Genomic DNA, 138570 nt, shown 5'->3' with positions numbered 1-138570 from the left:
AAAACTACAAGCATTGTTCTTGAACCTCACATACATTGTCGAGTGCACGCCGTTGTGGCGTGCGCTATGAATGATGGGATATGAAAGATTCGAGTTTTTGTGGTCGACCGTTCACACGTGTGTAGTGTATTTGCGGGACAAAGATTAGCGCGCTAATAACAGCAAGATTTCTTGGGTTTAGCATTGCGCTGCTGACCGCGCTTTGTTGGGTTTTTGTCAACTCGTGCAAAGAACTCAGTTTACTAGCGGGTTACAAATTTCTCGTTTTGTTACCCAGTAATTTTTATACGTGTGAATCCCCCTATAGGCGTGTATAGATGAGTAATGAATGCCAGCGCGTTTTCACTTATTTTTCATGTTTATATAGGCTGTATGTTTGTTTATTATTGCCCTTGTCATATTCAACAAAACAACAAATTACGATACAAAATAATAATATTATACTCAGTATACATTACGCAACAGTCACTCCAAAGATATTACCCTGAATGCCCATCCCCCGTCACATGGACGTAGGGCCTAATTTACACTGTACAGTGACGTTCAAACAGTAAAAACATTGACTCAACGATCAATCATTAGTTCACACATTGTATACACACATGTTTACATGTATGCTGGTTAATTTCTTTGGTAGTGCAATACGCTGTACAGGCCTGCTGGTAAATTCCCACAAGATGTTCGTAATCTGTCCTTTTTAGTACCTCGGATAAGCTTGATTTTCAGACATTTCCTTTTTTATGTCGAAGGTATATTTTTTCTCTTCCTTTTCTCATATTATCCCTGTGAATTATCCCTGTATGAATTTTCTTTGCAAATAATGTGGCTTGACCGTAAGTTTCTTATGTGGATAGTCTATTACATCGGTAAGTATGTAAATTTTGCTATTAACAAACAGGCAATGTTCGCACCTCTTTAAAATAATGGCAGAGAGAAGTTTAAATTTGCGCTTTCAAGCACAGCGATATGCTTGACGTGGAATTATTATAGGTGATATATATTGAATACGACTGGGAAGAACACTGTCAAACCGAAGATAATGATAATTCACATGTTACTGCTCAGTATTATCAGTGTAATTCATTTTTGTATAATATTCACATTATTAGTATTATGTCTCGCCATCGTTGTTGTTCCTGTTACTGGTCATTGGTCATTGGTGTTTTTTGTTTTTGTATGTGTGCTATATGCCTATATCTCGCGAATCGTGAAGAGGCTAATGGCTGGGAGCCAAATGATATCAGATAATTATTGTCGATAGCATTAGCACTAACTGGAACGGATTCCACGTACTCTGGCGTTATGAGCATCGTCAAAATAATCTTGACAAAACATATTTTCTCCTCAATCAAAACAGAGGTTCTCGGGAGGTTTGTAATGACAACTTATATAGAGAATGAAATCATTTGTGATGATGATAATAGTACAGTATTCATGATAATCATTACAATGGTATAAAAAACGGTAACAACAAAGGCAACAATTTCAAGCGGCAATACCAATTCCAGGAGTTAGCTGTTTTGTTTAGCAATAACCTCGAATTTTTTTTTAATACCACGAACTGCGTGTTTGTGATTGATGAAAAAAAAGTTAAGTGCATTAATTACTTCACGCAACCACATTGGCCTCATTAGCTGTTATACGAGTTGATAAGAATAATCACAGAAATATTCATTTTCAAAAGTGATTGACACTTCGTCTTGTAATTGTACTTACATTTCCCTTGAAATGTTGGTATGTACGGTCCGATATCACCATCTCCGGTTCTGTCCGAGGTCATAATGTGCAGTAATCGTGGATACTGGTTAGCTCGGTTAGCTTCAAGAGGGATAATTTTAAAGCGAGATGCCGATCCAGAGCACTTGCAAGATAAACTTTATACACTGACGAGAAACTAACTGTAAACAATCGAGGGAACTTGATTAACCACAACTGAAATGCTCTTCCAGGGAATATAAAGCATATGAAAATATGTATGTATAGGGTTCACCTTCAAGATCAACTCTTCTTGTTTTGTTCTAATTTATTTATATTGTAATTCAATTATTTTTAGTGTCTTTTTATTGCACTTCATTGTACTTGAATGATGGTGAATAAAACTAGACTGAACTAAACTAGAACCGAGTTTGTAATCCTTGACAAGATCAACCTTGTTTCGTTCGTCAAGTTCACAGCTTTGTCGACCTCATGTTTCAGCAAGGAACTGTGAACGGAAAGATATCTCCTCCCTCTCTCTCCCTCCCTCTCTCTCTCTCCTTCTCTCTCTCTCTCTCTCTTTCTGACCTTAGTTTCAGGCTTACCGTGTTGTTTTGTTTCAGTTTTTACATCAGAATTGTCGGAAAAGATTTGAATGTAATCCATGGTCGGGGAGGTGTGCTGCCGCACAGTTTCATCCCTCGTCTTGGTGCATCCGATTGAAAAATTGCCTTTTATACATCGACGTTTATAAGCATTAGAAATCTGATCAGTGTTTTTGAAGTATCTTTGACAAAATAAATCATGGATGTACATAATCGAAAAGAATTCAAACCTACGACCTCCTGATCTCCGGATTTTCAGGAATATATTGACATCTTATTCCTACACAAAATTTTGGTACACTGTCTTTTACATCTATGTATCTGTATATGCCCGAAATGAGTTGGATGTGATGTATACAATTTCTATAAAATGATACATGTATCTGTAGTTCACACCAATGTCTCATCTGTATTATGGTTTGCGAATTGTCTCCATGTTGATACTTTATAGTTTTCCCCTCCAAAATAGCCCAAAAGAGTCTTGCTATTTAATTTAAAGAGAATTGCTGCAGTCTGTAGGCCTATCGTATGTTTATACTATGTGAAAATTATTTACCATAATACACGCATTTTTTTTAAATATTCCAATGTTAAGATCAACAGATTTATCATTATTTATTATAAGGCTTGTTTCTTATGCTACTTACCTTTTCACATCAAACAAGATACATTGTTTAGCACTGTCAGAATTGTGATTGAAAAAAAAATGTGGTGTGGTTTACATAGGTACATGTATACAAGTATTTGTTATATATACAGATATATATATATATATATATATATGTATATATATATATATATATATATATAAAGTAAAAGAATTAGAAGAAGAACGCCGTAAAAAATAAATCATAGATCTTGAAGATCTTAAAAGCGGAGCATATAGCTCTCAAATACTGAAAGGCAAGGTCACACTCTTCATCAGTTCAAGAGTGTGACCTTGCCTTTCAGTATTTGAGAGCTATGCTCCGTTTTTAAGATCTTCAGGATCTATGATTTTTTTTTTTTACGGCGTTCTTCTTCTACTAATTCTTGTACTTATTATCATCAAGATGCCGAGCAAACCAATTTTCTTATTACAATTCTGTATATATATATATATATATATATATATATATATATATATATATATATATATTGGCCTCTTGTTATTACTATTTCTATTTCTGTTCAAATGCATGCAAATTGGTTGCTATTTTGCTTTTATGTTTATGTCTCATCAAGCCCTTGAAAAAGGCTGGTGAAACAGCCGAAAGCTTGGGGAATAAAGGCAAGACTGAACATCACTGCAACGTCTATACTGCAAGTTTTCCTTCCGTCACACCCACACACACACACACACACACAAATGTATACGTAAAACTGTCTCGAAATTACTCAAATTTCCAGTTCTATTCTGAAGAATGGGAAAAGACACGCGAATACAAGCGGTGTTCAAAATTTACAATAAATACACATGTACACACATCTCTGTATGAACACTGTCAAACACTGTTTGTGATATGATGGTCACTGCATGTTATAGATTTTGCTTGTGGAGATAGATTGACAAGAGTTTTTGCTTGACGGCATCGTCTTCCATACGGTTACAGCTCGTTATTCCGAAGGGTCGTTATTCCGAAGGCTCTTCAGTCCGAAGTTTCGTTATTCCGAAGGTTCGTTATTCCGAATTTCATTTTCGGATTAACAAAATCTTCGATAGCGAACCTTATGAATAACGCTACAAAAATGTTCGGATTAACGAACCCTTTTTCATTTTCAGATTAACCAACATCTAGGTATAGGGAATTTGTGTGTTTCGCATTAAGGAACCTTCGGAATAACGAACCTTCGGAATAAAGAACCTTCGGAATAACGAACAGCACCCTTCCATGTACAGCCAAGATTTCAACCTGCAGATGAGCCAAGACACCTTGTTTCATACGTGAGTATATAGGTATAAAAAGCTGTCATTGATTTGAAATTGTAACACGACATTTCCATATAGAATAATGTAAACCTAAATATAGAATCATATGAAATGTCTTTCAGGGTGTCTTACTAAAATTTTTTGATTGTTGATTTCTCCGTACCGAAACTTTTATGGATCATCACATCGCCTCCAATGTATACGTTGTTTATAACAAACGCTCAGTAAGATTTGTGTAATATGAACCATGACTCCATTCTGTCAATATATTTCGAGTTTCGCAGTTGAATTTCACTGTGGGGTGCTTGAGAGATGTACATCATGATAACTGCTAGGGAGTTGAATGTTCCAGCATGATCCTGTCGAATTCACTTGCATTATAGGTATACATCGGAACTCTATTGTAGCTCGATCCACTAAACATGGGCAAGTCAGTTTGCATGCTATGCACAGTGAAATCAGTGAAATTTCGGCCACTATAATTATACTGAACAAAACATACGATCCCATCGGTGACAAAAACCTGACATTTGATATTATATATAGCATTCTAACTAGAAGTTTCCATGAAGTATAATACAACATAGATATGTAATCAAGTCACTGCCAGGGGGTCTTACCAAAAACAATTCTGAGTAAAATATTTTTGATTCAATGATTCATCACATCGCGTTCGGTACGTGTTTACTTATTTTGTTTACACGCGCTAAGCAGAATAAAGCAGAATGAACCATTTGTCAAGCAGGTAAGTCATATCATTCATGACGTGATTGACAATACAGACTTTGCCACAATAGTTCCGTAACGGTAAATTAACACAAAATCTATGATCATCGTTTGATGATAAGAAACCAAGTGTTGTCTTTATTATATTCCATAAATACTTCACGTATAAAACGTTGTGATACTATATACGTACGATACCTGCCCGTAATATGGATCATTCACGTAAACAAATCCCCGCTCTTATTTTTTTTTTCGGCAGTTGTAACGGGGAAGTGACTGTAGGTGTATCAGACACAGCTATTAAAAAAAAGGTGATTTCATTCATGCAAACGTGTATTATTACTATTTTGTCGCATGATTTCGGACATGAATTTCATACATTTCAGAAGCAGCAGTGAGATTGAAATATTAACATACCTATAGAGATGACCCTTGGTTGCTAAACATACCGATTTGGCAGTCAAAATCAAGGAACCAGCCAATAAATGGTATATATTTTCCTTCTCTAATTCAATTCAATGTATTAATTTCTTTATTTCCATCTTTGAAAGACATGATTAAGAAAAAACTTTGAATTTCAGAAACTCAAGTCCTACAGGCCTACCGGTAATTGCAGTGTCGTTGATTTTCAATTGACAATTACAAATGTATGTCGCATAGCTCACATTATTATCAAACATAACTCTCTAAAAAAAAAAGATTGAGTGAAAATATTCACTCTCGAAGGAGTGAATACAAAAAAGAGTGAATTTAGAGTGAAATTGGAGTGAATTTCGAGTGAACATGTTCATTTTCACTCATTTTGGAGTGACCGCAGGGATCACTCGAAGATTTTGGACTTTGCCACAATAGTTCCGTAACAGTAAATTAACACAAAATCTATAATCATCGTTTGATGATAAGAAACCAAGTGTTGTCTTTATTATATTCTATAAATACTTCACGTATACGTTGTGATACCAAGGAGGTACTACGTACGATACCTGCCAGTAATATGGGTCATTCACGTAAACAAAAATCTCGGCCTCGAATTATACGATTGGTAACAAAAGCTATCATTGATTTGAAATTGTAACACGACATTTCCATAAAGAATAATTAATAAACCTAAATAAAATGTCTTTCAGGGGGTCTTACTAAAAATTATTTGATTAAAACATTGTTGATTCCTCCGTACCGAAACTTGTGTATGGTTCTATCACATCGCCTCCAACGTATACATTGTTTATAACAATATAACGCTCAGTAAGACTCAATAAGCGCTTTCACATCAGCCCGATGTTTCGAAATAGCGCGCTATTTTCTGACTTGGGAAATTAAAAAATATCTCGAGCTTGGATTTTTATCGGGCTGATGTGAAAACGCCTATTGTGAACCATATAACTCCATTCTGTCAATATCGCCGGTGGAGCTCTTATAGCTCGATCCACTAAACATGGGCAAGTCAGTTTGTATGCTATGCACAGTGAAATCAGTGAAATCTCGACCACTATAATTATACTGAACAAAACATACGATCCCATCGGTGACAAAACCCGACAATTGATAGTATATATAGCATTCTAAGGGTGCTGTTCGTTATTCCGAAGGTTCGCTATTCCGAAGGTTCGTTATTCCGAAGGGTCGTTAATCCGAAACACGCAAATTCCCTATACCTACAGGTTCGTTAATCCGAAAATGAAAAAGGGTTCGTTAATCCGAAAATTTGTGGCGTTATTCCTAAGGTTCGTTATTCCGAAGATTGGTTAATCCGAAAATGAAATTCGGAACAATGAACCTTCGGAATAACGAATCTTAGGAATAAAGAGCCTTCGGAATAACGACCCTTCGGAATAACGAGCTGTAACCTCATTCTAACTAGAAGTTTCCATGAAGTATATACAGCATAAATATGTAATCAAGTCACTGCCAGGGGGTCTTACTTAAAATAATTCTGATTAAAATATTTTTGATTCAAATTATTCATCACATCGCGTTCGGTACGTGTTTACTTATTTTGTTTACACGCGCTAAGCAGAATAAAGCAGAATGAACCATTTGTCAAGCAGGTAAGTCATATTATTCATGACGTGATTGATAATACAGACTTTGCCACAATAGTTCCGTAACAGTAAATTAACACTAAATCTATTATCATCGTTTGATGATAAGAAACCAAGTATTGTCTCTATTATATTCTATAAATTCTTCACGTACAAAACGTTGTGATACCAAGGAAGTACTCCGTGATACCTGCCCGTAATATGGATCATTCACGTAAACAAATCTCTGCTCGTTAGCTTTTTTTCGGCAGTTGTAACGGGAAGTGACTGTATGCGGTAAATTTTGATTAAAAAATGATAATAAATGACCGGACGATAGATTGCCTGAATTTCACCCCAGCATTTTTTTTTTTTTTTTTTTTTTGGGGGGGGCTGTAACTTCACAATTAATTTCTATAAAAATGTAGTGTTTATACTAATGTATTTTGGCGATCATTTGGAGGTTGAAATCTTGATGCAAACTTCTTTCGTTTCATGTGTGTGAAGCTGCAGACTGCAATATAGGTGTAGCGTTTCAAATATTGGCGTCGTCTAATCTGTTTGGATACTTTCTGTAATGTCTTGACACACACACACACACACAAAAAAAAAAATCGGAAGTTACCGATCGAGTTTTTTTCCTACTTTTGGGAATTGTGAGGGTGGCTAGTCGCGATTATTCAATAGTGCCTCACATGCGCTGATCAAGCCTGTGTCAAGACAGTCATAAATATATCTCTGAGCTGGCGGTTTGAACATCAAAAATTCAATCGAAATCCATCTAGGATCTTTTTTCTGTGTGTGTGTAGTAGCTAGTACACGTGTGTCTAGCTTCAAACTTTCATGTTCGAATAGATGATAAAATCGTTGATGCCGGTGGGCTCAAGTACAGACATACGTGAAATATCTACAGTCGGTGCCATAACCATTCAATTACTTTCTTCGGACTCACAAAGTTTAGTACCCAATGGCACAACCTTGGATACATAGTATTCAATGGATGGAGCTGTACATTACTAGACATTCGGATCATTTCCATAACCAGGTAGGTAGGGATACTGGTATCGGCGACCCAACACGTTCAATGGGGTTACGATACCGGTGTGTGTTCCACCGTACACCAAATGAAGCAAGTGGCTGGGCATCATTGGGTATTGGGTGTGTTTCTCTGGTGTGTGTAGGTCTGTACGGCGAGAGTTGGGAGAAGGGGAGAGAGATTCTGCCGAGAGTCCTTGGGGAGCTCGCAGAGTGATAGGAAAGCCTAAAAATAGATGTGTTTCGGTCAAGGGGTCAGGAGGGCCTGTCGCTTGGAGGAATGGAAGGCGTGGAAGGTGGCTGGAGTTTGGCTCGCAAAACGCAGAGACAGTATCGTATTGCAATGGAAACGGCAGGTGGCGCTCTGTATGTAACGGTCATCCTGATAGATGTTTGAAAGATTTTGCCTTCTTGCAGCAAATTACTATGTACTAAATTCGTAATTTTCTCATCTATTTTACCCTGTAATGTGAAACGAACCATCGTGGATGTTGATACTATCCTTCCTCAACACAATTTCATCGAGTATTCTGCAAATACTAGCAAATAACATTCTGATAGGCCACATAAACAGGAACAGGACCATCCCTTTAACAATACAATAATGGATGAAATGGCGGGTTTTTTGGCTGTAATTTGCTGAATAACATAATGTGAGGTAATTATGGTCGTGAATTACCCTGATATGATCTTCTTATTGTTTCCTCTATTTAATATGACTTAAACATCAAACAATAGATATAACAGAAATAATTGAAAATACAGCATTTTTCAAAGACTGCCCTTTATTTTGTGTCATTTTACACAAGTTTTGCTTTTAGCATCATTTGTTTATCATATTATCAATCTGCAAACTAAAATTGCAATATCATGGGAACACTCAATCCATGTACCTATGAACAATACATCAAAGGTCTCACACATTTCTTTGTATTGTAATGAATAGTGCCCCCATGGGTTGATCTTGAGAAATTTCAACCATATAAATTTGTGAAGGCTGAATGCTATTCCTAAATATAAAGAAAAGATGATTTTAGCATATTTCCTATGATTTTTTTAAAACATTTTGGTGAATAATACCCTCAATAGGTAACATCCAGAAATTTAAAATGTTGGGTCATGTTGAGTATGAGTTGCTCTACCCATGTGCCAAATATGACGGCGATACACCATATAATAAAGAAGTTATGTAGGGGCACAACCCCCCCCCCCCCCTTAGGCCTGGAAACGGTCAAAATAGCTTGATAGGTTAACAGCCTGTGCTCTTCTAACATACCACCTCTTTTCTGGATTTTCATTGTCTTTTGAGCTTTATGAATTTAGTGTAATCGTTCATAAATATATACTTGTAGACCCCCCCCCCCCCCCCGTGGAAAAAATAATAAACTTGATACATGCACTGGGAACTACATTGAATACAAGTGACACACACGCGCTCTCCCACAGAGAGCAATGCATGCTTTTAAAAACGTAGGTGCTATACTCATGCAATCTCTTTGATCCTACCTACTACACTGTACATCCGATTCTCTTGAGCACTGTCGGATTGAATGACAGGATACTGTTTTCACCAGACGCCCTCTGCGGCCATCACATATTACCGTTCGGTAGTAATGTCCACACAGAACTAAGAGTAAGAGTTCTGTGAATGTCCATGACGACGCGACGGCGCCACGTTTTGCAAGTGTGTGTGTGGGGGGGGGGGGGGGCACTTAAGACTTCTGGTGCCACTTCCGGGTTTCACCAGCTAACAAGCAAAAAAAAAAAAAAAAAAAAAAAAGGCCTTCCGCGCTCACACTTCAAGGTTTCTATCTACAGGTATTTCTTTCTACTGCCATTAGTGCCACTTACGCTTTTCTGGTTTTTTTTAAAAAAAAGTGGGGGCCCTAGCTCCCCACAACCCCCCCCCCCCCCGTTCCGCCGGCCCTGATGTTACCTGCGTAAAAATTATTCTTAATCGCGAGCACCGCCATGTCGAAACATGATGGTACAGTACTTGTTTGAAGCACTTTTTGGTTGTTGTAAGGACACACATCGGGGAGTGTCTCATTTTGTTGTGAAAAGTGTTATAAGGGAGTGCGAGAAAAAGAAAGAGAGTGGTGGGGACGGGGATTTAAAAAAGAAAAAAAAAAGAGCTTTCATCGAAGAAAGCTTGCAAACACGAGATTTTCTCTCCATGAACAGATACAGTTGGACGATCAATGTGTATTATGATAATCGACCCATCACGGTCCCACGTGATCGTGTCATCCCTTTAGCATCTATTTCCACTGCTGCTTAGAAAATCGAGTGAATCGTGCCCAAGGGACCTAAATATTTTCCTTCCCATTAGAAAAGAAAACGAATTCAAAATTTCTGGGAGATGAAAGTTTGACTTGGAATGAGCATTTGCATTATGTTACAACGTGTATTTCTAGAAATATAGGGATAATTTCCAAGCTGAAGTTCTTTCTTCCTCGTTCAACTTTATTTCTATAATATAATTCCTTAATTCTCCCATATATAAGTTATTGCAATGTTGTATGGGGTACTTGCGGCTCTACCAAAATAAATTCTATATTCAAATTACAAAAGAAAGTTATACGTATTTGTACAGGATCGCATTTTCTGGCTCATACTGATTCTTTATTTCATGAGCTTAAAACATTGAAGGTTTTTGATTTGAATATTATTCAAGTAGCAGTAATTATGTTTAAATATATACATGATCAACTTCCATCATCGTTTGATAACATGTTTAGGTTCAATACTTCTGTCCATTCGTACCCTATAACTCGTATATTATGTAGAAATTTTCACCTTTTGAATCCCAAATTATTAGTGACACATAAATCTATAAGACATTCGTTTCCGGACATTTGGAATAATTTTCCGGATAAAGTCCTGTTTAAGTATTTATTCTTTGAAAGCTTCACAAAAACGATATTTGATACAATTATATTCCCCAAACCAATTGAGCTAACAAATATTTATAGTATAGATTGTCATCTTTTTGTCAATCTCTATTTTCTTCCTTCAACTGCATCTTGCACTCTCACCTGATGCAACTCACCTGATCACCTTCCTCCAAGAGAGTTATGTCGTTGGATAGTCATTTTATGAGGCCTCCATCCATTTCAAGCTTAATCGCTTACAATGGTGGTCTCCTGCATTCAATGATCTTTGTTGTTTACTGAAAAATACTGTATATCTTATTTTATGTTCCTGTGTATCTACATTGCTTAATGCAATCACCTATGTGTATCTATTTACGTATACTGTTATCGATTTATTTCACAGCACTTGTTGTTCTTTGTCTTTGTACTTTTTGAAGTTTGTATTCAAATTGCATCTGATTGAATGCAGAAATAAAAGCAAACAAACAAACAAATATTTTCCTTCCATATGCTCTCTTTGTGATTCTCGAAAACACATGACCCAAAACGTAACAGAAAAGGTGAAAAATTTGTACGATCGGAATAAGTAAGGATCTGACCCTATTCTGATTTAAAAAAAACAAAACACAAAAAACTTGAATCTTTCCAAGATTTCAGACAGCTCAACAAGGTAGAGACCAGGGAACCGTTGTATAAAACTATGGTTACTTTTCAATAAACGCCGCAAACGGTGGTAACTATAGCAACACTATCCCATAGCCAATCCAAGCCAAGAAATCAGCGATGGTTACCATTGATTGTAAATTTACCATAGTTTTTATAACTGGCTCATGCAGTCATCACAACAAAAATTCCAAAACGGACCAAATGCAATATGATAATTGATCGCAAAAGAAGCAAAAATAATAGATGTTACTTCTGATATATTTTGGTAAATACGGGAATATGCTTTTATCTGTATTGGCTAAAAACAAAAATTTTCTGAATTTCATATGTAACATAGGCCTACATGAAAAATTGTGAGGACACGAAATCATCAACTCGCTCATTTGAATAATAAGGACTGGTCAAGAAATATCTTCCGAAAAAAAAATTCAATTTCAATATGCCATACAGTATCTTTCTGGTTTCTTATTAGATTTTTGCCATTGGAACATTCTGTAAGAATTTATTTTTTCTGTCTTTAGGAGTTCATTATTTTTTTGGATGGATTTCCTCTTTGATATAATTCCTTCCTAAAATATCATAAATGTTGGTTATGCACGCCCAAACATTGTCACATTTAAGATAACTGGCAGACATTTCTTTTTCTTTGGGGGGAGGGACGGGACTTTTCGTATATTGGGTAATTTATTGGTTTACGGGTAATGAGGGGTAAACATTTCGTTTTCGTGATAGATTTGTCATCATTCCAATCATCTGTGTCATTGTTTCCATAAACTTTTGATAGGCAATGTAATCTTTGAATTTTAGGGTAATTATGAGCACACAACCTGGTTGCCTACACTTAAAAATTCTATTAGAGATGTCAGTGCTGGATGAAAGCAATTACTACACTGTAAAAACATCGGTGTTAGATTTAACACCAAGGGTGTTAAATCTAACACCGATCAAACTTCAATAAAGGACCACACCCACAGGTGTTAAAAATGCACTGTGATGGTGTTGAAAAGTGTTCACCTGACACTTCGTGGTGTTAATTTGACACTGTACCTGGTGTTATTTTGACACTGTACTGGTGTTAATTAAAAAATGACACCACATGGTGTTGATTTGATATTTGTTGGTGTTAATATCAATGGTTTAACACCCGTCCAGCTTCAATAAGAGACCACACCAGCTGGTGTTACTTTGGTGTAAATTTATTTTCACATTTCTTCAAAAATCTAGTATTTTAATGTAAAATTCTTGATCGTCTTGTTTAAATCAAAAATCAACAAGAAGTGCAGTTACTGAGAAACTCTTCAAAAAACAGTTTAAAATTTGGAAATGACACCCGGAGGTGTTAATTTAACACCATAAATGAGCACCGAAAATTTAACACCAGCTCGGTGTTCACTATTTAACACCGGACTTTTTGCAGTGTAGTAGGCGCCTATACTCCATTTACTGGTAGGGCCTACTGGAGTCCGTGTCATGAATTCATCATATAAAAGTCTTGACATAAATCTCAAAATGGTCAAAGTCACTCATATGTAGCTGCGTAACAGTTAGAAGTAAAATCCATATCCCGAAGTCTCTCATAAGTACTAGTGGGCCTATGTCTCGTGACTTTCATGAAACGGACCCATACCCTGGGGTTTCATTCTCGGAGTGAAGATCATAACCAGGGACCACCCAGTTCAGCGCCGGATAGTAGCGCGCAGAAATACTGTAGAGTGTAAATCGTCGGTTGAGAATCTGAACTGAGCAGCCTGCGAGTACTGGCGCCATACATGGAGATACTTCCGCAATCATCAAGTTTGAAAGTTTTAAGGTTTATTGACTCAAGAGTTCATTCAAGCAACATAATTAGGATATGTACAAAGTATGATAACATACATAGACATATTTAATGTACAGAAACGTTACAGACACCACCTGACCTGAGAGCACTAAAACACGGACTCATTTAAATTTACGATTTATACATGTTCTAATGCCATGAGTCTACTAACTAAATCAACTTTGATTATCGTATTTACACAAAAACAAGTCATTTGACTGTATTTATGATACTGATTTGATATAGGCTTTAAATGATTGATCACTTAAAATATCAAAATATTGAACAATTTCTTTGCAGAATTTCGCCATCTTTACCAATAATTTCTCCTTAGTAGTGTAATAAAAAAGTGAATTTATTTTAGGTATGTTTGGGTGTTTCCAGAAATATTTCTCAGGCGCTTGTTTAAGGGAATTATGAAAAAGCAGACATAGAAACAAATAATGAAATTCATCACGAAACTGGCGGAGAGAGCAATCTTCACAGAAGTTCTATGGCCTACTCAAGTTACACAATCCAAAGGCGCGCGCGCGGGAGGGATTACTCGTATTTGGGCGAGTCGTCTTTCCATGTGCTGCAGAATCCGTCTTCTTGACCGGTTGATTAGGATTGCCTGTGTGGTTGTACTGCTCGAAGGGAAAAAGCTGTGTGGAGTAGCAGAAAAAGGTATGATATCAAATGGAAAGCCTATTTAGAGTTTTGACATCAGATCGACATGATCTGCCACAATTTTTGGCTACTGTTGGTAGTGGTAATGTTGTCATGTAAAAGCTTGTATTCTGAATGACTGAGGAGTTTATAGGGTAGCCGCTTCGCGTTTACATGTATAGACTAGTCCCATACGTTCACAGTTGTGTATTGCATGAATCGCGGCGCCTCGTTTTGCAGCGCGCAGCGCGCTGTCAGTGTGAGCTGAGATGAAATTATAGAAACGACTTTCTTTTACTCTGCAGGCTGGTCAGATGCTGGACAAAGCGACTGATGGCGTCCTTTTATTAATGCGGCTTAACGCAGAATACCCCGTCACGTTTCAGTAGTAAAATATCATGTGCATGTCCATAATTGGTCAACCAACATCAACGACCCCCTGTCTGACTGTGCCTATGAGTAAAATGTGCCCAATTTTTACTACGTACATATGCTATGGACAGGAAATCAGTGTGGCACGCAGAGGGTTAAAAGTGTCACTAACCCTGAAGCGTTCCTTCACGCTGTTATACTGTGGGAGTGCCCTGAGCCGAGACAAGAGTGTGATATTTCTGTGCGATGAAAAAAGAAACACAAATTTAAGCACCTCTTAAAAAGTGTCCTATTTTACAAGCAAATGGCTTATTTTTAAACTATACGTTCCGTATCTAATTCATACCAGTTGTGGATTTGCTAATTCATATTAATCCCATAGTCTTGAAAAGACGTTTTTTTTACAAGTTCATTTCCATACCTCCCGTTCATTCTTTGACTTTCGTTGCAACCTTTGTGCTTTGTGTGGCACTTTGCGCATTGGCGATGTGAATATGCATGAGTGTCGCGATGTTTTTAGAAGTTTGAACAATGCCCTTTTGCTGTGCGCTGTGTAGTGGCGAGCGAAAGGGTTCGAGTGAAACATGCCCACCAGCAGAGAGCGATCGGGCGCCACACAATGTCGCGCAGCAAGAGTGCCTGGTCAAAAGGCTACACGGCTACCAGCTAGCATTCGCAAACAAAGTTACGCTACCCACCAGACGCGTCGAATTTGGGCGTAATTATATTCATAACTGAATGATACACGCCTTAAACTAAAATAACAACAACAACAGTGCTGTCAGCAAACAATCAGTGGACCATATAGCCATCCAAGCAAAGGCCATCAAATTCTTATTTAATTTTATGAGGAAAGTGATGAAATATATCAATTTGAAAAAAAAAGAGGGAAAAACAAAATAAAAAGGAAACTGGTGTAAACACTCAATCTTGAGTGATACATGCCATTAAAACCAAAACAACAACAACAGCGCAAGTGCAGAGGTTTCAAATCCATCATACAGAGCAGTTGTCGTTCTCACAGATCCCTCCTGACGGAGTAAGTTAAAGTCATGGATTGGACAGAAATGGATTATCAGTGGAACCAAATGTTTACTGTATCCTATTTTTAATATTAAATTGGACTACATCAGTATGTATTCAAATTGACACTAGCTTAAGTTGAAATTTAGCCGCGATACTACTGTGTACCAGACCCCAAATCCTACAATCTGCAGCCCAAACGCTTGTGTTAAATTGTCACAGGCAATTTGTAGGTCGTTGGTTCACATTGTAATTTCAAGTAGCTACTTAACATTAGTTCGTAGGTCGTTGGCCAACCTGCTGTCATACAGTTTGCCTGATGGGGTATTCTGCAGTGGTTCCATTAATGTGCAATATGCATATGAAACTGGTTGCATTTTAACAAATGCTGCAGGCCATTGCAGAAAGAGAGAGAGAAAAAAACCCAGTAAATTTGATGGTGTGGAAGTATGATTACAAACCTGAGCTCAGTGAGTTTGATGCTATTATGCATTAGCTAGTCCACGTGGCAATGATCCAGCTGACTTAAAATGTCGACAAAATTGGGATCTGAATACAGAGGCTTAAACCCTGCATTTATAGGTAGATATATAGACTTTATAAAGGTTTATCACAAGGCAATACACTTGCACTGCAGCAGTAACACATTAACACGTTAATCATTAACACTCAATTAACATTGTGGATAAATAGAAATATGTCAACCTTAGACTGTACATCCATTGACTCTATGAGGTTCATTATTCTCATAAAAAACTTGCACCAAGGTTCGACCTATGTGTCAAAAATCAACCCCGCGCAAAAGCATAGGTTTCTACATGTAGCTGGCGGTCAAATTTCAAATGGCCTTATGGTCGAATTATGGATGGCTTGTGTAATATGTTTGTGGGAAATATTGTAAATAGCTCTTATGTGCTACATGGATTTAAAACTTGTTGATTGTTGGGGAAGGTGACTTAACAGACAAGCTCACCTTAATATACATGTAGACTGAGTGAATGCAGCAATATCAGTAGAGCACATCATTGAAATTTTGAGAAAAGTCTGACAATTCATTCAGAAGTTAAGAGTGTTTAAAGGTTCTGTGCAGTCACTGTGAGAAGACTACTACACCTCATGATGTCACATGTGTAGAATGATAAAACAAAAATATAAAGATAATTCCACAAAATCTAATTAAGAAAAAGTACACTTTCCAACTTGTTACTGATGTATTTGGAAAAGGGTAATATTATTTCCCCTACATTCTGAAAGAGGAAAGTCAAGTGCTCTTTTAATTTGGGAGAAACAAATGACCTTCAAAATGAAAATATGTTGAATTTTCTTTATATTTTCTTTATATTTTGTGCATGTGACATCACAACCTATGGTAGTCTTCCCATCCAGCGATGGTGGCACTGAAACTTTAAATGTTCATAACTTTTGAATAGATTGTCTGATTTTCCTCAGATTTTCACTGATATTATCTACTAAATATTGCTGCATTTTCTCAATCTGCATGTACATAAAGGTGACATTGTCCTTTAACATTTGTCATTCACAGACACTTTATAACTTAGGATATATAAACCTGAAAATGCTATATCAGGTTTCCTGTATAGTGTACAGTATGCTATATGGGGCGTATAGTCTTTCCAGCACATTCAAGAGGTGTAATCGGAAAAAGTCCTGCATTGCTGCTGCCATAGTCTGAATTCAGTGGATACTGAAACCTTTCTTCTTTTATCATCCATACATATGAGAAGAAATATTATATCTTTGTTTTTTTCATTGTCCATACAAAAGAAATATACAAATGTTTACATGTGCTGATATTCTTCAGGCTCCGCCCCTCGTTGAGGGCACGGAGAGGACTCGGCTGGGAGTCCAAGGGTCTGGGGGGTGTTTCATAAAGCTGCTCGTAAAGTTACGAACAACTTACGAGCGACTGGTGATCAGTTCTTGTGCTGAATTATGGAAATTCTGATAAGTATAGCACATCAGAACTGATCACCAGTCGCTCGTAAGTTGTTCGTAACTTTACGAACAGCTTTATGAAACAGGGCCCTGCAGGTCGGGTCAAAAATAACTTCATGACTCAAATTTGAAAAACACATTTTCAATATGATAGCTTTCCTTTGACACAGCAGCAAAACTATCATATCACTCTTTCATAATTATATCAATCATGAACTGCTATATTTACCTGTGGTCCTCAAGCTGTTTTTTTTTTTTTTTTTTGCAACTTTTCCATGAGATAAAACGGTCAACAGGAAGTTTGGCCAATTTCTGTAGAATAAATATGTGGCGAAGCAAAGGTGCTACATGTATTTCACTTACAAGTTATAGTTACGTGTCATTGGAGTGAATTGTAATACAGGGCTGCACACTAACCCATTTTTTTCTACTGGTCCAACCTGTCTGTCAGACCAGTAGGTACACAGTTTTTCAATTTTTTTACTGGTCCATTCCTGAAAATGTTACTGGTCCGACAGTGATGTTTACTGGTCAGGGACCATTGGACAGTACCAGTGCAGCACTGTGTAACATTTGAAGGCTTACAGTGTATAGATATAGTCATGGAAAATGAAAACAAGTCAGAAGCTGATTATAATAGATCTCTTTTTTTCTCTGTCATTGTCTTCTTTCTTTGTAAGTTGTCCAGGGACCAGCTCGGGCATCTACCATGATGGAACGACTGCGGAGGATCATCACTGTTGAGCCAGTTCTGTTCTTCTTTATGCTGGGGTCCTTCCTGCAGTACCTAGCCCTGCAGCAACTACTGTACGAAAAGGTATGCCTCTTTGAAATCAATGACACATACGTGTGCCAACACCTCCCAGCATTCAAAGATGAGGAGATCATTGTGCAAAAGTCCACATCGTACTGGCTAATCATTCTAAATGTAGCACTCGCTGTGCCAGCCATCTTTTCCACGATCGTGCTGGGATCTTGGTCGGACAGAGTTGGCAGGAGGGCACCCATGATCTTGCCGTGCATTGGCTCGGTGGTTAACGGCGTCTGTCTCCTGTTCAGCGCATTGTACATGGACCTTACCATAGGCATCATGATTCTGGGTTCAGTGCTGATGGGACTGCTCGGCGCATACCCAACCCTCACCTCTGCCGTGTTCAGCTACCTCGGGGACATCACCCAGGAGAGGTCACGGACGAAGCGGTTTGGCTTCCTGGAGGCCATGACCTTTGGCGGCAGCTTTATCGGTGTCTTGACCTGCGGGATTGTCATTGACCATCTGGGCTTTGTTGCTGTGTTCATCTACTACATTGTGTGCAACATCTTGGCAACCCTCTACATTGTCCTCTGGCTGAAAGAATCCTCTGAACTGGTCAAGGACGATGCCACGCGAGGGTCCAGCGTGAAAGATGAGGTCCTCCACTCTGGAGGGACCATGGATGGTGTGCCACAGGTGCAGGAGGATGGGACGAGGTCGTGTGGTGACTCATGCATGCAACTGTGTCGTCTCAGAAATCTGGCAGAGGCATTCAAGACTGTCGCAAGAGAAAGACCGAACACGCAAAGAATGCAACTCATCCTTCTCATCAGCTGCTTATTTATCTTCCAGGTGATTGGTACAGGTAAGTTATCAAATTGCAAATGCCATCATCCCCCACAAATAATAAAAAAAAGAAAATGAAAAGAAATACAGTCCACAAAAGTCCCTGATGATACTTTGGAGATTCTACCCAGATATTTCAGTGATTGTTACCATCACTCAAATGCTGGTTTTGATGAAAGCAATCAAAATCATTATAGACAATTGAAGGGAAATTTGATAAATGATAAGAAAATAATGAATGACTGTTGGATAATAAACATTCCAGACTCAAGTTGGAAATGTTATAACAAAACAAGCAAAAAACTTGCAACCACAAGTAAATTAGATGAGTTAATGATGCATTGCCTTACAACTCTGCCATTTTCCTGTCCACTCTTCTCGAGTAATTTTTGTTTGTTACATGAAATGATGCAAAGTCTGTATATTTTTTGTGAAACTGTTGAGTTTTTTGTTAGATAAGTGAGCATCATTAGGGAGGCATTGGATATATTCGATGGATTGTCAATAAAAAACGTATCTTTAACAGATAATTTTATGCACAAACCAGTAGGAAGTTAAAAACGTGTGATGTTTATGATAGTCCAGCTTTCTAATAAATACTGTATCTTTAGGGCTTAACATTAGCAGTGGCCCGATGGGGCCGGGGCCACTAAAGATTGGTATCAGGTCGTCAAATTTATCTTTTGGTGGCCTGTTTGGGCAACTACAATATTATTCAAAATGGATGGTTATTTTTGCTTTTATTTCTAAGGGCCACTACATCATATCTTTTTTGGAGCCACCAGAATATCAGATTTAAAGATTCTTCAGTGCACTCCCGTTACAACGAACACGGTTATAATGAAATTTCATTGTAACGAAGTAAAACTTCTGGTCCCAAAATTATTGCCATTAAAGTTAAGTCTATGGTAAAAAATTTGCTTATAATGAACACGGTTATAGCGAAATTTTCGTTATAACGAAGTCTTTTCCGAGCACCACCGACAAAGAAAAACAAAAGAAATGTGCTCCATTATATCGAAATGCGGATTGCTTTCGTATTATACGCAGCGGAACAAGCATTTCTAGTGTCTTTGCATGGGCGAACGCTTCAATCACTGTGTGTTCTCTCCGTGTGTCACGCACAGTTTTCGAGGGAACTTGAGTTATTGTAATACAATAATCTGAAATTGAATAAGGTTCGTTTAATTGTTCCAAAGGTTCTTATTACAAAACACACAGATTCTGATACACCTAAATATCCATTAGTTCGGTAATGAAATAGGGTTTGTTATTACGAACATTTGGCGTAATTCCAAAGGTTTGTTATTAATGAGGTTAGTTAATCCGACAATGAAATTGGGTTCTTATTACGACGGTTGGTTAATCTGAAAATGATAGGAATTCCAAACGCTCGTTAATCGGAACATAAAAAAAGTTTCGTTAATCCAAAAGTGAAAAAGGTAACTCCAGTAACAAAACTTAGGAATTGCAAACCTTATAATCGTCTCTAAAAGATAACCAAACCTTCAAAATAACTAACCTTTCTCATACTTTTTGTGATTAACAAACCTTCGCAGTAACGAACCTTATTTAATTTTCGGATTAACAAACCTTCGGAACAACGCACCTTCGGAATAGTGAACCTTTCTCATTTTATGATTTACAAACCTTCGGAATGACGAACCTCATTTCATTTTCTGATCAACGAACCTTTGGAAAAATGAACAATATATTAATAGAAGTTCATAATCTAAATTATGAACTTTCAGAATAACAAATCTTTGGAAGAGCGAAGCTTCAAATTAACAAACCTTCAGAATCCCGGGAATGGTGAAACTTCGGAATAAGGAGCCTTTGGAGTAACAAACTTTTGTAAGAAACGAACCTTTGGCATAGCGAATCGTAACCGAATCCTTAACCCTTTGAACCCCGCATTATTTGAGGTGGTCGTGACCCTCACCCTGCATTATTTGCACATATTGAGCATATTTTGCTAAATGACTGAATACATTGGTAATACATACAAAAAATACAACAAAAACAAATGACCACAGGTCTGTGAAGTGTGGTTATGATTACTCCAATTTTATTTGAGCTGCAATAATAGCTCAGTATGACAATAATGATTATAATCATAATGATAATCAACAATAGTAATGTTAGCTGTAAAAACAATAACCTCACTCCCTGACTGTGCCACGCCCCTTGACTTCGACGATCACCAACATGATCACCTCCAGCTCCAGCTCTAACGGCATCCCAGCTGCTATTTCCCCCGCTGGTACCCGGCTAAGATTGTACATCACCTTGTGCAGCATCTAGCTCATCATCTGTGTCCGTTTCATCTTCAAAATCACTGCTTTGACTATAATATGACTTGTCAATAGCTTCCTCATAATCACCAGATGATTCACCTAAGATTATCGCACGAGCCTCCTCTGCAGAATAGCATCTTTTTGCCATTTTTATAGCTCAAAACTTGCAAATCCAAACTGTAATCAACGAAAGTATAGACTGAAAAATCTCTCCACATCGTTGTCGTGAGATGGTGTCATATTTAGGGGGTCACCTGAAAGTTAAAACTCAAGTTATCAAAGTCACATGATTTCTGGCCAGTATACTGGCCCTTAGGGTTTTTGCACGTTCTGCGCGCGGCCGGTTTTCCGGCCTTTCGGGTTCAAAGGGTTAACGGTCATTTTCTGTACATGTGTGACAATACAAACAACTTTACATGCTCTCTTTTAAATATGATATTGTAAAGAGGTAACATCCCATTTCACATAGCTTTCCAGTGTATGATGAGTATTCAACAAACAGTATGCGCGATATGATATATGCGTGGTTTCCTTGTTTTCGTTATATATTGTATTCGTTTGGTTATAATGAAATTTCGTTATAACGAAAGAAAACGGCAGGTCCCGAGCATTTCGTTATAACGGGAGTGCACTGTAATGGCCTGAATGGGCCACCAGACAAAAAAGTTAGTGTCAAGCCCTGGTATTTTTTTTTTTGATAAAATTTATAGAATGTCTACTATTGTCTTTGTTTTATTTTAATTGCCACTTTCATCTAGACATGAAATGGCAATGCACTTTGATTTCCCTGACTGATCACAATTTTCTACATAATATATATCATCATGTATGTCTCATTTGGGACAAATATATCAAAAAAAGTTTATTGAAATTTCTACTGTACAAATGGATGAAACTTCTATTATTATATTTGTATGATTTTACTCAATATTTGTTAATTTCAATTTGAACATGAAGTTGAAATGCTATTTAATTTTCCACGACTAACTATGTGTTTTCCTACTTCATACATAACTATAGCTATTGGGACAAATACAAAAGTTACCAGTTATCGAACTTCTGAAGACCTGACATAACCTAAAAGTTTATACACTTTGTCAAAACAGAACCTTAGAAGACATCAGTATCTACGTTGTCTTGAAAAAACAAAGCAAAACAAAGTATTTTTATGCTGTTGTTGGCTGCTGTGTACAAACACTACTATGTGTCTACTGTTTTATCATGAAAGACTTAAAATTACATGTACATTGTATTAGGACAAAACATAGAATTGTAACCTGATGATTAAGGCTTGTTATTTTTAACGGAAGTTGCTACAAACAATGTATGTGCAAACTAAGCACTGACGTTCCATCATGTTTTCATAGTCATCAATCACAATTCATACCGGTACTTAAAAATCCAGGAATGCAGCTGTTGATTGCTCTTTTTAACTTTTGATATCATATATTGCCTTCTATAGTGTAGGCTCCATTTCATTAAAAAAAAGTTGCTATGATCATAGCAACTCTTGCTGCAGTGGCAAGTGTCATGATTTTGACAAGAATCCTGCTTGCTGATTTTGCTGTTGGTGCTAGAAGTTGCCATTCTAGCAATAATTGTTGTCATAACATGTTTTACGAATTGAGACTGTGGCATAGCAGTATTTATGAAATAAAAACAACAACCCTGGTTCCTGTATACAACGTATATGTGAGACATGTTTTGCTTAAAAAAATAAGGTGGTTCATTATTTCAAGTGTTACATGATTTGGCAGACCGTACACCGGGGTACCATTGTAACCCTGGGTTCGGCATTGTGTAGCACCATCTCATGTCCATTGTCATACAGTTGTGCAATGTTGTCATGGCGACTATTTTCTCATCATCAGCGCTGGCACAAATCGGCGCAGTTATAACGATCCAAATGCCGATATTCCTTCCATGTCAACTTTTAAACAGTGAAGATTACATCAGAGCATGTGAATGAGAGAAAAAAGGTTACTGTAAAAGTGGATATTTTCGCGCGACTAATTTTTCGCGCTTGGCCGGGTCAGGAGAGTTTCGTGCGTTTTTGATTCCGCGGAATCGAGACATCACGCACAGGAACATTATGGCAAGCAAAAATATTCGCGTGCTTTTATTTTCGCGCTAGTTTCTGGTTGCGCGAAATGCGCAAAAATTTCAACACCGCGAAAATTTCCACTTTTACAGTATTATTAGCATGCATTATATTGTTGCATAATCACAAACAAGAAAATATTTTTGTACAAAATAGTGCAAAAATTATTTTTTACACATTTTTTGTAACCCAGAGTACAACACTGACAAGGAAATAAATAATTCAACAAAATGGCAACTTTTCATTTGGTATCCCAGGGTACCAAATATTGCATCATATACCAACCGTATCTTGAATATTTATTGTATTTTACACAGAAACAAATTACGTAAAATGAGTTTAGTGTACAAGTCTGTGTCCATCTATACTTAATGGACTTGATGATGTGTTATTATGGGGATAATGCCACAGATTTCTAAACTAAAAATACAGAAACTCCTGTTTCGTCAGTGCTCTGTCCAAGAGTTCAAGTATGATATTGTGTGATGTATAAATCACATGACATGATTCCATCACTCAATTAGGAATCTGTTTGGTCAGGGGCAACCAGTGTTTACATACGTACATGTTGCATGGAAAGTACCCTCACCGTATAAAGCAAAGTCACATGAAAGCGACTGTACATTTAATAATGCAATCTCATCCATGTCAGAGTGATATATTGAGATCTCTTACTGTGCGTGTCATACTCATACACTGTACCTGATGATAGTGGAGTGTTGCAGGAATGGGCATTCTATAGGCCCATCTCTATTTTCTAGCAACAGTGATGAGCTGTATGCAAAATTGAACCAATTTGCACCCACAAAGGTGCTCTTACATGGCCAATCAGACAGACCCCTCCCCCCATCCAGTTACCCAAGGATAGAGCCGGGACTATCCTCAGCCGAATACAGTTGTAGTGTACCATTCTCCCGCTATTTGGCGGTCAAACTGATTAGATTACAGGCAATCACAAAAGCTTGCTGGAAGGTGGACCAGGGAACCATTGTATCACGCTTTTCAAGGAAAGGAGATTGCCCTATTGGCATTATGGCAGTGACTGGATAAAGTTAGAAATGCAGTTAGCTTTTTTTTCCAAATACACACATTCATTCAGTTTTTTTGACCTTCATTCACTAAAATATAATTTGCATGATGACATAACCACAGCGATCTGGGGGGCGTTTCATCAACGAGTTCGTCGGGGGTTTTCACCGACGAATTTGCTATCAGCCAATCAGACGCAAGGATTTACACTGACAACTGTTAAAAGCTAATGAAATCCTTGGTCTGATTGGCTGATAGCAAATTCGTCGGTGAAAACTCCGACGAACTCGTTGATGAAACGCCCCCCAGTTGGGGGGCGTTTCATCAACGAGTTCGTCGGAGGCTTTCACCGACGAATTTGCTATCAGCCAATCAGACGCAAGGATTTACACTGACAACTGTTAAAAGCTAATGAAATCCTTGGTCTGATTGGCTGATAGCAAATTCGTCGGTGAAAACTCCGACGAACTCGTTGATGAAACGCCCCCGGGGGGCGTTTCATCAACGAGTTCGTCGGAGTTTTCACCGACGAATTTGCTATCAGCCAATCAGACCAAGGATTTCATTAGCTTTTAACAGTTGTCAGTGTAAATCCTTGTGTCTGATTGGCTGATAGCAAATTCGTCGGTGAAAACCCCCGACGAACTCGTTGATGAAACGCCCCCCTGACGCATGCTGCTACCACGTCAGTGATAAATTCATTTCTCCTTTGGAGTTATTGTGCCTGGGTGAAGGGTTAAGTCAGATGCTTTTTGGCAAGTTTTTGCTTTTCTTTAGATCGTCATCAGAGGTCAGCTTTGGGAAACCGAACACCAAAGTTTTTCTTCCCACCTCATGTTTGCGTCTTTTCATCTGGCAGAGACCGAGGGTATCCAGTTCATGAAATCGAACCCCTAAACTTGGAGGGAGACATTGAAAAGAGTGGCCAAAGGGGATGTGTTGGCCCCTACGTGTCCTGTCCTTGGGAATAACCGCAGAATTAAACAAATGTTTGGAGGGGCGTTGGGGACAGAGAAAGCAGAATCACTTTGGTCAACCTCCTTGGCCAAGACGAAAGGGCCATAATGAGAACCAAGCTCATTTGATGATATACATTTTAATGTCAAATGTTGCTGATTGGACACACAGGGTATTTGCTCTCTTCTGCCATCTTTTAGAGGTGATGCAACACTGTAGCTGCCAGTTGATTTTCTTCAGGATGGCATTCCCTATGAATATTTGTCTACTTTGCCACTGATTTGCAAGTATCTTGTGGATTCTTTTGTAACTTTTTTTTTTTTGGGGGGGGGGGGGGAGATAAGACATCTCCTAATTTGCGAATTTGCTTACCTGGGTACTGCATCAAATCATTTAACTTTAATAGAATGTTGTACTTAAATCATGTCAGTAAGTTGAAAATGGTGATATACAACGTGTAACTTTCATACTGGAAATGGTTTTTAAAAGGATACATTGATTTTTTTCAAAATGTATTATACAAACTTGTATGTCAACTAACAACAAATCAGGATCAAAGACAATGAAACTGCCTATAGATAACCTCACGCAGGTGTAGGAATGTCTCGTGATATTTGCTGAGAACGATATAAGGAGATAACAGTTTTTACTTGCGTTATATTTAATGGTTAAACGTCAAAGGTCAAAGCTCACTAGAATTTACCTTGATATGTGCTCATTTCTAGCCATAGCAACTACTTCGGAACTCCATCAATAATGTTATTTACTATACATTGTATGTGGGTGAGCACAAATCATGCAGAAAAGGTTTAAAGGTACAGTTTACCATAGGGAGCAGTGATTAAAGAAAAATGTTTAAGATATCACATTTGAATGCATATTTGTAGGTCATTTGTATCATAAAAAATCCTACCATGTACAGTTGAACCTCTCGTATCCGGACAAGTCGGGACCGGGGCTCATCCGGATAAGGGATTTGGCCGGATACGGGAGACTCAATGTTTTATACATGTACATATACATACACACGTACTGATGTAGCCCAATGTAGTACCACATGTAGTAATGTGTATACTGCAACCTTTTCATTGTTACACTCAGTAACAGACCCCAAAATAGAGGTTCGTGTTTGCAAGAATGAAATCATTTTCTTTTATAAATTCTTGGGATGATTTACCTAAATAATTATTAAGAAATGTATCAAGTAGAGAGTATATGTAATTCATTGTGTTTGTGTAGGAGATCTCAAGGAGTTGGGAATCCCCCTTTCCTCCCGTAATTATTTTAAAAAAAAATCACGGCGAGATTGCGTCCGTATAATAGAGAGATCCGGATAAAGGGAGGCCGGATAAGAGAGGTTCAACTGTACTAGTAAAAGTTTAGCAATAAAGCCTACGATATAAGGAGATATCACTATTTTTCTCACTAATCCATAACTGTAGACGGTTTAGTCAAGAATCATTTTAAATAACTATTGCTCACATTTTGCCCATTTACCAATACTTAGCATCAGTTATACTGATTCAAATTTTTACATTAGTTGTTTCTATCCCTAACTCACATTTTATAACTAGTCTACTTTGAAGCACTAGAAGCTGGATTTTTGTTTTATCTGCAGATGGTATATGATGCCTTTAGAATTGGCTGTAAAGAGTTAGTGTAGTTATACATGCCACGCCTATCATCGAGTTCTTCCAACTCATGTTCAAAATGAAACGCCATCATTTCATGTCAATTCTCACAGTAAGGTCAGTGGTGAGGACCTATGAAGTTTGAACTGTAAATGAAAGGTCATGTACTCCTTGCAAAATGTAGTGATCATGTGAGAAGATGGAGGTATCCCAGTCAACGGGACCTCATGATGATGAGTTGGTGATTGCATAGTTTGTCAGCTGCGTTGAAAAACATTAGACAGCTGATACGAACTGTTGTAAGTCAGTAACCACTGACTTTAATCATTTGTACTATAAGTTAGAATTAGAAAAAAATTTCTCACTGCCCTGCCCCCAATTGAACTTTCAATTGTCCCCCTTTCATCAATAATCATTATAGAAACATCCTAAATTAAACACACATTTGAAGCTATGACTTGGCGGAGCCCCTTGTATTTCAGAAAGCAAATGTTAGAATTTCAATTGGAATACAAGAATAATTAACCTCAGGCCACATTGTGCCAGCTAACTCTTTCACTTGTTTTAATAGAATATATGATTTCAGTAGTTACTGTACCTTTGATTTAGTGCAATGAAGGGAAAGTACAATTAAGGATGAGTTCATGTTTGATTTGCTGCAGTGGGACAAAACAAACAAACAGATCAGCAAGCTCTTCAGTGAAAGTGGATAAAAATCAAAAAAAGTTGCTAATTGTTTAAATGGGAGTTACCGGTAATCATGTAAGGTGATCTTCTTGTCAAAAAGGAGCCTAGGAGATGACATCTGAGTCATGTAACTTAAATCACTAGCATTTCTCTTCTCAATCTGTTTGTGCTGAAATGTCACAACTTGACATATTATAAAGACATTTTTTGAAGAAAAAAAATGCTGCTATTTTATTGCATTTTTTTAGAGGAAAAGGTAGTAGATGTTCCCATCAGTCAAGTAAAAAAAAAAAAAAAAATCTCATTTTGGTTCCCCCACATGCCTACAGGTGATGATATCAACTTTTGATGCTCTAAGAAAGATATTACACATTTATCTGCTCCAGATACATTCCTTTGTTTCCATCAATCATATCCTTTTGCCCAATGATGTTACCTCGCTGTGATGCACACTTCAATAGAGATTTATAGTTTTTAAACAATCAAAATTTCGCTGTTGGTTTTGATACCATATACCTATAGACTGATTAATCTGTGATTTGTACACAGTGTTTCAAAATGCCAGATATCAGTATTGTTATGCAGGATATGGCATAGTAGTAGCAAATTATACTGGAATCATAACTGTGATTATTGTATGTTATTCTCTTTTTCTGATGCAGCCACTTTTTTATACTTCTGTTGCACTGTCTATCAATGTATGACTTTAAATTAAACTGAACTTCAAGAATTTGCGAGAACACATCAATATGCCTCTCGGTCAGTTCAGTAAGCAACCTCCACGATTGTAGTGATCCATGTACAGATGAGGGGCAGGGCTTTCACCCTGCCGGCCCCAAGGGTTGAAGTCATTGATAGAGGCACTACTACCATCTGACACACTCGGGAGCCAAGTCTGTCATTGTTTTCTTTTGTTGTTGTTGTTTTTTGTTTCCACCTGGTTTTGATTACCCAGAGACTTTCATCGTTGGCACGTAACACTCTGGCATGAAACTTCTCTCTCGTTTCTGTATCTCTCCTGTGCAGGTGAAAATGACACCACGGTTCTCTACCTGAAGAAAGAGCCGCTGAACTTTACTTCGTCACAAATATGTGAGTTTACAAGATTAAAGGGAGAATTGGGGGGGGGGGGATAGTCTGTATCCCTTCTTAACCCCCTCCCACCCACCATTTTACCATCCTTCATCAGAGCTTGTCAAATAGAAAACTTTAACAATCACTTCAAATGCTGCTGGACTGTGGGATATTTGAACTTGGTTCATGGTTTAGGGGCTGACATTTCTGCTCTAAATGTTTGAACATGAATATAGATATAAAATCACTCTGGATAACATTATGATCATTTTATTGAGTATTGTGAGTTAAGTAGTGTATCAGTATCGTGGTTCCTGTACAGATCATATGAACTGTCATTAGTGTAAACAAGCAATGACCTAAATGTAATCTACGCAGATATAATTATTGTTCTTCCTGTGGTGATAATCAAAATGATTTCATGGCCCTTCTCGTCTTCTTTTACCCTGCGGCAGCGTACTACTCTGGAACCAAGAGTGGACTCCAAACCCTAACACTCTTCACCCTTATGCCATGCCTCCATTGGCTTAGCGTTCCCGACTGCTTCATCGCCGTGGGCGCGCTCTGTTTCCGCATGAGCGGCTACGTTGTCTTTGGTCTCGCTCGCACCCTTTGGCAAGTCTTTATTGGTAAGTTCAGCTTGCCCATCACTTGTTCCTCACTCCCCACCACCAGTCCATCCTAAATGAGAAGGGGAAAAAATAAGGCTTCTGTGAAATCTGTTTAATGTTTAACCATTTCTGTACCAGGGATTTTATACAGTGTGTACAATGTTACAAGGTTTTCTGTATCAGTTCTGTGTCATTGTGGACTTAATGATGTTTTGAGAAGAATTATGTAATCTCTGACTGTAATTATGTAGCCCCAAGAAGATATTCAATTTGTCCACTTTATTGTGTCATATATGATATATTTTCTTTAAGTGAAATGTGAGTTAGAAAAAAGGAAAACAGAAACATTCTTTATTTTTGTTTGACAGCTGTCTGTACAAATAATTGTTCGTGTGAGATTTTTTTTTTGTTTTCGTTTCAGTGACCTTTCTGCTGGCTCCATCTGGTCTTCCTGCTGCTACGACAAGGGCCATGATGTCCAAGATTGTTTCCCCAGCTGAACAGGGTAAGCAGCCCTCTCTCCAACACGCTCATGTTTCACCAAGAAATGGGCCTCTACCCTAGCAGAATCAAATCGAATCGAATCAAATCAAATCAAATCAAATCAAATCAAGTCAAATCAAATCAAATCCCTCATGTTTCAAAGAACTAGAAGTTTTTACCAACAGGTGAGTATTAGGCCAAGTTTTTGACAAAATGCAGCAAAATGGGATACTTTGTAGTAAGAGTGAAACAGTCATCTTAAAAGGACTGAAATCATCAAGTATGACGTACTGAATGAGCCATGATGTTTTGTAAGATCTCCAGTATTCTAACTTCCAGTTGAAATCCATCGTGGTTCATACATGCTAAAAATCATGAGAGCAAAAATGTCAGCATTCCATACTCTCCCATCAAGTTAGATAGATAGATAGATAGATAGATAGATAGATAGATAGATAGATAGATAGATAGATAGATAGATAGATAGTTCTATAATCAGCACATTTCCAATGCTGGACCATGACCCACTTTCACATTTCATCATCGACAAAGTGTTTTCTTTTACAACCATTTTGTTCCTGAAATCACAATTTTTAATGCATTACGCTATCTTAAATTTCAGAGAGTTTTGTGCCTTCTGTAAGCTCTTCATTCTTAGCTTTTCTCTCTATTCCTATTACATTACTCAAGGACAGCCATTTTTGTGGTTGCACTGGAGTTATGACACATTGAAATTGATAATGTGACTTTTTATGATTTTTGGGATAGATTAGAAATCAGTTAATAATATATCAGTATTATATTGGATGGAATATTCAGTACTTATTCTTATAATTCATGTATAGCTTATATAGCCAGGCATGATATTCTGTAGATTTTAATCTGATTTCAGATTTTTTTTTTCTCAGTCTGTAATACATTTTGCTATTTTCATGTATCAAAATCACCTGAAAATTTTGATTTCCAACTTTTCAAAAAACCTCAATATCATCCCTGTATAGCTTATAGCTTATATATTCATGTAAGTGTCCCCAAAATCTTCCTTCTTTCTTGTATATTTCTCTCTGGGTTCAGCTTCCTTTTTCATACAGTCCCTGTTTCTTGTGTGCATATATTTATGTATGTATGTGCGTGGCATGCAACATTGAGATATGCCAGTGACAGTATGAAGTGTTTTAGGTGATGTATCTAGCAATGTGTGGGACGTGTTTGGTAGAAAGAGGCCTCTTCATGAGGCCCATAGATCACGTCTGCGCAATTCTCCGTGCGTGTTTCGCGTTCTACTCAATTCATGATTCGAGAGCTCGTAAACCCCCGCGGTAGTTAAGTGATCGGCGTTTATTTTGAGTTTCAGTGTTTTCAACCCCCAGTATGAGCGGGCGTGTTTAGTTTCAAGGAATGAGGAATCCTATTTCTCTTTTTTGGGTAAAGACTAGAAATGAAACGGGAGAGTATTGCCAATGCCATGACAGTCATAGCAAACATTTGGGGTTTAATAGAACAGAATTCTGTTTAATGTGTCTGTGAGGACAATGAAATATTGCCGCTGGATCCAAATCGCTGTGAGTGATTATATCACCGACAGAACACGACATTGTTTGCTTTTGTTTTTATTTGGTAATGGGTTTGACTTGAAAGAAAATTTACAGAAATCGGTTGTGTTTATCGTCAGCAGGTATTGGTGGGGATCAGTGGTTTTGTGACTTGTGTGCCAATTTGATGGCATCCAGACGTTAAGCTTGGGACATTACAGAGTAGTAGGGCACATAGAAGCTTATAAATCTCTTAAAGAGGCAAAAATGGAACATGGAGGTATCAGTTCTTATGCATTTTAATTATACCCCCGCTAAACGAAGTTTGAAGGGGTATATAGGAATCAGTGGACGGTTGGGCGGTCGGGCGGTCGGTCGGGCGGTCGGTCCGTTGCAAATCTTGCGTCGCGAACTACTTCCTCAGTTTTCAACCAATTCCCATAAAACGTGGCACAGATGTGTGCCTTGGGTTGTAGATGTGCAAGACGTATTTTTTGACAGTACCCAAAAGTACGTTGCCATGGTAACGGCATATTACGGGCAAAAATGGGTACAAATCTTGCGTCGCGAACTCCTCCCACAGTTTTTGATCAATTTTTATGAAATTAGGTACAGATGTTCATCTGAATATGTTAATGTGCAAGACACATATTTCCGCAGTGGCAAAAAGTGCGTTGCCATGGTAACGGCATGTTATTGGTAAAATATAGGGCAAAATGCTTCATGGCAAAACTGCTTCATCAGTGTTCTTCCAATTCTCATGGAATTCATATTGAATGTTTGTCTTAGGATATAGGTCAGCATGACACATTTCTTGACAGTGACAAAAAGTATGTTGCCATGGTAACAGCTCACATATTATGAGCCAAAATGATGGAAAATTTTGTGTTGCAAACTACTTCCTCAGTTTTTGCCCAATTTCCATGAAACTTGGTACAGATGTGTGCCTTTGGTTGTAGATGTGCAAGACGCATTTTTCGACAGTACCCGAAAGTACGTTGCCATGGTAACGGCATATTAATGGCAGAAGATCAAGGAAAGATCTTGCGGATTTAACTACTTCCTCAGTTTTTTGACCAAAGCTTATGAAATGTTGTTTTGACCAAAGCTTATGAAATGTTGTTTGGCGGGGGTATAACCAGTCGCTGTAGCGACATTTCTAGTTGTTTTTTGAAAATCATTTCAATGAATTGCAACTTCATGTATCGCATCTGTATTATCTTTTGATAATTCTGTGAAAAAACAACAATCGAACATGCATTTCAATTGTTTTAATCATTTCAGTGAATTTGCATCTTCATATATATTGCATCTGTATTATCTTTTGACATAATTCTGTGAAAAATCAAACAAACGAACGAACATGCATTTCTGAACAGTTGAATTACTATATAAGCTGTTATTTTCATGAGGGTTTAATTTTTGCGAATTTCGTGAATCACAGTTGGATCGCGAATTCAACAACACGCGAATATGTCTCCATGCGCTTGGGTAATAGTGCATTTACGTTAGGATCGGCATCAATTCGCAAAAACAACATCTGGCGAAAATGTCCATGACCTCCTCATTCGCGAAAATATCTGTCCGCGAAAATAGCAGCGTATACAGTAATTGATAAGGGAGAATATTTACATCATGTTGTATGATTTCAATGCACTAAAAAAAAAAAAAAAATTCTGTTCTCCTGTTTTTGATCATTTATACTTGTCACTGACTGCTACACTATCAGGCAGCTTATTTGCCCTGACGGCAGCCCTGGAGACAGTGACCGGTGTGGTAGCAACCATCGTCTTCAACGCACTGTATCCGGCCACCCTCCACATTGTTGGTGGAGGATTTGTCTTCATCCTGATGGGAACCATCCTTCTTATACCAGCCTGCTTGTTGATGTAAGTCTTCCAACATTTTATAACTTAAAGGGGAATAGAATACCAAAGTGTGATGTCATAGCCATTCATCGCCATGGAAACTGGTTCTAAACAACCTCGCCTGGCCTGAGTGTGTGTGCATGCACCTAGTTCTAATACAAGCTATGACAAAAAGATTGTGACATCTTTCGTATTCTGTTTGTAAACCCCAAATATATAAATGTGAATTCAGAAAATGCAAAGCATCCAGTGGAAAAGGCGCTCTATAAATGTCTATTATTATTATTATTATTAAGAAAAAAAAACCAAAGTAGAAGAACTCTTCAGCAAAGTCTGAGGAAAATTAGATAATCCCATCTAAAGTTACAAATTTTGAAAGTTTAAAAAAAAAATCTGTGTGGTGTCATCACCAGATAAGAAGGTTACAACAATTTGCGATATTATGTGTTTCACAGTAGTGGAATGATAGTAGCTACAGATGTTTGTGAAATATGCTATTGAGTGAGTGAGCAAGCAAGCAAATGATGGAATTTTTCCTTCACATATTTCCATCATGACTATTACTTATTGTGCGAGGGAGACTAGTTGTTGACTAGACATGTAATCATAGTTTATTCAATATGCACTTTACAGAAGGAGAGAAAATAAAGAAAGAACTGGGAGAATAGAGAGAGAGGGAGAGAAGAGACATATAAAACAGGCATGATTATAGAATAATAGATAGACATATGTTATTGAAAAACAGGAGAAATAGATGTTTTGAGCAGAGACAGACAGGTATACAGTCACATAGACAGATGAATGGATGGATGGATGGATGGATAGATGGAGGGACTTATGGATGGCTGAATGTAGATAGCATGGCAAAATGTTGTTTATCAACTTCCATGTAATTTTATCCACTGGCAGTAACCAGATATAGTTTTGTATGATGTTTGAGTGTGCAGATGTAATTTTTTTAACCAGTCTTTCCCTCCCACTGACTGTATGTGTATTTATGTCTAATATAGAGAGTTATATTGAAATATACTTTCCAGTGTTTGAGAAGTACCAGTGGTTCTTCTGAACTACTGTCTACCCATACTTCCACACTATCCTTTGCAACGGGGCTACAATACTACCACATGTTGGAATGCAGTTCAGTACCTGTAGGACTTCTCTTGGCACCCTGTGCTGTTTTCGCAGGATGTGCACTTCGCTCTCATCAGGCACAGGTCACTGTTCTGGTGTTTATTCTCAGGAGTACGTGGTATTCCAGGGGATTCGGGAGTGGTGTTGTCTATTGCAAGGGACTGGGGGCTAGTACTTCCAGCTAGGTTCAGTGATGAAATCTATATGTCTCACACCTGGAGATAATTCTCTACAGACATGCATGTGTGAAAATTGAAAAATGAAATGATTGTACAAAATACATGAAAGGTGCTGTATCTTTCGTGTTTCATATCTAAGTAAACCAACTTGTAGATTGTTACATTTTGGGTCCATGTCTTTTTGAAAAGATTTCTTTGAGAAGGAAGTCATCATTTCAAAACGATGGGGGTGAAGATTTGAATGTGTCATCATGTAATAATCTGCCAGATATTTACCGAAGTCGTCTCTTATTTTTATATCTTGAAATGTGAGAAAATGTTTGTATCTATAGTGCCTACTCTGTACGTTCAATATTCATTGCATTTTCCTTTTTTTTTTTGTGTTCAAATATCTATTTGAAAATACACTAGAATGCGAGGCAGCTGTAACAAACAAGCACCTGAATGCCCGTGACATTATGCTAGCTTTAATTACTGTAATATAGTATTAAGTTAACAACAGTTTAAGGGATCTTAAAACCAGTCATTTTTCCTGTGTTTGTGAGAGAGTTTCAGAAATCGAAGCATTGCATAGGATGTCATGAAAAAATTACTGTGTGGAGTAGATGGATGGCTGTTATTTCACAGGTTTTCACGATTTTGACCGGAGAAATATTCCCCAGTTGAAATATCTGCAAGGAAGCAGGCAACTGTAGTTTCAGAGGTTGCTCTATGTAGTCTTATGTTGACAGGTACGAAAAGACAAAAGCAAGAGTCAGTGTCAGCTACACAGAGATTATTTTGATATGATAAAACAGTTATCCTTCTATGCAAGTTGATGTTTAATCAAAAACAACTGCAGTGATGTCCATGTTGTCCACATGAAAATGCTGACATTAAGTAAATTTGCAGTATTGATATATTTCTATTCTGACAATATGAAGGATATAGAAAAGCCTAAGCTGCCAATTCCCAAATCTCTGATAACATTTCATTCAAAATAGAAGCATTCGACAATAGAATATTAACATCAAGTCACACAAAGTACAAAAACTACAATACTACTTCAAAACACAAACATAGTTTGTGCTTCTTTTTAGTGTTGTATTTGAAAAAAAAAATATCTAAAAAAAGAGTGTGTTTAAGCATAGTCTGTTTTATCAAATTGCCATCGAATATAAGATTTTGTGTTGGGATGTCCTTGCACTGTCATACATGATGGGAAGGTTGCTTGCATGCTGCCACTGAGCTGTTCAGAATCACACTGACACTTGATGAGTCAATCATTGATACTGTTGGCCTCCGGACTGTCGGTGGCGCCGCTACTCCAGAGTGCAACTTTCCAAATGATGGGTGTTTATTGAGAATCTATTACCACAGGCGTTACAAGATATTCGCTGTCCTGCCCCCCTTCCAAAGTTAAGTAGCCATAAATGTCCGAATACCTCATCACCCTATATTATATTTATTATTCCTTTTATAAGCAACAAGCCCTCTGTCAAAATATTTAGCCTGTGTCCACACTTACTTGTGCATGCCAGCCAACCTGACACTGTTTACAAAACCCTGGCAAATTATTGCCCCATGAAAATTGCGCAAATTTTTGCGTGAACGAGTTGCCATTCATGATTGATAGTCGCTGGTGCCATGGCATGGAAGAAGAATTACAGACACCTAAAATTTTCTCCGCCTTAAGTCTTTTTTTTAAATCTCTCCCTTGCCCTAACACATTTATTCTCTCTCTCTCTCTCTCTCTCTCTCTCTCTCTTTCTCTCTCTTTTTAGAATTTTAGCTTCACGATTTGTGCCTTAACTGTCTTTCATCTTGTCTATATTTCACTCTTTTCCAAACTGCACATTTTCATCTCTTGAAAATAAGATTGCCCAAACAGAATATAAAACTTGCCAAGGGCTATCAGCCAAGTGTTACAATAGAGTCCAGAGTACACTATGTCAACTCCCCATTTGTTGGCTTGAATGCTTGCCTTTTAAAGCAGTGGCAGGTTCAGTATTCATAATGCCTCTGACCGAGTGGAATTCCTTCCAAGACCCATAAAGGCAACACCACTACCGGGGTGCTGAACTCAATGGGTGAAGGGAAGCATTTGAACAAGTGACTCCACCCGCCCCCACTTCTAACCTCCGTTAACAATCCCCCCCCCCCAAGCTCTCGGTACACCCCCATCTATTCACACCTCCTCTAATTTCTCCCCTCCTACTATTTCTTTTGTCGGAAGGGATAGATTAATACCTATTTTGCGAAGTTGACCCACCGGTGAGGGACCACATTTCAGGATTGTTTTATTTGTTGAAAGTTTTCCTCCTCTGGTTCTCTACCTCACCTCAGCAAATTGAGTTCATCAAAGAAGGAAAGGTGGAGAGGGAGGGGAAGGAGAGGGCGAAAACATGTTGGACCTTGTAGTCACTTTCCTACCTCTTCCTTCACCTCCTGTTTGCTGAAATGACACCCACACTGATGACAGGAACTGTTTGGGGCTACCCCCTCAGTGGCCTGGTCCGAATCTCTGAATGGCAAACTACCGTCCCCGTTGTTGTACCCCAGTCCCTCCCCCCTTGTTTGTATCAACTAAAATATTGCTACGGAAGTCGTGGTGTCAGCATCCACTACTGAAAGTGTTTGTGGGGCAGATGCCTTCCAACTGTGTGGTCCTTCATGGCTGCCTTTTTTTTTTGCTTCATCTTTTTTTTTCTTCAAAAAATTGTACCTCTATCCAACATCAAGCATACCAAAAAGTGGCTATTGAGTGTTTCTATTGCAGTCCTAAGTTTGTAGTGATTGTTTTGTTAGTGTGACATGGGGGAGGGAGAATAATGATTTGTTTTCTTCTTCTGTTGAGTTTGAAAGCAATGAATCACGTAAACCAGAGATGTGCATGTGAACAGGAGATATATGAAATGCAGATCTTCACCTTTTCAAAATATGGAGTGTAATTCATGTCTGATGAGCTTCATAATAATAATAAGGTCTTATTTACCCAGGGTAGCCTCTTCAGTGTTGCCACTGCTCTACCAGAGGGCCCTGCTATTATTATTACCCTAGCGTTGCCAGGTACCCATTTATACACCTGGGTCGAGAGGGACATTGTGGGTAAAAACATCTTGTCCAAGGATGTAAGCACTGGGCGGGATTCGAACTCACGGTCCTCCGTTTGGGAGTCGGGAGTCTTATCCACTATGCTACAGCGCCCCCATAGACATATCTTAAGTTTTTTTTCTATCTCTGTCTATTCTTCTTATTCATTTACTGATTGCAGACTTGATTTTTTGGTGTGTGTGTGTGTGTGTGTGTGTGTGTGTGTGTGTTTATGTTTATGTAGAAAGTCATAGATACAGGTGTTAGGAAGCACTGTAGACAGTGTTTTACAGAAGCAAATTCTTGTGTCAGTGATCAAAATGGACTGATTTCAAGAATGGCTTTAATGACAGACATTGGGATGAAAAGAGGCTTAAAAGTCCCTTGTACTGTCATGTGCGGCAAAGTTTCTTATTTAACGTAAATGGATGTTGTATTTCATATTGATCAAGGACTTCACAATTATTCAAGAAAGTCTAGCATGACTGGGGATTTAACAAATATGTTACAATCATAACAAAACACAGACTAAACAAACATTTGTGACTGATCATAGAGCATTGAGACACTCAAATTCTAAACAAGTTTGAGCTGTGAGAAAGTATGTTATTTTACAGTAAAAAAAAAGTTGAGTTTTTTAAAGTTGAGTTTTACAGAAAAATAAACAGTGTTCAGAACAGCTATATAGGAAGAATATATCTGATATTAATTTTTAGATGTTTAAACTTTGAAAAGTTTATTTTCTTTAGATTTTTGGTTAAAGTATTTCAATGTCATACTGAGATACGTCTCTTGTCTCTTAAATACTTAGAGGAAATTTGCCAGTGAATGGTTGTGATGGTGGCCTTATTTACTTTTGTGAGTCATGGCCCATGTGTCACTCCATTAAATTTCATACATGTATTCCCTTGTATGTATGTTACATGACATTGTACTGTAGTAATCGCAGTTGTATGGCCAAATAAATATATAAATAAATGAATAAATAATAATAATGATAATGATAATAATAATAATAATAATAATAATAATAATAATAATAATAATAATAATAATAATAATAATAATGATAATAATATGAATCCTTTGTTGTACAAACTAAACTCTATGTAATTGCTACTGTTCTTGGACATTAGAAAATAAAATCATAGAGAGTACTCAGTACTGTTTTTGTATAAATGATCGAAGACATGGAAAACATAGTGCGTGTGTCTATGTGTGTGTTTATTATGAGGAAGGAATTATATGCAATGTTTTATCAAGAAATGGTTTACTGGTATGCCTAGCCATATCATGCAGTCGTGTTTGTGTGACTGATAATTCTAAGACCTCCAGGGTCTTTGTGAATTCCCTTTAGATTCACATCATTGGTAATTTATATCCCACGGAAAGTTTATGTAAGTTTATAGGGTAGTTCTGAAATGCGCTCCAACAGTTGCAGGAATGTATGGCAGAAATTGGATTTTAAAAAAAAATTCCCATAGGCTGTGATGGCTGCCTCATACATCAGTCTTCATTACAACCCAAATATTCCCGAAATGTGATGGTATGTAGTTGGGTAGGAGAATTAAGGCTTCCTTCTTATTTTCCCCCCATTTCTTTAAGAGTTTAGGAATGCCAAACTGCAGAGAATCAAAGTTGTTGTCGTCACTGTTACATGCACACACGTGGTAACGATTGACCAATGTTGCGTGCAGGGTCATAGTTCATCACTAAAGGTCGCGTGTGCTGATCAAAATCTTATCTTCCCGACTTTTCCTTCCGCTGTGCAACATGGTGTGTCGTGCTGATGGTAGATTGAATAGATTCTGCCCGACAATGAGCCCCCCCCCATTTCACTTATTTTGGTCACCTCAAGGGGGTCACGGGGTCATGACCTTACCCCCAACAGATGGAAGGTCATGAGGTCACTATGAAGAGTTCATCAAGGTTCGTGGAGATGGAGAATAGTGCAAGGGTAGGTCGCTGTGGATCTAATCATAGCATGAATCGAAAATGCAGTGATTGACATACAACCCGTTGATTGATAGGAGCAAAACATGGAAAAATGTTTGTTGATTACATCATAGCATCTGTCACATAACTTGGTATTTTGATTTGATTTACCCATTGACCTCAACTTACTTAGATCCTGTAGCCAATGTGTTGAGACTTTTAAAGTCATGATGACTAGTTCCCCAAAACCCCCAAAATTGCATCTTACTTGTCAGACATGAAACTTCCAGCATCATCACTGTTGTAAGCAAAGATTAATGCGTATTTGTAATGACTTCTGAATTTTCCCGACTGAAGAATAAATGTGTTGGGAAAAAATAGATATTAGTCAAAACCAGCGAGCAATTGTTGCACCAATGCAGTCGCATATCTGATGATGGAATTCATTGTCATGAAAGCTTTTAACACTCCATATATACAGGTATTTGTGGAATTAATGTGTGAGCTTATCAAAAGTACAATTAAGCAAAAAGGAAATGCTATATATTTGTGTGCAGAGTTACTCCCACTATAGAGAAAATGCTTGGATAGTGTGTTTTAAGGACAAGATGAGGGGAATAGAGACACCTTATTTGTCCGCAAGCTTTATCAGCACAATTATTTGAGGATCCTTTTTCCTCTCTCTCTTGTTTTGTTTTGTTTTTGACATTGTGGGTTGTATTCTTCTTAATTTGGGACAAATTTGTTATGTTAGGATAGCCAGAAGGTCTGTTCTGGGTGTTTTGATTGACACGGTCCCCCGTCCTGGTAAATGAAGCTTGTCCAGTGTCTTAATCAGCTCGATGTGACGCTCTCCCATCCCTCGCCCTTGGGAGGACCAAATGCGATGTGGCAGCTAGTACGATCTGGGAGTCCACCCCTGGCTGGGCTCCCCGCTGGTCCTGGGTCCCCTAGCTGACCGGAGGTGGGGGGAGCAATGGATCCTTTGTCTTGGAGACACTCTCTTAGCATAGATAGGGTGTTTTTTTTTTGGGGGGGGGGGGAAGGGATGGTGGTCCAGAGAAGTGTTACTCTTAAAGAGAAAGTGAATGTTATTTTTAGAATGTGAAGATGACATAGAGACATCTCGCTCATCCAAAATATCTTCATTTGATCATGTGCTGCGTAAGGCAATGTTGTGTTGAAAAAGATTTAGTTTTAATAAAGAAGAAGGAAAAAAAAGATTCAGTATACTGCTTACTACTACTGTCACTTCACAGTAAAATTCACCGTGTCTGGCCTTGTTCAGTCACACTGCAGTGAAATCTGACAATGTAACAACTCTAGAGAAACTTTTAGGTTTTTTTTTTCTCAAGTAGGCCTATTTACCAATGTAATTCCCATGTCAACAGGCTGAGCAATCTGCCTGCATCCCCCCTCCCCCCACGTTACTCAAACAGCAGCCTGGCTCACCAGAGGCAGTTCAAGTATTTTGCTGTGGGGAGTAATCCCAATATCAAGTGAAACTTACTCAACAAAGTTTTGGTGTGTTCTGCCGTGAGTGCTCTCATCGCAAATCATAACAACAAACTTCAAGCAAATCTATTAAAATCACACTCTGATGTGTGATTTGTCTGTGTGTTTGTTTGGTAATGTTGTGCTTTCCAATGGTGCAGTTGCTCTTCAGCATTCACGGTCATGTTTTTTAATATCGTGAATTTTCACTGTCAAAGTGAATAGCCTTTTAGAGATGTACTGTCTTTTTTTCCTGTTCCCATTCATCGGATGTCTTGTAGTGGTACGTGTGGGCCATTTATCTTCCCATAGCGTGTTAATACGTCTGTCGTCAAGTGCAGATATGTCAACACCCATGTCGCAGGAGTTTTCAGCATGATTCCAATGTGTTTGTTTTTTTCTCTGATGTTTTAAACAAAGGAATCAGAAAGATAAAGACAGTCAAATTGTGAATGATTTTGTTTTTACATTTACTCAAAATCATGAGTTATTCCTGTCAAAGACTTGTTTTGTCAAGTTGGAATCCACGTGTGGGGCTGTGTGGTACTTGTGATTATTGTAGTTTTGACGTATTTATATCTCCACATTGCTCTCATGCTCTCTTGCTATTTCATTTGACATTGTAGGCCTATAAGGTCTTGTTGCATTTAGTAAGCTAATGAATTATGGCTTTTCATATCTTTTTAATCTTATTATTCACCTGCTAACTGTATTTGTATTTAAAATTTATTGTCATTGTGGTATTTGTTTTTCCTTCAGGAAAAAAAAAATTCAAGAGGGTAGTTCAGAGGGTAGAGTAGGCGGGGGGGGGGGGGGGGGTGGGGATGATTGCAGAATGGGCAAGTAATGAATAGACCTCATCCCTCCTTGGGATAACATATAAGCAATTTTAATCCTTTGTATATGTTCAAGGGGGGGGGGGCTATTTCTAGAGAAAAAATAAAATGAGAAAATAGAGAAAGTTCAAGGGGGGGGGGGGGCTGTTTCTAGAGAAAAAATAGGTAGAGAAAATAGAGAAAGTATTATGAGTGACATCGCAGTTGTTTGTTTCATAAACTCAAACAGGAGGATCCCATGGGAAGCCATATTTGATATTTTGTATTATACCAGTACCATTTTGATCAGATATGGCATTACTTTTTCAGTTACATACTTAACTTTTAGCATAGATTACCCATATTTGAAGTGGAAATGAAATCATCTACAACTTTACTCTTAGTTTACTCTGTAAGGCATCTTGAAATCTTCGTAGGATGATGAAATCTAGCCCTGGTCATAAATGTAACATTACAAAAAGTTTTATTCCAAGTAATAAATGAGCTTTTTGTATTTTAACTCCCCTCTTGCCCCCTTCCTTTATTTTGCCAAATGGGGGATGTTTGATGGAGACACATAACATATGTCAGAGTTCAAAATGAAATTAGCAAAGATAATGGGATTCCATTGGGCTTCGAACTCATGACCTCCAGATTGCTAGACTGGTGCTCTTACCGACTGAGCCATGGAAAGTCCTTGTGCATTGTTTGTCCATGAAACCCCCAAATTTTAATTGTTTGTATAGTCAGAAACTATTATAAAGCTAACATAAACACTAAGGATAGAAATCAACTTTGGGATAAATATGAGGGAATCACCAAAGTCATGCAGCTTTTTGTGTTACATTTGTGTGAGTATATAATATATGTCAAAAGCTCATGCTTACCTGATTTATTGACATCTTGATGATTTCTCCTTCTTGCAGGGTGATCTGGTATGTGCAGAAGCAAGGCGTCCCCTACCAAACCTACCAGGAAGGTAATGGATCCCAGACTGACTTATATGGAGACACATAACATGAGTTCCTCTGCCATCCATTTGTCTGTGTTTATATGCACCATGTGAGTCAATATTACTCTGCACTTCCCTCCCCTGCATCTTTAATTTCCTTTCAGAATTTCTGTTATTTTATGTATCTATCCATCTCTTTTCTTTGCTTTTTTTTTGCCTCTCAATGTATCAATCTGTGTCTATCTACAAATACTGTAAAACGAGGAATGTTCGCGTGCATTTAATTTTTGCGAATTTCTTGAGAGCCAAGATTTGCGAAATTAAAATGCACATGAAAGTTCTTGTCTACACTAAGCGCATTGAATGTTAGAGGCAACTCGCGACAATTTCATGCCGCAAAAAAGGCCGTTGGCTCCATTTCGCAAAAATTTCATGCCGCCAAAATATCGTGTTTTACAGTATATCCTCCACCTTGTCAGCTTAATGGTATTATCTGCAATCCAACTAATTTTGCATCTATTATATTTTATCCCTATCTGGATATTAGTCAACCATTGAATTATTAAAATCTGCATTGCTATTCCTCTGTCTTGCTTAGATATGTCTCTGTTTTCATTTTATGATCCTTGCTTTGAAAATTCTATATTCTTTCCAACATGCCTTCTTCATTGTTTTTTTTTTTACACCATGTATTTGTGTATTGTAATGTGAGTATTGTGTTTGGTCTAGTTTTTTGTTTTGTTTTGTTGTTTTGCCTGTCAAACCATTTTTCTGTATGACAGGTTCAGTATTTTTGATACTTTTCCCTATAGCTAATGCTTTCCTTCTCTTTTATGTGCTTCACCCAATACTGAAAAGCAGAGTATCAGAAAATTTGAAAAGCTGAAAAGTTCCCTCTCCCAATTTATGACATAAAATTAATCAACTCATGTTTTTTGCACATGGTAAAACCAGTGTAGAGCAAAACACATGAGCTAGATTAGCAGTCTAGTCCAGCCTATAAGAATAGCTTTTCCTGACCCCCTATTTGAACTTGCTCCCTAAAACTGACTGACAATGTAGGGCCTATGGGCACCCTCATGTAATTTATGTCAATTTGACATCTTCTGACAGCTCCAAAGCTTGTTGCCAATTTTGCAAGCCCTCCCAATTTCCAGCAAAGCTCACCATAAAGTGGCATTTTGGGGGTAAGAAATGCCCGTGTCAAACTCTGAGACAGATAGTGATACTTTCCAATTAGTTTCTGCTGCTGTTGCACTAAAAAAAAAAATCATCACAATGATGTGAATATTATACCATTTGTTCACTATTATGTTCACTTGATATGAAGCTGTCTTTACATGTGATACTTGGCACTTTATAGTTGATAGAATTTCATCCCAAGGACGTAAGATATATACATGTACATTCTTCTTTTCTTTACTGAGTTTTGCTGTCTTTTTGCTGTTCAGTCAGTTTCCAAGTATTTAGTACAATATGTTCATTTACTGCTATCTAAGATCTCACTCAAAAATGAAGAGGTGAAAAATAAATCATTTAAAAAAAAGACTGTGACAGTTTGCTATTGAAATACTCCAGCTGCATTGCACAATTACACAGCATTGGTTGATTGTTTTGTGGTTTCATTTAATCTACTCACTCATCTTGAGAAGTGGTGTTTGAATTTGAAAATGTCTGAATGATTTGGGGAACTTGTATTTTCCCCACAAAGGATAACTTTTCATCAGCATGACTTGCACATTGCCTTTAGTGACGTCTTTATCATTGTCCAACTTGCAGAGTTATTACTATGCCATGTTACTATACTATGTTCTTTTCATTCAGTTGAACCATCCATTTTGACATCTAACAAAATGATGAGATTTTCCACATCAGAAAAAAAAAAAATGAATTAAAGGGATCATACAGTTTTGGTTGAGACCTAATTTCGGGTTTCTAACATTTTTTCGTGAGATAACGAGTAGCCTCTTATGAAATGTGAAAGAGTATGTAATTCTATGAGGAATTCAACGTTTATTTGATGAAAATTGGTTTTGAAAAGGCTGAGATAGCCAAAAAAGAGCGATTCTAATAAAGTGTGGGACCCACACTGTATTACGATCGCTTTGTTTTTGGATGATTCAGTCATTCCAAACCCGATTTTTATCAAATAAACTTTGAATTCCTCTTAAAATGGCATGCTCTATACTACATCATAAGTGCTTTCTTGGTATCTCGCAAAAAGTTAAAAGCCCAATTCTCATCTCTACCAATACTGTACCATCCCTTTAAACAATAGATATGGACAGAAAGTCAGAAATTGTGTCTTTAGCATTTATATAAAGTATGGAGGGGTGGGGCATTGTAGATGAAGATATGACTAGAGAAGTTGAAGAAGGGAGAGAAACTGGTTTCATTGCAGATTAACTTCCTGTCACATCCACATCAACACATCCCATTAGTCATGACGGAAAGAAAGAGACAGACAGACAAACAGACAGACAGAGACACTGACAGACACACAGACAGACATACAGACTGATAAACAGAGATGAATAATGTTCAGGGAGGGGGTTTGAGCAGGAAATGAAACCGAGCAAGTGATAACATTTTGCTTTCAAGCAACCTAACAGTATGTTTCTGATTTTTGTAATGGGCATGAAAGTCAGACTAAAGGTCATTTCCATCTTCCCTTTTTTCCTTCCCCACTTTCTTTTTTATCATTATTACTATCATTTCAGTGATGATGGTGATGTTTGAGTGTACTCCAGGAGTTTGTTTCCCTTCCGAGCTGTTAGAGAACTAATTCACAACATGTGTGGTGTCTGGATTCCAGGGCATCAGGGGAGTGTGAAGGAGAGACGAGGGGTGATGTTGGTTGTGGGAATGTCTCCCTGTATACCATATCGCAGATGCTCCCTTGGGTATTCCTTGTTTCAGTTGTCAGTGCTTCTTCCATATTTTCTGTAGTGTTTGTCCCCCCCCCTCCTCCCCCCCCCTCCTCCCCCCCATCCCCCCCCCCCCCCATGAAGACTTTTGAATTTTTAAGAGGCTGCTATCATTGTCATCACACTGGTTATTGTGTAGACATTGGCTGCTTAATTTTCATTAATTTTTTATGTGCCAAGTTGGCACACCCGATTCAGTCAACGTCGTGCGAAGTTCGCATATTCTGCTCAAACGCACAAACCTGCCCAACTGATCAAGTTATGCCTCTACAATTCTGTAACTACTGGTCATTTGAAAGAAAAACAATCATAGATTTGTCAAACAATTTTCATCAAAGCAAAGCTTGGCATTTTCTCTACAATTTTTCTCATTACATGTCCAGGCTAACACGAATCTATAATCAATGTTTTTTTCCCAAAGCATGACTACGTTGCTGTCTCAGAATAATGTGGCACACAGGAGGTTTACACCATGGCACATAAAGAGTTAATGTAACGCGGGGAATTTAATTTCTCCTCCAAGTGCATCTGAGGTGAAGGATTTGCTAAAAATTTTCTCCAGTGTATTATAGATGGAAAACTATCCTGCTAAGGTCCAACGAAACGAGTAATGTCTGTTTGCGCAGTGACATCACAAACTGTCCCAGTCTGCACTATTGTGTTGGGTTTACACACATTAGCACAATAGCAGATTCCATTTGAAGCATCTCTTTACTGGACAACAACAACAACAAAAGAAAATCTCCTAATTTTCTCTTAATCAGCTGGGATTCTCCTCAAACTTGACTGTACATTCTCAGTGGTCAGCATATCAGTAGTTTGTGACATTTTTTATCTTATTTTATTCCATTTTTGTCTTTCTCTGGATGTTCCCCGAGACAGACTTTCTCGATGAAGACGAAGTAGTGATCCAGCCGGGACGCTTGAAGCTGGAGGACCAGACGGAGTGCTGAGATGAGATGTCATGCCGCTTTTAGAGTTCCTTCTCTGTCTGTCTATCTGTCAGTCTGTCTGTCTGTCTGTCTGTCTGTCTGTCTGTCTGTCTGTCTGTCTGTCTGTGTCATCTTCCTCATCTTCATCATTATTATCATTATCATCATCATCATTTTTCCCTTGTCGTCTTCCTCATCATCATCATCATCATCTTCATCTTCTTCATCATCATCATCATCATCATCTTCATCTTCCTTATATTAATCACTATCATCATTATCTTCATCTTCGTTATCATCATCATCATCTTCATCTTTGTCATCATCTTCATCTTCATCTTCCTCCTCATCATCTTCTTCTTCTTCTTCATCTTGTTCCTCCTTGTCTTCTCTCTTTCCTCCTCCTCGTGTGTTATTTTTTTTTCTTCGTCTTCAAGACATGGAAAAAGAGAAGGATGTTACTTCTATTTACAATCAAGCAACATCAGTACTGAGTCCACTCGATTTCCTTGCCTGGCATTGTGAGTGAAATCTCTCATTTCAACTCTCTACGAGTCATTTGTGGTTTCATTTTTGTTCGTGTGTTTACAGATCTATGCACAATGAATTATGATATAAAGACAGCATTCTTATCGAGTTAAAAAGCTTTTATTTTATTTCTTACTGAGGTCTTCAGCGCATCCTGGAAGTTTGGTTACTAATGGTTAGAGTTATTCCTATTACTTGTGGTGAAAACATAGAGTTTATTTTTTGTTATGAGTTATCAAATGTGGCTACATGGAGTTTTTTTTTATGGTAGTCCTACTCGCATACAGCTCAGAATCTATTTTCCTATGTGGTTCAAAAAATGACAGCTGTTGGACTTATTCAAACAGTAATAATTTTGTAGATTATTTTGTATAAATTTCCCATTTTTTGACAATTGATGGTGAATCCTTTGCAAGGATGTGTTGAGGATGTGAAATATATCTATGGATTACATCAGTCAGATTGGGTGAATATACAGGACTAGAGCAACAAATGGGGACTGGCAACAACAACAACAAAATATTAGGAGACACCCATTTTGCAACATGTCTGTACAAGAATGCTTGTACGTACAGTCTATTTGTCTATTGTTTGTTAACATCCATGAAGGGCATTTTGTCAATCAGTTGCAATAAGAATATCTTGACGCAAGAGTCATGATTTGAACCATAAATATGTAGTACCCGCTGCTATAAAGGTGAAGAACCGTCACGGGCTATCGGGCAGTAGCTCAGTAGTCTAGTGGATGCGATGCCTATCTAGCAATCAGGAGGTCGTGTGTTCAAATCCCACCCGAGTATGTATGCCTATGATTTTTATTATGACTATTTTCTGTAGGTGCTCTACACAGTGAATAATTGGTGTTTATTTATGTTGATGAAGGGTAATTTGTCAATCACTTACGATGTAAAATGGTGCAAGAATCATTCATATCATGTACAGTCTTAGGCTTTCTCTGTAGTGATGTGAATACAATTACAAATGACATTAAATGTAAGACAGTGAATTCTGTGAAAATGGACATCTCTGACAAGAGATTCCGGAACATTCCAGCACTGTTGTCCACTACCAAAAGACAAACTTCTCATTAGAGAGTAGATTCCAGAATATTCCAGCACTGTCATTGACTACTGGAAGGCAAACTTCTCACAAGAGACAATATGACGTTAAGGTTAGGCATTATACATATTCTACTCATCACGGCATGTATGTAGCCTCAATTTCCACATCAAGAAAACTTTCATTATTTTGAGTGTGTGGTGCAGTGTATTCTACAGAAGTCATCCTCTTCTTTTGTATACCCAAGAATGTGGGTTAAAACTCCTGTCGTTTGAAGATTCAGAAATTTGTATGTGGTGTTGTCAATGTAGGAATCGGGACGAAAAAGAAAGAAAGAGGGGGAAAAAAAGCCACATTGTTTGTGCATAGATGTGCTATCGTTCGAAGTTTTAAAATCATGTCTACTTGACTGCCAGAACATTCAACCTCATTTGCGTTTGAATATTGGCTGGGACATGTACATGAATATTCATTGAATGACAGTACTTGAACAATTTTTTGGAAATATTACTAATCCGTTGTCTTTGTCTGCCAACTGAAAGCATAAACTTCTCTCTGAATGTGACTATAGTGTTCCTGGACACACATTGCCTTGCACAGGGTAATGATGTCCATCTATCTTGTGATATCAAGACTGCATCTAACACACTTCCATTTCAAATATGCCAGGTGTTAGAGAGTGAAATAACTCACTAGCTTAAAGATTGGTTTGAATTGTTGCCAATTTGGCCGTACACACCCGATAGCATAGTATCCCTAGGCACGAAATGATAAAAGCTGTTTTGAAAAGAGATATCCAAGTTTTGTATACCTATAATGATAATAAAGGGGTAGATATACTGTCCAATTGCCCCTCCCCCCCCCCCCCAAAAAAAAAAAAAAATAGTATAGTTATAATGGTAGTTATGATAAAAGCAACAAAATACTCTCCTGAAATGATATCTAAATGCACCTTCCGCAATTCCTTTAAAAAAAAAAATCAAACAGTATGTGACAGTGCATTTAATTTTTTCTTTGTGTTGAAGTATTGTAGTAGTATGGACATTGATAATGATGAAGAATATTGGTCTAAACACAGAATGCTTCATATCTTTGTCTTACTGCATCTTTTTTGTTTTATTGTTGTTGTTACTAAATAACAAGTACTCAGGCAAAGTTTTTGTCAAATGGTTGTGTATGTAAAAAGCCAATGAAAGGAAGTCTAAGCTATCAAGTATTTTGAGCTTTTCCCACTATTCAGTGCCTTTTCATTTGTTTGATCATTGTGTATTGCTAGCAAAATGACTATTTTGTGAAAATATTCTGTAATGTAATATCTTTCATTGACAAGAATTGCTTCCGAACAGACTGTTAGATAAGAATGACATCGAAATATGAAATATAAATATATAAACTATTAGAATATTCCAGTACATTGAAATAAAACTCATATTATATGTATTAGTATTTCATTGGCACAAATTACTTAAAATGCATTTTTACCCATTTTGTACATCAAGTGTCTGGATTGTAAGAAGCTGCTTTAATATTCAGACATATTTTGCATATATGCAACTTACAATATTGTAAAGTATCTACATGACAGTGCAACATTTATTGTATCATTACAGCTACCATCATTCCTGATAAAGACAGCCTGCTATCATTGTACTGGAAACTGATAATTATGAAAAGATTTCAGCAACAAAAGTTGTCTATTATTTGATTACACAGTATATTTGTATCTTGATTGCCGCATCATCATTGTTGCTCTCGCTGCTGTGTGATCTTTGAAGTTTTGATGTATAGATACATATTTTAGCCTGTTCAATACTTCCTCAAATTCAGAAACACATAGACAGGTTTAAAAGCAATTTCTCACTGAAGTCTGTATTAAAGAGAAGATTGTGTAGGATAACTTCATCAAAAATGGAAGTTCTTTGGGCAGAGAGAGATAAAGAATGATGAATCAACATTAAGGAAAGCTTGAGTAGAATCTGAGTTGTAAACAAGCTGTGGTGCTGCACGAACCTATTACATTGAATGTGAGTAAACCCTTTCATATGGAGTTAGATGATTGCATCAAAGTACTAGTATTTCTTGATTTGTAAGACCATTACCCCACCCTTGGGCATAATCATCAATACCTGTATATACAAAAAGAGAGAGAGGGGAAAAAGTGCCATGGTGCTTATATGTATCTCTTTGGATGAGGAGGTAATTCCCTATGTGCCAGAGCACATGTGAGGTAATTTTATTACATGTTCTGTCAAAATGTTTGTTTTTGTTTTTGTTTTTTTTCTCTCCCAGAGGGTGCATGAGGCATGCATGTTTATGTTTTTGGAAACTGCAGAATCCTATGAACCTGCAAATATGTTTTGAGCTGCTCAGCACGCCAATTTGTATTCTAAATGTGAACAGTAATACACAGGTAATTGAACACTGATAACTTTCAAATGGTGACTTTCATATTTGTCCAGTTTGCTTGAATGTTCGATTCTGCCTTTGGTCTTGCATTGTGTTGCATACATGCAAAAGTACAGGCAAACCCCGTGATAACAAGCTCACTTGCCACAATGTACTGCTTTTGACCATGTGAATTCAGTGGTTCCTATTTTCCATTACTATATTTAGCTGGCCTTTTTTATAGAACGTTAACGAGGTATTGGTTGTAATGAGGTAAAATCGGCTGTCCTCGCAACTTTGTTATAACAGGGTTTCTCTGTAATTGCTCTTTCAGGATAATGTCTTCTCAGCTTCCACTCCAAAACTGCTAAAGCAAAACTGCCAAAACACTAGAAATTTGATACAGTTATCTGCAAAATGTACAGACTAGCTGCATGACTTAGAGGCATTGCTTGCCCATGTGCATATTGTAGAGTCCTTGCATTGATACGCTTGTGGACATCCAGGGGCTAATGAATTCTGTTGCTGAACTATCTTGATGAAATTCTGAAAGAGGAGTGAATTACTTGATCACAAAGTAGTGATTATTTATTTTGGATAATATCATTTCATGGAATGCCAGGGCCCCGTTTCATAAAGTGGTTCGTAAAGTTACGAATGACTTATGCACTTGTCAATGTAATGACTCACCCCACTACCCCCGGACATGGGTGCGTCATTTCCTCGTTTGGTCCGTCAAATTTGTGACCCAGGTGTTCGTCATTTTACCAGCTTTGTCCGTCAAATTTTTGACCGAGGGGTGCGTCAAAATCCCATCATTGTCGGTCAAAATTTTGACCGAGGGGTGCGTCATGGTACGTCACTTGGCTATGGAAAATAACACGCATTATTTTAAACCGAGGGGTGCGTCCTGGTACGTCACTTGGCTATGGAAAACTGCATGCATTTTTGCACGCTATCAGTACCGGATACACGTACCGCAAGTGAAATTACAATGAGCGCTGTCCCGCGGCAAGTGAAAATCAAATTCGGGAAGTGTTTTGGAATAAGAGGGGAAAATGCTTGCCAGAATCTGGCAAGCACATAAATTTTAATTTAAAAGCCACCCTTTCTCCTTACATTTTCCCTCCAACAAACCCATGAAATCTGTGGTGACAAAGGCGAATTCTTGACAGTAAAAGAAGCGGCAACAGAAACTGCCTGCCGCATGCCATTTTCTGCTCGCGGGATCAAGATAGCCCGATCAGACGCGCGACGCTGTTAGCTGTGCTTATCTCTACGTACAGCAACTAGGCTGTGTTACTCGCGGGAATGCCGTGGCGTGGTGTGTACCTGTGCTGCAGCAGTATGCATCCACCGCACTAGCAATGGCCGCGCACATACAGCGCATATGCACACATGTGATTGTCATGGATTGCATGCACAGAATACATACTACTGTACGGAATATCGTAGCAGCAGTGTGATGTACGGTGAATGACGGTACGGTGCTTACAGGGCCATGGTAAGGGAAACTTGCCGAAACTTTTACAAATTATGTTTACGAACCAAAAGAAAATGAAATTGCTTGAATAAAACGGATGCAAAAATCGTTTCAGTATTTACGGGGGTGCGTGAAATGTACCGAGGATGTCCGTCAAAAAAGTGACCGAGGTGTGCGTCACTTTCAACGTGTTGTCCGTCAAAAAAGTGACTGTGGTGTTCGTCACTTGCAGCGTTTTGTCCGTCAAAAAAGTGACTGTGGTGTCCGTCAAAAACCCCGTGTGGTCAGTCAAAAAATGACCATGACGCACCCATGTCCGGGGGTAGTGGGGTGCGTCATTACATTGACAAGTGCATTACGAGCGACTGGTGATCAGATCTTGTGGTGAATTATTGAAATTCTAGTAAGTGTAGCACATCGCAACTGATCACCAGTCGCTCGTAAGTTGTTCGAAACTTTATGATCAGCTTTATGAAACACCCCCCTGAAATCATTGTCCTCATACATATGACATTTTCTGGTTTCCCATTCAATACCATCCAGTGTAATTTACCTTGGTAATATTTTCCCCCCCCTTTTTTTAAAACTATTTCAATGGTTATATCCAACATCATGTGATATTCAGGAATTGATTGAAAATGTGGCATTATAAACAAAAGAAAGCTTTCATATTAAAAGATTCAGAAGAATAATGCTGATGCTGTCCATGGACTCCAGTTCTGCCAGTTGAAATACATGTATGAAGTACAACTGAATGTGCAGAGGCTGTATTGATGGTGTCTAAGTGTGTTTTTTATTTATTTATTTATTTTTTTATGTGTGTGCATGTTGCCATATATTTTGCAAGTGTAATTCGCGAATTGTGACTTGTTAGACAATTATGCGAGTGGTTGCATTCCTGATGGAGCTCCAGAGTAACGGAATAAAAAAATAAGTACTTTCTCTTTTCAGGAGAGGAGTTAGTGATTTCCCACCTTGGAAAAGATTTACAGATGAAAGGTAATATTTTTGGAATATTTATGATATCAGTTGAATTGCGAATTCACTGAAATAAAAACACAGCAAAACATATCATGTATACAGTATATTAAAGGACAAGTTCACCTGAATATACATGTGGATTGAGTGAATGCTGCAATAATTTGTAAAACACATTAGTGAAAGTTTGGGGAAAATTAGTTTGTTCAAAAGTTATGAATTTTTGAACTTTCACTGCTGCCATCGCTGGATGAGAAGACTACTACAGCTTGTGATGTCGAATGCATAGAACAATATAAAGAACAGAAAATTCGACATATTTTCACTTTACTTGCATATTAAAAGAGCACTTGACTTGCCACTTTCAGAAGGCTGGGGGGGGGGGAATATTACCCTTAACATTTTTCAGTAACAAGTTGAGGGAATGTGTACTCTAAAAAAAAAGGTGTTTTTTTTTCTTAGAATTCTCGTTATATTTTCCTTATAATATTGTTCTACGCATGTGACATCGCAAACTGTAGTACACGAGTCTTCTCATCCAGCAGTAACTGCACAGAAACTTTAAAGATTTAGAACATTAAAATGGATTGTCTGATTTTCCTTGATGTGTTCTATGGATGATATTGCTACATTCACTCAATCCACATGTGTATGAAGGTGAGCTTGTCCTTTAATGTGTTTATAGTATGTTTTACTAACTAAACATGACAACTACTGAAGAAAGCACAAAGTACTTGCGAGCGAGCTACCGTGAAAGTCAACATCGAAAAGTCATTCCGCACCACGCGCTCAAGGTGTCAAGACTTTACTGACAAGCTAACTATGCTACACTGTTTAAAGTTTCCTGCATTTTTAGCGATACTTAAGTCCAGCCACATACTCAATGTGGCAACGATGATGATGTCGGTGCCTAAAGTCTCCCATTGTCATGAACACGAATTTTCATTAAACTCCTCATTTTTGACTTACAATCAATAGGAATGTGATGTATCCTTCACATCAACTTTTTTTTTTGGTCTTGTAACTTAGCAACAATGAATTTTTAAGGAGATTTTAAGGGGTTTATAAGGGAATAGAGTTGTGAGGTGATGTGATCACCTCTTCCACTTCATGACCAATATTATTAATCGGTGAAAATTTGAAGCTAATTGTTAAATTTCTCAACTGCTTTTTTGTCAGATTTTGACGAAACTTCATGCCATTTCCCGTTCATATGATCTTGCTCTTTTTATCAAAGTTGGCATTAAAATGGCATGAGATTGCACATTGAGTTCCCTCCAAAGGACTGGGCAATGAGGACAGAGCGCCTCACATCAAGGCACAACCTCTGCTGCTAGTTGGACTTGAACCAGGGACCTAAAGGTTGTGAGTTTGTGGCCTTATTCACTGAGCCACAGAAAGTGGGAATACAATATACATGTACACCTCTGCTATTCTTCAAAGTGAACACAAAAGAGAGGAGAGAGAGGGAAAAAAAAATATATATAGCTGACTTGATGGGTGTATAATAGTACTGGGATAGAATACACACAGATGTGGGACAGCTCAAATAGTTCATGCCAAGACTGGAAGGTCGTAAATTGGTAATGCAATTTTGAGATATTGCCTTGGGGAAGTGGGGGGGAGGGGGGAGAGGGGAAATGGGCACCACGATTTTACAGAAATGTGTGGCAGAATGGCTCATTAAAACTTTAGGCAAAATGTAGTAGAGTGTCACCAAACATTACAATTTTGCTGTCTTTTTTTGGAGTGGGCATAGTACCGGGAAGAACAAGGGTCAAACAGGCAAGGTTATGAGGTAGAGGAATTGTCCTGGGATCATTACACAGCTTTGGCCGACTGAAATATGCATGCTGTGTGTTTTCAATCATTGTTGCTCCAGCCGACATCAAAATATGTGTATGGGGAGTAGTAAAAACAAACATCCAGGCGAGTAGTAAAAGAATTAAGTTGGCAATTCTAATGGCCCTGGAGGGGCATTTTAATTTGTTGCCCCCCCCCCCCCCCCTTTCAGTTATTCCTTCTTACCCCATTTCCCCTGCAACCTACATAAAATGAAAAAAAAAGAAGAAAATGTTTGACTGGTCTCTGTAAAGACTCAAACAATTGATTAGATTTGGTACTATCATTAATCAGCGGCTCCTACGAAAACTGCCGCTAGATATAGGTTAGAATTTTTAGCAGTTGTACCGGAGTTAGTAAAAAAGGCAAATGAGTGAAGCACAATTGTAGGTTATAACTAATAAGATACATGATAAATCCAATTTATCAGAATAAAACCCTTGCTTCAGCTTGGGCATGTTTAAATACTATTTTTAATGGTTTGAATTTTCATCTGTAATACTGCCTGTGTCTTGAAAGATCTAGTAGCTTTGATCACATCATAAGAAGCAAACTCCCATGCATGAAGCGTTACTCGAGATTTTCTTCACATCATATAGTTGGCTGCAGGTCAAATCGTTTTTCAATGGTATGAGAAGAGTTTTGCAATAATAAATAATGAAGTTTCACGAATAACATCATAAAATGTTGCTTGATTTATGCGTGCATAAATATTGTGATAGCATTAAAACTCGTATGATTGCTGGAACAGAAAGTGACATACATCATTGCAAGCACTAAATGTAGGCCTACGAGTAATAGCTTGTTTTTGTTTCTAACATCGGAATATTGTTGACATGAATGATTTATAGTGCATTGTTGCCACTCCAGTATTAGGTGGATGACGTTCCTTCAACAACACTTCATAATGTGGCAATGGTAACATATGAAAAATCTTAACAGATATAGCCATATAGGCCTATACCAATCAAGTGTTTGGTATGTAAGATCTTCTTCTCAAGTTCATTCTCTCAGTAATGTCTGCTCTTCTTTCTCTTTTGCTCCCCTCCCCCCCCCCCCTTTCTCTGAATTCTACACCTCAAAGACACACACACACACACACACACACACACACACACACACACACACACACACACACACACACACACACACACACACACACACACACACAGTATGCACATACACACAAATATACACACCCTCACACTGTGGCAACATACTAGTTTTTTAAACTAGACTACAAAGGCAGATTTAATTTTGTTAATCAAATACAGACAGCATATGATTCTCAACCTCAAGTATAAGTATCATCAATTTTCTGCATCATTTAATTGGCATTTCTATCAGTGGAACTCCTTAGCATTTAGTAAAATATACACTGTACGTGTGAATAAACTGGCTCATCATCATTTACTTCTTAACTACTTAAAAATTTTCACTTTATGACTCACAAGTGAATAAACCTTGAATACCATATGGTATATGGTGAAGAAAATGTTTTAAACCATCCCCCCTCCCTTTTCCTAAACATTTTTGCAGATGAATCAATCCTTAGCAAAATGTAGGGGCCTACACAATTGGCGGATATTTTCCTGCAGATTTACACTAGCATTAAAGGCAGTAGCCATCTAATGCAAGTCCTCATTACTTCTAAAAACAAACTTGTATCAAAGGAAGTGCCAGCTATATCATAAATCAGACTGCCACCTGGTGCGTCTTTGAGAAAAGCAATTTTTCCCTTCATTTGCCTTTAACTTGCTTTCTTTGAGTGCTCCAGGGGTCTTCTTGTATCTCTCAAAGGCCAAACAATGAAATCCACTACATGAGCACACCGGACATTTATCATGAGTTAAATGTGACATGATATTGAGAGACGATCCCTCATTACAGATCCCAACAAGGTTTTCACTTTCCTACCTCTGACATACGACCTTCTTGTCCTTACAGAGACTTATGAATTCTACATCACACCAACTTGTATGACTCCAGTGGGTGCAGCAAAGTCATATTATGGTGATTCATAACCATTTGGCTTGGGGTGTGTTGTAAAGGCTTTAGGATGAAAGTCTCTAACCACCAGAATGCTACAGTAAGAGCAATGGACCAGCGAGAGATCTGCTTGCCTGGACCCATAGAACTGATGGTCTACTGTCCCTTGTCCCTTTGCCTGAATCTGCCAACTCTGATTTTGTTCCCTTTTAGTACTATCTGTCTTTTCCAACCCATACAGTGCAATGTTTTACTTTGGGCTTTCCTTCATCATTCATTCACTTTCTCTTTCTATACTGCAAAAGCTGTTATTTTTGCAAAGGTTTAATATTCGCAAATCTGGCAAATCACTGTTGGGCTGCAAATTTAGCAACAAACGAAAATATCATCACTTGATCTTGAAAGCGTTAAATTTGCAGAGTAAAAGTATTAACATGCCCATCTTGTGGCATTTGGTGCCTTCCGAGCTGGAGCGAAACCATGGCCATGGTTGGTGGGATACACTGGCCTAGTACTACATAGGCCTACATGTACAGAGAAGGCGGAGTGAACAGACAGGCATTAGTGCACTTGATAGTCTCAGTGTCAAATCACGATAATACCTGTGTCACCTCATTTGCAAAAATATCTGTCTGCGAAAATAACAGCTTTTACAGTATGTTATGTAAAAAGCTAGGGAAATAGATTTGACCACCAGTCACATTTATCTTCTTCCATTCTTTGCCTTGTCTTGGGTCTCCAGCTGACTCCCTTTACACCTCGGTCTCCTGCGCCACAAACCACTGCTTGCGCTTCGCCGCGTCCCAACTGGGGTCCATGCCGAGCTGGGCGTTCATGATGGGTAGGTTCTTGTTGAGGACGGGGTCGCCGTAGCTATGGAGATGGTGCAGCAACCTCCTTTCCAGGAGCTCGACGGTGTCCAGTGTGAGGATTAGAGTCTTGTGCTTCAGCATGCTCCAGACGTTCAGACCTGCCAAGAGAAATAAAGAGAGGGAGCAGGAATACATTTTTAAAACAAGCTGATACAGATTATTAGGAGGATAGCACCTTGCTGCATTACCATTGGGTACCTACTTGATTTAAGTGTCACACAAATCTGAAATTACCGGTTGTTAAAAATCAGTGTTTATAAGGCAAAACAAAAATCTGTTAAATCTTGTGTGGACACAAAAACATTGTTAACTCTTGCGATGTACAATGTGATACAAAAATCAATCAAGTTTACCTTTAAAAAAAAAAAAAAAAAAAAAAAACACCTCTATCAACAATTTGCCCAGCACGGCACATGTAAATGGAACACCAAGAAAACCTCCGTATTTTCAATCTCAGAATGCAATTTGCCACAAACAGATCCCTACACTTGAGTGCCCAGGGTCATGCTCTGGTCAATGTTTAGGCATGCACAGTTTGCAGCTTATTTACAACCTTACAGCGGGTGATTTTTTTTCTTCTTTGCATGTGTAGAAGGCAAATGAAATTGATTTTTGTATGAGCCAACAGTGGAATGGTTTTAATTTATTGCTTGTTTTTTTAAATGAGAAATACAGAGAAGATTAATACAATGGCTCCACTGCACACAAATCTCTGTTCCATTTATCTAATTCATGTCAATTCCTATTTGTTGAAATGCAGTCTCTCTGGCTGTGGAATGGTGATGAAGCCAAGACTGGTCCCAAAACTCTCCGGCTCTGGTCCTCCTCATGAAATTGAAAAGCTTACATGTGACTAAGAGACAGCTAGGATATTCTTTTCAGTCACAGTCTTATCTTGGACACTATGATGCCCACTGTATCCACAAATAGGTTCATCCATCACATAAAAAAAAAAAAAATGTACTCGATAAACTGTGACGACAACAACACCTTGCGGCTAACAACCTGAGGTAGAGTGGAGAGCGAGAGTTCATCCTTTCACTTATCCACTCAATCTATGTGATAAACACATTTTTTCTTTCTGAGATGTTATTCATTTTCTATTTTGTTTTGCATGAAAAAAAAAGGGGGGGGGAGAGAAGGAAGGTTTCTAGACTTAAAACCTTGAGAATACAAGCTGCCTTGTATAGCATCAGACATTCCAAAGTGTTCCTCCTGCCTTGGCACTGCCTCTTTTTCTCTCCTGGGAGACGTTAGATACCGTAAACGATCAATTTGCAATAACAGTAGGAACCAATTCATCACTGCACCAGCAAGACTCAAGAAGAGAGAGAGAGAGAGCCGAGAGTTAAGAGGTAATTAAGATGTGGTAGGGACACATTTGGATTCTGGCGGGGCGAGATGCTACCAGAACTTTGCACTCCTCAAAAATAGTCTTTGATATCTATCTTTTCCTTTTCTTTCCCCTTTTTCTTGGCATCAATCATCAAGGAAGACTCCACGGAGGACTTCCGCTGTATTCAGATACCACGAGATGTCAAAGGGGGAGAAACAAAGCGTAGGAGATGAACGTGCCATTCCTCAGGGTAGAAGTAATAATGTACAATCTGTTCTTAAAGTGCCATGGGGATTCTCTTTTGGCTAGAGAGTCATGATGAAAGGGGCAGGGGGTGGGGTCGTGGATGATGGATCAAGATGCTGACTGCATGGAGGGGGGGGGGGGGGGGGGCTGAGAGTCCAACAGGGATCCACCGGTGGTCCCTTTGGAACCAAGAGATCAGCCTCAAAGATACTTGCCAAGGAAATGTTACATCTTCCGCAGTTCTTTAACCCCCCATTACCACAAGAATCACATCCCCGCCATACACATGGGACATGACATAAATCTCAATGGCCACACTAGACAGCCATGATAGCGATGACTTTGGAAATGAGCCCCCTTATAAGGTCATCCTATCTGTATCAGCACACTTGAGACAATGATCACACGTGCAAAAATATATGAGTGGAGTAGCTGTGTATCCATAGTAGGGTAACTTTGTATTTATATTATACACTCTTGACATTGCATTCATCAAAAAAGAAGAAGACAACACTCCTTGAAGGAGATATACAGATATTGGCTATATATTGAAGTTACCACTCCATTCAGAGAGAAGAACCTTTCATTTTTTTTTCTTAGAGCACACAAAAAGTTTGGGGAACACTGTCAGGAGAGACAAATGTGGCAAACTTGTGCTCTTATTTCAAAATAACACGAGCGATGACAGAAGGCGTATGCAGGTTGGGGTCAGATGGGGGAAAATGCAGTTGATATCAGAGCAACATACCTGCCAACCCTGAGACTTAATAAATCTGAACAAACAGAGACAAATTATTAAAAAATCTGAACTTTTATAGATTTATCATACTTTACTATTAACAGATATTTCAAAAAAATCAGAACACACTGAAATTAATGCATTTTCTTTCAGTGAAAAATCTCAATGTTCAGATTAAAACAGAACAGTTGGCAGGTATGGAGGAGGCTAAGTTTTGTCCATGATAATTCACGCTGCACTTCTTAATCCCTGACAGTAGCAGATTTAATCTACCACATAATCCTTTGATAAATCTTGGCACAGCATCGTAATCCCTTCAGTGAATATCACCCTCTACCTCGCACCTGACTTCAAAGAGAGACAACCGGAAATTTTGTCCTGATTTCATCGCAATTTTTCTTGAACTCTTTTGTATACATTACCAACCAGGTAGTAGCTATTGTATGATTTCTCATTCATAAGATACAAAATTTGGGTGTGAATTTTTATGTCACATGATCAGAATAAACAGCTTTGTATTTTCCATGCTTAAACATGATACGCCATATAAATTTGATTCATAGATCTGTCGAGACTGTTTATTGTTACAGTCACATTTATTTTGCATCCCGTTTCAATGTTCCTTGCAAAGTCACCTCACAGCAGGTAATTTAAAAAACGACTCTACTAAGGGTTGTACTGAAAGATAGAATTTTGATCCACTCCTCAACCCCCCCCCCCCCAACATTTCAAATTCCTTGATATCAACAACATAAACAGAATAACAAGAAATATCTTTTAACTCCGATAATGGACGTAAAAGGTTACGCCAAATTACTGGCGTCACTAACAACAAACAGGCTACCCAATAAATTTGGTACAAAGCTAGCCGGCAAACGCGCACACACACACAGCTCCGAAGAGGGAACTTCCATGTTCCACTTAAAAAATGGACGAATGAATCCCAGTTTTATTGCATGGCGTGACTTTCAAAGGGGGATTAAACGTAACCAGGTACAGCTGGGGGGAAGATTTATATCTGGACGTGATTTTTGGATGAGTGGGGAAGTGTGCTGGCACGACAGCCCTTTAAGAGTTTGTGCTGACAGACAAGATGCAGTATATGAAACATATTCAGACTCCTACAATGTCGGATGTGCAGAGAAGTTTCAACTTGGAACACACGGCTGTATATATCTTCTCATCAAAAGCTATAATTTTCAAATAAACAGATGGTCAAGGGATGAAACCATATTTCCATATATCTCAAACACAGTACTTCATGTCAATATGAATTGGAATTGCCATCCATTTCTTTACATTTTTTTTTTTGCCTGCTTGCTTGCTTGCTTGCCATAAAAATAATATGACAACTTCATTCACTTACCCAATTCATCATAATTTAATAGGTATGATCAGAGATATGGCGGTAGGATACCGCTGTGGTACACAGTGAAATTTCTGGTTGTGCAAAATGTGTCTCGCATCTGCAACATGATGACATACGCTGCTTCATGTTTTCCACCAGATTAATTCTCAAACTCTCTCTCCCGCTCAGATTGCGGGGCTCAAAACATGCCGACAACCTGATGTTTGTGCTCGGAGAGGAATAATTATGGCAAATCTAAGTTAATTGCAATTCCATTTCTTCATGACACCAGAAAATCTGGGTTAATGGAATGGTGCCTCGTTCATCCTTACTCAACGAGAGGCACGAACGACAGGATTTCTTACACCCTCCCTTGAGGCCGAGCTGGTAATTGAGCAAGTGAGCCGGGCCTGCTTGGGGTTTTTTTTGTCAGTCATGAGCTCGAGAGGGCACTACTTACTTGCCATGGTCGTCAAGCTAGCTGTGAGACTACAAGAAAAAGGGTATGCAAACGTATGCTTCTGTATACTCGCCTACACATACATCTTTTTTTTTTCCCTCTCTCTCTATCTTGTGAAGTTTCTTTTTTATTTGCTTTTTAAAAAGTCTTTGCCTTTCATTTGCTTAGCTAATGTTAAGCTTTGCACATACTGCTGAAACTGGTAAATTCAATTTTGTTCTTCTTCTTCTTTCAGAGTCTTTCACAAACAAATTCTTCAGTTCCATATAAATTTTTGTCTTTAAGTCAGATCTCTAATTCCCATTGTAAAAGTGGACACCACAATAACAATACCTGCATTCACTGTTTTTTTAACTAAATTGCACTCTTGTTTTGAATATATAGTTTTGTTGCAAAAAGCAAACCCAATTTACTGTCAATTTGTTTGGTAACATTAACTAGTGGCATGGGTTTCAAATCTTACAGCTTGCACAGATTATGGAATGACCCCTGCACACATAAAAGACTGTATAGAGCATAATAAAACACTGAAAGAGCTGTCATACTGTACACTTTGTAGCAGTACACATTCAAGCACAAATTATTGCAAAAATTTAGGAAGAAATGAAACGTTTGGCTCACCTTCCGCTGAGAGTACATTGAAAGTCTTGATCCCGTTCACGGCTTCAAGGAAATTCATCGGCATTTCTTCCAAAGGCTTACTGAAAAACACAAATATTAGAATAGAGGAAAGAACTGAGGATACCAATAGAAAATCATGTGATCTACACATTATGATGTATCATATCATAATAGTACTGCAGTTGTCCTTTTTTTACACTTTCTATAATTTTAGAAATATTCCAGTGAATTTTAAGTTCCAAGAAATCAAAATGACAGTATCACTGTCAATATGAATCTTTTTTTAAACACAATATATGCAACCAAATATTTAAAGTTTCCATCCACGACACCAAGTGATGCGGTTTTCATTTCATCTAATTCTTATAAAAATGTGCTCCTCTGTACCTGGGTCATTGCTAGGTTGAGCAAACCCTGTATCTACAGAAAGTTTTTGCACTGTCAGTTATATCTTCTGTGACAGAAGAATGTAAAAAATTTGACTAAAATGACGATCTGGCAGATTGCATGCAGAGGAAGATATACAAAAAATAAATAAAAAATCATGAGAAAAAGAAAGAGAGAGAGAGAGAGGGAAAGAAATAGAAAGAAGGAGAGACAAGAAAATATGAAAGAAAAAGAAAGCAAAAGAGAGAGGGAGAGTGACAGGGACTGGTACGATCTTACAGTAGGTGAAAGACATATCATCCGCTAAGACGTAGAAAGGGATTAGTTTCATATGCTTCATAGAGCAATACCACCCTTCTTGCTCTGACTGAAATATGTACTGAAGATATTGCCACAGCGTCAGATATGTCTTTTTTTTTTAAATCCTAAAATATATTCTTCACTTGGGATCCGTTCTTTGAGAACAAATGGGGCATAAATTCTGACACAAGTTAGTCCGGATGGCTGAAAGCGGCAGTCCATCGTCGTTGTTGAATCGGATGAAAAAGTGATAGGCAGTCGTGCGTCCTCGAGGGCTGGTTCCCATCACTAATTGTGGCATGTTTGCCCAGTTAGGCGCGGCCCCTTGTTATTGGCACATGGGGAGATTGGACTTGTTTGTCCAACAGTCACCTGAGTGCTAAATGAAGGAAAATACGATGCCTTGGAATTTCTCCCTGTTTTCAATCAATATGAAATTTGTTCAACCCTTTCTTGCTTCCTATCTCAATTTTACCCTGATGGTGTCTTCTTTTCTCTCCCTTCTCCTCTCTCTCTCTCTGTTCTTTTAAGCTATCTACTTATCTCTACCTCTCAATCTATCCATCTATCTCTGTCCATCTATCTATTGATCTCTATCTATCTATCTATAGATCTATTCATCTATCTATTCATTTATCTATCTATCTATCCCTATCTATCCATTCATCTATCTCTATCTACCTATCTATCTCCATCTTTCTATTTTTATCTATCTATCTATCTCTATCTATCTATCTATCTCCATCTATCTATCTCTATCTACCTACCTATCTCTATCTATCTATCTATCTATATCTATATCTATCTATCTATATCTATATCTATCTATCTATATATCTATCTATCTATATCTATATCTATCTATCTATATCTATCTATCCATCTATCTATCTCCATCTATCTATCTATCCATCTATCTATCTATCTATCTATCTATCTATCTATCTATCTATCTATCTATCTATTTATCTATCTATCTATATCTATATCTATCTATCTATCTATCTATCTATATCTATATCCATCTATTTATCTATCTAGATCCATCAATCTCCTCATCTCTGGCTTCTTGATTTTCCTTAATTTCACTTATATACTGGCGACTCCCATTATAAAGAAGTCCTCGAGACCAGCAGATTTCTTTCATTATATCAAAATTTTGTTACAACTGAACAAATAATGTATACACAGATATAAAGATGATAATTCAGGGACCTGAATTTTTACTTTGTTGCAACTAATATTTTGTTACATCTGTGTTCGTCATGACCAGGAGTGCACTGTACACAATAAAGCTTGATTTGGAGAAGTAATTTCTCTTTCGTGAACAAAGTATGGGCAACAACAGTGATTTGAATTCTGATCCACATTGGCTGGGATGGCTCTGCCTTCTCAAGCAATCACCAATCAGTATCATCAGTACAGACATACAGATTACATAAAGTTCATTGGTCTTTATCTTTGACCCATGGAGATTGACCTTTGACCTCTTTAAAAAAGGAAAATATATATCTCGTAACGCATCTTTATCCTTAGAAAATCATATTTGCAGTGGTCTTTCCTGACAGAAGTTTTGGCTAAAAACAACATTTTTGACATTTGACCCTGAGGTTTCAAGACCTTTTTATTCCTGTAATTTCACAGGAATATCTAATTGCTTCCCATCAAGTCATATCACCACAGCACTTTCTGAGCTGAAGTTACAGCTGGAATGTGACAATTTTAGCTGAAGTTTTAATGGTAGTCTTTGAACTTTGACCTTAGTCATAAAGATATGAAGCACTGTGCATGACAAAAGCTTCATTCATCACTCAGAGAGGTAATTTGATAACATGATGACCAACAGCATGGATCCTGCTTCATCTCATTTTCTGCAATATGTGCTACTTACGGACACCATCATCCCGAGCAGACACATAAAATGAGATTAACGACATTACTTTCTGCATTTCACTAAGAGAACTTCGCCACTCGGTACCACTTGCATTCTGCATCATTTGCTGAGGATGGAAGATGAAAATGCGTGCTGGAAAGGGGTGGAAGTGTATGCAAGAAAATTGACCAACAGCACAAAACACAAATCTGACCCCTACTAGACAATTGCCTTAAAGGGAGACTGCCTCCCACATGAAACCGGAACCCTCAACCTCCTCTTTCTCTTCCCCTGCATCTTTTTTCTGCCCGCTCCCCTCCTGTTTGCACTTGTTTCATTTGAAGTCAATTTACACCCTTTTGAATCAATTACCTGCCAATTTCCTGTCTTCTATTACTTACTCCTTTATGCCTGGTTTACATTTGAGGGAATATTGGAGTGCGGCAACGCTAAGGCATAAAAGAAAAGGAGTGTGCATTGGGGTGCGTGGGGGTGGGGCAGGGTCGAGTCAGCACCGAAAGAGTTAATGCATTGCCTTTGCTCACCACCGAAAATGTGATAAGAGTGGTATGCTGAAGTGCACGCTAAGAATAGCAAACGAAACCTGACACAGAACATACAATTTTCCCCCTCTCTTCGGCACAATGACGCTCCAATGTTGTGGGTGCTGGACATGCTCTAAACTTAGTTTGCGTTCCAGCGTGTCTTTGGTGGGAAGATAAGTTGTAAGTCACTGAGGGGTTTCAGACATACAAAGAAACTCGTCCATAATCACGTTTCTGAAATGTGATTAACTAGTCAAGCGTTGCTGTGTGTTCATACACTGAAGTGAGTCACCCTGCTGACCGCTTATAACTGCAAATGACATTTTGTCCATCATGATAACTCCACAGATATACCTAAATAATCTTTTCTGTACTACTGACACACTCTGAAATCACTTGTTTCTCCTCATACACTCATTTCTTTTATACATCTCTCCTTGTTTTCTATCATACTGGAGGAAAAGCTCATCAAATCGTTTTACTTGCATTCCTGATAGAATGTACCTTACTGTCATTCCATCCACCAGATTCTCATTCTGCCTCCGTTTCCTCTTCCTCCTCCTCCCCTCCCCACCAAAAATCGATAAACTTTTAATTCCATTCCTTGACTCTTGTTCTGTCTGTCTGTCCATCTGTCTGTCTGTATCTCTCATTTCTTTCTCCACCCCTTCTCTGTTTCTCCTTGCTCACTATGGGGTCTGTAAAGAGCTTCTGGTGCCACCTAGTGCTTTTCGTCAGGCCATGCCGGCCTCTACTGATGGCCAGAGAAGGATGCCCATCATTTCCATGATTAATCTGTCTCAATGCCAATGATGACGATTTCTTCATGACATTTCTCTTTTTCTTTTTATTTGCTCGTTAGTCTGATGGTAATTTCAATCACATCACCATTTGTTTGCAAGTTTGAATTGCCTGCCACAGTTTTGTCATCAGAACCCTTCCCTTTTGATGGTAAATTCATGTGTGTGTGGGTGTGGGTGTAGGTGTGTGTAAATACAATGGTTTTACCCTCTGTATTGGGGGCTGTCATTGCATATATGACTCCGAGGGTATATGCAGAGAATGTAGAGCTGAAACTCAGAGCTCTAAGCTGCTTCCTTTGTGATGGTGGTATCCATCCTTTACAGACACAATCATAATCATGAGTTCACACCATTTCAAGAGTCCCATGCAGAATTCATGGACTCAGCAGACTTGAAAGATACAGATTACAGAAACTGTTTTTCACAGTTATCCATATATCACACATTCTTTCCATAATATAGACTGGTCAAATTACACATTGAAATGCTATGAGTACTGTAAAGCAAGGAATGTTCACGTGCATTTTAATTTCACGAATTTCGCGAGAGCCGAGTTTCGTGAAATTAAAATGCACGTTAAAGATCTTGTCTACACTATATGCATTGAATGTTAGAGGCAACTTGCGAAAATTTCATGCTGCGAATAAGGCCGTCGGATCCCATTCGCGAGGCTTACTTCGTTTCATCGGGTGATCGCGTTCGGGTCGGGTGGTCGCGATACACGACCTTTCGTAGATTATATGCCCTAATATACGAAGGGTCGGGTGGAGCATTTGAGAATAAGACCCCTATTATTTACGAAGTATCGGGTACAGCTTACCCGAATCTTCGAGAAAAAGCCAGTGCAAATTTACGAACGTTCGCGTGTTTTATCTCCGAATACGCGATTGTATTCCTATGTTTTTACTCTGAAAAAATTATCACAAGCGTTTGTATACAAGGCTAGCAGCACATAACGCTCGCCGTGCATAACTATGGCAAAGCGATACGCTCGCGTGCGATTAAGTGATGATGCAGGTTTCAATGGACGGCCATTCATATTGTACAGTACATGTATTTGCGGCGAAAGTTTTAGTCGTCTCGACTCGTGGATTACAACATCTTGATACTATCGTGGCTTCTGTCTCCACTCATTTCTTCACTGCTGGTGACAGCTAGCTCATACCACCTCCATGGACTTTATTGGGCTGAATCGTGATATCGGTCCCCTCTAGGTGCGTGTGTCTTTACCATGTGCAAAGTCTATGGAGGTTGATAGCAGTCACCGGCTGCACTATGACGAAATACAAATTGTGTAACAGTACGTGTAACTGAATTGGCGGTGAATGGAGTGGGGACCTATTTCAGGATAAAATGTCCTTTATTGTACAAAACCACATAGTATCATTTATGGAGACATTCTTTCAGATCACTGCGAATACTTGTGTTGTTTGACTGAAAAGATTTACAGTAATTCTTTTCAGATACAATGTATGATCAGAATCTAGTTACCTGTGCATGAAAGAATCCCTTCAAAATTTGATAAGATTGTGAAACCTTTTTAATCCCTTTCTGATATATTCAAAACTGTTTAGTTTGTTTGGTTGGTCAAAGTAGACTCACAGAACTCTGATTAATTGGTTCAGTTCATGTTCTCTGCTTTACCATGTATATTCTATGTTTTGTCAACCCTATAGACTGTGCAAATTGCAAACTTTGGGATTGAATGAGCATAGATCCTGTGTACCGGTACGTGATTTTGTTGCAAACATTTGAACATAATTTAGCCATGTCCATACATGTATCTGGTTGCCATAGCGAGCGTACACTGACAACCATGTCTGTAAGTTTTTGCGCGTTTTAGCCTACTGTTCCATAGGACCTAATAGAGGATGAAATGGGGGTTTCTTGGCTGCAATGTGCTTAATTAGCAAAATAGTAAGTAAATACGGCCGTTAATGGCCCTGAAATGTTTTTTTTTTTATTATTTGCTTTATTTTTTCTGTGATATACATGTAAGCATCAAACCATGGATGTCTAGAGATAATTGGAAAAAAACGACATTTTTCAAAGATGTACCATCTCATACTTTGCGTCATTTTGACCCAACTTCAAACAAGTTTTGCCTCTAGTATCACCTCTCTATCATAATATCAATCTGCAAACTCAAAATTCTTATATCATGGAAATGTAATAAAATGTGAAACTATTATGTGTACCTATTTTGTACTATACTTCCGCATACCGAAAGTGTATAAGAGGGTACTATAGTCCTGAATCTGTGTAGTGGTTGGTCAGGCGTTCGGGCGGTTCGTCGCAAAGTTTGCGTCGCGATGTTTTTGGTTTTTTTTATCAGTTCTGAATTAATTATGATAAAATCTGGGGTATATGGTGATATTGAGTGATTATTTTCACAAGTTTGAAGTAAGTGGATCTAAATTTAGTGTATATGATGAAATTGAGACGTGTGTAGATTTGTAGGATATGGTTCTCGTGTGTGTTTGTTGGAGAAAGCATCGCCATGGTAATTTAATTTTTCCTAAAATTTTTTGTGGTGAATATTTCCACAGTACTTAAGTAATATTACTTTAAATTTGGAATGCGCAATGATTTATATATGTATTTATGTAAGACACTCTTTGTGTTATTTTCATAAGGCGCTGCCATGGCAGCGGTATAAATATGATTGGAATATTTTTTTTTGGAGTGAATCAGAAAAAAACATACATTGCGATATGTAGGTGATATACTGTTTGGTGAATATAATGATGATGCAGGAAACGATAGTAATGAATATACGATTATGCGTTGAATAATTGTATAAAAATGATATATATTTATAGTTTTTGTATAGTTGTAAATGTGGATCGGGTTAATGTATCATGGTGTTATGGTAGATACAGCTGTATGCCAGGGCTCGACATTCACGGTGGCCCAGTGGCCCGGGGCCACCAAAAAAGCACGTCGGGCCACCAAAATTTCAGAGATGAAAAAAAAATCGGATGTTTGCCTTCTTCTTTTGAAAATGGACAGCGGTAACAATCGGCTCTGTAAGATGCAAAAATAAATGTCAGATGCTTGCTTTTAATTTTGGAAATGAATAACAATAATATTCCACTCCGTGATGATACTAAAATAAATGACGGATGTTTGCTTATACTTTTGGAAATGAGTAACGGTAAGAGTCAGCTCCGTAGGGTGCTAAAATTAATGTCAGATATTTGATTTTGCGTTTTGAAATGAATAAGGATAACATTCGGCTCCGGATGATGCTGAAATGAATGTCGAATGTTTGCTTTGACGTTTTATTCGGAAGTGAATAGCAGTAATATTCTTCTCAATATGCACGATGCTAAAATAAATATCGGATATTTGTATTACAATTCAAAATGAATAACAGTAACATTCAGCGGCGTTTGATGGTAAAATAAATGTCTGATATCTGCCTTGACGTTCAAAAATGAAAAACAGTAACATTCGGTTTCGTATGATGCTGAAATAATCGTCAGATGATTCATTTCACTTTCGGAAGTGAACAGCAATAACATTCGGCTCCGTAAAATAAATGTCGGATGTTTGCTCTTAAATTTGGAAATGAATAACGGTATATAATATTCTGCTTCGGACGATGCTAAAATAAATAACAAATTGTTGGTTTTACATCTCGAAATAATCAACGGTATCAATCGGCTCAGTTAGATGCTAAAATAAAAAGCGGATATTTGCTTTCACCGTTCACGTTCGGAAATGAATAAGGATAACATTCAGCCCCGTATGATGCTAAAATGAAATATCAGTTGTTTGCTTTTACATTTGAAATGATTAACGGTACAGCATTCGGCTGCCGTAAGGTGTTAAAATATTACTAAATGTTGGATGATTGCTTTTACAAGCAGAAATGAATAACGGTAACTTTCGGCTCTTTACAATGTCAAAACAAAATGTCGAATGTTCACCAATATCTTCAATGTTCCCGCTTTATCATTTCAAATGTAAGTTTTGACAACTTAACATAGGCATCAACTTTTATAATAATCTATAAGCCCATTTGCTAAATCTTAGAACTCAGAATAACGGTGAGATGATTGAATTTTTTATTCATTTATTTCAGACACGCCATGGGTACCTGTATCACTTCAGTAATACTTAATATTTCTTTTTCTATATAATTAGTAGGAACAATTTAGTTTTTCTTGATTTTTTTTCGGGCCTCCAGATTTTACTTTCGAGCCACCAAAAAATAAAAATTCAATCCGATCGGGCCGCCAAAAATAAAAGTTATAGTGTGGAGCCCTGCATATGGAATATGCTATATATTGTATGTTAGTATGAGTTAGTTTCATTCGCATTCTGTGATATATCTGTGGTGTACCTGTGATGTATCTAATGTTTATTTTGCTGTGATATCCGATGTACAAAGAATTTCCAGAGTGAGCTATAAATCAGTAAATCAATTAGTCAATCAATGTTATCAATCGATCAATCAAATTAACAAGAATAGAGTTAGCGCGTTTACAATAAAACTCTTCATAATTATGTTAACGCTTAGGCAGATTTGCTGGTTTGATCGGAAGTTGAAATATTCATATTTTCCATCCTGTAATGCTATTGTTTTATTTAGCCATAGAATTATGTTTCTGCAGATATTTTATACTCTTTTATTTGTTATTGCCATTTTTGTGCTATTTTGTGGCCTGTTTGATGTCTTGTGCTTTGATTTATTCACTGGTTTCGCCGTCCCTGATTCACCCGATACTTCGTCACTTGAATGACAGTTTTTTACGTATAGTCGCGTTAAACGATTAGCCTTATGTCAAGGATTATCTGTATTAAATTGTGATTATTTTACCCCTCCTTACCCGACACTTCGTATATTAGGGCACCTAATCTACGAAATGTCGGGTAACGCGACCACCCGACGCAAACGCGAACACCCGAAGGAACGAAGTAAGCCCATTCGCGAAAATTTCATGCTGCGAAAATATTGTTACAGTACTTCAAAAAACAAAGGTTGTTCTCAGCATCTAATTAGAAAGCCTGCCCGTGGCTTGCCCAGCATAGCAACAACTAATACATGCAAAGTCCATTCCAAGATTTGAAATGCACTGGATATGTACAGGTGGACAGAAAAGCTTTTTCCTAGGCTCTCCGAGGAAAAACTTTTCGTAAGCTTGGTATAGAGGTAGACCAACTTATTGATGCATTCCTTATAAATGTGAGTTAAAGGTCCAGTTTACCTTTGGGAACAGTGATTTCAAAAATGTTCAAGATATAACATTTGATGCATATGTGTAGGTCTGTTGTATCTCAAAACATCCTACCATATAACATTTTCGCAATAAAGCCTAAAATATAGGAAGATATCAGTATTTTTCTCAATAAACCGTAACTGTAGACGGTTTATTCTGGAAGCATTCTTATTATAACTATTGTTCACATTTTGTGTATTTAACAATACTTAACATCGATTATACGGACTCAAATTTTTACAGTGGTTGTTTCTATCCCTAACTCACATTTCAGAACTATTTTAAAGCACTAATGCTGGGTTTTTGTTTCATCTGCAAATGGTAAATTATGCCTTTAAGGAATACAACATATTTCAGCCAAGATGACTGAAGATTTTTTTTTTTATTCATTACTTCTGAAGTGGGTAGCAGTTTCATCTAAAATTTTGTCCCATGAAAAGTACAATCTGCCATGTACTGTTGGTATTTGACAGAAATGTGGATATTATGTGATTGACAGCTGTGACAAATCTTTTGCTACGCAGCTTAGCCACACATCCCCATACTTGTGTCAAATTCACTTCATTCATATAGTTATTGGGCGACTCATTTCTCTTACTTTTTTGGAGAGGGGGAGGGGGCAGGTAGGAGCTAACACATTCCTTTCCCATGGGAATCCAACCTTAACTGCCACAGAATCAACAGGCAAGGTGTTTTTGTTTAGGTTTGAAAGGACTTCACCCTTGTTTTGTCATTGTACAACCTGCATTTCAATGGAATTCAGCTATACTATGTAGATAAAGGTCTTGGACTAGCCCAGGGGGTCATCTTGCTCATGTAAACAGCCCTATTGATCATGATTATTGTTATTGTCCACACAGTACCATTTATAAAAGATATATGTATTATTCTTATTACTCTAAAACTGCCATGCAATGACCCTATCCCTTGGCAATATTTTCACAAACAAGAAGAAGAAGAAGAAGAGAATAATCATAGCTAATGGCCCTGGCTGCATATACTGTATAACAGTGGAAATGAAGACAGCCTGCTGAAATAATTAATGTGTACACTGCAACTTCATGTTCTTCTTTCTTTCTTGGTAACTTGCTAGCCTTAAAGAGGCTGTACAGTACTGGTTGAGGTTGGGATTCATGTTTTTTACATTCCTAAGTGAGATAATGAGAAACCTCTTATGAAATATGAAAGAGCATGTAATTTTAAGAAGGATTCAATGTTTATTTGATGAAAATTGTTTTTCAAATGGCCGAGATATCCCCAAAAGTGATAATAATAAAAGACTACAGGCCACAACTTTATTAGGATCTCTTTGATTCACCTTGTTTTTGGATATCTCGGCCACTTCAAAACCGATTTTCATCAAATAAACTTTTGATACCCCTTAAAATTGCATGCTCTTTGACATATAGAGTGGTTTCTGAATATCTCGCAAAACGTTAAAAGCTAAATCCTCATCTCAACCAGAACTGTACACACCCTTTAAGGAGTGAAGCACACCACGGGTAAGCACAGCAGTTATCCTGTGAGTGTGAAATAAGCTACACTGTACCTTTGGAGTAATAGGACAGAACATAAATGCATGTAGCTATTTCCCAAAATTATTAGAATGGCAATATGTGTCTATAAAAGTCTTGGTATTGATATCACAAAACATTTGTATGCTGCGGTGAGCTTTCTTTTTCTTTTTTCTTTTCTTTTTTCTCGTGCAAGTGAACATCATCATACAACTTGGCCAGCACAGTTAGTCAGTTTCTGAAACTCAGCCATTAACATGTCATACAATTAACATCTCCAAACATATTAAAAAACTAAGGAAACTACCTGTAACATGGGGTCTAGATACGACAATTCATGAAATTCCAAAAATCTAGTACATTCTGCACTCTGCAAGCTTACATTTTCTTCTCTTTTTTATTTTTTGAGCAGGAAAAAAAACCAAACCTAAATCAATATTTGTCCAAACATTCCTAGAAGAACCATACGACTGAGCTTTCATACCCCTCCATCCCATTCTCTAATACTTGGACTTGAATCAAACTATGCACCCATGAAACATGATCTCATCACTCTCAAAGCGCCTCCCAGTACGAACACATGACTCCGTAGACGTGACCATACGCACATCAGTCTCTCTTCCTGAGTCGCAAATCTTTCTGATACGTTCTTCTTGTATTTGCTCACGTATCTGCTTGTTTCAAACACTCACTAGCTGTTACTTGGACAAGTTTCCCCCCTTCAAATCTTACCCATACCTCCCTTCACCCTTACCCCTAAAAAAAAAAAAAAAAAAAGGATCTACGTGGGTCTGGGTGGGAGGTTGGGCTTGGAGGCAAAGCGCACGAAACCAGAGTCTGAGGACAGAGGGACACCAAACACCAATCTCATTAAGGTTGGGAGACGGTTCTGATTGGATCTCGCCCTACATTTGAATGCCATCCACAAAAACAAGTGACGAGATTCCAAAGCATATATATGAAAAGGAAGGAATGGTTTAAAAACAGAATACACACCAAAGCCCCTCACTGGGTGCCAATGTTATGAGAGGCTTGAAAAATAATAATAATATAAAAAAAAACCGCAATGCTTTTTGATCATGTTTGTCAAAGTTCATGAAAAAGGTCATATACCTAATATGAAACACCTGGCAACAAAACAAACAAATCCTAACAATATTAAAGTCATTATATTCACTAACAACCACAAATAAAGGATAATCATTTCTTTGCTACATCAAACCTGCACACTTTTGGAAACATTGAGAATATAATCTGCCTAACTTGTGTGTGTATTTACTGCTGACATTTGGAGAAAAAAAATCATCAAATTGACTGGCATATGGCAGTACTTTTTTAAAAGCAACTACACATTTTTTTTTTCTTCATGATTTTTCACAATATGGCACTGACCCTAGAATTCGTGCTTTGTTTTGCTGGGTAAAAAAAAAACAAAACAAAAAACAGTTTTTATGTGCATTGCATGTTACATCCATGGTTATGAAGTTTTTATTTTGAATTCAATGTAAAAGTTGTAGATGATGATTTCTACTATTTCATTTGGTGATTTTGTAAGAGTAATCCCTACACCACATTTACTTTGGTCGTTAACGAATACAATGTCAGATTTTTTTTTTCTTATGTACACAGTATGGTAAGGACCCCTGTAGAAATAGGCCCCAGGTTGGAGAGGCAATGCTTGCCATGAGAAGAGTAATTAATTAAAAAAAAACCCCAACAACAACAATAAGATTTACTGATGACTACAAATTTAAGGGATAGTATAATTTTGGTTGAGATGGGGCTGCAGGTTTTTAACATTTTTGGTGAGATAATGAGAAACCTCTTATGAACTATAGAAGAGCATTTAATTCTGAGAGAGATTCAAAGTTAATCTGATGAAAATTGGTTTTGAAATGGCTGAGATATTAAAAACAATGCGATCCTAATAAAAGATGGGACCCATCTTTTATTAGGATCACTTTGTTTTACTTTGTTTGTGGATATCTCAGTCCTTTCAAAACTGATTTTCATTGAATAAACTTTGAATTCCTCTTTGAATTGTATGCTCTTTAACATTTCAGAGTGTTTTCTAGGTATCATACAAAAATTCAAAAACTAAATCATCATCTCAACCAATACCATACCATCCCCTGTAACTAGAGGAAAATCTAGTAAAGTAATATTTGGATGACAATGTTTTTGTTGCAGAGAACTTACTGGGCTGCTTCAGAGTGATATGGCTATCTAACAATTTGTGATAATAAAGTCCCTCTTTATTTTAGAGTACAATTCTGTTTTATACTGTGGAGCTTGATTTCCATGCAGTAGCATTTGATCTTGAAATGCATTATACTTACACTGGATTGATAGGGGGAGGGGGAAGTAGCAGAGAAAAGAACATTTGGAGGGGGAGGGGAGACAGCTTCTAGTGTTTGAAACATTAAAATCCTAGCTGGTTACACAAGGGCAGAGGGCTAAAACCTGATTAAAATAACAAAATGATTGAATGCCCATTGCGAAAGCAATTCAAACAGTCCCTGAACAAATAATGACATATACCCTTGATGGTAACACCCAAAGAAACATGGACAAGTCTGGCATAAGTAGTTCAAGGTGATTTCACGTTTACTCTTGGTAAGCGAACATGAGGGCCAGGGCCACCAAAAGAGATGAAAAATACAGAAAATAAGAGTAAATTACCTCCTCTTTTCTGGGTCAAATCTTCTGGTTACCAGTTGGTCATATTGGAAAGGTTACTTGTACATGCAAAAATGCTAGCTGTGACTGGATATCGCATTCCGATCATGATGGACGTATAGATTTTGATACACTGGCCTCCGCCAAGCTTTAATTCTCAACAAAATTACAAATGTAAACTTGAAACTTTTATCCTTGCGTGCTCTATTTGCAGTGCAGATTTTTTTTCTTTCTTTCTTTCCACAGAGAATGAAGAAATTGATCTCACCTAAATGTGAATAGAAGAAAACTATATCAATCACGTGCACAGTGTGATTTAAAAGTTATGACTCTTACTTCTTCACACACGCAATTCACAATGCTATTATTCTTATCACATGCCTGAAGGCATTGTTACATTTCAACCAAATAATGTGAGTGAAATAGAGAATGTACTTATGTGTTAAAGGCATCATCAGGTGTACAATATGGGATTTTACAAAACAGAAATAATTTGACCTTATTCTTGAAAGTTGAATTCATACTATATTATTGCCGTTGGCTTGCTTTTTCTTTTTGAACACAAAATCAAGTAATGTAGGTCAGAAGAAATTTCATGGTTAACTATGAAACTGCACAAAGTAAAACTCTGTTGGCCGAATTTCCCTGTATCATAATTTGATGCTCTGTAGAGAAATCAAGTACTTATACCATAGTATTCATTATGATTAAATTCAAATGGAATGACAACTGTCAAATGGAACAAAATGCATGTAGCAACTCTTTGCCTTAAAGGACAAGTCCACCTTCATATACATAAGGATTGAGAGAATGCAGCAATATTAGTAGAACACATCAGTGAAAGTTTGAGGAAAATTGGACAATCTGTTCAAAAGTTACGAATATTTTAAGTATCTGCGCAGTCACCGCTGGAAGAGAAGACTACTACAGTGTATGATGTCACATGCGTACAACTATATAAGGAAAATAAGAGAATTTCTCAAAATTTTACTTTTTGAATAAAGTGCACATTTCTTCGACTTGCTACTGACGTATGTTAAGGGTAATATTATTCCCCCTGCCTTCTGAAAGGGAGAAGTCGAGTGTTCTTTTGTTATGCGAGAAAAATGGAAATATGTTGAATTTTCTTTATTCTTTCTCTATATCGTTGTACTCATGTGACATCACAAGCTATAGTAGTCTTTTCATCCAGCCGTTACTGAGCAGAAACTTCAAAAATTCATAACTTTTGAACGGATTGTCCGATTTTCATCAAACTCTCTCTGATGTGTTCTACTAATATTGCTGCATTCACTCAACCCACATGTCTATGAACGTGAACTTGTCCTTTAATAAGAGTGAGTGTCCTCATGAAAATATTGAAATCTTTACATCTTTACGACAGGGAAAAAATGCTGTATCTTACCAGCATGCAATGTATTTGATATTTCTCTGGAGCCTCTGAAACAATGAAGAGTTTCCTCTAAAAAATCACTTAGTCACAAGCATATCTAACACCTTTGCCCACAAATTAAAGGGATGGTATAGTTTTAGTTGAGATGGGGATTCAGGTTTTAACTTTTTACGAAATAATTGGAAACATCTTACAATTTAATATTAAAGAGCCTACAATTCTTAGAAAAATTCAAAGTTTATTTGATTTGACCAAAGTCGATTTTGAAATGGCTGAGATATCCAAAATCAAAGAGGTCCTAATATAAGGTGGGTCCCATCTTTTATTACGACCACATTGTTTTACCTTTTTTGATATCTCAGCTATTTCAAAACCAATTTTCATCAAATAACCTTGAATTCCTCTTAACATTGCATGCTCTTATATTTCATATAAGTTGTTTCTAATTGTCTCGTAAAAAGTTAAAACCTGAACTCCATCTCAACCAAAACTATATCATCCCTTCAGCATCCCTCACTGTAAGGATCATGACTGGTCAATCCAGTCTTCAAATGTCATGTCTAATTTCCATGACCACCATGGACTTGTATAAAGTTGCATGAAGTTTGAGTCTCTGTCAAGGGAGTCACCTCCCTCGGGCAATCAACATAATCACTGTGAAACTGTGAACATGGTCAGTAAATGTCATTAATGCCAGATGGGTGCAAAATATATATTTCATTTTCACACTTTTGAAGGTCCAGAATGGAAAACTATTGAAGGAATAAAGTCTCTATGACATGTCTGGGAGAGAGAATGGATCATCTAAGCATGGAACTGCAACTCAAGATGGAGCTAGATGATAGCAAAATATGGTCACATCTATTTGAAAAATTAACTGGTTTCACAACAGGCAGGGAAGGGTGAAGGGGTGGGGTAGTCCTGAATACGTGATTATTCCAAGTTACATCTTCCATCAAAGCTCCTCACTTGCATTCCTTTGTGCTAAAACTTAATGCATACCATCCTCAGATCAAACCCTGCTTTCAGACGAACTTGGAAAAATGGCAAAAGCATGAAAAAATAAAGAAACAAACAAAGGTCATAACCTCATAGCATTCTTCCAAAATATCAAAGAGGACATACAGTCCATGTTTCAGTAGACTCTGGTGACAGGAGTTTAGTCACATATGTAAATTCATGGAGGCTTTTATGGAATCACAAAAATATGACCAACATTTTAGCATCAAAGAGCTGAATATTGTAGGATAAAATCTCTCCTTTGTGATATCATTACATCATCTTATTTGCATATAAAAATGTGGTTGTACCAAATATCATTATTTGTGAATGCCACAAAAAACTTAAAGATTCCTCACTTTTCATTATTTGGGACTGGTTTTAATACAGCTCTCATGATTCTCTTCCTTGGGATCTTTTCTACCCATCAAATGTCAACTTGAATGTCAACTTGAACATGGGAGAACAGTATTCAAAGAAGAAGAGCAAAGATGGTAGTCAACATCTGATGCGGTCCCTGGGCATGGCTCTAAGAACATCTCCTGTCTCCAAACACATCACTTGGCCTGCAGCCACAGAAAGGAAAACACTTCCCTCGGATAAAGTTGGTAAAAATAAACGGGGGCTCATCAAAATCCATCTCGCCCCATCCGTTGGACGGACAACAACAACGACGACGACAACATTTGGCGCGCTCACGCTGAAGAAAAAATAGGACGTCATTTTCAGAGAAATCAGATAAATCACCCGTCTGCAAGACAGGCCGGAGGAGGGCACTTCAAGTGCTGTCACAGTAAATCCAATCCAAGATTTCAGCTCTCCTTTCCATTCTTTTACATGGACTTCTGTTATGGAGCCCCAGTGCCTTGCTTCGCTGCAAGTAAAATAAATCCCCAAACTTAGGAATGCTATATTCCCTTCTCTTTTTCTTTTCCAGTTGCATTCGTGATTTATTTGCACAGCTCGTGCCCAGGCCTGGGTTTTCTGGGGGGCTCCAGGAGTACTGGTCCTGCCCAAACATGGGCAGGTGTTGAACCAAACAGGGCAGAGTCTCCCCAGCACATCAATCAGTGGAAACTCACCTTGGTATTTGGTAATCATAACACAGCAAACATGATGGAATGCAGCGACTAGGAAGAGCATGTTCGCACTTTTTTCTCCAAGAGTCAATCAAGAGCATAGCACTGCATTTTAACACATAGATGACTATAGCACTATTTCATAATGACATACATGTATATTGTAGATTAAAACAAAGAAATTTCCAAAATATACCTGGTATACAACTTATAACAAGACACCCTTCTTTCCCTATTCAATGAAATAAATTCTTTTCCATGAATTATCAATTTCACATCTCACTACAAATTCAATCTCAATACTAGAAATTCTGCATACTTGACAGCATAACCTGTGCACACAATGTCTGTGCACAATGAACTAATCATTCTCACGAAAGTTATTAATAATGGGTTATTTTGAATTGAAACACAGAGCATAATTCTCTAAAAGGATATTAATATGCAGAATTTTATGGGGCTAAAACAGTATGTCTCGTGCTGAAATTACTAATAATTACTGAATTCTACTAATGGCAGGCAGGTATGAATTTAGTACAGTCAGTTTCCAAATTTTTCATTGGTTTTACACGGCTCTTCAATACCCTGGGAGCAACAAGTTTCTCTATTGTGTAGACAAGCCTGTGTTTTTGGATTTTTGTTCTTTCTTAGTTTGTTTATGTCATGCAGAGTATGTTGTTCCCCAAGACATCCCAGTGAAACTGCACCGATGGTGCCCTGTGAGGATGGATAGGTAGAAAGTGTTAGGCTGGCCTAACTTTCAGGCAGTGGGCTGCTTTTCCCCAAATGTCTGTCTTTGGAGTTCAGAGAGTGTTTATCATTAAACAGCCTTGAATTAAGAATATAACCCCTCCCTCCACAGTAAGTATGTATCAGGTAGATATAATATGCATATTCATGACTGTAACAAAAATATGATCAGTCGCATAATTTACACTATGAAGAAGTGAAGGAAAGAGAAATAGAGAAGAAATTGAAATTAAGCTGAGAGCCTTGAGGACACTGTAGAATCAGAAATATTCGTGGCATGAAACTTTTGTGAATTGGAGCTGCCGGCCTTTTTTGTCGCATTAAAATTTTCACGAATTGCCACTGGCACTCAGTGGTGATTGTGTAGGCAAAAACTTTCACATGCAGTTTACTTTGGCAAATCTTGGCTCCTTGCAAAATTTGCCAAAGTTTCATGCATGCAAAAATTTCTGGTTTTACAATAGATAAATGTTAGCCACATCCATCTCAGAAAATACAGCGTTCATGCAGAAAAAAAAAGAAGAAAAATAAAACAGTTGCTCAAGTTTAGCAGTAAAATTCATATTCAGTCAATGCTCACACCACACTTCTCTAAAAGTTTAGGTCTGTGGTGAGATGACTGTTATGCAACTTGGACACAGATAACAAAATGGAAAGGCATCTAAACAAATATACAACACATACATACACATGTTTATACTTAGTAGTATAGTATCAAGACCCTCAAAGGAAGCATCATACAGACGGGCAAGTATGAAGCTGCAAAACAAAAATCTCTCCTCCCCCCCCCCCTACCCACACACACACACACAAAGAAGAAATGATAAATCTTGCCATAGTCAGAGACTCCAACTCTCCCGTTTTCGACGGGAGATCTCCCGCCGAAAATTCATTTTTGCAAAATCTCCCGTTCTCCCGTTTGAGATGTAATTTCTCCCGCCCTGGCTCTGTGTCTCTCGTTCGAAAGGATTTCTTACTTATTGCTATTGTATGTTGCAAAAAATAAGCCTTATATAGCACCAGAGAGCATCTAGAACCCTGGGAACTTGGCGCTTCGCACACATCAACTTGGAGTCTCCCGTTTGCTAGGAGTTTCAGGCGGGAGAATCTCCAGATCAGAAGGTGCTTTGGGTTGGAGTCTCTGCATAGTGTATGCTAACAATCTACCAACACTGACTTAATGCATGACTAGCAGTCACTGTAACTGCATTTTTGCTTGTTTTCACAGTATCTTCATATCAGTGTCGGATAGCGGAAATGTTGGTGAATTACAGGGTTTCTAAGCCATACTTGCACAATTATGTATATGTTACAGGGCTGCCAGCATTCAACCATTCAAATCAAGAGCAATTAGGGAGATTCTTGCATGTTACTTTCATCTCAACTGGCAAGAGTAATCCTCAAATCAGGGAGATTTTGATATTCTATTGTCAGGACATGAAGAGACAATGGGGCACAGCATAATCAATGAGACTTGGCAACTCTGACGTTGTGTGCCATGTGTTTGGGGAATGATTTGACTGTGACATAATGGCTTTGTGTCAAAGGATGTTTTTCAAGCATTCGTTTGAAGCATACTGTACTGTACCAAACAAACGTGAAAGGAGTGCTCAAACGCTCCCAAAGTAGTCTGGGTGCCAAAGGCTGAACCTTGTTTTGCCGTCCACCCAATGTTTTTTGATGGTTTTACCCTATTTCGGGGGTGCTGAATCCGAATCTGCATGATGCAACTCTTGCATCCTTGAGGGTTTTGAGATATTCAAGATGGCCGCCAAAATGGCCGCCCAAACCGGAAATTCTCATGTATTTCCTTCTAAATGGTGAGAAATTGAAAACAATTCACGGTTTTACCCTATTTCGAGGGTGCTGAATCCAAATCTGGATGATGCAATTCTTGCATCCTTGAGGATTTTGAGATATTCAAGATGGCCGCCAAAATGGCCGCCAAAATCGGAAATTCCTATGTATTTCCTTCTAAATGGTGAGAAATTGAAAACAATTGATGGTTCTAAGCTATTTCGAGGGTGCTGAACCCGAATCTGGCTGATGCGACTCTTGCATCCTTGAGGATATTGAGACATTCAAGATGGCCGCCAAAATGGCAGCCAAATTACCCGGAAATTCCTATGTATTTCCTTCTAAATGGTGAGAAGTTCAAAACAATTTATGGTTCTAAGCTATTTCGAGGATGCTGAATCCGAATCTTGCTGATGCGACTCTTGCATCATTGAGGATTTTGAGATATTCAAGATGGCCGCCAAAATGGCCGCCGAAATGGCCGCCAAAACCGGAAATTCCCCTGTATTTCCTTCTAAATGGTGAGAAATTGAAAAACTATTGATGGTTTCATCCTAGTTCGAGGGTGCTGAATCAGAATCTTGATAAAACTCTTGAATCCTTAAGGGTTTTGAGATAATATAGATGGCCACCAAAACGACCGCCAAAAATGGAAACTCACATGTAGAGTAGAGACACCCTTTTTCCTTCTAAATGGTGTAAAATTGAAAAACAAACTGATGGTTTTATCCTATTTTGACTTTGCTGAATTTCAAGCTGCAGGATCCAGCTCTTGCATCCTTAATGGTTTTGAGATGATAAAGATGGCCGCCAAAATGGCCCCAAATGGCCGTCAAAAACGGAAATTCCCATTTAGACCCCCTAATTCGGTCTAAATGGTGTAAAATTGAAAACAATTGGTGGTTTTACCCTATTTTGAAGGTGTTGAATCCGAACCTGGTTGATGAAACTCTTGTGTTTTGGGGGGTTTTGAGAATTCCAAGATGACCGCCAAAATAACTGTCAATATCGAAATTTTTGAGACCATATTCAGCACCCTCGACATTTTGTTGTTGCCATTTTTGCGTTCCTTAGGGTTTTGAGATGTCCAAGATGACCGCCAAATTAATTGGCAGAAATTGAAATTCCAATGTTGATAATTTTTTTTTCTAAATGGTAAAAATTTGAAAATAAATTGATGGTCTCACCCCATTTTGAGGGTGCTGAAGGTTTTGAGATATTTACAAATGTCCTGTATAAACGGAAATTCCTTGATATTTTCTTATAAATTGTGAAATATTGTGCTATAAAGTGAAGCGAGTGATTAAAAGCAATAATCCGTATTCTTGAATTCAACTCGGTTGAGCAAATTTGTCAAATCAGCCAATAATTAATGGCATCCAAAATGACTGCCACAATGGTATTGTAATATACTGAGATATTCCGCTATGTCTCAAACGGAACTTTAACACGTAATGGAAAGAAAATGATATTGACATCATACTGAAACGTACAAACACAAAGATAAGACTGAAAATTTCTTTATGCACAATAATTGTTATAGAGTAATGCCTGTGGTAGCCAATAAAGGCTCCGCAGACTGATGTGAAGTTAATCCTTTTTGGTTATAAGAGTAATATTAAATTATGGCCTGCTGGTATTTGGTGTTCAAATTTGTCTTGTATTCTTATGAGTCTCGCCGCGTACTCTTATGAAACTTGTGGCATATTCTGATTACGTCACTCGAAATGGTTGCATCCATGACCACTATAGTAGATATCAATATAAAGGTAGTTTCAAAAGCACTCTGCGTGATTATGATATTCGTAAGTACTGGACTATCAACTATTACCTTACATGTTGTTGTTTGTTTGTTTGTTTTACTGCGCGTTACCTGTGATTTTTCCACCCCCTCGTGTGTATGATATCGTCACTTGGGCGACAAGACTCTGTGTATCTGAAATTTTAGTGAAAATGACATTTCTGAATAAACAGATAATCAGTTAATGATGCCCTGTCCAAACCTTTGCTGTCTTCACCCAAAAAATGAAGCTACCATGGCATATCAAAGGAAAGGTTCTCTCATTTGTTATAGTGCTTTGGCTGCCATGTTTGTTTGCTTTTTGTTTTTGTTTTTGTTTTTCTCTCCTGAACATGTGACATTTTGTATATGCGAGGTTTGTCGCCCCACATATACATATATATATATATATATATATATATATATATATATATATATATATATTACATCATATTGAAGAAAAATTTGAAGCAGAACTATAAAAATTTCCAACTCTTGTCTTGGACAATGTCATCAAGACCTCCAATATAAACCAATTAACCAATGTGAGTGTTCATGGATGAAACGATTAAAACTGTTCATGGTAATATTGGGAATCTCAGTAAACTTCTCTACATCACTATCACAATATGATCGATATGGGTATGTCTTGTCCGCTGATTGTTAGTGTTCAAAACATATCCATGATATGTAGATGAAACAGTGTAATCTTTCAAATATTCAACCGCATCTGTAGTCTTGCAGGATTCATTCCTGGCACAGCTGTATCTTACAAACTCCAAGATATCTGGTAAAGCTGGTTTCACTGTACAGCAAGTTCAAACTGGGATGTACAATATGCATTCGTTTAGCAGCAGAGTATGGTTGGGTTTAGATTTTGCCATTGACGAAAACCTGAAATAGGGTAAAACCATCAAATGTTATCAATTTCTCACCATTCAAGCGAACACTTTGGCGGCTATCTTGAATATCTCCAAACTCTCAATGATGCAAGGGTGGTTTCGTCCAGATTCGCATTTAGCACAGTGATCAAAATAGGGTGGAATCATCAATAAAATTATTTTCAATTGCGAAATATCAAAATTGAAATACGTGGAAATTTCCAGTTTTGGCGGCCATTTTGAAATCGGAATAGAATAGAACCATCAATTGTTCTCAATTTTGAACCATTGAGAATGAAATACGTGAGAATTTCCGGTTTTGGCGGCCATTTTGGCGGCCATCTTGAATATCTCAATATCCTCGAGGATGCAGGAGTTGCATCATCCAGATTCGGATTCAGCACCATCCAAACAGGGTAAAACCATCAATTATTTTCAATTTCTCACCATTTAGAAGGAAATACATCGGGATTTCTGGTTTTAATTGGCGGTTATTTCGGCGGCCACTTTGGCGGCCATCTTGAATATCTCAAAACCCTCAATGATGCAAGAGTTGCATCATCCAGATTCGGATTCAGCACCATCGAAATAGGGTAAAACCATCAATTGTTTTCAATTTCTCACGATTCAAAAGGAAATACATGGGAATTTCCAGATTTGGTGCCCATTTTGGCGGCCATCTTGAATATCTCAAAATCCTCAAGGATGCAAGAGTTGCATCATCCAGATTCGGATTCAGCACCCTCGAAATAGGGTAAAACCATCAGGTGTTTTCAATTTTTCACCATTGAAAATGAAATACGTGAGAATTTCCGGTTTGGGCGGCCATTTTGGCGGCCATCTTGAATATCTCAAAACCCTCAAGGATGCAAGAGTTGCATCATCCAGATTCGGATTCAGCACCCTCGAAATAGGGAAAAACCAACAAAAAACATTGGGTGGACGGTAAAACAAGGTTAGGCCCAAAAAGTGGCTTTGGCACCCAGACTAAAGCAAACAGAACCAAGGAGTACCAGTCCAAAAGTGGACCACGTCACGTTGTGGTCCAAAAGCATCTACTGTACCATATCTGTACTGCGCCAAGAGAGTGCTCAAAAGCAAAATCACTGTTCTGGAAGCTGACATGAAAAGAGCACGCATAACACACACAATACAAAGATATGATTCTGTGCATTAGTGTCACCAGTATGAAGCATAAGCGTGCAAAGTGATTACATTTTTACCTGCTTTTCTTGAAGATAATACAATCGATTCTTTCAAGCATAACATTTTAGTCATGTACTATTTATCATTCATGGCATTTTCGCTATTTTTTTTAATGAGTAGATACTCAAGCACCTTGTATTCCATCACTGCTGGTTTGATTCTTCTTCCTCCAACATAGTTCCTCTCATTATCACATATCCTACAGAATGCTTTTCACTTAGAATGATTTATAAATACACTGATATGAGTAAATGATGGTGATTGGAAAGAATATGTCTAACAGTGAGAATCTGATAAGTTTTTATGCTTAAACTTCATCACTATTCACTGGGAGTTCTACAGGGTCTTTTCTTTGTAAACTCATTGAGATCAATTAATTGCCACGTTAAATCCCGCCAGGAATTTAAGATAATAACATGTTGATTGGGCTGCTGTCACATTAAATCTGGATGTTTTAAGTTCTTTCTATTTTTTACCACATCTGCTGGAATGCACATAGGGGCCAGCATCTTGTACACCATGCTGTCCAAATGTGTTGCACTGTCATTGCTGCTATTAATAGGGTCCATCTTTGTTGGCGTAACGATAATCTGCACATCAATCTCCATTACTGTCCCCATTCAGATGCGCTCTTGTCATCTCGTCCATCTTCCCACGTCGTAATCATCGACGCCATTACTCTTCGCCAGCTACGATCATCCTCCTTCTCTTCCTCATCATCGCAGCCCTGAAGTCACCATCCTCGTCGTTAACCGTCTCCGGCAAACTGGTGACAGGGAGGGATGGCACCGGTTCTGGCAGAGGGAGGGTGCTGGGAGGAGGTATCAAGCGGCCAGCCTCCTTCCAGTTATTGATGGGAGGATGAGAGCATCCCTGACAAATTACACGATTACATCAAATCCCTGATATAAGTGGGCACTGATGCGGGGGATGGGATTCGGCACAAGCTCCGGAGTAGCCGTCATGAATCAAAATCGCGGACGACATGCGACGGGAGACAAGAATTTCCAAGGCGCATCTCCTGGCTCTGAGAGAAAGATCTTTTCCTCCCTATCTCTTTTCCTCTGTTCTTTAGGAACCCTCTCCTTAAAGGCAAGTGCCTCTTTCACAAGCCTCCCTGATTACTGCACTTCTTCATTTGCACTTTCATTTGTGCTGAGTATACATGTAGCATGTGAAAAATTCTTGCATGAAATGAAAACTGAGTTGGTATTCACACAATTGAAAATACATTACTTGAAAGAGAATCTACTGCATGGGAACAATTGATGACGAGTTTTTGTAATGATGCACAGTCCGCATGGCAGACTGATGAAACTTTGAATATTCTTTAAAAAAAAAAGATCACAGGGATTATAGATGTGTGAAAGAGAGTAAGTCTTCTATCATGTCTTGTTTGAGTGATTATGACATCACTCTATATGCTTTGCTTATAAAGTAAGTAATTTCACATTTATTGTAAACAATGTATATTCCTCATGAGTTTGCCCAGTGTATATCATGGTCATCTTATATGTTCTCATTTTATCCAAAGTCAAAGAAACAATATTTAAATTTAAAGTAAAAGATTAAAAAATTAAAGTAAAAGTTTCGGTCTATTTGAGGATGACACAAATAAGAGGATTTAATCAGGAAAATGCAAAGTTCATGACACCAATTGCTCACTGATATTCAGTTTTCTCTTCCACCACCCATTTTAAAGGGATGGTACAGTATTGGTGGAGATGAGAATTGGGCTTTTAACTTTTTGCGAGATACCAAGAAAACACTTATGAAATAGTACAGAGCATACCATTTTAAGAGGAATTCAAAGTTTATTTGATGAAAATTGGGATTGGAATGACTGAAACATCCAAAAACAAAGTAAAACAAAGCCATCGTAATAAAAGGTGTCTCCCATACTTTATTAAAATCGCTCTTTTTTTGGATATCTCAGCCATTTCAAAACCAATTTTCATCAAATAAACGATGAATTCCTCATGGAATTACACACTCTTTCATATTTCATAAGAGGTTTCTCATTATCTTACCAAAAAATGTTAGAAACCTGAAATTAGGTCTCCACCAAAAGTATACGATCCCTTTAACTAAAATTAAAATGACCTACCACGAATACGAAATTTCTTTCTTAGTTCCCTCTATCTCGCTCTCCCAGTTTAGTTACAAAATTGCTAAATTGCCAACAGATCACTTAAATTGCATCATGGCTGAAAGCTCTCATCGACAACAAAGGAGTGGGTTCTCATTAAAAGTAAGACGCACTTCAAAATAAATTGACAAATCACTGTCTTTTTAATTCATCTGATGATTAACATCCTTGTACAGCCCTGTATTGCAAGCTTTGCAAGTACTAACAAAGACCAAAAATTTGTGGAAATAGATTTTTTTCTCATTTCTGAACTAAAATAACATTAGAGAAAAAAAAAATCATGCATCATTCCTTTTACAAGCTCTAGGAAGGATTGAGCAACAGCCACTTAATTAGCTTTATTAGGGACACAGTCTAGACAAACATGATTTCAAATTACATATTTAACAACGATTTAACGACTGTGAAACATGCACGAGACAAATGCAATGAGCAATACTTCATGCCACAAATTAGCAAACGTCTGTTTGACATCCTAAATATGATGCTGCAGGCTGATGAGTGCTACAACCTTAAATACCTTTAAAGCCTGATACATTGAGGAAGAAGGGTGGTGGTGGGGGGGGGGGGGGGGAGGGGGATGTGGAAGAGATAACATGATTCCCGCAGTATTTATGGGACGCCCGGCCAGAGTTGGCAGGGATGAGACGGGGGAAAGCTCGGCCAGTCTGTCATCCCGCCAGCCAAATTGTGGCGACGAGTTACAACAGACTACTTCCCTGACAAACATGGCTAATCATCTCGGTGACTGAGGGACCTTGCAACCCCCTGTTTGCCGGCTCAAACACCCCTCTAAATATCCGTCAGGAAAGTGGCCCACAAATATTTTTGGACTTGGGGGACGGAGGTATGGGAAAGGTTGGCTTAAGATCCTCTGGTAAGGGGTGGTTTAAACTTCAGTATTCATTGCCATTCAGAAAATACCAGACAGATATCGTTTTAATCTATTCTACTTTGATAATCTATGAGAAAAGACATAAAATTATACGTTCAAGGATATCTTACAGCAGAAACACCTCTAGCTTGCATGTTGGATGACTGAATTACACAAGTTCTTGGAGATGGCAGACACAGCAACACTGATTCCCACACAGATTCAATTCTGACTGGGTATTTGTACAAATGATGAATCTCCAATATATTCTTGTCATGTCAAATTCACCTACCAAAATATTCAAGATGGTACAGGTGTTTGCATATATACCTAACCATTCTAAGAAGAACTTATCCTGATTCTCTTCAAATATCAACTTATTATCGAGAATAAGCTAGGGATTTGGTGTTTTCAAAAACGACAAAACCACAAATAATGACAAAGCAGTTACTCTGGCTACATACATGTACTACGGCATTTCTTTTTCCACCAAATCGCCCCCCCCCCCATAAAAACAAATAAATATAGATTGAGTTCAGACTCCACATTTATCCTAACCTGGAGACAAAGTCAACATTCATTGGTCAGGGGAGCGCGGACAAAAATAGAGGGAGGAAAATATATGGGTACGACTGTTTCGATGATACGAGAGCTGACGAACATCCTGATGTCTCCCGTCAATGGAGACACGCAGGAGCGCCAGGCCGCGCCACTGATGGAGCTTGGTGGGAAGAATGGACGACATTGCTTGTCTCCGTGGCGATGGTAAGATGAGGAACCCCGGGGGCAGTTTCTCACATCCTCCCATGTGATGCGTCAATGATGTAGGGAAAGCAATTCAGATCGAATACCGCCCTCGGAGCCCGCTAGAGTACAAACACTACGCTGGCACCAGATAACATCCCCTTTGACAACTTGCAGGAAATATTTAGAATAAATTGGTTTATATGAAGAGAATGTCCTCACTTTCTAACCTCTTTTATCCCCTCCTTTCGATGTCTACCTCTTAATTCAATGTCACACAGGAATGGTAGAAGGGAATAGTCACTTTACGACACAATCTAAATTTAGACTGCTCAGTCTCGTACGATCCCAGATCGCAGTACACATCAGATACATCACATAAATCAAGTATGCTGATGCATGTGAGCTTTGTATGATATTAATCAAAGATACTGAAGTGTTCACATGCTCTTTTAGTTCTAACCAAGGCACTTGAAAAAATGTGCCTTGACTGTCGAGAGCCATATTTGTCTTGGATTATTTCGAAAGTATTTGGTAAGAAAGGTGTTGGATCATCCACTGTCCAAACATAACCTCTGAACTTTACACTGGGAAACTATCCAAGAATATTGTTATGCCAGCCTCATTTGTCTTGTCCTATTTTTTTTCTGCTTTTTATCATTTTGCACAGATTGTGGACCTCACAATTATTTTTGTGACAGGTACATCTCACAATCCCGAGTCATCCACAACAAATTTGACTTGGTTGAAAAGTAATATGTATTTTTGTTTTCATTCATCTCCATCATGTTTTCCTAGCTGGTTGTTGATCCACTTTGATATGATTTGAGTCAATATTGGTGTTTTTTTGAAGATTTGTGGGTGACAGGGATCATGCAAGACTGACTTATGGCCAGGAAAAGGGGGGGGGGGGAGGATGTCCATGCTTGACATATTTATGGACTACTTTTTCATCTGTATAATCTTTTCTCCAGCAATGAAAGGTGAAAGACCCAGTTCACACTCATAAATTGAGAGCAATGTTGGCAGGAAATCCAATTTGAGTATAATAATATCTATAGATGTGTTACCCAATCCTTACCAATAAATCAACAGCAATGTTGGCGGGACATCTGTTCGAGTTGAATATCATCTGTATTAATGATGATGCCTCATTCACATTTCCATAAATCAAGGTAGATCTTGGCAGTGAAGCTATTGATAGCAACATCACTATGTAATCATGTAAAGATACGAGCCCATCTGGAAGCTCTTTGTCATTTTCTCAGTAGGAGCTGGTCTAGAAGTGCAAAAATATGTTTTTTTTATACTACTTTTACATACATTACAATGCCAGAATAAAGAATCCTGTAGTCATGGATGCAGCTGTAGCCACAAGTATATCGTGGTCTTATTGAAGGAGAAGATATACAATGTAGTTGAGCACGAATTTTACCAAACTCTTGATAAAGGGAAAGTAAAATCTTCCCTAAATATGAAAAAGAAATGCACATAGCAAATGTCGTCGATGACCTTGTAACAGCAAACTTTGCCTCAACATATGGCAGACAAACAAGGAGAGGTTCTGATACAACATCTGCAGCCAGGCTTCCATACAGAATGTTCTTAATTTGTGAGTGTGAACAGGGGTCAATGTTACTTAGACTAAGGGTCGGGGAAAGTCCCCTTACATACCATGGGTACTGGACAAAAACATGTTTTTGTAAACATTATGCTCAGTTCTGCTACTGTTGGTCCTGCTGTTTTCTTGCACTGGTCATAATTCTTGTTTCCTTACCATTCCATAAGACTATGTGCATCCCGAAAACACATCCCTCTAATTGAATCCATGAAGATTTCCTGTTTTAGAATTGAGAGTTGCCTGGAAGTAACTTCTCTTTTTTTCAGATCTGTAACAACATTCAATTGCGCAAACACCCACATTCCTCATAATTCAATCTGTGTTCCACAAATGGATGACGTTAATACTTCCTGCATTTCTTTATAAGATTCTGACCTACACTTCTTTCCAAGGGATTGCTGCATGTCTATTCAATATAGGTTGTCTTGGACACATAAGGCTCTTGCCTTAGACTGATACATGTCCTAAGCTCGAAAAACAATTTGATTTCATCACCAAGAAGAATCAGAGCTTACATAATAAAACCTGAATTTCAAACAACATATTGACATTTGGGGCAATTTTCATTTTTTTAAAATTTCTGTTTATATATGCTATGCAGTGAAAAACTAGGCTATTTAGGAACATCTTTATAGATGACATGTAGGCCTATAATGTGACTAAATGATGAACACATACATGGCCAAAATGTGATATTATTGCTGTTCAAATGTTACTAGTGTAACTGACATATCCGACTCAAGAAAGCAGAAGCACCCTCAGAGTGGAACGGATTACTCAAATCATAGCATGTGGGTCTACACGCAAGACATGTATTGTGCTATCATAAAATGTCTTTTTATCAATACTGTTTTTTCATGTCGGCCTAGTCTACTGCATCAATCACTGGAAGCCCTTTATTCTCTCTGCCCTTCTCTTTCTTTTTCTTCATAGATTTTACTTCAAATTAATTCAAGCTACTGTAAAAGTGGTTTCTTTCGCGTACAGATACTTTCGCGGTTTCCATCGGTGCCGACTTTTTCGCGTGTGTTTAAATTCCCGGTCAGCAAATCTGTGAATTCACAGTCGGCAAAAACTGTTTTATTTTGCACATGAAAACCCAAACTATAATCCAATTATTATTCTATTTATTAAAGAGAAATTAAAATTAAATGCAGGCTTACCTGAAATCCCGTCACTCGAGTACTTTATAACATGCTTGTACCTACATTGCGTGGTATCGCTGTGTGAGTGTTGACCATCAATACACTCAATGCGCAGAATCTTCTTGTGTGCATGTGCGCAATAGCGTCGTAACAAGCAGCGAGTTCAAAACATTTCCTTGTGTGGTTAATTTCGCGCGACTTTTCAAAATATTTTCGTGTGATGTTAAATTCGCGGTTCAACCTAAAAGCGCGAAAAGCGCAAAAATAAAACCACCGCAAAAGAAACCACTTTTACAGTATTCCCTCTATGAATGCAATAAATTCAGAAGATGTTTTATCAAATGCTACGGTGATATGTATTCTTTTCACTGATTTCCGACACCTGTTGGATGGTGCATACTTCTGTGCTCTTACTTCACACCTTTCCACCCTTTAAAAAAACACACACCCTAAAACCCAAGGAAGTAAAATACAGAACTTGGATTCTATACCAGCATTCAGGGTTAAAGCCATCAGAGAACAAAATATCAGAAGAAAACAAAAAGAACTCTGAAAAAGCAAAGGTTCATCTTACATGGCACATCGTACAAACCAGAATTCCTCATCCCCGCAAAATCAAAAGCAGCAAAGAAATTCAAAACCAGGGGAACACATATTTTCATGAATAATTTCCAGTTGTTTGGTGCAGACCCAAGCTGCTAAATCTCAAGAAGAACAAAAAGCAGTATGAGTGGGCGTTAGACTGAGGGGGCAAAAAAAAAAGGGATGGAACAGGAAACCCACACACCAAAAACAAAATAAGAAAGAAAACAAAAATAAGACTTTTACAAACAAAGAAAACTAGCAGGGCCCTTCTTCAACCAATCACATGACTGGAAGCTGGGGGGTCGCGACCCCTGAATTCCAGCATGATGCCAGAGTCTCAACACTGGCGTCCACCTGCTGTGTGATGTGTCCCAGGCCACAAGGTTGGGGCTCAGTTCACTGAAACTATACACCAGCTGCCAATAGAGGGCACTCTTTCACCATGGTGAACAGATCACATTTTAGATATCTAGCTCATCATAATTATTTTGAGGTGTTCCCCCCCCCCCCGACCCTAATGGTTTTTTTAAACATGCGGAAAATATGGCATTTATAACGATGAGAGATGAATACCTTTTTCTCTTGTCCACAATTAATACCTCACTGTCATATCAATTCTTATTAAACTCACACCTTACAACAAACGTTCAGTTTGTAACGTTACATCCATATTCTATGACTAATTGTATAAAAACCCTCCTTCTCACTTCTCTGTTAGGATTTAGTGGGATCCATCAATCCATCAGTGGGTGATTTTAACAATACAGGAGCTGCATCCTAATCCTTCTATTCCTTTCTTTAAACTACATAGAGACCTTACAAAACGGCAAGATGCTCTACATACTGTAACTGCTAATATTTTCACATAGATATTTGTATATTAGCCAACGGCAGCTGATTAGCTGATCATTTCAAGTTGTTGATTTTGTGTTTTGTGGTCTACTATTTGCGAAACATCGTAAAAAATTTCAGCCTTTACAGCAGTTTTGAGCTAGAGTGAAATCCTGAAATGAAATCTTGCTTCTGAACAATAAAAAAAGAAACAGAGAAACAAGTGGATTCTATTTTCAATACTTCAAAAGAAAACTCCACACATATTAGGGCTGAAATATTGGTAACTGCTCATTTCCTACCTTACTCCAACATGATATCATCATACAACAGTTGACGAGACACATAAAACCACATGTATCTAAAATTTACAAAAGTAACATGGATGAGTATGTTACTTCCCAGAGATCATCCTAAGCACAAAAAAAAAAAGAAGTGAAAACATAAAACAAGATGCATCCTATTCCTCTCCAAGGCTGATCAAAAACTGTTGGATTTGCTGAATATGGCAATGTGCTTTCAAGAAATGGTAGCAAATTTCTTCATATCATATCAGATTACACTTTTTACGCAAAATGAAAAAAAAAAAATACTGTCAATATAATACGGTCGGGTTGTGCGGGATATCTTTTCTCACCTGATAAAACTGATGTTTTTGAAAAAAAAATTGCTTTCAGTCTGAAAGCCTGTCTGCGGTATGATATTAAATTTGAGAGTTGTGTTCTTTACCTCATACCAGAATAATCCACAAGGCACCAACAGTTTCCATACATTTATACGAGAGCTCACTTTAGGAAAATGGCTGTCACTTGTGAGAGCTTTAGCACAAACATACCCACAGTTGGTTGGAGGCTGTGTCTACATCTGTACAGTTACTCTAGAACTGAGAATAAATGTATGTACACATACCATACAGCAAAAAAAAAAAAGAAAAAAAAATCATAAATGCACAGCTAATGTTAAACTAAATAATCTGCTGATGACTCTACAATGCAACAACAGCAAGTCCTATGTATGCAATTCAATTTTTTTTTCCCATATTGTATTATTGGTAAGATGTACGGGTACACTGTAAATGTAGATGTACACTGTAGATGAATTTTATCTTGCTATTGATGATTGTGAGAATGACCTGTTTTCTGGCATAGGAGTGTTCAGTCAAACTTTTATTTATTTCTTTTTATTTCATAATATCTGCTTGACTGAAGCACACCAATAATTAGGCATTTTTTATTGCTGTTTTGTGTCCCTTCTGAGATGCTTACATCTCTTCCCTCTCTCCCCCCACACATTCCCTCTTTCATATATTTCCCTTGTTTGTACATTGATAATACTACCCCACTGCATTATCATAAGACACTCATTCTACCAGATATACACTTAGATAAGATGAAATGAAATAAAAAACAAGCACAAATCAACAGAAATCATTGACCATCATAAAAGTGCACAAAAACAAAGTCTGAGGAAAAAGGCCAAAGGACATATCAAATATCCGTTGAACATGTACAACTGCTAGCCCATGATTTCAAATCTAATTCACTCAATACCATGAATTAATGAGAGCTATTATACATGCAAATGCCAAGTAATTTTGAGGGAGCAATTTAAAAAAACAAAAACAAAACAAAACAAAAAAACCCTCATCAGCATTATTGGGCACAGGAAATATGTGGTAAAATGCCCAAAGCGGCACATTTACTCATGTAAGGTCTATGAGGAATTCAGAAATCATTCGATACAAGCACTTGTTCACTTTTATATCACCACAAATCTTACTCTGCAATCACAATGTTGTCAGGATAGCACAAGCAGTATCAAAGTAAATCAAGGAGGCAACACCCCTCTAAGCTTCTAGACAAAATAGAGTGAAAAAGTAAATTCACAACAGAATTTCCATTACTCGCTCATAAATATTCATGTAAAAAGCATTGTGAAGCTATGGGCTGTTATTGAACAAGGTACATTGCTAATCTGCTCCACCTTATTGAAGCCAGGTCTCTGTAAGTGACCCTCTAAGGCTGCGTTCACATAGAAGTATACTATTCGGGTATTCGGGGTTCGTTTTCGAGGGCACGCGAATAGCTCGAATCGAACGACAGGATTTCCTAACACCGGTTCACATAAGAGGGCACTATTCGAAAGTATCGAATAGCATAGAATAGTATAGCATAGTGGGAATCGAGCTTGTTCGATTTTCTTGCAGCGTATACCGCCTCTCGTTTGTGAAATAATGACAATTTTGGTCTGGATTTGCCCTTCAGCAAAAATAAGCATGTAGACTGACATTCTGATGCAGTTTAGAAATTGTTAATAAGATTTGCTGGGATGTAGGAGGAAGAAATCCTCACTGCATGGGATGGTGAGTTGATGGTGATGGTGAGCGGGTGAAGGTGTACTGGGTGCCCGAATAGCGAATAGCGAATACCGTATACTTCTATGTGAACGCAGCCTTAAGCTGTGATGTTGATGTGTGGTAGGGAATTTGCCGTACTTGAATAATGGTATGCTACAAACAATGACTGGCAAAGAATCAACCGAAAAGCTGGAGCAAAAATTGGCTTTGCAGGTCGCTGCTGCCCTATGTACTACCACATTCTGTTTAGGACTGTACACTGGCCAAAAAAATTGTCCAAAATGTGCACATGTGCTCACTCATCTGTGCATGCATCTTCTAGCTACATGTATTTTGATTCACTTGGGCATCGGTGCTGTAGTTCAAAGTATAATGGGCAATTCAAAGATGTACACTGTATGTCAATGCACAAGGCAGACAAAAGGTGTTTAAAGCTTGCTGCACACTATACAACTTTCGGTCACATGACAAAGCGACTTTGGATCTGAAATTAACAAGCGTGTTTATTCTGAGGCTACTGTGATTTATTTCGGATCAAAAGTCTGCCAGTCGTGCGACTGAAAGTCGTATAGTGTGTGGCCAGCTTTAGGCTCACCTACAGACTACTAGGCAAACAGATTTTATACAGAAGCATTTTCAACTTCTTTTTAATCACAACTTGAGAAGAACTCTGAGAGCACAGACCTCTGCCAAGCAGCTCATTTCCACCACTGATCTTGTTCTATGAATGTTATCAGTGATTTCCACTCATATGTATGCATGCTGAAAATCACCCGATTTCCCAATAATAGAAGCTTTTTGTCTTGTGATCAGCTTTCAGCTGCGTGGTGCCTAATCCGAGCAAAGCACATATTTTAGTGTGCGTATGCAACCCTAAAAAATGAGCAGCTTAGACTCTCAAGTTCATTGACCCTACCTGCCAAAATATTGACAATCATTCATAAAATCCATAAAAATTCCTGCGTCATCCCCCAAATTTAATAATTTCTTCCTTGTGTCATTCTCAACCTTTCTTGTAAGTTCCATTCAAATCCGTTCACAAATTTTTGAGTTATTTTGCACACAGACAAACAAACACACAAATACCGACGAAAATAATAACCTCTTCCTTTTATAGCGGAGGCAATAAAAGCTGGACATTTGATATCCCAACCTAGGTAACATGCAGCTTTTAAATGGCACCTCACACGTATTGCTCATATGCTGAATGGCATCACTCTGACGGCAGTTTTGTGGAAATTTCGAAACACGCAAATGCTCAATTCTACCTTTAAGCTGGTTGAAAATTACATTAGGTAATGTTTAAAGGGAGGGTTCCTTCAGCTGGACCCTGAGAAACTGATAATCATCAATGAAGCCTGTACAGTTGTATGTGAGGAAGGAGGAATATGTGATTTTACACTTACTTGTCAACAAAGAGGACAGATTCTCCCCAATAACGCTCCTTACACAGGTCCTGGAGATACTGCATGAGAAGAAATGTGAAAAAAAAACCCCACCATGATTGTCGGAAGATGACACATTAGTATCAGCTCCTCAGCTACGGTATATGGAAACTCTACAAATTGATTACAGGTGATGTTAGTCTTCAGACAAAGATAATGCCAAATGAGGGTAATCTGTCCATCCAGAAATATACAGATTCAGCTACTAATTTGCACATTGAAAGTTTCAGGAATTAATACATAAAAGCTGACTTAGAGGATGTTGAGGATAGACTTACATTCACAATCTAAGAGATTCTTAGAGAAAGGTGACAAATATCTAGGAGGGTAGAAACTGGGCATGGTGAGGTGAGGCCAGATGTAGAATGTATGCATTTCTTTCTCTGTTACATAACATTTACATGCTCTGACAGGCCAAAAACTACAGGTTTGAAGAGCAACTTATACCCTCTTCCACAGTGCTTTCTAATCATTGGTCGCCCATTGGAAGCAAAGTCTTTTTCTTCTCATCACTTTTAAAGGTCACGCTGTCGACCGTAGTGCAGCTCTGATCGCGTGAACTCCCGATTATTCAGAATGGCCGTCAGTGAAAGACAATGTACTGTTTGCACACGCTGCATATAATCTTCGTTTTCAGTAACTCGTGAATTGTGTATGTCTATATCGATAACATAGACATGAAGTCTAATTAATAAAGATTGTCTTTAATGAGTTCGAGGTGACAAAAATGATATCAAGTATCAAAACTCAACGCAATCAACATGCTTGCTTTGTGTTCACTTTGTGTGGTGGACCATTCCGCTACAGCCCCGTCACGTTTTTACAGCGATTGGGCTGTGTATAGTTAGGGTGACGTCAGCCACGCGCTATCTATTTTTTGCATGGCTGACAGCCAAAGCATGCGACTGAACTTAACTAAATGTCGCGTGATGGGCAACTGACCAATCAGATAGCTACATTCTTTTTAGGTGTTGTATAAAAAGTCATAACAAGACACCGTGTTACCCTATGGGACATTACAGAGAAAGCATAACTGCTTGGTCACTGAAGTCACAATGTCTACACTAGCAATGCGCACTCAAGCAGTTGTTACAAGTGCGTGAGCGCTACAATACGCGCTCTCAATCCCGTAAACAACTTCCACTTCAGGCCGCCTGCTGGCCTTTTTTGTGCATGTATGCGGCACACGTGCATACGTATGTACTGTGATGTGTGCTGGATTTCCGGATGCATAAATGTTTAGAACTGTCTCTGTGTTTACATGGAGTATAAATATCCTGACTCGTTACTTCTGCCAAAAGTCAATATTCCCATGGACTTGTCATACCTGGGGGCTGGAGGAAGGAATGTCCAGTGTGTCCACTATGTGAAGGTCATCCTGGGTGTACTTGACGGTCAGTGCCACCCTCAGCCCCTGGGCCCTGGTCTTAGTGGGCAGCACATACCAGTAGCTCTTGGGACCGCGTGGACCGTGGGATTTGCCACCTACAAATGAGATGGGAAAATCAACATGCAGTTGTTGCTGTAATAAAATTCTTGCATAAATTTATATATATATCTTTTTTGGTCAGTTTCCATTTATATGCATTTATCAAAATTTAAACTTTGAGCTATTATTGTGTCTGTATAAGTTTCATATTGTATCTATATGATGTAGCTGTAAATAAAATGTATCATTTATGTCATAGTCACCCTTCCCAGACACTACATCCATCTCACAACCACACTTCCACAGGCAAGCTCCTTATCAGTTCTCTGGTTTCTGTCTCTGGTCAAGATCAACTAATCTTCTGACATGCTGATACATCACAATCTATTCTAACTTCCTTTCCGCTCCCCCTGCCATTCTGTCTTCAACACATCTCATAATGCAGGCAATGTGTACAAGTGTAAACAACCACCGGAAAGTCACTGGAAAGTGTTTTGTAAACACCTGATATACAGTTTAAATGCGTTGGAATATATTGGAGAACATTGAATAAAGAAAGACACTTGCAGTCTGATTCCATTACGAAGCAGTCATGTCTCGATTATTTTCAAATCAAGTCTGAGCGTCTAATACGTGCCCACAAACATAAAAGCTATAAAAAGTTGATCCCATGGCCCTGGGTGCAGCTCACCTTTAATCCAGATGGGTGACCTTCGACTGCCGTGTCTGGCCCTCCCTGTCCCCTTCTGTCGCCATGGTTTCCTGCCCCCTCCGCGTAGCTCCGCCCTAGTTTTAGCCAAGGCCATACTCTGTCAAGAGATAATTTTTTTTTGTTTCCAGTTTTCATGGGAATATTTATACAAGCAAAATCTCACATATGCAAAAAACGATAATTTGTAACACGCTCTTTGTCCCTTAACTTACATAACAGTTCAGGTAATTCATTGGTAGGCTACAAGCATGCCATGAAATGTAGTCTGTGTATCATGGGGTGAGAAATGCCACGGGTGTCACCGCAGTGCAACTTTTTTTTTGTCTTTTGAACCATTATGCACGATTCAGAGTGAACCTCCATTCCACATTCAATATGACTTGAAGAACTGGGGTAATATCAGTAGAAATTTCATGAGAATAGGACACAAATAAGAGTTATGAAATTGTGAAGATTAACCCGTTTTCGAAAGGTGTGATATTGGTTAAAAATCACATCAGCAAAGAACATGATTCCACTGCATCTTTAATTTATGTCAACCTTAAATTTAAAATTTCTGCTGTTCTGTCTAATCTTATTCTATCTATCAAAGTTGACCTATATGTATATGAATATGAGGTGGCTTTTCACATCGAAGAGATCTTCCCAACTAAGCATTGGTGCAGTACAAAATAATCATACTCCAGTGACTAGAGTGGCTTTGATCTGGAAGCCCACTTTTGAGGTGGCAGTATTATCACAAGATAACACCACTAAAAATATGAAGCACACACATACAATGTAGCAGTTTAGACTACAGTGCTTTTTTATGAGGAAACTTGCATTTTACAATTAGCACAGAAACTTACTCAGGAAAATGTATAAGAGGAAAGTGATAAAGAGGTCTCATTGAGAAAGAGAGCAGCAATATCAGTAATCTAGTATCAAACATCTACACAAAATGTTGCTCAACATTGCTTTTCAATTTGTGTCTGTCATATGCACTTCTAAAAAAAAACACTTCAAAAAAAGCACTCATCATGAACATGATGAACATACTCAGAAGAATTGCTACTTACAATTCGCTTGTAAGTTTTCTGCCACACAACATTTTGGTGTAAGATGTCTACCCTGCAAAATGAGAACAAAATAAAATCAATTTATCACCAACATCAGTAGAAAGCTTCATCACAAAGAAAGGTTAAATACAAGAATTTAGGTTGAAGATCCATAGGCAAAAAATAAGTCTCTACCTTTGAGGAAAACTCTGAACAAAATGGAGATATTATTTAAAAAAAAAGTGCTGAATAAAAGTTAGCGTTTTTGATACAATGAATCACAATAATCTTGTGTGGATTAAGAGAGAGATTTCCACTACCTATAACTTGTTCTTGATGAAAGAAGTGAAAACATTCAATGTTTTATATCATATGACAAAGAGCCTATCAGCAATCTAAATAGAAACAAAGGGTAGAAATTTTGTGATAATTTGTCCACTGTTGCTAATACTGTGAGTCTCATTTACTGTGTTTGGCTGATAGTCTCTCCTTAACTCTCAACTTTTGTGCTCATATCAATGTTTTGGTTGCAGCTCACACTTTGGCCTGAATTCACGAAGGTGGTATAATCTTGTCCATGGTTTGAACCATGGCCCATTTTGTTACAAAATCAGTTTCGTAACGAAATGACACCATTTTGTAACGAAATGAACATTCCGTCGATGAAATGATCATTTCGCCGACGAAATGACTAATTTCATAACAAAATAGGCCATGCGACACTTGGCGCCCCATAGAAAACTACTGTCTTTGTCCATGGTTTAATCCATGGACAAGATTGTATCACCTTCGTGAATTCGGGCCTTTATGTTTCACAGAAGTCACATAGTGAAGCATGTTCTGCACATTCTGCTTCAGTGACCTACCTAGGAAATGTGGCAAATACGTCGGGATGAAGATCGACTAGACCGAGTTTGGTGTCCTCCACTGACCTCAGGGTCTCCAGCCATGCCTGAGGGATCTCTGTCCAGGGGTCAGGGTCAAAGTGCGTCAGTGGACGATGGGTGATGACTGGTAGCTGTGGTGTATGCTCATCCGAGTATTCTACAATATCAGCGGAAACAAAAGTATGAATACCCAGCATCCAAACACATGTGATGAAAACCACCTTTAATGTCACGGCCATAATTGCACCGGACATTTATGTTAGTATTTAAACTTTCTGCATAAAGAAGGCAGACGTGACCACTGGCTTTGTGTCAAACCTTGGCTTAAATAGTCTAAATACTTAAGTACACAATACAGGGCACATCAATTTACTAGCAATTTATGAGTTAGCAGTAAATTTGGTAGATGAGGCACATTCAATAAGCACATACTGGGGAAATTGAACGAGTAGTCTTCTTCCTGGAGATTCAGTGTGCACATTGGTTCATTGATCAGGAGAAAACCTGAATTAGTATGTTACATGTATCCTAGGTTATCGGGAACCAAGAACTTAGCAAGAATTCCACATCTTTAGAAGACAAATAACAAAACAAAACACAAACTCACGTCTGTAGGCGGACCATGCTGGTTGCGCGCTATGAAATCCTGACAGCTTTGGCCAATCTTGATGCAAATGTTGATGGGATATTCTTCCTGCAACTATCCCAGGGCTCTGCAGGGGAAACAAAGACATGCATTTTGGCTCATTTTTTCACCACTGCTTCACATCATGCCTCAGATAAAGACAACTCTAGTAATATGTCACAATATCTCTGGCATCAAATACTAATTCTAGTATCACTCTACATAAATACAATACCCCTTGTCATGCTTGTTGCTAGTACACATGGATCCATGTACGTATATTCAGCAAGTCACCAGGTATTCTGCAGTTAATCTAGATTCTATTGTATTGCCACAATGTATATGTTCCAGTGGTAGTGTTAACATGGCAAGCACCCTATGAATGAAAGGCCTATTCAATCACTGTCAAGAGGATTGATGTCTTTAGACTGAATTTATCTGTTAAATTTTACGAACGTTAGCAGCACAATTTGTCAGTAAAATTAAAACATGTGTAGACATCTTGGCCTACTATCATACACTTGCTTTACCTCCGCCAAGGGAGGAGATTATGTTTTCATGACCGATGGTTTGTCTGTGTGCAAAATAACTCAAAAATTTATGCACAGATTTACATGAAACTTGCAGGAAAGGTTGAGAATGACACAAGGAACAAATGATTCAATTTTGGTAGTGATCCGGAAATTTTAATGGATTTTATGAAGGATTTTTGATATTTTGTCTGGTAGGGTCAATGAACTTCGGAGTTCAAGCTGCACATTTTTGAGGTTTTTATAGGCATGCGCACTAAAGTGCACATGCATGCTCTAGTTTCTGTTTTGAAAAGGCAAGGCACGCCTCGCAGCTGAAGGTTTATGACATAACAAAGGCTTGTATATTGGGAAATAGGGCAATTTTCAACATGCATACTTGTACGTATGGGTGGAAATCACTGATCTCTGTGGAAGAGCAAGATCATCGATTGGTGGAAATGAAGTAAATTTAAATTTAGCTGCTTGCCTTGCCCTTGGTGGAGGTCTGCGCTCTCAGCAGAGTGCTTTTCTAGTTAAATTAATGAAATCCTTCTGCCAAGAACCCACAATATGGGCCACATCAGTTCGGGAAACCCACTCACAAGGGGGGCCCCTCCTTATAAGTAACCCGTCCCCCTTATAAGTAACCCCGTCCCCCTTATAAGTAACCCCCGGGGCACCCCTTATAAGGAGTCTCCACGCTTTTTTGCAATGCAACGCGAAAATGAAAGGACTGCGGCAATTCGCTTGATTATGTCCATAAAGCTTCACAAGTTTCCTAGTTACTCACGAAATTTGAGCAAAATCGGTTTGAGGCATCATATCTAAAATCATGGATTTAAATGCGATGTCAAACGACCCATGCGAATGCTGAAATGCGAGCCATTACTGGCGTGAGTGTCGCCAGGCGCGGCGGCGCGGCAATGCTTAGTGCAGACGTGGCGACTGAGTACTCAGTCGCCACGTCTGCACTAAGCATTGCCGCGCCGCCGCGCCTGGCGACACTCACGCCAGTAATCGCTCGCATTTCAGCATTCGCATGGGTCGTTTGACATCGCATTTAAATCCATGATTTTAGATATGATGCCTCAAACCGATTTTGCTCAAATTTCGTGAGTAACTAGGAAACTTGTGAAGCTTTATGGACATAATCAAACGAATTGCCGCAGTCCTTTCATTTTCGCGTTGCATTGCAAAAAAGCGTGGAGACTCCTTATAAGGGGTGCCCCGGGGGTTACTTATAAGGGGGACGGGGTTACTTATAAGGGGGATGGGTTACTTATAAGGAGGGGCCCCCCTTGTGAGTGGGTTTCCCGAACTGACATACATAATGCTCACACGCGCACGGACACTCACATAGAGCGTAATCTTAAGGAATGAAGCAGCACTTTATCGGAAGAAGAAAAAGAAGCAAACGGTGCGCTCAAACGGGGTCACTCTCAGAAAAATGAATGAATGGGACCACACAAAATTAGATTCACAGCATGCGTGCATACGGGTATTACATCCAAGTAGTGTCTACAGTCAAAGCAACACCGCACCACCGCACCGGCGGCACCACATCGCGATCGCCGGTGAGCTAAGTGAACGTTGTGTGAACCATGCTCACATAATACGCTCGTAATGTCTGTGCATTACCTTGCAAGATATTGTCAAACAGGAAAGAGCCCTTGTGGAAGTGCTAACAAGTCTCAACATCGACGGAAACATTTTCTTTTTCGACTTCGTTCGCTCCCACTCCTCAGCCGTCGGAGGTCCATGCAGCACATGTAACAGTCACATGTGTACGTACAGCAGCTACAGTACGTATGTGTATTATTTTGTGCATGCTGCCCATGCCATATGCATATCGCACAGACCTCGAAATACCTTGCTCGTAGATGGCGCTACATACGTAAACAAAGAGAGCACTAGGCGTTGGTGTACAGTGTGTACAGCTAGCTAGCTACGGGTACGACGCACCTGTACCACACAATACTGCCTCGTTAGCCTGCGAGGCGTGTGCATGCCCGCGCCCAGTTAGCCCAGGAGGATCAGTGTAAAGGTCGGGTACTGCACGTTACACACAAGGACAAACACACTAGCAGCAGAAAAGGGTAGAGAGAACGCGTTTAGTCTCGTGATGAGCTGATGCAGCCATGGCTGACAAATCTGAAAGAAACGGCTCCTGTTCGTCGACAGACACCAGTACCATGTCATCGTCTGCCTCGTCGTCGAATTCATCGGAATCCAAGAGCAATACGCTCAGTACGAGAAGCAGCTATGATATCTACGACACGGACGATACAAAATCTGGCTGGTTATGGAAGCGATCGCGCGTGTCCAAGAAGTGGAAGAAGCGCTGGTTTACGCTACGTCGAGCGGAGCTGATGTATGGGCACGATGCTGAGGTAAACTCGGGGACATTCCCTTATTCAATGCTGAAGAATGCTGTTTTACACACCAATTGGGATAAATATGTATGATGAAATTCTGGCAGAAATAATTTCGTATAACTTACATGTACATGCTTTACTTAGTTCTCTGTAGAAAAGTCATGTCAATTTTTTTCACTACACTCCTCAGCTCGGCTTGAATCCTGAGCTGAGTCAATCAGAAACAGCAACAAGACTATTAAAAGAGGAAGGAATCCAGAATCAAAACATGGAACGCTTGAAAGCACAGTCTTCTACAATCCTCAATCACACAACTTAATATAATAATTGCTACTCATTTTTCCAAGGATGACAAAAACATCATGGAAAGACTGCTAGATGGCAAGTTCTGTTTATCATATACTATGGAAAACATGATCGATTTGACATGTCAATAAACATAAATGTGTAGTAGCCTAAAGTTGATTCAGATTATATCATAATTCATAAACAAGACAAATGCATTGCCCCAATGCCAAATGTAAATCCAGTGAATATGAATCGTCCTCCAGACAGTTTTAAAACTTAAGTTTATTTTGAGTACAACTGCCTTGAAATACTGTTTGTCTTCATTGATCTACAGCTGTATAAATTCCCACAGTAGACATTGTTTTATTTGTGAGCATATCAACTTGCAACAAGTCCATCAACGGGAGAATGAGAAACGTTCTCAGAGCTTGTGTTGTAAGTAGCAGTAAAGGAAAAAAAATGCAAAGTTTTGTCACACTGACTGTAGTTCTTGGTTGTCTCTTACTTTATATTTTTGTGCTTGATCAGACTTCCTTCCATTTGATATCTAGTTTTAATGTCGTAACTACAGTTGATACCAAGTAGGTACATCGTGTACATGTAATAATGTTTTATGGTGGTGGGGAGGGGGAGCGTATTCTTATTTTTTTTCATCCATACATTACCACCAATAATCAACACAATAATTCAAACAACCTGTTGCCATTAAATTTTTACCTTCACAGACACTGAACAAGAGAATACCACTGGATGGAACAGCGCTCTCGGACTCCTGTGTGGACCAGAAGTCACATGTGTTCAAACTCCAGCCAGAGAACAATAACCGGACATTTTTCTTGCAGGCATCGAATGATGCTGACCAGCTGGAATGGATGTCGGCCATTTGTTTTGCCAAGGCGGCATGCCAACAGCCGGACAAGTCGCAATCGTGCGTCGTTCAGTGAGGATTTCACCTTGGAGCGAATCCACGTGTTCGACAAGGATAAAATATTATAACCATGAGCTTGATAAGAACAAGCCTACACCGCTGTCATATGAACAGGAAATAAAAGTATCCTGACCCCTGTGTGAAATGAAGTGGCGCCGTAAGGAACCAACATGTGGAGTAATTCAATGTGTTGTCAAGCATTGAAGTCATTTTGTTACAACTCACTGGCAGCCACACTTCACCCTTGTCCTTGAGATTTGTGTGGAATTCTGCATGTGCTCTGGATGTGCTGGAAATCGTGGATGAATTAGGAATGCATCTGCGGACGTGAATATACCGGCATGTTATTGTCGTGACGCGGAGAAGAATCACATCGAACTTACTCCAGTGTGATATTTTGTTGGTATGTCTCTATGGCATATTCACAGCAGGCTTTACCACAGCTTGTACAGCGAAAGAGAGTTTAAATGCTTCAGACGATCCTGCTGGCAAGTAAATTTCTACAGGGAGTTGGAATACTTGGCAGAAAACTTGTAGCATTATTGATATTTTGTTGTACAATGTACCCACCAATTTTTTTTTTTTTTAAGCATTATGACATTGTAATTTCCCATTCGTTCAATAGCCCACTTTTTTTTTAACATTGAGCCAAGCTGCTGATGTAGATTTTCATGATTAATTAGTAAAGAGAGTAGATGTGATGTCTCATAGACCATTGTGGGTGCAATGCTAGCTGTGATAGAATTTATGTTACTGTCAATTTGCCCATCCTGTTCACGTGTACATGTGTACACATGTATCATCAAGGAGCTTGGTGTTTGAAGCTCTTTGGTATCATTATGGGATAAGGTGATTTTTGTGTGATATCAGCAATGGCAATACAAAAGAGCATTGGAATAGAAAAGGAAATAAAGTATTCAATTCATGATGAAAAGTATAGAGTTAAAAGAGAAGTGTAATTTTTTTAACAGAACTCAAGAGAAGGACTTATAGATAATAATGGCTGAATCAGAACAGACATATATTGTCGAGAAGAGTTAAAAAAGGACAGATATTGTCTTTAAAAATATATATATAATATTAACTATGGCCTTAAAAGCACTGCCTGGATATTCTTACACCTGATGTGTGGTACTGGATTTCATTTTTTTTTAAATGGCTTTTGTATGCATGTACCTAGTTGGAGGTATCTGAAATGGATTCTCACAAATTTGCACAATGGTACAGGTGTTGTTAAATCTGAATTGCTTTAGGTAAGTCTTAAATCTGCAGTGTGAATGGGGGCAGACTGACAGCCCTGTCGATGGTTTCTTTTGTGCGGTTGTCCACACATATGGCTGGTTGTTATTCTGTGGCAGGTCACGTGTAAAGTCATCCATTGACATACATTGTAGGACGTGCGTACGTGTACATCACAGCTGAAGGGGGGAACCTACTGTTAAGATTTTGGGCTGTTACAGCAACATCTGCCGGAGAGGAGATGATTAATTCAGATATAGATTGGCGCAGGCAGGTGCTCAAAGTTCATTGAGGTGTCCAACTTGTTTACGGTGCATACAGATACCACAGCATGAGTGGAAAAATTTGTCAGTTTTCCAGAGCTTTTATAGCTGGATTATATGATTCATCCGAAATGACATGGTACAATGTACACCAAAACAAAACAAACGAAAGAGTGTAAAAGGGAGAGAGTGTACCATAGTACATGTACAGTGATGTGTAAAGATGTGTAGTCTACTTCATGAAGACTTCACCCTTCACCTATAAATTGTCTGAGGAAATTAGAGCAGAATTCTATTGCTGCAGTCCAGAACATTTGTGGTACACTGCATCTGTGCCAAAAGCTCATTGTTCGTATGCTTCATCTTAATATCACGTTCCACATGCTGTTTGCATTTGAGATTGTTATCTGTATTGTTCCCATTTCATTTGACTGCTTCATACTCTACACACTGTTTGAAGGAAAACTGATGCAATCATCAATATGAAGCCAAATGTTTATATGAGCAGACAAGAGCTGTTGTTTATTTGTTCATCCCTTATGTTCATCATCAAACTTCAACTCATTGATTAGATGTTACCCATGGATTAAGTTTACCAGTATACAGCATTCTTGTAGTATTAGTGATGATAGTTATAGCAAGACTAAAAAGCAAAAATCAAAACAAAACAAAAGAAAACATCAAAACATAAAAGCACAGCAACAGAAGTACAGCCAGAGGGTAGAGATTTTTACTTCTTGTTTAAGAATGATCTACTGCTATTTGTGTATTTATGTTTCATGTGTATTGGCAAGAATGATACTGGGCTCCTAAAATACTGTAGGAGCATTCTTTGGTATAAAAAACGACAACAAGAGAACATTCAGAATATTTATGAGCACTGAGGGAGCTTTGCTGTAAATGCTTGATCAGTGATGTTGACTTAAATACAGTAGACATTTTGAATGTGTGTCAAAGTCGTAATTTATCAGGCACAGACTCTGTGCTATTTTTTGCATGTTGAACTGTTGGTGAACTGTATTTTCTTATCTGTGATACTTCAGCAGCATGCCTCCATGTTTTAATGTACATTGTACCAACCACACTTTGAGAGATAGGAGTGCCCTGTGTTCCATAGGAAATATTGCAACTTCCGTCTCCTGTTGACAATGGTCAAAATGGTCTAATCATGCCTGTGATAAAAATCTAGTCGTGGTCTTCTCTTTTACACATCCAGTTCTGGGGCTGTGGGCTCTTTGAATCCGATTAAACTAATTGATATACAGTAATGGTTTTATTCATGCAGAAGAAAACATTTTCCAAAGTACGCCATGTAATGCAGGGCAGGGTATAGATCCTAGTGTATAGAGGGATAAACCCCACTTGCTCTATCACACATGTACCAGGCATACAAGCATATGTTCATTATATAAGTACTGTACAATGCATACGGCATACAACTGTATATTTCTTGAGGTTTTGATTTTTGCAAATTTTGCAAGTCCCATGCTATTCATGAATTTAACAATGCACAAAAATATCAACTCAGAACCTAACCATAATGTGACAAGCACAAATACATTGCTCCATTCCTTACTGTACTCCCCAATTGCAAATTTCACCACTCTTGATATTGTTGGGAAGTCCCAGACTCACTTTAAATTGCATCACAGTAGCATGATGTATTAGATTCGCAGCCACAAAAAAAAGAGTAGAATGAAAGAGATGGAATATTAGGGAGAGGGTAGAACTATTTTTATATGAATAGAACTATATTTGATATACATTGTATATGCAGACTCATTGGGAGAAAGGAACATCACAGTCCCTGTATACTTTTAAGTTCTGTCTACAATGTAGTCTCTTGTTATGCAGCCATCTGTAGGCTGTCTGGCATGACTGTACAACATAATGTCTGTGATTCTAAAGAAGTGTTCACAGAATGCAATTCAAAGTGAACAGACATTCATGCCATTCAATGTAGGATTAAAAGAGCCCACAGTCCCGACATGAGACTAGTTTTGTGACTTGTAGTTCAGTGCCTTTGTCATTTCCTGCCTACCACATTACTACTTGTAGTTGAAACGATGGCAATACAATACGTCTATTTTTACACTCTGCACGTGTGCTGACTGGCCTTTTTCATGAGAAACGGATTTGATCAAAAAGACTGATAAACACTTGATATTTTTGATCTTGACCTTTGTGCATGGACATGCAGTTGTGTGGTGAAAGATGCACAAATGAATACGCGATGCAATTAGATCTTCTGTCCTTTTGTTCTTTCGACATTTTGTAGCATGATCATCAAACTGTTTCAAGTCTGAGGGAGAATTTTGCCACAAAAGAAAGCTGCACTCTGAGAATAATATTGAAAAGAAGCAGATTGTTGCATCTGTGTGGTATGGGACAATTCATTGTTGAGAAAGATGTTGATCTTGAAATGTTTCTACATATCATACAGTACGAGTAGGTTGCTGTCCTACAAACAGTGCATAATAACCAACTTTGTTTCTCATGACAGTGACATTTCAATCTTGAATGCTCATCTATCTTGTGCTGTAATAAGCATTTAAGTGTCATTTTAGTAAACTTTGTGAGATGGAATGCATTAAAGATATTGACATACAATGTATTAGTTGTACAAGTATACATTTGTATATAGGCCCACCTCAGTCTTCAGAGGTATGTAAGAACATGGTACAATTCTCAAGAGATAGGTACAAGGAAAAGGGCTTCTTTTGATGCAAGTCAATTTTCATTTGTAGTAAACATTGAGCGTGATATACAGTATACAGTAAGTAGTGACATTCATGCATTGTCTTGTTGCTCAACCTTAGATAGGGTTGTTATTTTACTTGATTTGCATCTTTTGTATAATGGTACAATTTATCTTCGGGGTTATCTTTTTCTTCTTTGGGAGCCAGTGTTGTGGACATACAGCGTACACGTAGCATTCAAGCTGTTTGGACAAGCATGAAACAAATTGGTCCAATTACCCTCTTTTCAACTAACTGTAAAAGTGGATATTTTCGCGTGACTAATTTTCCGTGCTTGGCCGTGTAAAGAAGACTTTTGCATGTTTTTAATTCCGCGGAATCAAGACATATCAAGTACTGGAACATATGGCATGCAAATATATTTGCGTGCTTTTATTTTCGCACTAGCTTCTGGTTGCGCGATATGCGCAAAAATTTCAACACCGCGAAAATTTCCACTTTTACAGTAATGTTTTGCAGTAGATTTCATTGTTTCTTTGTTCAAGACTTGTTTGGAAGGGGCTGCACTTATAGTGTATATTTTCACGGTGTACAATGTATTTAAACTTGTTGGAGGTTAAACTGATGTAGGGATGCGCTGCGCCGCAATGAAGCGTAACATCTTGCCTCTTTCGATTTGATTTGTGTGAATGATTTTTTTTTTCTTTGGGGAGGGGGGATATTTTATGCATTGCTTCATGCCATGCAATGTTGTTCATAGACAACCCGCTCGGGAACCACAAACTCTAGGCAAGCTGTAGCCAGGGTTGTCATGGCGACCTTTGTGACAGAAGCATGCAATAAATCTGACCCATTCATTGTAAGCTGGAGTATTCTGTCTGCATGATATTTATATCCTTCAGACAGTTTCTCCTGATTCGTATCCCAGCAGCTGCACAGGAAGAATGGGGTCAAAAGTACAGTACAGAGTAGTCTATTGTGAACTGACAACCCAAAAATGAAAATTAGTTTGATAGATGAAATGCTATGTCCTTGATGATATTGTAAAATATTCATTTTATAATGCCGTGAATAGCAGACGATTGAAATGGTCGGGGGACATTAAAGTTTTCTGATTTTCAATGCTGATTTTCAAATGGAGAAGGTTTTAAAGTGGAATGACAGACACAAATGACTGGTGAAAAATTTGATGCTAGATAATGAAAATGGTACATTTCAAGAAGTGAGGACCAAAACAGTTAATCTGTATTTTTAAAGGGAAGGAAATAAAGATTTGAAAAAAGTCCTGAGGAAAAAATCTTAATTTATTTAAAGATTAACATCGGTGAAGCTGATGTTACATAGTGATTATTACAACTGTTATGCTGCATGTACACGTATACACTGTAAACTATCAAAGTATATGACACTTTCCAGTCATATCTGTAAAGTAATCATAATATTGATACCATGTAGTTGTAGTTGTCATGTTGTGGCTTGCCTTCAACAGAGAGGTTTCCTGACCCCCCCCCCCCCCAATCATCACAGCAGGAGTCGCAACTCCAGACATGAACCCATTTTAACCCATTGAGGATGAGCTGATTTTGCTATGTGACACGTTTCTCATAGATACCTACCCTAGTGTTCATGCGACTAGCCGTCAATGGGTTAAGAAATCTTGAGTACAATGAGGACTGTTCAATTTTCACCTGCTTACATTGTAGGTGGCGCTTGTGTATTCAGTGAGCAAAGTCACAATATGCATTGTTTATTGCTGCATCCTTATGCCAACATGCACACTTAGTCACTTTTAAGGCAGTGTTAAAAAAAGCCAAAAACCAAGGGGCCATTGAACACTGTTGGCACAGACAGTGTATTATTTGCATTATATGTCATGTAAGCATTAGGTACTCGCAAGTAGCTGCGGCATGCATTGTGATGAGCAAATTAGTCTTATTCTTGTGTTATGTGGAGCGCAAATAATATCTCCTTTTAGGTGCTGACCGCTGCATTTGATTTTACTTGGTGAAGGCATTCAGCTGACTTTTACATAGTCAACAGTGAAGGCATGCAGGCTCAGTTGAAGTGCAGCATTTGGCAGTGCTCAAGTGAGCTTGACATTTAGCAGATGTAAAATATTGTTCATGAACAGACATGCATCATTTGACTGTATGGTGCTGACATATATTGCACAAGTGTTACGGCATGCAGATATACATCATACAATGTATGTACCGGTACAACAGTTGTACACTCCGTGTAAGAGTACATTAACTGTACATTGTATGTACAGCTGTACATGTATGCTACTGTGATGAAATATTGATTTTGCATCATGGGGCAAACATACTGATGTTACTCCCATGTGCACTCTGTTCTGCTGATATCTGTGATATGTTACACAAAACAGCCTACTGTTGATGTTCAGTTCACATGAAAGAAAAAATTAATTGAGCCCGCAAAGCTTGCCATATTTTGTCCATTAATTTCTGAAGGGATGTCACACTGTGGGACTAAAAGTTCATGATTGCAATGTAAGCATGGTTGATGTCGCAAACTTCAAATAAAGGCAGACAAATACCATAAAGGGCAGTGAGATATCTGCTGTAGAATCGATTCCATGCCCTGAACTCACTTGGTTTAGGGTCTAATATCATGCTCTCGCCTTGATTGGTTTAGGGTTTAATGATCGGCCGAGTACAGGCAGGTCCATCATGCGAGACGACATCCTATGAGCCAGTCAATCAAGGCCCAATTCAGCTTCCATATTTCGCCCAACCAATTTCATCCCAATCTGGTTTCATAACCCGAGTCTTTTGTCCCCGCCCATAGTGATGAATGATGCAGACCAACACAGCCACAGCCTGCACTTCTCCTGTACATGGAGATGGCATTTTATAACCGCAAAGTTACGGAATGTGATATAACCATTACTGATTTGCGTAAAGTGAATAACAAATGCCTGCAAACCAAAAAGTACATTTCTTTTTTATGATGGCTTCCATTTTTTTTTTTTTTTTTTGGGGGGGGGGGGATGGAGGTGGGGTGGGGGAGGGGAGGGCTTGAGGTAAACATTCAGGAAGCCAAATATGTACATTCTCAATCAATTATGCATTTCATGCGATCAATTATTTATCTTGTAATGGAGAAGTATAATTGCCTCTGCTCACAAAGCTCTCTGCCGTACACCATTAGTCCACCTGATATGACAGTATTTGTTTAAAGCAACTGTAATGACAGTCGAAGGGACTTGGGTAAATACTGGGTTTAATGTACGGTATTGCGTTCAGTAGCTATCTGATTGCTGCTAACACAGTGTAGTACCAGTGCATGATGCAGCTATGGTTGGGAATTTCTAAAGAACCATTGTGACCATGTCTTTATAAAACAGAATTTTGTGACAAATATGCCAAAACTGCAAACTTTTTTTTTTCTCACTTTCAGTGATTCATAAGACATGATCAATACACAATGGTGTATCAGATTGTGTGTGTCCTGTGAATAATCAATTGTATCGTGAGTAAAAACAAACAATTAACAAACAAATACAACATATAATCACAGACACCAGGGTAGGGAGATGAAAGAAAGAACGAAAATGTGAGACTGAAATTAATTATCATTTTAGCAGGAAAACCAAATCCCTCTGCCAATAAGAATTTGCTATAATCACATCATACAAGATGTATTGTTCCTTTAGGTTTATCAAGTGTACACTTTAACATACAAGTACACATTTGTAGCTCCCTGATTTTTGTGTATAAATATCTGCAAAGATGGTATACTATTGTGGCAGCAATGATATTGTGTCAGATTTTTTGATCAGGGCAGTCTGAAGGATCCACATTAAAGAAATGAAGAAGATTTTTTTGTGATTTTCCATAGTGTACCAAGGGATTTCAGTTTATGGAATCATTTTCTTCTTTTTTTCTTCAACTAGACCACCTTCAAACTTAGTTCATTCACAGGCATAAATGTAAGCTGCAATAATTCCTGTAACTGTGATAGTAGCAAAGAAAAAACAAAGCAAAACAAAACAATTAACTGTGAGTATTTATGTTCTGCTGCAGTAACTACAATTATTGCAACTTACAAAAAATGCATGTATCATTGCAAAACAAGCCCAGGATGTTCATACTGTATTATGTCTCATTAAATCTTGAATTGAAAGTACCATTGTACATGATATGACATCATGGCAAGAATGAGTGTTTAAGAAAGAGAGAGCCCTTCCACTTTAACCCTCAGCTAGCCTCTGTTGATAAGATTCCACTGCTGTTGCATACAATTGTTGTCCCTTTGGCTGTGAAAGGGTTGACTGTCTGTCACTTTCTGATTGCTGTCAATGAGTACTTCCTCTAACAGCCTGCGACTTTGAGAGGGGATTTCTCTTTTTTTTTTTTTTTCTTGTTTTCAAGAGTGGGCAGGGTTGTTTTCGTTCCAGATTTTCTTTCCTTCCTGTCTTGGCACGTCAATCCATCTATAGAAATGATGTACTATAAAGGATTAAATTGTTTTGCTGTTGTTTTGTTTTGTTTTTTAGAGGAGCTACATTGGCCAGATTTTAATAGTTAATATTTAAATAGTTTAATATTTTATGACAGGATGTGGTTTATAGGCTCACCAAATTAATTTCACTCTCGTCATAGCATTGTTTCCTGCACTGTTGTAGAAAATGCTAAAAAAATTGTCAGTAAGGGGGAAAAAAATGTGAAGAGATAAACAAGCTTGAAATACTTAGCACTGATAAATAGACGCAGTAATTGATTGCCACAAATAGAGCCCCACATGTCAAAGGTTAAACCAGAAGAGTTGAGAAAATGCACGTTGTCAGCATTTATATGTGTTGTACGTCATGATGCAAAAGCTGATTCTGGAAATGACAATGCAGATTATCCATTTACAGCAAGTCACTTATGTGAGTCTTTTTTTATACAAATGTGTCCTATCCTTTTCAGCGCTCTTCAAGGAGGAATAAAATGGATTATATCGCTCCATTTGGGATTATATCGCTCTATTTGGGATTACCACTGGGAACTTTTTTTTATAGTAAACATACAAATTCTGTGGTATCTTTAAAAACTAGTTAGTGACAATGAAACGTAGAATAGAATGCACCAAATTTCCATTTGTCTCTCATACAAATGTATAAGACAACAGCCCAATACACATGAGCTACAGTAAAGCTGTAGTACTGGAAACACTAGGGATAGGACAGATGGGTTGATCTGTTGTTGTGTTGAGTTGTTTTTTCTTCAGTTGGGGTTCTAGCAGGGTAATGGATGTTTGGTATTGTGCAGATGGATAAGATATACACTGCTGTCAACTAGAATGATGCAGATCGTAGGGTCCTTAGTTGAAGCTATAAAAAACAAAAACAAAACAACAGAAAAAAAAAACTGTGTGCAGGATATTACAGCAGGAAATCCTGTGGGCCATACACGTACAATGTACACTGTATGAGCAGTGAATGAATTGCGGTTTGATTTCGTTCAAATTTGGTATTGACAGTCATTGGTGGTACGTGGAGTAGGCTCATCAATTGATTAATAATTATCTAGAGTTGTGTGGTATTTGCTGCCCAATGTGTTTGAACGATATCATTCATCACCTTTGCTGTTTTTTTTATCCCCCCCCCCCCCCCCCTGAAACTGCAGGATATCAGCAAAGAGAGAATAGTGATCAAGTTGAGAAATGGTTGTTAAGACTTAAATTAACTCTCAGATTGGGGAACATTAACAGTCTGTATTTTGAAAAAGCATGTCAAGGACTTTATACATGTATGTCATATACATTGTATTTTGCAAATGTATATTTTGCAAATTTAGACTAAAGGGCTTTTTACACTTGTAAATTTTTGCTTAGTCCCATACCAACGGTGGGGCTAAGGGGGGGGGGGCCTTAGCCCCACCGTTGGTACGGGACTATCCTTAGCCCACTTTCTGTTTACACTCGTTTTTGCCAAAGTGGGCTAGCCCCACCGATAATCCTGTACTATCTGTCCCTGCAAAATAGCAGGGTTAGCACCGCAATTGCGGTTCCAAGCAAGTGAGTGTAAACAGAACGAAAAAATAATCCTGGGCTAAGCGACGGAGACGAAGTCCGACCCTCACTGACCAATCAGAAATGAGGTAATCAAGTGCTGCCGGTGCGTGCGTGTACGTGTACAGTACACAGCGTAATCATGAATATTCATGTGGTTTGGAAAGTCCGGGGCTAAGAAATACATGTATGAGTGTAAAAAGGTCAGTTTTCTCCTTAGCCCGGGACAAGAGATAGTACGGGACTAATTGGCCAGTGTAAAAAGCTGAAAAAATTGGTACGGGACTAACGATAGTCCTGGGTCAGAGAAAGTCCGGGGTTAAGAAAGACAAGTGTAAAAAGGGCTTTATAGGACAATTCACATGTTGTTGAATTTGCAAACAAGAAATGATTACATTATACTAGTTTCCCTTTTCAAGAGAAAAGTTAGCAGTTAGACATGACTTGACACGCATCTAGCTGTGTTTCATAAGCCAATCATAGTTGTGAGTTGTTGTTTTTGCAAATATCTGCCTCTGGTATTGAATTCTTCTGATCTTCATCATGAAAGTTAGATTCAAGAAAGTATACCTTTAGCCATAACTTGTACTGCTTTCTGACAGATTAATCACAAAATGAACCAATTTAGCACCCATGCCTTAGCAATGCTGTAGCACAGCTAATGAAATGCAGTTTGCCAGTGGCACCAGCGGAGAGTGTATCCACTGTACTGTAGCTATTTCATCACCCCTGGGCATATCAATGAAATGGACATTGATATCACAGGTGCTCTCACCTACCTGGAGCACTCTTCATTTTCATGCTGCTCTGTCTACGTGCACATCCAGGGTTACCTCCAGCCCCCACTTCTACATGTAAAACCACCCCGCCCTGCAGGCCATGGTGCAGTGCATAGCATGTTAGTCATGTGATTGAGTACCATAATGGATGCACATGAAGCTCAATCTTATCACTTGGCTATCAAAATTCTTTTTTTTTTTTAACCCCCTCTTTTTTCTTTAGTGTGATACGCATGTCTCGTACATAAAACCGCAATTGCGGTTCCAAGCAAGTGAGTGTAAACAGAACGAAAAAATAATCCTGGGCTAAGCGACGGAGACAAAGTCCGACCCTCACTGACCAATCAGAAATGAGGTAATCAAGTGCTGCCGGTGCGTGCGTGTACGTGTACAGTACACAGCGTAATCATGAATATTCATGTGGTTTGGAAAGTCCGGGGCTAAGAAATACATGTATGAGTGTAAAAAGGTCAGTTTTCTCCTTAGCCCGGGACAAGAGATAGTACGGGACTAATTGGCCAGTGTAAAAAGCTGAAAAAATTGGTACGGGACTAACGATAGTCCTGGGTCAGAGAAAGTCCGGGGTTAAGAAAGACAAGTGTAAAAAGGGCTTTATAGGACAATTCACATGTTGTTGAATTTGCAAACAAGAAATGATTACATTATACTAGTTTCCCTTTTCAAGAGAAAAGTTAGCAGTTAGACATGACTTGACACGCATCTAGCTGTGTTTCATAAGCCAATCATAGTTGTGAGTTGTTGTTTTTGCAAATTACTGCCTCTGGTATGAAATTCTTCTGATCTTCAGCCCATGAAAGTTAGATTCAAGAAAGGACACCTTTAGCCACAACTTTTACTGCTGTCTGACAGATTAATCACAAAATGAACCAATTTACAAGTAGCACCCATGCCTTAGCAATGCCGTAGCACAGCTAATGAAATGCAGTTTGCCAGTGGCACCAGCGGAGAGTGTATCCACTGTACTGTAGCTATTTTATCACCCCTGGGCATATCAATGAAATGGACATTGATATCACAGGTGCTCTCACCTACCTGGAGCACTCTTCATTTTCATGCCTGCTCTGTCTACGTGCACATCCAGGGTTACCCCCAGCCCCCACTTCTAAAACCACCCCGCCCTGCAGGCCACGGTGCAGTGCATAGCATGTTAGTCATGTGATTGAGTAATGGATGCACATGAAGCTCAATCTCATCACTTGGCTATCAAAATTCTTTTTTTTTTTTTTACCCCCTCTTTTTTCTTTAGTGTGATACGCATGTCTCATACATAAAACTGGCAAACCGTGTTGGAGATGTGGGCAAAATTTCCAGGCGACATAATCTCTTAAACCCCCCTGCGCGATTCATGTGTTATGTGGAAGACGTGAAGTGTGGATGACAGAATTGTGCTCTTGATGCGTATCAAATTAATACCGACACATGGCTGCAGTATGCTTCTTGAATCCCCTCTTTCTCTAGGGCTGTGTTTAGTGAAGGATGTGAGCTCTCACTTCCAAGGGGAGATAGGCAGGAAATCGAAACCAAAAGTTGCTACTCATGACTAACAACATTGATTCATTGAGTGGACTTATAAATTACAAACCATCGAGATGACATGCAGTAGTAAACTGGTGTTTTCTCCTCTCTCACAGAACGTAAAAAAACAAAACCAACAACACCCAGCCACTTGCAAAACAGTTAATAAACATTAATCCCTCTGAACAAATTGCTTCAAATAAGGAACTAAGGTCAAAACATTGATGATATTGAAAGGACAACAACTTGTGAAGAGGTGATTACTCCCCCCCCCCCCACCCCCCCCCCCCAAAAAAAAAAAAAAAAAAGATATAATTTCCTTCACAATGAATATGAACTCACTTCTTTTTTCATCAAGTTGCCCGAGAGTGGTATTGACTCTGAATTTTGATTCAATGTTACATTTTCGTGAATGTTTCTTGGATGAGTTATGATGAAATCAAACCAGTAAAAGCTAGCAGCCGACTGACATTCAGATGCTTCTACATTTGCATGTGACTGGGAGATTTTGTGAGTTGGCATGGCTTCCATCCGTGTTGCAATTAATAAAATGGATTTTCTAATTTGGTCATGTGAACCTGTAATGTAGGAGTTCATGCATACGTTTTGCAGGACTTGAGTGAAGTGGGAGTCAGTCTTGTGTAAAAGGAAGTTGATCGTGCATTTAGTCTGCGTCATTGCCTTCACAGTTGGTGATGTAGTGGGGAAAATACCTTATTATTTTCATTATATCTGGATACAATGAATTTTCAGGAGGCAAAGATTTAACCATGGTATAGGCATTGCGTGACGTTAGTAAACTATTGGTTGTGTTACACTTTGTGCACTAATAGTATGGTGAGCCATTAAAGTTTGATGGAACGTCACACCTTTTTAGCCATCTTTGTCTTTGCTGGTATCCAGTTACTCACAGCATGTCCGTAAATTTCCACCAGAAACAGGTTATTAATCATTGTGTGCATAGCATTGCCTGAGTCGCTGCTACACAATGAACTGATGGTACTGTGTTAATTGGCTTTATACCCCAGGTGGTGGTGAAATAATCAAGGCTGAATTCATGGCTAAGTTTTGAAATGTTAACCTGTGAAGTGGAATCTTCTCTGTGAATGCCAGATTGCAGGTGTGTCCTGGAAGATGTGATTCTTATTCCATACTTACATTGTCTGAAGGACTGTCTTTGTCGAGGCGCGTGGTTCTATACACTAACAGTGTATATACTGTATGTATCTTTGTTTAAACCTAGTGAACCAGATGAATAACTGTTGAAGAACCATGCTTTTTAATTCTTAAAAAAAAAATGAATTGAAAGAAAACTTTTGGAATCATTTCTCTTCACACCCTTCTGCACAAATGCTAGGGTAGAAGTTTTGCGACGCAGGCCAGTGGCAGATTCAGAAGGGGGCGCACTGGGTGCATATCCCCTCTTTATTTTTTGTTCAAATAAAAGAACATGAAAAGTAATGGGGGGGGGGGGGGCACGTCCACCCCCCCCCCCCCTCCCCCTTAATGGAATTCCTGGATCCGCCCCTGCCGGCACCAAAAGATTAATCTGTCATGGTCCATTTCTTTTAATTGAGTGACTTGCAGTGTTTCAGAAAAAAGAAACAAATGTGACCAAAGATACATGTATGGCTATGAGACAGTATGTAGGTATAGTTGAAGAGTTTGTTTGCAAAAACCGATAAGTCCATTTTTAAAGATTTTGAAGTACGGTCTCTGTCACAGAGTACAAAATAATACCTTTTAAATGATATATTGGTCACTACATATAAAGGTACATTTTTGAAGTTATGGTCAAAAGAAGCAAAAATTTTCTTATTATTCTCTTTATTTTTCTTGGCCTTTAATCGCAAATATCTCCACTTGGCAAATATGGACTTATCGGCTTTTGCGAACAAACTCTTCAATTGTTGTCATAAGTGATAAGAAGACACCCACACTCAAGATTGATTCTTTTGTACATGTTGATTTCTATACAGCACTTCTACATTATTATTGGACATGAGCGTGTTAATGTAGAGTTGACTGGAAGATGATTTTAATATTCCAGGAAATGAATGCGGAAAGAAGACGTATGTTTGTAAACATTTCCCAAAATAAGAAATCTTGGCCCAACGGAAGGATTGATGGCTGTTTTCGTCCAAAAGTTTGTTGACACCATTTCGAGTGCGCTTCATTTCAAATTGCATTGAAAGTACTTGTAGGAAGAGCTTGCACAGTGAGGGGTTTCTATGCTTGGATTGTCATGTGAATGGATTCCGGTTTGGGCCTGAGTAATTTTCACCATGGTTCATTATTGCTCTCCAGCCATCTCACCTCCCCCACCCACCCCCTCCCCGATTTGAATAAAGCTGGCCTCGGAATACAATGGAATGATGCCTTTAAGGCCCAATGGAATTTTACCAGGATTCTGAGACACAACATTCTGGTACCTGGTTCCATAGTCTAGCACTGTTGAATCATAGAGCCACGGTAGCTCTCCATGGTTGAATAGATGTCTCTTTTTCCCTTGCGCTTCAGAGGCTATTTATAGAGACTCAAGCTTCATGAGTGATTTGTCTGTGAACTCCATTTTTTTTTCTGTCTATCTTATTTGGTTGTAGACATGCACAGCATCATGGTGCTAGATCATACGCATGTACATTTCATTGGTATACATCAGCATTTTAGCCACTGCATTGTACTGTGATGGTTATAATACTACATAGTGTAAGCCTACATGTATTTATTTTAACGCAAATTTAATATTCGTGATTGGTAGAATTTGCACCATGTGACACTCCCTGCTTTCTGCATGATGTACAGCTGTGCCCTATGATTTTATGAATGCTTGAGAGGGAAATTGAGGGTATACAGTGTAAGTATTTATTACTTAATACACTTCACTGTGCTACTATGTATGGTAAATGCTGTATGTTCTGTCAGATGCACTGTTCCGAACCATTATCATGAACTCTAGATGTACAATTCAATCCTCATACAATTCAGAATTCACCTCAGCCATTTGCCTTATGTGGAAATAAAACTGCACTATAATGGTTTAATGCTGTAGGTATAAAATATAGTACATTGAAATCATGTGCTTGTTATGAAGTCCCCCCAAAGATTTCCTGGTAGTCTATGTGCAATGTATGATCCTGGTTACACATTGATGGTTTGCCATGCAACATACAGTAAGCATATGATGTGTATATATGGTTTTCCTGTATTTAAAGGGTTTATGAAAGGCATACGCTATGTGTTGACTATAATATACATGTAGTTCTTCTCTAGCCGTACCAATCAAACAGCGTGAATGGAGTGTAGATTACATTTGAGACAATGCTGCAGTGCAGACACACAAAATTTGTATATTTTGCCCATCTTGGAGGTGTAAACATTTCTCATGCTACACATCTCTTGCATATTTATAGTTCACAGTGCATCTTGCATGATAGTCTTTGTTATAAGGTGTTTGTAAGATTTGGCAACTGAAACTTCAGGCATTAATCAGAAAGCAGTGTGTTAGAAACAATGGAAATGGTATTGCAGTTATATGCACTGTATTAACTTCGTGTTTGAAGAACAGTGTAGAGAATCTTCTTTGTTACTTTCTCTCCTTTAATGTCATGCTGTAAGATGTTCTTAGTGCATATACACGTGTATGTAGGAGAAGATGTTTGTTTTCAAAAGTAGTCAACCCTAGTTTCAGTTGACAAAATTACCCAAGAAACTACAGTTGTATCCTTGTCAACAAAGCAGAATCGGTTAATACAGTGGAAACTCGATATAACGAGATGGTCGGGACCGAGTCATTTTCCTCGTTATAGCCGATATCTCGTTATATCAGTAGGCATAGAAGAAGGCATAACATAAAGACATTAATTTGCACATGTGGGACTACCCATCATATTTCAATCAATACTGATAACTTGATATTGTGTGTGAGGGAATTACTCACCTTTATGGGTAAGAAGATGTTTTTCGCCAAGGAAATCCAATATCAAGAATGTGTTTCTTATCAATTGTAGATGTTTGAATGTGTAAATTTGTATAACTTGCGATTGTATCAAGATCGTCTGTGGATCGGTATGTGGTTATCGCATGGGTGTGTGTTGTATGGAAAGCTTGAATATGGTGTGAATATAATGCTGTGTGTGTATGTGACACATTCTGTATGTACATTATGACTGCGTGTGTGTGAAGATGGGGAATTCCCTACGTAGAAAGCCAATCACAGCATCAGATTGCCTCACACCTACTAAACGTCATGATGATGTCATGTATACATAATTTATGGCCGTCTCACCACATTTTCTGCATGTATCAGTGTGCGCGCGCGCACACACACACACTTACACGTACAACATGCAGTGCTAGCTGGAGTGCACTGAAGAAAATGATTAAGTGTGTACAAGACAGTTTTTGGCGCATCAAGCTTTACAATCTCGGAAGATGATAGCACAGGCGAAGTAAAGCTTTACCAAAGGCATTTTGCTTTTACCTCGCTATAGCAGGTTTGATTGGCTATGTTTTTCTTTGTTTGGAAGTCACAAAATTTATCTCGTTATAGCAGTTATTTCGTTATAGCCGATCTCGCTATAAGAGTAGCATTTTACATAGACTTGTGTGGAAGGAAATTTGGGACCGGGAAAATTTCCTCGTTATAACCGATATCTCGTTATAGCAGTGTTCGTTATACCGAGTTTCCCCTGTACCATGATACCAAACCATCAGAGTGTGGGTTTCAGCCACCATTGTTGCCAAATACATACAATTGTAGCAGCCTACATGTATGCAGGGTCTGGAAACCAGACTAGGAATATCCATTTAGTTTTCATTTTTCCTTTTATTTATTATCATTTTGTTTTATTGGCATGCACATGCACACACATACACATAGAGTGAATAACCCTTGAAGCAGAAGGATGGATATAGTGTTCATATTGCTGGATGTCTAGATTATATCACATCACATGATGTCTAACCAGGGCCGTGTTTTTATGCATTGCTTTTGTTGCCATGGAGTGATTATGTCACAAGATTGCATAGCTTATACAGGTGTACAAGACATCAGATCTCAAGCTACATGTAGCATCCTGCCATTGGAAGTACAATGTCCGATTTTCCTCAAACTTTCACTCATGTGTTCTACTAATGTTACTGCTTTCACTCAATACACATTGCTCTTTGGATTTTGATTTCCTCTGATGTTTAAAAAAAAAATTGTGTATAGATGACAAATAATCTATACATATTTGCTGTTTATATTTTTGAGAAGAGCTTCTGCATTCCAACCCTCCCTTTAAAAGAGATGATTTCTTATGATGTATTGCACAGTATGAGATAAAAATGTTACAAAAGGGTATTCTGAAGTCTTGAGCAAAATATCAATCTATCACAAACAACATTTCATTTGAAAGTACTGGTACCAGGGTACTCAGTTAAATACCGGTATTTGATATAAATAAAGAAAAAGAGAAGGACATGTAAATCAAGATTTTTGAACAAGTGAGGATGATTCCAAAAGCAAAGATGTATAATTCATGTAATATCTCCACTCACATTAGGCACAGGCCTATATACTCTGGGTTGTTGGATTTTTTTTTCATCATTTTAGGTGACCACTTTTGATACAAATCTTGCATGTTTGTGTGTTGTTTTGATAGCAGAAAATAAAGTCAATGACATGTTTTGGAGGCCCAACATTTACTATTACTCTTTACTTATGAAAACATAGTATCCCATTGATATAAATCTATGGCAAAATGACCATTAGCTTGGGAGCAATATGAAGTAGCATATGTCAGACTTCGTAAGGAGTATTTCCGTGAGATAGACACAATGGATATATGTTTGTTTTCCTGGCAACACAATGCCTCCAACTTTATGGATATGATAAATTTCCTGTGAGCTGCATTTAGGGAGTGGAGTATGCTACAAGTTGTACCCTAGATGAAATTGCAGTGCCGTTCATTGTGATCTGATTGCTATCACACATGTCGTTCGAATGTCTTGACAAAATGTGAAGTAGCACTACCTTCCTCAGCGCAACCATAATGCCATGGCACGTCAAACTATGCGTACAGTTGATAATGGAGGAAAGATCAGGGAAAAGGTTTTGTCAGGGGTTTTCTGCGTAGAAGGGCATGTTGAATGTATTAGTGCTGGAAATGACTTTTCAATGTACGACCTTTAATGAATGCTGGTGCAGCCGTCACGCTTGGTATCTGTACTGCGTCTGAGCAGAGCAGATTGGACTGACCCCACCCCTCTTCACATAAGATTAATCAAATTGACAGACAGGATTAGTAACGCCTCCCATCATGTATGTCCTCCCATGTGAACTGCCCCCATACAATTGTACAAATTGTACACACACACACACACACACACACATGATGTGTGCAGTATTTATAGCGGTTTGATGTTTTGGAAGAGGTCATCTGGAGGTTTATTTGAGTGTTCATTGTCATTGAGGAATTCAAACAATGCGAACAATGCCGATCTATTTAACAAGCATGATAGATGAGCAGTGTGCTCCTTTCCAAGTTCAGCCACACAGCTTGTGAGTTAAAAGCCATAGTTTCTTTTTCCCAAATCAGAAACTATTCACATCAATGTAATAACTTTGAAGAATATATACACGATGTAATGTAGTTTTGTATTTTGCAGATGTGTGTCAAACAGAATGTTCTTACATCAGTGCAAGTAACAACTACTTTTTCTAATTTGTCTTACACTTGTGGAAAAAAAACCAACAAAATAGCATGTTTGTGCTGTGTCAGCCAGAAATAAAACTTTGAAAGAGATTTATCTACATTGTAGATATCACGTGAGTGTAAAGGAAACTGTACCCCCATGGCAAGATTTATATACTGCAGATGAAATATTGTATGACAAGAACATCTCTAAAAAGAGAAACACAGTGTATCTAGTGTATCTGTTGTATGTGTCAATACATACATTTCCCCAATACTGTATGCATTGTTCAACCTGTTCCTGAAAAGTATGTCTACAGGTGTTTTCCACATGGCTGTGACTTGGCAGTTGTAATACTCTTCATTCAATGTGTGCCTGAAGTTTCTAAAGTTTCATATTTTTCACCAAAGACGTGTTTCCTTCCCCAATACTACTCTTCTCAGGATACAACTAGATATGACGTTACCTACTGTATATTCCAAGGCAGCAAAGTTTAGCGTGTAGAATAATTTTACAAATATCATATTTTGGTCATCTTTTTTTTTTTGGTACAAAATAAATGAAGTTTGTTTAATACACTGGCAACACTGCCAGATATTTGACCAAAGCAAGGCAGCTATTTCAAGGTCCCTACTGAACACCATGTCAGATTACTTCACAGTCATTTGAATTAAGGTTTGGCAAATGTCACATACCTACATGTAGTAAGTTCAGATTCACTTTGATTTACAGGGATTTCAGTCTTTATTTACCAGTGCTGTGATGTAATGCCTCCCATAGAATAATCTCTTGTAATCTTGTGTCATAGCTGATCTTGTACCCATCTTGTTTTGTAATATTCCAGCAGAATGAAATGTCCATTTCAGTTAACTAAATTGGGACCACAGGGTTACAAAATGAAGAAGTCTTTTCTTACCTATAAATGTTGCCATTGCATGATCACATTCTGGGGAAAGCTTGTACATGTATGTTGTCTACATGTTGAGAGCTAGGCTTTAAAAAACTTATACAATCTGTTATGTAAAATGTTTACACATCTGCGATTTTGCACCCTTATGTCTTTTGTGATGATATCTAACTGAAAGATGCATAGTAAAACTGACTAGATATCCTTCTTGTGATGTACATGTACCAAGTTGCCTGATAGGTGGTGTTTTCTGATTTAGGAATAAAACTGCAAATTTTCTCTCCTTAGATCAGATTACCAAGAAGAAACCATCAATGACCACTATTTTGTTGTTGTTGTTTTTAAAGTGTGATGATGGTGGCTCCGTAAGTTGAACTCTTGTATGAAATAATCTGAAATCTCAGTGTGACTGAATGCAATTGTAATCATGTCTTGTAAATTAGGAAGATATTTATATTGTCTTGTACACTTTTGTAAACCATCTCTATTTTGACAACTGTCTGGAAGAAAAGAGTACAAATAAAGTCCTTTTTTTTGCCATTAATTCTCGTACCAAATTGATTGTTTACTTTCTTCAAGTGTCTTTGGGCACGTTGGATGACGGGTTGTCTGTGATATGTCCCCGCTGTTTACTTAAGGAAGTGTTGTGAGTCATTGACATTCTGATATATCACAGGTTTGAATTCCAACATGGTGTACTTCATTAGAAAAGCACTTGGAGAGTGTAGACCTCTGCCAAGCAGCTCCTACCCACCCATATATACACATGATATGCTGAAAATGCCCCCATTTTCCAACGATAAAGAATCTTTTCCAATGTCTCTACATGTACCAATATAGTGTAGCTTCCTCTTGCTCAGAGCATATACCAGACTAGAGCTACCAAGTCTCACGCATTCTGCATGAGACCCACGCATTTGGGGGCCGTCTCACGATCTCACGCATGACACCCATTTTTCTCACGCATCGGGAGCATAGGTCAAAGGATTAACGTAATAGTTGCAATTGAAGGTATATATTCCTTGTGTCTTTCAAAATAAGTAAAAAATAGTCACTTAAGTATGCACCAGATCGCACCACTAAGAGCTAAAAATTGAAAAAGCTCCGTACCGTGCTCCTGATCCCCCGGCTCGGTCGCTTCGCTCCCTCTCTCTCGCCTATGCGCCCGCACCGAGAACGCCAAGTCATGAAAATCTCACGCATAAACATTTGGGGAACTTGGCATCTCTGATATACATGCATGTGAAATACACGCAGCTTGAATTCCCTTGTTTGTTGGCCCTATTTGAAACATGGTAAGAATCCTTAAAAAAATAATAATACAAAAAATTTTAAAAATCCTGGATCTAGACTGTGATCTGTACTACCAAAATTAAAACATCTTTTCTTTGTGTCATTGTCAACTTTTCATGTGAATTTCATCCAAATCTGTGTACAACTTTTCGAGTTATTTTTCAAACAGACAAACCAACCCATGCCAGAAAAAACATAACTTCCTTGGCAGAGGTTCAAATGAAATCAAATAACGATAGGTGTCCCTGTGTATACATGTTACTCACATTTAGTTTTTAGCAGTTACACTGTACTCTACATGACGTATGTTCTGTTACTGCTCTCCCTATCCCTAAGGTGTCTGTTGTAAGTCTTATTACACACATGCACACACACAAATAAGCATTGTATGTATGTACTGTGGAATGTTTAGGCATGCATTCACAGTCTGAAAGCCAGTGTCTCAGAAAAAAAGTGTTTGTAAATAATAAATCTACATTTCTGTCAGCAGAGAACAAACAAAGTTTACATATACATCTCTATCCCTGTGTTTTTAGAGTTTCCTTTGTATTAGAATCATTAGCCAAGGATATCTGGTGAGTGAGGACTGCCCTCGTGTGTTGGAGATGCCATGAAATTCTCTGCCATGAGCCTGCTTGCCTGCTTGGGGCTCCGATATGATACTGTATACGCCAAATATTTCGCGAGGTTTTTATTTTCACAAATTTCACGAGTCGGGTGCTACATGTATTCACAAAATTAAAGACGCGCAAAAATATTGTCTCTGATCCCAATATAAATGTGACATACATAAATTAATTTCTCCGTTTGGTACAGTCCTCCAAGATTGTGAATTTAACCACTCACGAAATCCTCTGATTTGACATTAAAACCTGTGATATATCAGAATGTCAATGACTCACAAGACTTCCTTAAGTAAACAGCGGGGACATATCACGAAGTCCTCTGATTGCCGAAAATTTAGACTCGCTAAATATATGGCGTATACAAAATGACAATCCTTTAACATATAGCTGGGGGTGGTTTCATAAAGCTGTTCTTAAAGTTACAAACAACCTAAGAACGACCGGTGATCAGTTCTTGTGCTGAATTATTGAAATTCTGATAAGTATAGCACATCCGAATGTGTTCCAGTCGTTCTAAAGTCCTTCGTAACTATAAGAACAGCTTTATGAAACACCCCCAGGACAGGTGTACAGGTAGAACCTCAAATTGTTGCACAGGTGAATGGGGGGGGGGGGGGGGGGGAGGGGGGATGGAGGGAAAGAAAGAGAGAGAGAGAGAGAGAGAGATATGGAGGGAGAAAAGGCATCATTGTATTTCAGCAGCAGGAAGTTGAGGCAATACCACTGATGCTTTGTAGGGGCGATAGCTGGCACGTATGTATGTGATCGTGTGCTCGTAAGCTAGTTTGTGGTCATTACTTGCAGAATTGCTAGTTTCCTGTTGATGGATGGGGGAAGGGTGGGGGGATGGATGAGGTTACCATGGTGACATCTTGATTGGAGAAGCAATCAGTTGTCATGACACTACCTTGAAGGGCACTCGAGCGTTGCTCTGAGGCTGCACCAGAATGCCCGGAACGTGTGCTTCACATTCTGTGCATTGGTGGGCATGTGATTGCATGTGCTTGTGTGTGTGTGTGTGTGTGTGTGTGTGTGTGTCTGTGTGTGTGTGTCTGTGTGTGTGTGTGTGTGTGTGTCTGTGTGTGTGTGTGTTTCTGTGTTTGTGTGTCTGTGTATTGCCTCTTTCTCTCTCTTTCCTTTATCTCTCTGTAACTGTCTCTGTAGTCTCTTCTTTTAAGCACTTTGAGCACTTCTGCGAATATACATGTAGCACTCTATGTAACCATTTAATTATTACCTCCCCTCTCCCTATCTTATGACCCAATATTCATAAACTTTTGTCATTCCTTCTGTTAAGCTTTATTCCTCATCACACCAATTGCACGTACTGTATGCAGGACTTGTCTTCCTACTTCTCTACACGCATGCAAACATTCACACAGACATGCACACACACACACACACACACACACACACCATACGCATGATCTCTTATAAACAAACAAACCTTCACACAACATAAGTATGTAATATCCTGGATTACTAACAAAGTATTCCAATTTATGGACCCCCCCCCCCCCCTTCCACTTACTGCGCATTCCAGTACGACAGGTACATTGTATCCAGTCTACACTGATTAAGTGTCGCTATGTTGGGCAAGACTCTGGCAAATTCTATACTTGTCAGGAACAACATTTGTGATAAAGGTATTATACATAAACTCTTGAGTACTATGTAAGTGAAAAAATATACATTTGTACTGCCCTCTTTCCCTCATTCCTGTCAAGAAATTCAATAAACATTCATGCAAAGAATCACTTTCTACTACTCATAAATAACATCACATGCTTCAGGTTGCATTAAACATTTCGTTGGAGGACCTTTAATCGTGTATAATTTCACGACAATCATATTCTCTATGACATGTTTCAAGACAGCATATTTTCCATATGATATACTGAGCACAAGCATTATGAGTGTTGTTAATTATTTATGACATGTAATCTTCTACATCTTTGTATGGCACAACATGCCTGGTTGATAGGCCTACTGTTTGCTGACTATTGCTAGTCACCTGGGGCAGACCTTCAAGGAGTCTGCATCATTCATTCGTTTTCGGGAGGCTGCATGATATGGGGCAGACCACTTCGTCAGGTTAGCACCCTGTTCTACCACCGAAGCCACCGTACTGCCCCTTTGATGTAACAGATCAATTAAAGGCAAACACCAAAAATGCTTGTGGAGTGCATGCACAGCAGTGGATATTGTACAGGCCTCATTCAGAGTTTTTATTGTGGATATAAAGAAGCATAACATGTGACTTTCTTGCTCACAATGTAACAACACTCTGACTCATTCGCACATGACATACACATTGTACCATCCCACGATGCAAGCCAAATCCCTTTTGATTTCTTCATGCCAACGACAGTGGTTGATCGGGGGGCGGGCCACTGGGCGCATGCCCCCTTTATTTTTTTTTTGGTTAAAACAAAACAAAACAAATAAAAAGATTAAAGGGCCTTTTTTTTTCTTTTTTTGCTTTGTTTTTGTTTTTTTTTCTTTGCTTGTCAGACAGTAAAACCCAGAGGTGGCACCAGAAATATTTTTTGCACCCCTCCCCTTGACAGAATTCCTGGGTCCGCCCCTGAACGAGATGCACTCCTGCACCCTCACCCACCTGGTATCATTTTAGCTGATAGGAATTAACTAAACCATGATTACCAATGCACATTGCTCCAGGAGTGGCCACATATCATCTGACAATTAAAATTCGACACATGCAATATCCCATGTAATGTTCACGTTTTTCAAGAATGGCTATTCTGGACTCCAAAATGAGCAACTTCACACAAGTAAACTTGATCTGCGCTACTTCCTCATTTCAAACACACTGAAATTCCACATTTTAGGTTTACTTGTCCTCATGGCATCAATTCCAGAATATTTGCATGGTTCTTAAGCCATATTTTGCATGGCCTTCTTTACATGCAATATGTGGCACCATTATGATTGCTTTGGCTCGTGACATTAACCGTCAATGTTTATATTAATGACCCAAGTTCTTTCAATCATATTCTGGGGCATTGTTTTTTAAGCATGTTAATTGTAGTATATGTCTAATGACTTTTTGTCCTATAATATAGTAGTAGCTACATAAATTTTTGTGTTTACCTCATGAGTAACGAAACATTCATGTATTGATAGTTGAGACAGCAAGAAGAGGTGGGCGTTTCCCCGCCAAGAATTTAGGAGGAAGGAGGTCCTTTTTTTTCCAGACAACAAAGTTTTTAATGCCATGGAATTGTTTCAATTACTAATCAGCACACCATTTATTGCACTTACAAAGTTTCTAGACAACATAACAAATTTGATGCTTGTTGACATGCAGAATTGGCATCACAATTAAATCTTGCACAGTCTTGCACAAGACATGCTCACTTTCTGAGCTACTGCTATCTTCCCTATTGACAATTACCTGCCTGATTCAATAATAAATGCATCAGCCTAGTACAACTCTATCTCATATGACAATGCCCTGACTGGTACATATTCTCCATGGTATAATTGATGTAACAGTATTACATCAAGGCTAATGTAAACCATTACTGCAGAAATGGGGGGGGGGGGGGGTGGATGTACACAGCCATTGAGCCAAACTATCCTTTGACTGGACAAAATTTTATTAGATGTATAAAGAGATGAAGTTATTTTGATACATGAGACCAGTTGGTATGGATTCATACTGGTATGACTGGTCATCCTAAAATTCAAGCAAAGCTGGCAAAGAATTATCAATCACAGTTTAAAATTCTACATACAGTTCATGTATTTTCCATTCCAATTCTATTTCACGAGACAAGCCCCATGTATGACCTTTAGCTTTGGATTTTGTGGTTGTTGCTGTTGTTCACATAAATCTGATGGCATTTTTCAGTTGCCAAGGCAACACTTGAAATGTCATCATATCATCATGGTGCAGACTTCAATTTTACTAAGTTTATTTGCTGCTCCCTAGGCACTCTGAATTAAATCAAGCTCTGATGTCACAATAAAAATAAAAGTAAGTGCAAGGTACTTTTGGCTAAGAGCCTTGCTTCCTATCCATGATATCTCACAAGGTCATAGATGAAGCGGAAGAAGGTAAAATGTCCAGGATTGAATAGCTCCGAAAAGTTCAGGAGTGAGGATAATTGAATCATGCCACCAGATGCCCTCACAAACAAACCTTTCAGGAATTCCCTGGCCTTCCCCTTTTTCTATCTTGTTTTCTTTCATTTCTAGTTTTTTTTTTTCTATTTGGTTGTGTGTAGGTGGAAAATCAATTTTACTCAACATCTCTCTAGAGCCTGCACAGAAAGTATGAAACCTTGAGAAATAAATCAGGAATGATCACACACATACACACATAAGGCATTTTACTTGTGCATTGGAAAACTGAGTTATCTACCAATATCTATTTCTTTATCTATTTATTCATTTATTTATTTATTTATTTATTTATCTATCAGATGCTGCCTTCCAATCTTTGTAAAATAAGATCATCTACAGGTTGTTTTTGCATTCTTTAAATGCACATACTGGAAAGAGAGTTAGTACTGAGGAAAGTTCGGATCAACCCGAGTCGCCCACGCAGTCAGTCCTCCGGACAAATCCTTAATTGTGACTGGAGAGGAGGCTAGCAGCTCACGCAGCTGGAGAACGGCTTTCTGGGAATCGTTGCCTCTTCTGCAGACAACATAGACTGCAATAGAGAAGAGGAGGAAGAAATGAACAAAAGTTGATAAGAACAGCAACAGCCAAGATCAATAAAGTTATGTACATTGTATGACTGAGGAGCAAGCCTCATTCTTTGTAACTTGAATAGATGATATTTTCTGTGCATATTTCAACAATCACAAGATGAATAATCTACAATAGAGTTCACAGACAAACCCTTCCACATTGTCCAAATGGTGGAGGGGATTTATGACGGTATGCTTATTTGGAATTCTTCCCATCTTTCTTCCAATGTATTATGGTATTATCTTATACCTCACATTTTTTTTTTTTAGTAATGCCACATATATATATATATATATATATAAGATATATTTCTTCAAGATATTATATGAAATACATAATATGAGATGAACAGAATGGAAGGACAAAATGGTTCAGAAGTGGAGCACTACAAACTTCCTTTACATTCGTTATTTCAAAAATTATATTTAACTTATGCACTATACACAGACAATATACATTTGCTGGTAGTCATGGTTACCTTATCCTTTCTCACAAACTATCACCCAGTTCAACACTGATTTTCATATCATCACCTTTTTCTTTTTTTTTCTTGTGGCAATGTTTCTTTCCAATCGGTAAATATAAAAAATATAGCTAGTGTTCACGTCTCCATCACAAAATCTTACATTTTGTTCACTACCAGGAACATTCTGTTTAATTCTTTTCAAGCTATGACGGAATGCTGACTGGAAGGTAGTTGGTTGCTCTGGATTCTAAGCTCCTAATCGCAAATTAAGAAACACCTACATTTCCACCTGCATAAATGACAGAAGCTATTTGGATCATGGGTAGTTGCCATGGTTTCCTCTACCCCATCACCGATCACTACTCGGTTCATTTACTTGTCATAGCATAATTTGTTTATTCTGCTTGAGTAAATTTTGGACTCACCAGGTAGTGCCTAGTAGTTGAAACTTCAAAGCCCTTATCATAACTCATTTAATGGTTCACTGATTTGTTCCCCCCCCCCCCCCCCCTCCTCACTCATTCCCCTGATTTGTATTCAAGAAAACGAAAGTAGTACTGATCGAGCACTGGTTGCATTATTGTGATTTCCTACTACAAAGTTAATTGCTTTTTCACAGCATTCCCATCAATTACTGTAGCACTAACCAATCACAGACTTGTCACAGCTGCTTTGTCTTGACATCACAAATTCCTTTTATATGCTTGATAAATATACAGCATTCGGTTCAAATTTTTTTTTCTTTCTGAGCATAAAATTAAAATGCTCACTAGGTAGTGGTGAGTTGTCATGACTTTTTTTTCCTACTTTCAGAAAGTATTACATGCATCACCAGTCTTCAAAAGCATTCTATTCATTTTTATCCAAGAAATAATAGAAATACTCTCTGAACAATAATTGCTTTTCATGGCTTCCCCCTACCTCATTCAGTCCTTTCAAAATGCATTCACTTTTCAAAGTATCCTATGAAAATTTCCATGTATTTACTATGATGAAATTTACGGCTCATTTGCTCTTACCATTGACAGTGGATTTTCTAGGACCATATCACCATAGCAATATTTGACATGCAGTATTACATGCATTAAAGAGATACCATATATTTTTTATCATCATTACAATTACTTTACATTTTACATGTATTTGTGGCGTGATGCAATGGTTTCTTCGTCATATCTGCAAAAACTCTAGCACACATCACTCAAGTTTTCAGGGAATTTTATCATTTTCTCTCTGAAAAAATGATAGAATTACTCACTAGGTAGTGGTTGGTTATCACGTCTGGCTTGAGAGTGGCGTTCAAGAATTGCTTCTTCTAACGTTGAAATATCCTTCTTGTTCTCTATGTCAGGGAGTGGTAAATCTGAATTGGTCATGTCAAGGTTTAAGGTTTGAGTCAACTTTCAATTTTCATTTCAGATCAAAACATATTTACAAATGCACAAGAAAGTGAATATTATAACATTTTCTAGGCAATATCTATGTGTTAGGGTCAAGATGATACAAACTGGCATTATGAGTGGATCTCCAAAAAAGTTACACAATTACTGATAGGCCCGGGGATTCAGAAGTAATTGAATGCAAATGATTATTTCCAGATACTTTAAACAAATTCTAAGAGGGAAAAGTGCAAAATGCATATATCTACAAATACATATCGATATAACATGTCAAGTGAAAGTCAAAGTGGGGCAATATGAATTATCTCTGTGATACAGGCAAACAATCATTTCACAGACATTTAAATGCAATCTTTGCAAATATGGAAAACAAATAATTAGATAAAGTGATCTTTTCAAATATGCAAAACAAGAATTATAGAAAGTAATCTTTGCAAATATGCAAAACATGAATTAGATAAAGTACTCTTTGCCATGACAAATAATCTTAGAAATGATGGAAGATGGATCTTTATCTGCTGATAAAGGATACTGATGCTGTTTGGCAGCCTGCAGATTTCAAACTCTATCCGTGATCGGCAGTCCAGGAGCAGACAGGAGGGTGACGGTGTCTGGCCCAATTTGGCAGCGAGAGACTCGGCCGAGATCCTGTCCTCTGCTTTCAGAAGATGCACTCTCAAGCACTGCAGGAAAACATTCAACGAAAAAGATCACAACGGTCACACGACATAAAACTCATCATATAGCTACTTACATAGCTTTGCTGACAGGTTGCACTATAAACAAATAGATTAAAAGGAAATAAACATATTGAAAGAAGTTTCATCAAAGTCTGACGTAATACAAAAAAAAAAGAATATTTATGATTCACGTGTATTCACAAAACAATGACATACTGTCAACGTGGAAATTTTTGTGAGTAATTTTTTGCGCTCAACCGGGTATTAAAAATAAAGTTTGCGTAATTTCAATTCCACAGAATTAAAGAGATAGAATGTTATCACAAATCACATGCGAAAATATTTGTGTGCTTTCGCACTAGTTTCATGTCATGCAAAATGTGCAAAAATTTCCAATTTTACAGTAAGTTGCAACAAACATATTAAAAGAGGTGATATCATGACCTCACAAGTCTTTCACTGACCTACACACAATTCTTTACTGAATATCCTCTTTTGATAGAAAATAAAATGAAAAGAAAAACTGTGTCCTTTGCATGAAATCTTTGTTGTAATGTAATAACCTTGCAATAATAGCTTTGTGGTCATGTTTGTAATTGCTAAATTTATGACCAAAAACATGACCTTTACAATATTTTGTGCACAAGCCAATGTGAGAGCTGTGGATGGATGATGTCTTAACTTTAGCCAATTTGCATATGTGGTCGTGATATATATCACAATTTGGTGATACACTTTGGGTAACATGAAGAAAACTGAAATTTCACATGAGTCCTACTCTAACTCTGACTTTAATGAAGACTCCAGATCATTCTACATGTATTACTCTGTCTATGATACATCAAAGTTTGCATGATCATGGAGTGAGTTTTGAACAGTCTACCACAGTACATCATCCCTGTTTACTTACACAAGACTGGGTAAAAGAATTATGAGTACCGGTATTAGAAACAGAAAGATTTAAAGTCCTGGCAAGTTTTGTTGGAAGAAGTTTGACAATGTCAAAAGAATGCACCCAAGACAAACACCATTCATCAAAACATATCCACACGTACAGGTTTTTCTAATCTTTTAAAAAAGTAATCTTTATTTCTGATATCATGTATAGGTAATACATATGAAATTTACACAATCACTTTGAATGAGTTAATAGAATGAACTCAACAATTACACAAAATTTGGAGCTCTTTTATTATTGTTTTTTTAAGGTACGATCCTACATGTCAACTAATTATGAGAAACAAACAACACTACAAAGAATTTCTCAAAAGTGGACAAGGTTATTTTTATGTGATTGTTCATATATATCATTGATACAAATGCCTTATGGTACCAGCATATGTGACTGTACTGCAGAAACTCTTGCACACAAGAAAATGTGCAAGACTAGGAGATAAAAAATGAAACAGTTAGAACTACTCTCACAAGAAGTTCGTTACCTCCATTCTAGAAAATATACAGGCACAGTTTAAACAAAGTATATATTCCACCCAATCCATCAAGATATGGAACTTGTGATCAAAAGACTCTATAACAAAATTTGGCCTTGATACCTGGTATTATACTATTGTGCAGCTTCTCAAATCTCCAAATAATAAAGATAAAATCATTTTACCTTAGTGTGACATACACATGCTTACTTCAAAGTTTTCTCAGATATCATGTAACACCATAAATCCTCTTTGTAATTAATGTTGTTCTAAAATGCGATCCACAGCATGATTGTGCAAAATAGCAAAGTAACAGTTTATCACACAACATTAGCCAACTTCCCCCATTCCACCACCCCCCCCCCCCATGTTGAAATGAGCTCTGTAAGTGTAGAGTTAAAGGGATAGTACAGTATTCATCGCATAATCGGGCATCTGATAATCGGGATCCTCGCTTAAATGATATACGCTTCCCAGAAACATTTCCAACGCACGTTATTTTCACTGGATAATCGGGCGGGGACCTCTGATAAACGGGACAAGTTTTCTTCAAGCGATCTTTGATTTTGTTAATATTTTACACAAAAAAATCTACCAAAATACCACAACAATATTTCAAAGATTCCGTATCAGTTGTCGTTTACAACAAACTTACAAAGCAAGCTTCGGATTGGTGTGTTTTGACCTCCGTCCATCCAGTACATGTACATGCACAGCCACGAAAGCGCCGTGTATAAGTATCAATGCCATTGCAAAGCACATGCCTTCATTCTTCTCCCCTACATAAGCAAAGCCATGTGCTCGCTTGCAATTCCTACTCGACTCACATCCAATAAAAAACATGCCTCGCTCATACAGCCCAGGCTGTCTTTATGTGTGCGTTGTTTAATCTCAGTCATACACTCTGAGGGCAAAGTCCATTGTTATCGCGCGCCTTCGTATCTTGTTATCTACTGTCTTTGGTTTCAACTTTCAATACAGCTGTACACTGTGATCTGTGTGTACGTCACAATCTTCCTCAGTTGTGACTGGGCAAAAGTTACGTGATTGAAATGAGGGCTATGAACAGTTACGTATTCAGTGAAATGGGGGAGAGAGTGGGAGGGAGAGCGTGAAAGATGAGAAGGGTTCAATGTATGTGCGAATACGTAACGTTTTATGAATCTAGACTATGAGCTGACATTGATTACGTGTACACGCGTGTTTGACAGAAGAATCGAACCCGGTTGCGATTACTCTACATCATTGCGAGAATGCAGGGAGAGCTGGAGGGTCGAACCGAGGGGTAGCGTGTTGTGTATTCATGTACATGTACAGTACGTCAGTATGCATGTGTGTGTGTGTGTGTGTGTGTGTGTGTGTGCACTACATGTACATGTCGTATGCCGTTAGTGTATGGTGAGTACTCATCGCGAAATCGGGCACCTCGCTTAAAGGGGCCGTGTTTGCTACTCCCAACCTGTCCCGATTATGCGATGAATACTGTACAGTATAAATGAAGACGAGAATTAGGCTTTTAACTTT

The 138570-nt window shown here is 38.2% G+C and overlaps 4 protein-coding genes across 4 annotated transcripts in view; 2 read left to right on the top strand and 2 right to left on the bottom strand.

Moving 5' to 3' along the window:
• Window positions 1-18056: 18056 nt before the first annotated feature.
• On the top strand, window positions 18057-46679 carry LOC139739722 (proton-coupled folate transporter-like). Its single transcript, XM_071650330.1, has 7 exons — window positions 18057-18970; window positions 28680-28745; window positions 29183-29356; window positions 29760-29843; window positions 33083-33242; window positions 42774-42826; window positions 46609-46679. Exons 1-7 carry the CDS (start codon window positions 18061-18063, stop codon window positions 46677-46679), a joined length of 1518 nt encoding a protein of 505 aa, XP_071506431.1. The 5' UTR covers window positions 18057-18060.
• A 10995-nt stretch (window positions 46680-57674) lies between these two features.
• Window positions 57675-104463, bottom strand: LOC139738346 (large ribosomal subunit protein uL4m-like). The gene is made up of 9 exons (XM_071648986.1): window positions 104349-104463; window positions 102181-102286; window positions 101553-101730; window positions 100708-100759; window positions 99629-99746; window positions 98836-98993; window positions 97470-97528; window positions 62545-62624; window positions 57675-57892 (listed from the first exon to the last, which is right to left on the bottom strand). The coding sequence occupies exons 1-9, from the start codon at window positions 104418-104420 to the stop codon at window positions 57675-57677; spliced, it is 1041 nt and encodes a 346-aa protein (XP_071505087.1). The 5' UTR covers window positions 104421-104463.
• Window positions 104464-104755: 292 nt separating this feature from the next.
• On the top strand, window positions 104756-106385 carry LOC139738334 (differentially expressed in FDCP 6-like). The gene is made up of 2 exons (XM_071648976.1): window positions 104756-105100; window positions 106099-106385. Exons 1-2 carry the CDS (start codon window positions 104849-104851, stop codon window positions 106315-106317), a joined length of 471 nt encoding a protein of 156 aa, XP_071505077.1. The 5' UTR covers window positions 104756-104848; the 3' UTR covers window positions 106318-106385.
• Window positions 106386-132877: 26492 nt separating this feature from the next.
• Window positions 132878-138570, bottom strand: part of LOC139738324 (adenylyltransferase and sulfurtransferase MOCS3-like) — a 16261-nt gene continuing 10568 nt past the window's right edge. The window contains exons 10-12 of the mRNA XM_071648967.1: window positions 135469-135619; window positions 134795-134899; window positions 132878-133029 (exon numbers count right to left, since the gene is read on the bottom strand). Of these exons, the coding sequence (XP_071505068.1) occupies window positions 132878-133029; window positions 134795-134899; window positions 135469-135619 (408 nt within the window). The remainder of the gene's footprint in view (window positions 133030-134794; window positions 134900-135468; window positions 135620-138570) is intronic.

This window comes from Diadema antillarum, unplaced genomic scaffold (genome assembly GCF_040938485.1).
Source record: "Diadema antillarum isolate AM-2024a unplaced genomic scaffold, OU_Dant_1.0 scf00000029, whole genome shotgun sequence".
NCBI classification, from domain to species: domain Eukaryota; kingdom Metazoa; phylum Echinodermata; class Echinoidea; order Diadematoida; family Diadematidae; genus Diadema; species Diadema antillarum.
This window is presented reverse-complemented; position numbering and strand designations above follow the sequence as displayed.

Bases quoted from the DNA above. Each gene is read 5' to 3' on its own strand.
- LOC139739722 (XM_071650330.1), top strand. From the start codon at position 18,061: ATGATGGAACGACTGCGGAGGATCATCACTGTTGAGCCAGTTCTGTTC. The intron at 29,357-29,759 runs GTAAGTTCAGCT...TTTTCGTTTCAG, and splicing joins CCTTTGGCAAGTCTTTATTG to TGACCTTTCTGCTGGCTCCA. The intron at 33,243-42,773 runs GTAAGTCTTCCA...TCCTTCTTGCAG, and splicing joins ATACCAGCCTGCTTGTTGAT to GGTGATCTGGTATGTGCAGA.
- LOC139738346 (XM_071648986.1), bottom strand. From the start codon at position 104,420: ATGTTTCCGTCGATGTTGAGACTTGTTAGCACTTCCACAAGGGCTCTT. The intron at 62,625-97,469 runs GTAAGTGTAAAA...TGTGTTTTTCAG, and splicing joins TCTGTCCTCTTTGTTGACAA to TAAGCCTTTGGAAGAAATGC. The intron at 57,893-62,544 runs GTGAGCCAAACG...TTCTCTTGGCAG, and splicing joins CAATGTACTCTCAGCGGAAG to GTCTGAACGTCTGGAGCATG.
- LOC139738334 (XM_071648976.1), top strand. From the start codon at position 104,849: ATGGCTGACAAATCTGAAAGAAACGGCTCCTGTTCGTCGACAGACACC. The intron at 105,101-106,098 runs GTAAACTCGGGG...TTACCTTCACAG, and splicing joins TGTATGGGCACGATGCTGAG to ACACTGAACAAGAGAATACC.